General features: G+C 39.1%; 1 protein-coding gene and 1 pseudogene across 2 annotated transcripts; both read left to right on the plus strand.

The window, feature by feature from the left end:
- Positions 1-2,553: 2,553 nt before the first annotated feature.
- Positions 2,554-85,906, plus strand: LOC136864152 (agrin). 2 transcript variants are annotated; one of them, XM_067140800.2, is made up of 4 exons: positions 2,642-2,691; positions 35,562-35,698; positions 49,317-49,571; positions 85,492-85,906. In XM_067140800.2, exons 2-4 carry the CDS (start codon positions 35,677-35,679, stop codon positions 85,527-85,529), a joined length of 315 nt encoding a protein of 104 aa, XP_066996901.2. In that variant the 5' UTR covers positions 2,642-2,691; positions 35,562-35,676; the 3' UTR covers positions 85,530-85,906. The 2 variants fall into 2 exon arrangements, with proteins under 2 accessions (XP_066996900.2, XP_066996901.2); XM_067140799.2 differs by lacking the exon at positions 35,562-35,698 and having other exon boundaries at positions 2,554-2,691.
- On the plus strand, positions 35,750-40,268 carry LOC136864857 (uncharacterized; annotated as a pseudogene).
- Positions 85,907-128,333: the final 42,427 nt, after the last annotated feature.

Raw genomic sequence — 128,333 nt, forward strand, 5'->3', positions numbered from 1 at the left:
TCAGTCCGGTGGTATTTGAAGGTGCTCAAATACATCAGCCTCGTGTCGGTAGATTTACTGGCACGTAAAAGAGCTCCTGCGGGACTACATTTCGGCACCTTGGCGTCTCCGAAAACCGTACACGTAGTTAGTGGGACGTAAAGCAAATAACTGTATTATTAGTGTTTCTCTCGTGCTCTTTAATGAGTCACGATCATAACACAGGTTTTCCGTGGCGCTGAGAGAGGTCTGGGATAGTCCTTGAACCGGCACATTCACGCTGGAGTCTGCTCTACTCTCCAGCAACCACATCAAGAAAGCTTCATTAGCAATGTTGTGTGGCGCATTATGCCGTCAGCGTGCCCACATGCTCAGTTAGCCGAGCACACAATCACTAGCCACGAAAGTTATTTTGTGTGTTGAATGTACCTAAAAAGGTTTCGCGCAGTAATAACCATATTTTGAAATTATGTTTCTCATTAAGGTTTATCTCGCCGGATTGAGAGGCTCAGACTTATAGCGCTGACCCCTGGAGCCCAGGATTATGGGTTCGATCCTGATTCAGTCCAGTGGTGTTTGAAGGTGCTCTAATACGGCATCTTCGATTCTGTAGATTTACCCCGATGTAAAAGAATTCATTTGGGACAAAATATCGGCACCTTGGCGATTCCGAAAACAAAGAAAAGTAGTTAGAGGGACGTAAAACCAATGGCATTATTAATGGTTACCTCATGGCGCAATAGAATGAACGAATAACATTTTCATTACATCGCTTTGTAAAAGATTTTCTTTGCAATGCTTTTGTTAAATACTGCAGATTGTGCACGCCTTAAAAATTGTGATAAAACAAAACGAATCCTTGATTGCCACAGCTCTGATGGGCCTTGACTTACAAACGACGGCTGCTCAACTCGAAAGCCTGCTGATTACGGGGTGATGCGTGGTCAGGGCCACGAATTCACCTGGACGTTATTCTTGGCTTTGTAGGCCAGCGCCTCTATCTCACCGTCAGCTAGCTCCTCAATTGTTCTCACGTAGGCTTAGTGAACCTCGAACCAGTCCTCAAATCCATGTAAAAATCCTGGGAATCGAACCCGCGACCCCCGCATAAGAGGCAGGCTCGCTCGTTACCACGGAGTTGGCGTTAAAAAACTAATATTTCAAATTGTTGATAATTTTCTAGCATACATTTTTGTTCTTATTCTCAAATGAAGTTAAAATACACCTGAATTTTGCTGCAATATTCATAATACACAAACGTTCGAATCTGCGAGACCTCGATGCGTATAGTATGTGTAGCAAAAAATAAGTGTACATGTTAAAGTTGACCGGCTCCTTGTGGTGGCCTTCGGATTAGAAAAACCTAGGTTCGGTTACCGCCCGGGCACTTTAGCCTCGTGTGGTTAATTACCCTAGCTCAGGGGCTGGCTGTTTTTTCGGCTTAATACACATGCTAATTTACGTGCAACGCATGACACACCAACCACCGCAGAAACATGCAATAGTGGAAACATCCCGTGACGTACAGTTGGCATCACGAAAGGTATCCGGCCATTAAACTGGGTTTAATTCGACCCTACCACACCAGGTAAACGCTGGGGCAGTACTTTAATGAAAAACAATTTTCAGTATTACCGATGGTGAGGTTCGAACCCATCATCTCCCGAATGTAGTTTCATTGATCGTGGAAAACGAACCTTATGGATGTAACATACCTCTTCTTCTTCTTTAACTGTTTACCCTCCAGGGTCGGTTTTCCCACGGACTCAGCGAGGGATTCTACCTCTACCGCCTCAAGGGCAGTGTCCTGGAGCTTCACACTCTGGGCCGGGGGATACAACTGGGGAGGATGACCAGTACCTCGCCCAGACGGCCTCACCTGCTGTGCTGAACAGGGGCCTTGCGGGGGTATGGGAAGATTGAAAGGGATAGACAAGGAAGAGGGAAGGAAGCGGCCGTGGCATTAAGTTAGGTATCATCCCGACATTTGCCTGGAGGAGAAGTGGGAAACCACGGAAAACCACTTCCAGGATGGCTGAGGTGGGAATCGAACCCACCTCTACTCAGTTCACCTTCCGAGGCTGAGTGTACCCCGTTCCAGCCCTCGTACCACTTTTCAAATTTCGTGGCAGAGCCGGGAATCGAACCCGGGCCTCCAGGGGTGGCAGCTAATCACACTAACCACTACACCACAGAAGCGGACAACATACCTTTTCTAATATCCTATATGCAATGCTGGGTAGCTAGTGAAGATGACACTGAGCTATCAGGTTCTGCCAATTTGAATCAATATACGCAACAAAGGCAGCAATTTAGAATTATTTAAAACATGAAGACCCTCCTGCCTTGTTCAACACATTACCTGTCAACTTAATTAGGATAGGTAAATATCTTAAAATAACGATTTCTCGTAATTGAGGAAAAGAACAAAATTATAGGAATTTTACGTGACGTCTTCGAGAATAACTTCAAAGAGGTTACGATGGACAAATATAATCTCCCTGCTCAGGGCTACTCAGACCGGTAAGTCGTTGTCTTGACCTTATTGTGTGGTAGTTCTTGACCCTGAGCACACGCGCAACCTTGACGAAGTTCCAGTCTTGTCATATATACTCTAGGTATAAATGCTCCGCTGGTTCATTGGACTTCCTCACTTCGTCCTGGCATCGTCTAAGTAGCCGGTCATGCGTTCATCACTGGCGTTGTTCGCAGGTACGTACGTTTTATCCAATCAAGGCATTGCATCTTCGGTATTCACAATTTTGTGTAAGTAAATTAGTCACTCTTTTCGTAAAGAATTCCCTGTAAAGATATAATGAAGTTAAAGTTTACGTGGTAGAGTTAGGAATGTCAATAATACTAGATTTTTATTTTTAATTCTTTAACAACGTGTACCATACATTTTTTCCTTTTAATTTTTGGCTATATCTTATTTTATGTCTGAGTGCATTTAAGTATAGTTTAAATCCAACAACGTGGGCATTGCTGTTATTACATTTGGGTTATCACACTTGGTTTAACACATGGAAATAACAGCGGTAATGAAATGGCGTATGGCTTTTAGTGCCGGAAGTGTCCGAGGACATGTTCGGCTCGCCAGGTGCAGGTCTTTTTATTTGACACCCGTAGGCGATCTGCGCGTCATGATGAGGATGAAATGGTGATGAAGACGACACATACACCAAGCCCCCGTGCCGGCGAAATTAACCAATTAAGGTTAAAATTCCCGACCCTGCCGGGAATCGAACTCGGGACTCCTGTGACCAAAGGCCAGCACGCTAACCATTTAGCCATGGAGCCGGACAATAACAGCGGTGAAAATCTATTTTGAAAGGGAAAAAAAAAAGAGAATAGATTAAAGTGCAGAAGAAGAGTGCAAGAAATTTCTAAGTTAGTGCAGAAGTGGGCTAGGGGTTGTCTCTCTAACGGGTTAGCTCAGTGCTTTGCGGCACTCGTGAGGAGGGTGGGTTCGTATCCTCCCGTCGGTCATCCTTCAAATGGTTGCCATATCGCCTTACTTTGGGTTATAATTTACATATTTTGACGATGTATTTATAAATAACATTTCTAATATTAAAAGAGCGTAAATTTTAAAAGTATAAGAGTTAGAGTGATATAAATTTAAAAATTGTTTTCTGCTAAAGTATAGAAAATGACGTAGGCCTACTTGACGAAATAGGAAATCTTTAGTATCGGTAGTTTATGAGGAAATGTTCGTAAAATAACACTGTTGTATAGTTGGTACCGAGCAAGTGGCAGCTCGGTTTGGTCAACTTAGCTATCAGCTTGCATTCGGAAGATAGTGGGTTCGAACCCCACAGTCGGCAGCCCTGAAGATTGCTTTCCACACCAGGTACATGCCAGGGCTTATCCTAATTAAGACTACAGTCGTTTCCTTCCCACTCCTAGCCCTTTCCTATCCCATCGTCACCACAAGACAAATCTTTGTCAGTGCGACATAAAGCAAATTGTGAACAAATTGTTGTGTAGGTGGTGTCACCTAACATTGGTCCCTAAGGAAGAAATGTTACCATTATCAACGTTCATATTGTTGTGTAAGTGGTGTCACCTAACATTGGTCCCTAAGGAAGAAATGTTACCATTATCAACGTTCATATTGTTGTGTAGGTGGTGTCACCTAACATTTGTCCCTAAGGAAGAAATGTTACCATTATCAACGTTCATATTGTTGTGTAGGTGGTGTCACCTAACATTGGTCCCTAAGGAAGAAATGTTACCATTATCAACGTTCATATTGCTGTGTAGTTGGTGTCACCTAACTTTGGTCCCTAAGGAAGAAATGTTACCATTATCAACGTTCATATTGCTGTGTAGTTGGTGTCACCTAACATTGGTCCCTAAGGGAGAAATGTTACCATTATCAACGTTCATATTGCTGTGTGGTTGGTGTCACCTAACATTGGTCTCTAAGGAAGAAATGTTACCATTATCAACGTTCAAATTGTTGTGTGGGTAGTGTCACCTAACATTGGTCCCTAAGGAAGAAATGTTACCATTATCAACGTTCATATTGTTGTGTAGGTGGTGTCACCTAACATTGGTCCCTAAGGAAGAAATGTTACCATTATCAATGTTCATATTGCTGTGTAGGTGGTCACCTAACATTGGTCCCTAAGGAAGAAATGTTACCATTATCAATGTTCATGTTGTTGTGTAGGTGGTGTCACCTAACATTGGTCCCTAAGGAAGAAATGTTACCATTATCAATGTTCATATTGTTGTGTAGGTGGTGTCACCTAACATTGGTCCCTAAGGAAGAAATGTTACCATTATCAACGTTCATATTTTTGTGTAGGTGGTGTCACCTAACATTGGTCCTTAAGGAAGAAATGTTACCATTATCAATGTTCATGTTGTTGTGTAGGTGGTGTCACCTAACATTGGTCCCTAAGGAAGAAATGTTACCATTATCAATGTTCATATTGCTGTGTAGGTGGTCACCTAACATTGGTCCCTAAGGAAGAAATGTTACCATTATCAATGTTCATGTTGTTGTGTAGGTGGTGTCACCTAACATTGGTCCCTAAGGAAGAAATGTTACCATTATCAATGTTCATATTGTTGTGTAGGTGGTGTCACCTAACATTGGTCCCTAAGGAAGAAATGTTACCATTATCAACGTTCATATTTTTGTGTAGGTGGTGTCACCTAACATTGGTCCCTAAGGAAGAAATGTTACCATTATCAACGTTCATATTGCTGTGTAGTTGGTGTCACCTAACATTGGTCCCTAAGGAAGAAATGTTACCATTATAAACGTTCATATTGTTGTGTAGGTGGTGTCACCTAACATTTGTCCCTAAGGAAGAAATGTTACCATTATCAACGTTCATATTGTTGTGTAGGTGGTGTCACCTAACATTGGTCCCTAAGGAAGAAATGTTACCATTATCAACGTTCATATTGTTGTGTCATGAAAGTCACTACTGGTTCATTTCGGAGTGATCTGATGATGCTTGTTGTTTAGAGGGGCCTGACATCTAGGTCATCGGCCCCCATGTCGGAGTAATTGATTAATATGTTAAACTAGCTTAAGATTCTAAGGCTCTTAGAATAATGTGAAACTAATTGTGGTATGCAGGGATAAATATATTTAATAACAGATGGCTCTACTAGGCGTGAGAATATTATGGTTCTTAACCGGAAAGAAAATACTGATCTTGTAATAGACCCCACAATTCGAGTTGCGATCAGTGAACAAGAGGTGGACAGGGAGAAGAAAAGTATTTATGAACCATATTACCACTATTTAGGTTATAAATATAACATCAGTCATTGTGAGTAAGTTGGCATTACGTTTGGAGCTAAAGGAGCCATACCTGAAAAACTTTGGAATTCTTGATAGAATTTAAACTAACTTTTGTGATTACTTCCTCCGTTATTTAAAAAATATTAAACTGAATTAAAATGAAGACACAATATTAAAATATTCATGAAATAAAATGCTCAATCGTCGGACTATCTACTCACACTTAGTACTTGCCTGATTACTTACACATACAATTGTTGATGGGCGCCAGCTGCAAATAGATATAACGATAATAGAACGAGAGTCTTGAATATCTCTAGGGTGTGAGGTAATAAGCTTACTATGACAGAATAACATATAGGTTCTGGGAAAAACGAGATTGGCGTTCGGTTTCCCCATTAAAATGTGAGGTTATCTGATCTACTTATTGAAATGAAACAATTAATTTATTTGATACAAAACAAAATATATTCCTTAAAAAATGACTTTAACGAGTGAGATTTACTGCGACAATTCAAAAGATAATATAGAAACTCTGACATTATAACTGACCGAAACTCTAGGCATTAAATTTGAAATCGTCTTGACTGGACATTTAAAAGTTGTACAAGAAATTTATCCCTCACTGGTTCACTTAATTGTACCTTCAACACTTTGATTGCTATTACGAAGTATTCCTTTGAGTTGGTACCAGCTGTAGGTATCTCAAGCCTAATTTGGTGATGTATCCTTTTAGTTTCACAAACGAGATATAGTATGGCTTGAAATTATATTTACACTTTACAATCAAATTTACAAGTAATTCCCTGTTAACTGTTAGTCTGCATTACGACGACTCATTATTCAGCTGTCACCGAACTGACACAAGAACTCAACCAAACAGATACACAAAAACACACTCCGAACATATAATCCATTTGATCACTGACAATTACGTATCCATATCACTGTTCCCCATTCGTCTCCTTCCAATTGACTTGATGGCAAGTCTCTCCATTCATCTCCTCTTCCAACCGACTGCTTCTAACCAACTGACCTATCCAACTGACTTCTCCAACTGACGTCACTGACCATCTGTGGCCTCACTCTCCTTCCTGTTCATCTGACCGACTGAGGCCTCACCATCCAAATGACTGCCGCTATAGGATACAGCCCATATATATAGCCATTAGTTGACACATGGTATAAAACTTACGTCAGAGCTCAGAGTAGATATGATGTCACTCCCACCCAGCTACAAATGTGACATTTAAAAAAATGAGTTAAGTGCAGGATGTAACTCCGGGAGGATCTGTCCTTTCACCAGCAAAGAGATACAAGTGACAGCGGTAATATTCTGAACTCTAGTGATGGGTGGTATAACTACAAATTTCATGCTTTATATGAGTGTTAAGATGTTTAAATGCCTTTTTCTCTGAATGACCAAAATGCTACTTATACCGTTATGGTTTTCTTTCATTCATATTATGTTGAAATAGCCTAAGGCACATACGGGGACTCCATCAATATGATCTTATCGCTAAATGCGTACAAGGACAGAGCGATGACTCGACGGTTACGGTAGCAGTATTACACCATATAATGCAATGTCAAAAGGTTTCACAAAGCATATTCATATCTGATATTAGGCAGTTAGTCTCACTTTACATGATTTTAATGCTAACACACACACACACATATATACACACAATAAATTAAATACAATAAAGCAAGAGATAATAAATGAATACATAGCGAAATCAGATTATAGAATTGAATGAATAATAATAGTTACAATAATAGTAATAATAATAATGACACAATAATAATAATAATAATAATAATAATAATAATAATAATAATAATAATAATAATAATAATAATAATAATAATAATATTAAAATGAATGCTTGTAACGGGATCTGAACCGTTACACTTTGAAAAATATATCGTCTACTCTTTCAAAATCTTAAATGTCAATAATCAGACACCGTTTGTATTCCCTTCTTTGAACGGTAACTTTAACACAAAATCGATAGCCACAACGTACCTAAACTTTGTTTAAGTTACATGTAAATTACACATTAATATATAATATTTCATTATTTCTACTTAATTCTTTCTCAAAATAATTAAATATTATGTTCTTACGGACATATTAGTCTGACGATCCTTAGTGAACCCCTGGCTGGGATGACTGTCGTTTTCTGATTTTCTCTCTCTCTTTCTAGGATTATATCTTAAGTTCCCGGAATAATGTACTCAGTTAACTGAATTTTTCTTGTTGATTCTAACATCGACATGTTTTTTTGGTAATGCTTGCAGATTTTCACGACTTAACTATTCAGTTGGTAGCAATGTTGGATCTGCTAGACTATATTTGATGTTGGGGACTAATTTGATATGATTCGTACTACACATGTGGTGCGGGCCTGAGTGGCTCAGGCGTATAGCATTGGCTTTCTGAGCCCAAGTTCGCGGTCTCGCTCCCGGCTCAGTCCGGTAGTATTTATACGACAGTCTCGTGCAGATAGATTTACCAGCACATAAAATAACTCATGGGGAACAACATTTCAGCACCTTGGCGTCTCTAAAAGCCGTGAACGTTATTAGTGGAACGCAAAAAAGTGACATAATAATGTAGGCCTACATATGGTGCACACTGGGTCCCTATAAGGAAAAGAAAGGAAGGCTGTAGTTTACGTGACCGTTGATAACGTGAAAGCAGCCACGGAACCTCCAATTTTACGTGAAATCCGAATCACAGGCTGGTCCCCAAAATTATGTTTGGAATATACTGTATCTATTGCTTGTAAGGACCTGAGGTCATTGTGGTCTCCTGAACTGTCTACATTACGTGTGATAAGTAGACAGAGCTTTGAGAGACCTAAATAGGAACAAGGAACCTGGAATTGATGACATTACCTCTGAATTACTGACTGCCTTACGAGAAATTAGCATGACAAGGTTATTCCATTTATTGAGTAAGATGTATGATACACGAGAACTGTAATCCGATTTTCGGTAGAATATTGCTATACCCATTCTCAAGAAAGGCGATGCTGACAAGTGTGAAAACTGCCGCACCATTAGTTAAGTATCTCATGCCTGCAAAATGTTAACACGTATTATTTACAGAAGAATGGAAAGACAAGTTAAAACTAAGTTGGGAGAAGATAAATTTCGCTTCAGAGGAAATGTAGGAACACGTGAAGCAATCCTGACTTTACGTCTGATCTAAGAGGATCGAATTAAGGATAAGCCAACATTCATGACATTCGTCGATGCAGAAAAGGAATTCGATAATGTTGATTGGACCAAGCTATTTGAGATTCTGCAGGTGATCGGGATCAGATACCTACCGAGAACGAAGAATTACGTACAATCTGTATAAAAATCAGCCTGCAGTGATAAGAATCAAGGACTTTGAAAAAGAAGCAGCAATCCAGAAACGAGTGAGGCAAGGCTGCAGATTATTCCCCCTCCTCTTTAATGTTTATATAGAACAGGCGGGAAATCAAATCAAAGAGGTATGTGGAAAGGGAATCACAATCCAAGAAGAGGAAATCAAAACCCTGATATTTGCCGATGATATAGTTATTTTATCTGAGACTGCAGATGATCTGGAGAAATTGCTGAATGGTATGGAAAGAGTCTTGGAGAAGGAGTACGAGATAAAAATAAATAAGTACAAAACAAAATAATGGAGTGCAGTCGAACGAAGTCAGGTGATGTAGTAAATACTAGATTAGGAATTGAAATCCTAAGGGAAGTAGATGAATACTGTTACTTGGGTAGTAAAATAACGAACGATGGCAGAAGGAGGATATAAAATGCAGACTACCAAAAGCTAGGAAAGCCTTCTTTAAAAAAAAGAAGTATGTTTACTTCGAACATTGACATAGTAATTAGAAAGATTTTTTAAAGACTTTCTTCTGGAGCGTGGCATTGCATGGAAGTGAAACATGAACGATAACTCGTTCAGAAAGAAAGACAATAGAAGCTTTTGAAATGCGCTCTTACAGAAGTATGCTGAATGTGAGATGGATAGATCGAATCACGAATAAAGAGATACTGAATCGAACCGGCGAGAGAAGATCGATTTTGCTAAATTTGAAGAGAAGAAGAGACAGAACGATAGAATACATCTGAAGACACCCTCAGTTGTTTTTTAGAGAAGTATAGGTGGTAAGAACGGTAGGACTAGACCAAGGTATGAATATGACAAGCAGATTCGAGCAGATGTAGGCTGTAGTAGTTACATAGAAATGAGAAGGTTAGCACAGGATAGGGTAGCATGGAGAGCTGCATCAAACTGGTCTAGGGACTGATGACTCAGGGGCCCGCTCCTCCTCCCCCGGGAGGCCTTCCCAGGGGCCCGCTCCTCCTCCCGCGGGAAATTTGAATCGGTAAACAAAGCCACGTGCTTTTTTGACAGCTGTCATCCGCCATCTTTAATCCACTGAGCACCGTGCTGCCCTCTTTAGCTACATATCTTTGGAATGTGGTGGCGGATAATTTGAAAAATGCTTTTTGACAGCAGCCATTTTTAATCGACAGAGCACCGTGCTGCACTCTTTAGCTACATACCTTTGAAATGTGGTGGCAGGCAATTCCACGTGACAGCAGCCATCTTTAATCAAGAGAGCACCGTGCTGCCCTCTTTAGCTACATACCTTTGACATGTGGTGGCGGCAATTTGAAAAATTCCACGTGCTCTTATTTGGAAACAAACTCACGTGCTTTCATCCGCCATCTTGCATCACAAACCTCAGTGCAGCACTCTTTAGCTACATACCTTTGAAATGTGGTGGCGGAAATTTGAAAAATTCCACGTGCTCTTGTTTGGAAACAAACCAACGTGCTTTTTTGACAGCTGTCATCTTTAATCGACAGAGCACCGTGCTGCACTCTTTAGCTACATACCTTTGAAATGTGGTGGCAGGCAATTCCACGTGACAGAGGCTATAACAGCCACCGCTATCTTGTGTAGTAGCGTCTAAGTGCTAATTAGCGATGTAGTAGCCGTAAAGATAGCAGCACGGTACTCTGTTGAATAAAGATGGCTGCTGTCAAAAAAGCACGTAGAATTTTTTTAAAATTGTCCGCCACCACATTTCAAAGGCAAGTAGGTAAAGAGGGCAGCATGATGCTCTCTTGATTAAAGATGGCAGCTTGTCAAATATAATTTTTCAAATTGCCCTCCTCAAAGGTATGTTGCTAAAGAGGGCAGCACGGTGCCCTGTAGATTAAAGATGGCTGCTGTTTTCTCGCTACTACGATAAAGATAGCAGCACGGTGCTCTGTTGATTAAAGATGGCTGCTGGATACAATTTCAAATTGCCGCCACCACATGTTAAAGGTATGTAGTTAAAGAGGGCGGCACGGTGCTCTGTTGATTAAAGATGGCGGATGACAGCTGTCAAAAAAGCACGTGGGTTTGTTTCCAAACAAGAGCACGTGGAATTTTTCAAATTGCCGCCACCACATTTCAAAGGTATGTAGCTAAAGAGTGCTGCACTGAGGTTTGTGATGCAAGATGGCGGATGAAAGTACGTGAGTTTGTTTCCAAACAAGAGCACGTGGAATTTTTCAAATTGCCGCCACCACATGTCAAGGGTATGTAGCTAAAGAGGGCAGCACGGTGCTCTCTTGATTAAAGATGGCTGCTGTCACGTGGAATTGCCTGCCACCACATTTCAAAGGTATGTAGCTAAAAGAGTGCAGCACGGTGCTCTGTCGATTAAAGATGGCTGCTGTCAAAAAGCATTTTTCAAATTATCCGCCACCACATTTCAAAGATATGTAGCTAAAGAGGGCAGCACGGTGCTCAGTTGATTAAAGATGGCGGATGACAGCTGTCAAAAAAGCACGTTGCTTTGTTTACCGATTCAAATCTCGCGCTAGTAAGGTTAAGTTGGTAGCATTGAAGTTTAGGCCCGTCAAGATGGTAGCGCTGAGGTTAGCGATGCGTTGTTGTCGATGATAGCTGTCAAAAAGCACGTGGCTGTCAAAAAAGCACCTTGGATTTGTTTACCGATTCAAATCTCGCGCTAGTGAGGTTAAGTTGGTAACATTGAGGTTTAGGCCTGTTAAGATGGCAGCACTGAGGTTAGCGATGCGTTGTTGTCGATGATAGCTGTCAAAAAGCACGTGACTTTGTTTACCAATTCAGATTTCCCGCGAGAGGAGGAGCGGGCCCCTGGGAAGGCCTCCCGGGAGGAGGAGGAGGAGGAGGAGCGGGCCCCTGGGAAGGGCCCCCGGGAGGCGGAGGCGGAAGAGGCCCCTGGGAGCCGGAGGCGGAGGCGGCGGCCAAACCATCCACTTTATCTGCTAAAATAGAATTTTGCCAGAGCATTTCGGTTAAGCCGGGTTTCGGTTAAGCGAGGTTAGGTTAAGCGGGGTCCTACTGTATAGAGGCGTGTATTGAACCTGAATGGTTTTCAAAACTCTACACCTGCTTGAGCTTGAGAGTAGGACTCACCCAAGCAAATCGACTCCTATGAGCCATTAGTGAGCCTACGTGCTGAGCGAGGAATATGGGGACTGCTGCTCAACAGTATCGGGAAGCCATAGTATAAAGGTACGAACGTGCGAAGCGTGAGCGTCCGGTAAGTGTGAAGAGTAACTGGTAACAATCCGAATTGCAGGTATGTGATGGCAGCAGCAGTACTACTCGTAATAGGACCAGTGGCATCATTTGGTTGGGAAGACATGGAGAAGATCAAAGAAATATGCAGAGAGGCTTGTCAGATGGATAAACTATCAAAATAGAGACTTTATCCGGGAATAATATAACGAAATAAAAGAGATATACGAGTGTGTTGAAGAGGAGCTGAGAATAAGATTAATAGAGAAGTTTGTGCAGATTACTGCTGAATTAGAAATACTGAAAGCCAAAGTAAAGGGTTTGGGGGAAGAGTTATGGCATGTAAAGTGGCAAGAAGTCACCCAGGAGGCCAGGAGGAAAAATATTTTTATCTACGGTGTACCTAAGAGTGAAAATTTAAACGACTGAATAAAGTGTTGGACGTAATGAAAAACTGTATGAAGATATACTATGAAGCAGACATATGGATGGCGGGCACCGAGTGGGAAGAATGAAGAGATAGAGGCCAGTTAAAGTTAAGTTATTATCGGATTTGATGGCAAATAGTGTTTAATGGCTCAATTAGTGAAATGAGTTTCTTGAAGGCTCGTGAGTCTGTTTCGGCTTTCATTTGTGACACAAACTCAAACGCCTAACATCTAGGTCATCAACCACACTCAAATAAGTTAATTATATAAATACGTAAATAAGTAAATAAATAATTAAATGAAGGTTGTGAAGTTCAAATGATATCTAAATTTTTGTAAATGAACATGTCATCTATGCGTTCAATAAGAAATAGTAGACCTCCTACTTGTCGTTAAGCCGAGGTGAGTGTCTGAGACGGTAGAGTGCTCGCCTTCTGAGTCCAACATGGCGGGTTCGATCCTGGCATAGTTTGGTGACTCAAATACTTCAGCCTCGTGTCGATAGATTTACGGGCACGTTAAAGAACGCATGTGGGGCAAAATTTCGGCCCCTCGGGGTCTCCGAAAACCGTAAAACGTAGTTTGTGGGACGTAAAAGCGTTATTATTATTATTATTATTATTATTATTATTATTATTATTATTATTATTATTATTATTATTATTATTATTATTATTATTATTATTATTATTATTATTATTATTGTTTTGTTATGCCCATTCATAGAGCGCGTTAAAACTTCTTCAATGGCTTGATGACTTTCGCCTTCCTATTCTTCCAAAATCTCTTCAAGAACTCACTATGTTGCCACTTATGTTCTTCTGACCACTTTGTATCAGCCCTGCTGCTAGCTTTCACCATAAATGTGTGTTTATTTACTGAGGTCCTGAATAATTCGCGATTTCTCATGACGTCTTCCCCGATGTTCAATTCATTCAGGTTCCCTCTCGTTTCCTCTAACCAATTTATTCTCCTGTTTTGGGAATTTATTACATTGAATAATCTTCTTGTGAGTCCATTATTATTCATCCTAAAATGTGTCCAACATTTCAAACGTCTTCTCCGTACAGCTGTGTGACTATAGAGGTCTGAAGTTCGCCTTTTGATCCAAATTCCATTTTCTTGTGTGGGGCCGAACATTTTCCTAAGTATTTTACGTTTCTGTTTTTCAATATCTGCAAGTTTAGAATGACCTCCTAGAGTTAAGGTTTCTGATGCATATAGAGATTCCGGTAGAATAATTGTTTTGTAATTTTTTAATTCAACATTACGTGTCATTACTCGTTTATTGTAGTGATCCCATGTCAGTCTAAATGCCCTCTGAAGTTTTGAGGCCCTTTCTGTATTGGCCAAACTGTCTAATCCTGAAGCAAGAATTATTTATTCAAGGTATTTAAAATATATACCTGTGTAATTGTCCCATATGCTATTTCAATTTTATCTTTATTGAATTTTTGCTAAAAATTCTGCATTATTATTATTATTATTATTATTATTATTATTATTATTATTATTATTATTATTATTATTATTTAGTAATTGTTATTAGGGTTTAGTGCCAGCCCTGTGGTTTAGGTGTAGTGTGTCTGGAGGGCTCGGTTGATTTCGATTCCCGACCAGTTCAGCGATTTTAATTCTGGGCTGAGAACTGGAAGTGAGTTCACTCAGCCTTGTGAGACCAACTGAAGAGCTATGTAATACGAGAGGCAGCGGGCCTGGACAAGAAAGCCAAGAAATAGACTGAAGATATCGTTACGCTAACCATTTGCTCCACAGTATCTGGTGACAATCTGGCTGGGTAGCAGTCGTCTTGGATGGTATGCTAGTGAGTGGGAGGGGGTTCTGTTTTAGAGTTTCACTTACGGGTTTGAGAAAGTTGGTCAACAGGGCCATTACTTTACTGCATGCATGAATTTCTCCTAATAACCTGCCTTCTTGTGATGTCTGGGCTAATGTATGTAAACCGAATTTACTATGGCTAGGGTACGGAGGTACAACGCTGTAGCCTTGAGAAAAGTACCATCCTTGCATTTGCTAAAACTTCAATTTGAGAAACCGTGCAAAATAATTTCAAGGATCGGCGTTATTGAATTCATGTCAACCTGGACCTTGGTTTGTGAGGTAAGTTTTATTATTATTATTATTATTATTATTATTATTATTATTATTATTATTATTATTATTATTATTATTATTATTATTATTTTACTCATGACACTTCCTCTACTCATAGATCCTCTTTCTATTCTTGTAATGAACAGGAATCACCAGCCGGTTATAGTTGGGGAGAAAACATGACGGCTTCAGTTCCTAGAAGCGAGCTGGAAGCCAGTAGTCAATCACACCCTGCATCCTGCTGAGTTAACGAGTTCTAAGTGATCCTTGTTTGTTTTTTGAGAGGCTGCCAAACCACTTTCTTCCTCACTATCTGTAGTATTTACCCTTTCTTCGTGTAGAGTGCAGTAGCCGATTTGGCAACTCTGGCTGTAGTAGAGGTAGTAAATCCTATAAGTCGCTAATAGACACCGAGCTGCCGCTGGAAAGTAGTGGCGTGAGGCGAGGTCATCATGATTTGTCCCGAGAGGCGAACCAAGAACGTCGTTTGTCCAGCTCTTTTGTGAAGGTTGTCTTTGTTTACCATCGTCCTACTCTACCAGTAAGCAAACATGACGTAATAGGCAAACGATGCTGTTCTTTTTGGTATTGCGTAACACTTACACGGATTTACTTCTTTGCGATAACTGCAAGTGCTCAAGGGGTTTAGGGGAATTCGTCACAATTCTTTCGCCATCATTATAATTGGTCCCCCTTAATTCGTAACTCATTCCTTTTCGTTACAGATGTAAACTTGTCACGAGTGGTAACAATTTAAAATTTGAAATGGAATTCTTATTGAATTAATTAACACAATTATTTATTAATCATGTAGTAAATTTCTTGTTATTTTATTGTAAATTTCCTACCATATTGTGGCCTAATCCCCGAAGATAGTCCAGAGCATTTCCTTCCTCCTTATATTGTTCGTAATTTCCGACAATGCGAGAAATACATGTGTCGGTTCCAATGTATTTTCTGTTCTTTTAGTCGGCGAGTGCCCAGCGTCCAGCCGTTCGATATCTCCAGGGGCATGCGCAGAAATTATTTTCGGAGGTGGGGGGTTGATATTAAATATTAAAATTTGGGGACTTCTATAAAATAATGCGGGGTGAATTTTGTGAAATTAGAAACACTGAATTAAAAGTTTCAAAATAACTACTGGAAAAAATCACTGTCGCAAAATGTTAAGTGCGGAATGAAGTTCGTGATTCAGGATGATGTATTTTAGAAAAAAACTTCTTTTCCACATTTTAAGTTCACTAGAAAATACAATTTTATCCACGTTGATAGCATCTGGTCACTGAGTCATAATGGCATCAACAGCAATATTTATTTCATCACACGATGCCTTCACAATTGATTGAGGGAGAATTATTTCCATGTTCTTCAAAATATATTTATGTTGCAGAAATAGATGAAGGGGAGAAAATGAATATCCTATAAGAATACTCCAGGTCCTTAGTCTCATAGTTATCTCGATGTTTATGTCGACAACACTCCGAGGAATCTCCAGCTTATCAATACCAATTTGTTTTGCAATTTCTTCCGATTGCAAAAAAATCAAATTGAAATCGTATTTCATGTCTTATCAATTAGTTTTGTCATAAGTCTGTACAGAGTTCTCCTCCATATCATGTCTTATCAGTTCTTAAAGATATTCACACAGATTAACACAAGTATTCATATCTACCTGCTTTGACTGAACAACTGTGGAAAGTCCAAGGGACAAACTGAAAATTTGATCAACAGTAACCAATTATACTATAAAATCAGAACGAATCGACAGATGCGAATGAAAATGCCTTGCTTGATATTTCAGAATCTACAAAGTTTTGAATTTCAAGAAGTGAGTGGACAATGAAATCATGCAACTCTGATAAAAAGGGAAATAACACCCAAGTGTTCAACACAGCGTGTCTCGCTGAATTTGATGAACCTTTTCCGTTTAGGGCTTTCCGTACATTGCTCAATCTGTTTATTTAAAATAGTTACTTTTTTACAATTTGTTTTACGCCGCACTGACACAGATAGGTCTTATGGCGATGTTCTATAAATTTAATTATACTGTTCACAGTGGCCTAACAATTCCCCATAATAGGCATCCTGCATGCATGAGAAAGTGCTAAATTAAATTATTGGTATACACGGTGCACATACAGTGCCTGACTGTATTTCTCCCTCATCTTAGCAACACAGCCGTTAAACTGCTCACTCATATTGCTCCCATTAAAATTCATACCTCTTCAATTGTAAATTTAGACCAAGATTATGCAAATTTTCGACAAGAACATTGGCAAAAACTACGAGCATCATATACGGGAACAAATTTAGGAAAATTTCCCGAATAACGAAAGACTGTTTCTGAATATGTACATAACGAATACAGAGACAGTATTGTTCAATACCTGAAACATCTGCAGCTTCACCTTCTAGAACACTAAAATATGTAGGCCTACACTCGTTAATCATATTGACAATATTTTGGGTAATAATTTGTCCGCAAACCTCAATAATTTCATTTTGTATCCTTGGACTGACATAGGTGGGATTAGCATCACAATCTGTTAGATGTTCCTTTAGCTCACTGTCACCGGCGTCAATTCGAAAATGCAAAAATGTTCTAAAATTGCCGTCAAACGAACCTCAATTTCGTTCCAAAGAAATGCGACCGGATTCTGTAAGATTTTCTCTGCCAAAAAAATAGTACAGTTTTTGATAATTGGAGTTTTTCGGGCTTTCCTCTATTTGAGTTTTCCTGCCTCAGTCTACTTGGTGAAAAACAAACTAGATTTGTTTGCAAAAACAGAGAGAAAATGTTGAGCAACAATACAGGATTTTTTATGATATTCCTCCATTTCGTGGTTTCTGAACTCTTCATGGGCATTCTTCTATTTCTTAAATGGATTTTTAACCAGAGAACCAAGATGAACTTGACTGCCTTTCCCTGTTCCAAAATCAGATGAAAAAGGCTACTGGTTTTGCATCGGAATAGGCCAACAATCGAAACTCGCGTAGCCAGTTCCAATAGCATATTAAATTCCTCTCTCCTGCTGGGAACTTAAAATCGTCAGCAGGGGAACATATTTCTTTCAAGTACTTATAATTTTGTTCGTCAGAAGAACACACAAATAAATGGAGACTTATATCATAGTGAGAAGAACAATCAAGTTTTAGAGGATCCTCTTCAGAAATATAAGTACAAGGTCTGTCAGGTCGAGATAACACATCACTTTTGAACTCCTTGTTGGAATATTCGTTTCTTTCAAAGGTGCATTAGTCTCAGCAACGCTGATTTCAGGTACTGAATTCGAATCTTCTGGTTTTACTTAACCGGTCTGTAAAATAAAATATCATTAGTCCTGTGTGTACTAAACTATTTGTAAATGTATTCGTATCAATAAATGTTGATTTTAAAAGTAAAATTGATTTCGAAGTTATCAATTCGTAATTACAAATTTATTCTCATTTACAAAATGTACAATTGACTGTCTTTGTTAAATGGTCGCATTTAAAAAAATATTTAAGACAGTTAAATTATTGAAACGTTGAAAAAATGAGTTTAATATTAAAAAATACTAAATTACCTTGGTCCAGAATAATGTGGATTGTTATAGCGATTGCGGTTTTCACGGCCGGCGCAACAAATCCTATCACTGTTTTCTGGGCTTGTAGCCCATGAAATTGCAGCGATGACAAATCAACCAATCAATCAATCAATCAATCAATCAATCAATCAATCAATCAATCAATCAATCAATCAATCAATCAATCAATCAATCAATCAATCAATCAATCAATCAATCAATCAATCAATCAATCAATCAATCAATCAATCAATACTGATCTGCATTTAGGGCAGTCGCCCAGGTGGCAGATTCCCTATCTGTTGTTTTCCTAGCCTTTTCCGAAATGATTTCAAAGAAATTGGAAATTTATTGAACATCTCCCTTGGTAAGTTATTCCAATCCCTAACTCCCCTTCCTATAAATGAATATTTGCCCCAGTTTGCCGCTGACAGCTCGGAACATACCACTTAGTCGAGCAGCTCTTCTTCTTTCTCTCAATTCTTCCCAGTCCAAACTTTGCAACATTTTTGTAACGTCACTCTTTTGTCGGAAATCACCAAAAACAAATCGAGCTGCTTTTCTTCGGATTTTTTCCAGTTCTTGAATCAGGTAATCCTGGTGAAGTTCCCATACACTGCAACCATACTCTAGTTGGGGTCTTACCAGAGAATTATATGCCCTCTCCTTTACATCCTTACTACAACCCCTAAACACCCTCATAACCATGTGCAGAGATCTGCACCCTTTATTTACAATCCCATTTATGTGATTACCCCAATGAAGATCTTTTCTTATATTTATACCTAGATACTTACAGTGATCCCCAAAAGGAACTTTCACCCCATCAACGCAGTAATTAAAATTGAGAGGACTTTTCCTATTTATGAAACTCACAACCTGACTTTTAACCACGTTTATCAACATACCATTGCCTGCTGTCCATCTCACAACATTATCGAGGTCACGTTGCAGTTGCCCACAATCTTGTAACTTATTTATTACTCTATAGAGAATAACATCATCCGCAAAAAGCCTTACCTCTGATTTCACTTCTTTACTCATATCTTTTATATATATAAGAAAACATAAAGGTCCGATAATACTGCCTTGAGGAACTCCCCTCTTAATTAATACAGGGTCAGATAAAGCTTCACCTACTCTAATTCTCTGAGATCTATTTTCTAGAAATATAGCAACCCCTTCAGCCACTTTTTGTCTAGTCAAATTGCACTCATTTTTGCCAGAAGCCTCCCATGATCCACCCTATGGAATGATTTGGACAGGTCAATCGCGATACAGTCCATTTGACCTCCTGAATCCAAAATATCTGCTATATCTTGCTGGAATCCTACAAGCTGAGCTTCAGTGGAATAACCTTTCCTAAAACCGAACTACCTTCTATCGAACCAATTATTAATTTCACAAACATGTCTAATATAATCAGAAAGAATGCCTTCCCAAAGCTTACATACAATGCACGTCAAACTTACTGGCCTGTAATTTTCAGCTTTATGTCTATCACCCTTTCTTTTATACACAGGGGCTACTATAGCAACTCGCCATTCATCTGGTATAACTCCTCCGACCAAACAATAATCAAATAAGTACTTCAGATATGGTACTATATCCCATCCCATTGTCTTTAGTGTGTGTTTGAGTCATCAGTCCATAGACTGGTTTGATGCAGCCCTTCATGCCACCCTATCCTTTGCTAACCTTTTCATTTCTACGTAACTATTGCATCCTACATCCGCTCTAATCTGCTTGTCATATTCATACCTTGGTCTACCCCTACCGTTCTTACCACGTACACTTCCTTCAAAAACCAACTGAACAAGTCCTGGGTGTCTTAAGATGTGTCCTATCATTCTATCTCTTCTTCTCGTCAAATTTAGCCAAATCGATCTCCTTTCACCAATTCGATTCAGTATCTCTTCATTCGTGATGCGATCTATCCATCTCACCTTCAGCATTCTTCTGTAACACCACATTTCAAAAGCTTCCATTCTCTTTCTTTCTGAGCTAGTTATCGTCCATGTTTCACTTCAATACAATGCCACGCTTCACACGAAAGTCTTCAGAAAAATCTTTCTAATTCCGATATCAATGTTTGAAGTGAGCAAATTTCTTTTCTTAAGAAAGCTGTTCCTTGCTTGTGCTAGTCTGCATTTTATGTCCTCCTTACTTCTGCCATCGTTAGTTATTTTACTACTCAAGTAACTATATTAATCTACTTCCTTTAAGACTTCATTTCCTAATCTAATATTTCCTACATCACCATGGGCGCCCGCAAGGGGGGGGGGCAAGGGGAGCGCTTGCCCCCCCGTGGAATTCTAAAATTGTTGATGTTCAATTGTTTAACATCATACCAGATTATTTCATAAACTGACCTTACTGACAGTCATCTAGGAACTGTTATAAGCAGAAATTTCTGTAAACAATTTAATGTTGCTGACATATTGGTTTTTATATTCAAGAAAATTGTTAATGTGCCCCACCCCCCTGGAAAAGATCCTGCGGGCGCCCATGTAACCTCACCTGCCTTCGTTCGACTGCACTCCATTACTTTTGTTTTGGACTTATTTATTTTCATCTTGTACTCCTTACCCAAGACTTCATCCAGACCATTCAGCAAATTCTCGAGATCTTCTGCAGTCTCAGATAAAATAACAATATCATCGGCAAATCTCAAGGTTTTGATATCCTCTCCTTGGACTGTGATTCCCTTTCCAAATTCCTCTTTGATTTCCTTTACTGCCTGTTCTATGTAAACATTGAAAAGGCGAGGGGACAAACTGCAGCCTTGCCTCACTCCTTTGTGGATTGCTGCTTCTTTTTCAAAGCCCTCGATTCTTATCACTGCAGACTGATTTTTATACATATTGTAGATAATTCTTCGTTCTCGGCATCTCATTACTATCATCTTCAGAATCATAATTAGCTTGGCCAAATCAACATTATCGAATATCTTTTCTAGATCTACGAATGCCATTTTCGTGGGCTTGTCCTTCTTGATTCGATCCTCTAAGATCAGACGTAGAATCAGGATTGCTTCACGTGTTCCTACATTTCTTTTGAAGCCAAATTGATCTCCTCCCAACTCAGCTTCAACTTGTTTTTCCATTCTTCTGTAAAGAATACGTGTTAAAATTTTGCAAGCATGAGATACTAAACTATGGTGCGGTAGTTTTCACACCTGTCAGCACCGGCTTTCTTGGGAATAGGTATAACAACATTCTGCCGAATATCGGATGGGACTTCTCCTGTCTCATATATCTTGCACAATAAATGAAATAACCTTGCCATGCTGGTTTCTCCTAAGGCAGTCAGTAATTCAGAGGGAATGTCATCAATTCCAGGTGCCTTGTTCCTATTGAGGTCACTCACAGCTCTGTCAAACTCTGACCTCAAAATTGGGTCTCCCATTTCATCACCGTCAACAGCCTCTTCATGTTCCAGAACCAAATTATCTACATCTTTACCTTGATACAACTGTTGGATATGCTCCTGCAATCTTTCTGCTTTGTCTTCTTTCCCTAGAAGTGGCTTTCCATCTGAGCTCTTAATATTTATACACCTAGATTTCCTTTCTCCGAAGGTTTCCGTGATTTTCCTGTATGCAGCATCTACCTTTCCCAGGACCATACAGCCTTCGACATCCTTGCACTTCTCCTTCAGCCATTCTTCCTTAGCTACCATGCACTTTCTATCCACTTCATTCTTTAATCGCCTGTATTCTTTTCTTGCATTCTTGTATTTTCATCGTTCGTCAATCAGGTCTAGTATCTCCTGAGTTATCCACTGATTTTCTTCCTTCCTAACATTTCTTCAGCAGCCCTACTGATTTCATTTTTCGTTACTCTCCACTCTTCCTCTATCGTGTTTCCTTCAGCTTTTTCATTTAGTTCTTGTGCAACATGTTCCTTGAAACAATCCCTCACACTCTTTTCTTTCAACTTGTCTAGATCCCATCTTTTTGCATTCTTTCCTTTCTTCAACTTCAGATAGCATTTCATGACCAACAAGTTGTGGTCAGAGTCCACGTCTGCTCCTGGGAAAGTTTTGCAATCCAACACTTGGTTTCTGAATCTCTGCCTAATCATAATGAAGTCTATTTGATACCTTCCGGTGTCTCCAGGTCTCGTCCACGTATACAGCCGTCGTTTGTGGTGTTTGAACCAAGTATTGGCAAGGACTAAATTATGATCAGTGCAGAATTCATCCAGCCGACTTCCTCTTTCGTTCCTTTGTCCCAATCCAAATTCTCCTACTGTATTACCTTCTCCTCCATGGCCTACCACTGCATTCCAGTCTCCCATCACAATTAGATTTTCGTCACCTTTTACATATTGTATTACATCTTCTATCTCCTCATATATTCTTTCGATTTCTTCATCATCCGCTGAGCTAGTAGGCATATAGACCTGCACTATTGTGGTGGGCATTGGTTTGGTATCTATCTTGAAGACAATAATTCTTTCACTATGCTGGTCGTAGTAGCTTACCCGCTGCCCTATTTTCTTATTCATTATTAAACCAACTCCTGCATTTCCCCTGTTTGATTTTGTGTTGATAATTCGGTAGTCGCCTGACCAAAAATCTTGTTCTTCCTGCCAACGTACTTCACTTATACCAACTACATCTAACTTTAGCCTATTCATCTCCCTTTTCAGATTCTCTAACCTACCACAACGTTTCAAACTTCTAACATTCCACGCCCCGACTCGCAGAATGTCAGTATCCATCTTCCTGATGATCGCCCTCTCTCGTGTAGTCCCCACCCGTAGATCCGAATGGGAGACTAGTTTACCTCCGGAATATTTTACCCGGGAGGAAGCCATCATCATGACATCATTCATACAGAGAGAGCTGCATGTCCTCGGGAGGTAGTTACGGCTGTAGTTTCCCGTTGTTTTCAGCCGTGTAGCAGTATCAACACAGCTAAGCCATGTTGAGTATTATTACAAGGCCGTATCAGTCAATCATCTAGATTGCCGCCCTTGCAACTACCGAAAGGCTGCTACCCCCCTTTCGATGAACCATTCGTTAGTCTGGTCTCTCAACAGATACCCATCCGATATGGTTGCACCTGCGGCTCGGCTATCTGCATCATTGGGACACGCAAGCCTTCCCACCGCGGCAAGGTCACATGGTTCGCAGGGAAGTTGACTTTAGTATATCCCCAGAAATCTTATCAATTCCAGCCGCTTTCCTAGTTTCCAACTTTTGTATCTTATTGTAAATGTTATTGTTATCGTATGCAAATTTTAATACTTCTTTAGCCTTAGTCTCCCACTCTTTCTGGACATTATCCTTCTAACCAACAATCTTTACATACTGCTTACTGAATACTTCTGCCTTTTGAAGATCCTCACATACACACTCCCATTGTTCATTAATTATTCCTGGAATGTCCTTCTTGGAACCTGTTTCTGCCTTAAAATACCTATACATACCCTTCCATTTTTCACTAAAATTTGTATGTCTGCCAGTTATACTTGCCATCATGTTATCCTTAGCTGCCTTCTTTGCTAGATACAATTTTCTAGTAAGTTCCTTCAATTTCTCCTTACCTTCACTGCCATTTCTAACTCTATTTCTTTCCAGTCTGCACCTCCTTCTTAGTCTCTTTATTTCTCTATTATAATAAGGTGGGTCTTTACCATTCCTTACCACCCTTAATGGTACAAACCTGTTTTCGCATTCCTCAACAATTTCTTTAAACCCATCCCAGAGTCTGTTTACATTTATATTTACCGTTTTCCACCAATCATAGCTACTTTTTAGAAACTGCCTCATGCCTGCTTTATCAGCCACGTGGTACTGCCTAACAGTCCTACTTTTAAGACCTTCCTTTCTATCACATTTATTTTAACTACCACAAAAACAGCTTCATGATCACTAATACCATCTATTACTTCAGTTTCTCTATAGAGCTCATCTGGTTTTTTCAGCACCATATCCAGGATATTTTTCCCTCTGGTTGGTTCCATCACTTTATGAATCAGCTGTCCTTCCCATATTAACTTATTTGCCATTTGTTGGTCATGCTTCCTGTCGTTCGCATTTCCTTCCCAATTGACATCTGGTAAATTCAGATCTCCCGCTACAATAACATTTCTTTCCATGTCGTTTCCTACATAGCTGATAATCTTATCAAATAATTCTGAATCTGTGTCAATGCTACCCTTTTCCGGTCTGTACACTCGAAATAAATCAAGTTGCCTATTATCTTTAGAAATGAGCCTTACACCTAGAATTTCATGTGTCTCATCTTTAACTTTCTCGTAGCTTACAAATTCTTCTTTCACCAGAATGAATACTCCCCCTGCCACCATTCCTATCCTATCTCTACGATACACACTCCAGTTCCGTGAGAACGTTTCTGCCTCCATTGTATCATTTCTCGGCCTTGATTCAACTCCTATTACAATATCTGGTAAATATATATCTATTGAATTACTTAATTCTATTCCTTTCTTTACAATACTTCTACAGTTCAACACTAACAATTTTATGTCATCCCTACTTGATTTCCAGTTCCCTGTTTCCTTATCACCGCTCCCTAGGCCACCCTGTTTACCTGAATGTACCTCCCTATTACCCTTCCAAACAAATTTCCTAACTTCTACGTACCACTGCGGTTTAAGCGAAGGCCATCTGAGCGCAGATCCCTATCTCCTACCCACCCATTAGGATCTAGAAATTTCACTCCCAGTTTCCCACATACCCACTCCGTAATCTCATTTAAATCGCCAATCACCCTCCAGTCTGTATCCCTCCTTCACAGTATTCCATTAATAACCATCTCCGCTTTCTTAAACTTCACCCGTGCTGCATTTACCATATCCCACACATCTCCAACTATGTTGGTACTTATATCAGCTTGCCTTACGTTGTTGGTACCAACGTGAAACACTACCAACTTCTCCTTCCCCCCTCCCACTCTTCTACTTTCCTCAACATCTGCCTCAACCTAATTCCTGGATAGCACTCTACCCTGGTTCCCTTTCCTCCACTCACTTTCCCCACGTGTCTAACGATGGAATCCCCCATGACTAGAGCCTCAACCCTACCCATCTCATTTGATTCCCTCGTCCAGGAGCATGAGATGGTCCTGACGTTTCACCGAAGATTGTGTTCGGCATTGTCAAGGGTTCCTCTCTACACAGCTGGTGTCTACAAGATCCCGTGCAGCTGCAGACAGGTGTACATAGGCACTAGAAACGCAGCATCGCCACACGATTGAAGGAGCACAACAGACATAGCCGGCTGGGACAAGCAGACAGATCATCAGTCGCTGAACACCCGCTGCTGGCAGACCATGATATAAAGTACAGCGACACCGAAGTACTGTCAGCTACTGTGTCTTATCACGCCCGGCTACGGAGGGAAGCCGTTGAAATCCTGAAGCACACCAACAGCTTCAACCGTAAGGAAAAATCTGAACGGGGGAACGAAACCTGGTTTTCAGTCCTGAAAGTTTAAATCCTGAACGACACGATGGTCGAGGCAGAATAGAAAAAGCAACGTGTGATCAATTATCTGTCTCCGCCAAAGCAGGTCGATATCATCGGGTTCCTTAATGCTTCAACCCTTGGCCGAAGAATAGCCAATCAGCGACCACCCCCACCCCACCCCCAGCATGGCGGACCAATAGGCGAGCAGCGTACTGTGGCCTGCACTAGGTGTATATAATGAGGTGGAATTACGACATCGCTTGGGTAGATGCAGAGTGGGTCTCGGCCCATAAGTGGCCACGGCTAGTCTGAGGTCCAACAGTTCTGCACTGTGACCGGCCAACCAAGCAGAGCAGGGGTGGCCACGGTTCTACCATGGCTCTACGCCTCTGCATTCGGGAGGCGTTACTGGGCTGGAACTCGCGGCTGGCCCCAACCGTCGGCCGTCCTGAGAATGGTTTTCCGTGGTCTTCCATTCTTCTGCACTAAGGCGAATGCCGAGACAGTTCTTAGTGTAAGCCATGGCCACCCACCCCCTCACCTTCTCCGAGCATCTCCTTCACTGTAACAAATCTCCTAGCCTGAGAGATGGCGTCACCCTCTAACAGGCCCGCCTCCCCCTTCAGGGGAGGAATGAAAACATTTTAGTAGTAGTAGTAGTAGTAGTAGTAGTAGTAGTAGTAGCAACATCACTTCATTCCACTGAGAGCTTCGCTGTTATCGAAGTCATTCGGAACCCCTGACAATGCCGAACTTAGTCTTCGGTGAAAAGTCGGGACCATCTCATGCTCCTGGACCACGGCCGACAAGCCCGGGAAACACTGACATGAAATGTAGATTATTTTTTCTTGTATAAAAGACGTTCTTCGAAATCACTTTGAAGTTTTGCAGAATTCCAAAACGCAAGAACATTTTGGACACTTGCTGAATTTTGTCGGGATTTGCAGATATATATACTTCGAAAAATCCTTGATAAAGTTTATTGCTATCCATGATGACTTTCAAGCATAACTCCTAAGACAATGCAAAAGTATAGAAATAATTTAAAACTTCTCAATAGTGATGTAGTGTTTGGTTTTTTAATAAACACTGTTTATTACTGGAACTACATAATACAAAGATTGATACCAGATGTGGGCAAGTTTAGAACCAAAGGATAATAGAATATACAACTCGGAGAAAATATGGGACAAACCACACTAGTCAAGGAGTTTAATAGTTCATGAAACAATCACTGACCGCCACATACTACTCCCTCCCCAGTGACAACGTGGATAAATCTACTTGAGAAGCGCACTGTGCGACCAGAACGTGTAATCCGCTTGCTGGACTCATGGCTATCTCCAGGGTTGATCATAGAACTGGGTTGCACTGGCGTTGAGGACTTGGGTGGTGTAGGTTCCACGTTATGCAGTAGAAAGGCTGGTTTAAGTCTGTCGATTGAGACTGCCTGTTGACCATGGGGCGTTTCTAGAGTGAAGTTCTTTTCAGAACGTTTGAATACAAGATACCGTCCATTGTAAATCGGTTGGAGAGGTTTTCTAACTGCATCTTGTCTGATGAATACATGAGAAGTTGTCATAAGTTCTGGGTGGATGAAGATAGATTTTGCAGTGATGTCGAATGTTGACTGGCTTCAGTGAGGCCATGTGCTGCCTCAGGTTGAAGACAAAAGAAGGAATGTCGCAGGCCAATGGTGTTGAATCAAAGAAATAAGCTGGAAGTTTGATTGCAACACCGAGAGTCATTTCTGCTGGAGTGACATTGTATTCTGGAATCACATATGCACGGAGGCCCATTAAGATGGTAGGTAAGTTGTTGAGCCAGTCATCTGAGGGGCGAGCTCTTAAGGCAGCCTTGAGATTGCGATGCCAGCCTTGGGCTTTCCCGTTGGAGGTGGGATGGTAAGCAGTAGTTTTTATGTATTGTATTCCCAAAGCTCTTGTGAGGTGCGTGAACAGCTGGCAATCGAACTTTCGTCCTCTGTCGGTGGTGATGAATTTAGGGACACTGAAACGTGCAATTCATGATGACAAGGGAGTGTTAGCAACATATTCTGCGGTTATGTCCTTTAGTGGTACTGCTTCCGGCCAAGTAGATATGTGAAGCCTTGAGAACAAGGTAGTGGTCCTACTATGTCCAAATTATGTGAGAGAAGCGATTACTGACTTGACTGAAAGTTCTGATAGCACTATTTGTGTGTTTGAAAACTTTTGCTCTTTCCCCACAGTTTTACATCTTGTTCCATACAAGGCCGAACAAAACGTTGTCATATTAAATCCTCTGTTCCATTTATGCTTGGGTGAGTTAAGTCATGCAGTGCGTGAGAAACCTCCTCTCTGTAGGAAAGCGGGATGTACGGTCTGAGTTTCTCTGTAGAATTATCATAAACCAACTTAGATCCATCAGATAAAACCATGGTGGCGAATTTCAATAAACTGTTTTCTGTTTTTAAGGCATTCCAATTCCGTATCGTTGTGACTTAGCTATATCTTCTTATGAAATACTTGTTGGCAAGGTAATATCTGCAATCCTAGAGCATCTGCCAGCAGGGATATTCTCTCCACCTGGGAGATATCTAATATCCGTAGCGAACCGTGCAAGAATATCAAGGTGTCGCTTTTGTCTAGGTGTTGCTTTGTCCAAGCATTGCTTGAAAGCAAACGATAATTATTTGTGGTCTGAAAATATTGTGAACTGTCTGCCCTCTAGCAGATATCTGAAATGTGTCACAGCAGAATAGGCAACTAACAATTTTCGAACGTAGGTGCACATGTTATGTTATGTTATGTTATGTTTTTATAGTGATACTTATAAACTAGACATTTTTAATTGAAGAAAATCACAATACCATGTCCTTATTTTGACAACATAAAAAGTACAATTTTTATAGCTTGCGTGTCTGTGAGAGACTTGAAAAAGAATGCGAATGGTTCTGGCGTTTGCCACTTCAGCTGTTGTAGTGAGGCTCGTATGGCATAGTCCGAAGCATCAAACATTACGATTAAGGGAAGATCAGGCGATGGGCGAGCAAGCAGGGCTGCATTAGCTAGTTCTTCTTTCAACATGGTGAACGATGCATCTGCTAAGTAATTCCACGCAATTGGACGATTATCCTTCTTCGCGTTTTTTAAAGGTTTGTTGAGTTTCTGCAGTGCGTGGTAAAGAGCGTCGGTAGAAATTCACAAGTTCCAAAAATCGTCGAAGTTCTGCTACTGTAGGACGTGGGAAATCTGTACTCTGTCCGCTAGGGGTGAAACTGTTCGGTTTGACACAAGGTAACCCAGAAATGAAATTTCTTTTCAACCAAAAATGCACTTTCCTACATTAATATTAAGGTGATGCTTATCAATGCGTTAAAAAAGTTGTTGTAAGTGGACCATATGTTCATCCTCTGATGACGATGCTATCAGGATGTCATCAAGATAAGAATAAGCAAAAGGCAAGAACGACAAAACACCATGAATATAACGCTGGAATGTTTGTGCTGGTGCAAAAGGGATGTGATGATAAGCTCTAATGAGGTTGAATTTGGAGAATATGGTTTTGTTTGAGAGTTGACTGTTGAAATCCTGTAGATGAGGAATTGGGTACCGATCGGGTACTGTGATGGCAATGAGTGCTCGATAATCCCCACAAGGGCGCCAAGTTCCAACTCTTTTAGGGACTAAATGGAAAGGACTGGACCAGCAGCTTTAGGAGGTTGATCATCTCTTGGAATTCCAGTTTTGCTTGTGCCAATTTATCTGGTGGTGGGCACCTGACTCTTGCATGCAGTGGAGGTCCCGTGGTCAGTGGCGGCTGGTGCAGAAACTCAGTTGTGTGCTGTAACCCATCCCCCTCCAAAAAATAAAAATATTTACAAACATACCGGTATGTAGTTTTCAAGAGGCTCTCCACTGAGTTTTCCACACTGAACGAACACGCAAGCAACTCCAACACATATACACATTCTTTATTAAAAACTATAAAACTAAATGATTAAACACACAATAACACCTGCAATGGCAAAATATTCACGAACTCAAACACTTGGTGTGAGCGCGCAAAAACTGAACTTCCCAATGTTACCATCATCATTGAAATAAAACTAGCAACGTCCTAATGCAAAATTACATGTTATGTTTTTATAGTGATACTTATAAACTAGACATTTTTAATTGAAGAAAATCACAATACCATGTCCTTATTTTGACAACATAAAAAGTACAATTTTTATAGCTCATCGATTTACAAATGTGACTATGGAATAAGTAAGTTGGTTGTATTCTATCCTCTTTGGTATTAAAAGATCTGGCGGGGAACAGCTCTACGGTATTTTGTTTTTCCGTTTGCCTTGAGCGATCCCCTCTTAAATACTACCGCTGAGTCAAGAGGATACCACTTACTACCTTCTCATATCGGTCGTAATGCAAGCGTGACTAGTGCTGCCTCTCTGTGGTCGAACGAAGAATCGCTGTGAAGTGATGTCTTGGAGGTGTTGGCTGTTGTTTCCACAGCCTATCGGAAAAGTTGGGCACTCATGCGCAAAAGGCAGAGTTCCTGCTTTCTGGCAAAAGCTTAGAAATTCTCGCTGAGCTGTGATCGCACAGCCCAGCACAGCCACCCGGCGTGAAGTGCACGAGTATTTATCTGGTTGTGAGACGAGTTGAATAATTGCCTATTCTTTGGCTGACGTCTTTTTCAATGCACTGTATTTGATTGTATATATTATTTTTAAAATAATTTATTTTTCAAATAGGCAATGTGCTGCAGCACTTCAGCACATAAGGTACGGTCGCCCCTGCCCGTGGTGATGATTGTGTGATGAACAGTAACTTCAGGGGAGTTGAAATTAGGCTTGTGAATGAGAAGGTTAGGAAATTTCTTCAATAAATCCCGATACTTGTGTTGTGGCTCTATCAAGAACATTGATTTGTGACTTGTTGAATTTATAAATCCTGTGCTTGAGAATTGAGTTTGTCTGTCAATCACTTAACATGTAACAAGAGGCCAAAATAACCCAAAAAGTCAGCTCCAATAATAGGTTGGTGTACATCAGCTAGAAGAAATTGCCATGGAAATTCTCTCCGAAGGACTATTTCAAGGTTAAGTAGGCGTTCGCCACAGGTGTGTATTGAGGAACCATTTGCTGCATAGAGTTGCCGTTTCTGAATGTTTCTGAGTTGTAGTGCGGTTACGGGTAGAACTCAGACATCGGCTCCAGAATCCACTCAATATCTTAGCCCTGTGTTGCAATCTGTTATGAAAAGGCGGTGGGATACTTAAGCCGCATCACTTTGTGCCGCGCCAAGTGACGGCCCTAAATGTTTTCCGGCAATGTGTAGATGGTTGACGAACAAACGAGCATGACAGAGTGCACTTTTTAGCATTCTGCTTGAACTTGTGGTGGTACCAGCAGATGGAATACTTGAGGATGCGCTGAGGTGATCTGTGATGGTGATCGGGCTCGGGGCTCTTGGATATAACTAGTTACCTCAGAAAGTTTCTTCTCAAGACGTGAAGTCTTTCATCATGTGATGATTGAACAATTTCTTCGGTGCTATACATGAACTGGCTAGTACCGTTATTTCTACAATGTCGTTGGCCTAGCATCGAGACTTACAGCTTGGCTAGCAGCTAGAATAGATCGTGCATTGGTGAAAAGTCGTTGTAAGAAAAACTCGTTTTTAAACAATCGTCGGTTATTTGAGAACCTGCGAGAGCACGCATTTCTCTAAGTAAGGAGGTTGCTTTCTTGTCCCCTAAATCTAATTCCGTTAGTAACTTTTTGCCTTGCCGGCCTCTGACTCTTCGAATTCTGCGATAAGGTGTACTTTCAAATCCGTGTATGGTGTAGTCGGCCAAGGTTTGGTTGCATAGTCTGATATTAATTCTGCAATTTCACTGTGAGAGATCCTAAGATATAATGATATTTGGTAACCTCATTTGTTATATTTGCGGTAACAAACTGGGATTCAACTTGTAAAAACCAAACTTTGACGTGTTTACTCCAAAGCGAGTCTTCCGTGCCGGCGCTTGTTCCGTTGTTTACGTTTGGATTGTACATGTGTGAATACAATTGCGACCGTTTTACTTGATTATGTACTCACGTTACCGTCGTTCGATCACGTCGGGGTTACCGGATGTAGTTTTTGGTTTTTAAATAAACAAAATTTATTACTAGAACTATATAATACAAAGATTGATTGATACCAGATGTTGGCTAGGTTAGAACCAAGGAAGAATAGAATATAAAACTCGGAGAAAATATAGAACAAACAACACCAGTCAAGGAGTTTAGCAGTTCATGAATCAATCACTAGCCGCCACAGTTTTTCTTATTTGTACTTTGATAATACTTATATGAAATGAAATGGCGTATGGCTTTTAGTGCCGGGAGTGTCCGAGGACAAGTTCGGCTCGCCAGGTGCAGGCCTTTCGATTTGATGCCCGTAGGCGTCCCGCGCGTCGTGATGAGGATGAAATGATGATGAAGACAACACATACAGCTAGCCCCCGTGCCAGCGAAATTAACCAATGATGGTTAAAATTCCCGACCCTGCCGGGAATCGAACCTGGGACTCCTGTGACCAAAGGCCAGCACGCTAGCCATTTAGCCATGGAGCCGGACAATACTTATATGAGTTAGTATAACAAAATGTATTATACAGATATACTTTATTCCTGACCGTTTGTTAGTAATGTGTAATAACAATTCAATTAAAATTAATATGTGAACAAAAATATTGCGTTATGAATACTTCAATAGGTATGATTTACCTTATGCTTTTACAGATTTATATTAATCATGTAATACGTATTTAACGTTCACAAGTTAGAAATGGTTGAAAAAATGTATATTTGGTCTGAAAGCAACGTTGACTGAGGGGTAGTGCCAAGTTCACAACGGCAACTAATGAGATAATTCTAGGTACATAAACTTAATGTAGGTTTCGATACGCTTTCGGAAAACTTCTTTCCGAAGTGAGAAGTTATGATGTTAATTGTAACTGTGAGGTTTTATACAGGCATTATAGGCAATGAATAACGCAAACTGGTGTGAATTTCCTACTGATGAAAATTGTGAAGATAAATGTACATTCATTTTATTCTTCATAATTTATTACTATTAGAATCTGGAGTTGGCAGACTTGTCTCAAAGCTGGTCATAATGTTTTCCGAGGGAGAGGAACGCGAACATTAAATGACGTAAAAGAAGCCAGACTTGTTTACGTTTAGCAGGAATAAAAATATGTATGGAAAGTACCAAAAAATAAAATTAATTTGGATTTTGCAAATCGGGTACTAACGATAAAATGACAAACGTGCACATTTTCGTACAGACCCTCTCTCCCCCAAATTATCGTAAACTTTTGTCGCATTCCTGTAAGACTACCCTCCTCCGTTTGAATGCACGTATTTTATGGATGATCCTAATGTAAACAGTGCCCTGAGTATACTAAACGATTAGAGATAAACGAGATTACGGCCAAGTATAACTTACCTTTCAAGGGAGCTTTTATAAAAATAGAATAAAGAAACACATATGCTGAAGTGATTATCTCTCCGAGATGAACAAGCTTTTCGTTCCTCACCAGGACAACAATATCATAGACTCGCCATTCTTTTTTACTTCGGCGGTCTCCTCCGGAGTTCCTCAGACTATCCGCCCTCATCCACTGTTATTCTACCATCCCCATGAAGTCAGTGGGGGGCCAGTGGGCCCATGTCCAGTGTGTCGTGCATGTTTACTCGTTTTCGCTCTGAAGTTCAAACTACTACTAAAACCTTATTCGGTGTCTTGCATCTGTGAATGAGAGAGGGATGTGTGACATCTCCGCGCAAACAAGCAGCGGGACAGACGATACTGTGTGGCAACCTTCGTTGAACTCGCACTATTCGTTCATGGTGAGCAATCTTTTATTATTTTATTGTTTGCAAATGAATGTACGTCGAGATCTGTTCTTCGGGAAACGAAGTCATTTGAGAATTAAACATAAATTGAAAATCACAGCAAATTCAGCATTCGAAATGGAAATTCCAAAATTATAACAGAATGAGCATGAATCAGACGTTTAGAAAGTTACACTCTGAAGCAACGATAAAATTATAAGATTTCTCTCTATATATTAATTGTAGCCTTGGTGTGCACGGTTAGCTTCTCTGTCTCCTAGGCTGGACGTGCCGTATTCCATTCCTGGCCCCTTCAAAGATTTTTAAACTGGTCTCAGGGCCATACAAATTCACTCAGCCTCATGTGATCAACAGTGTAACTGGGAATCTGATCGAGAAGATAAGTAATACGGCTCGAGATGTCGGTAGGCAGACTACGTGACACGGTTGAGGCAGTGTACAGTATTTGGGCATCAGTAATCCAGGCAGTCGCGGAGGTCTGTGAAGGGTCACAGATTATTGTCATCTTTGGCACATTTGGCAAGTTACACTGGGAATGAATTTCAATACATTTCTGAATTTGACAAGACTGGGGATAGTGGGGGCCAAGATTACTTCCTCTAGAATCTCGTATGAGACATATCGAGTGTCGGTTGTTGGAGGATTTAAGGCCTGGCTAACGATATATATGTATTTTATTACGTCCTTTATTGGGATAGAACGGCGTATTGTAGAGCTACAATGACTTGGATGTGTGAGAAGCATTCCGTGTGTGGACGGATATTTTCATGTTGAAAATCTAGCTCTGAAGGTTGAACATTAGAGGGACTATCATTGAGTAGATTACACTATCACCCGACAGACGTAAATACCTTTTACCACATATTGGCTTGTGTTCGTCGTGGTAGTGAAGGCTCCCTTCTTTCCTCTACGTCATATGACACATAAGTCTATGGTAACCCTTTCAGAGATAAAATCAATATTTTACACACATAATTAAAAATATCACCTAACATGCGACCACGTCCCTTGAGATAATTTGCTTTTTTAATCAGTGACCGTGTCCTCGAGTTTTACTTCATTCGTTTGAAAACCTGGCTATGCTCAATGATATTGTCAACATTAAGGTAACATTGTACCAGTCAAGCTAAATTTGTACCAAATCTTCATTTCACTTCTACAAATTACCTTCAACCTACATAAAATTTCCTTGAACTCAAAACTGTTCTATCAGTTACAGTCTGTCTGGAATATTTTCCATCATTTACTCTGGTTTCACACCTTGGTCAAGGAGAATATACCTCCTTGAATGAGACCTCTGCAAAACACAAAACGGAAGTGCCTGTTATATTTTGAAATGTTGGTATAATTATTCAAAGTTATTCATTATTCTTTCTGTTAATGTTCATAAAAATAAAATATTGCCTTTTTGTAGTGAGATAATAGACAAAAACTTAGTGCCTGCTGATTTTCACTACTTTCCACTTTGGGTAACTTTATATCAAAATCTCATTTCGTACTTTAATTATAAAATTATAAAATTAATTATAAAATTCAATTATAAAATTATAAAATAAAACACTAACACAGCTTTGAAGTTTCATTGGACACTTTTCTCACCACATAATAGGTAGGCCTACTTCTTTAGTGGAATTCACTGACAGAATATGTCTTTTGAATTTATTTGGAAAATTTTGGTGTGCTTTTAAAATTAAAGGTAAGAACTTAAAATGAACACAATGCAGTTTAAAATTAAGTCTCCTCAGTACTAAATTGTGCTAATAATATCCATATAATTACCTTTCTCTCCCTTTACAGATGGTTAGAAACAAATTTGTGACACCTGGTAGGCCCTACTAGGACATATGGAACCAGCACACGATATTCTGAAGAGACTTTAGAAGAAGCTTTCAATGCAATCAAGAGTGGGAGCATGGGACAACATGAGGCTGCACGTCAGTATGGAATATCTAGGCAGACTATAATCAATAAGTTATCCAGCAGACATGCTGGAAAAATTTAAAGACCTCAGGTTTTTTCGGAAGGGGAGGAAACCGCGTTTGTTGAACACTGCCTTGCTGTGAGTGAGTTAGGTAATCCGATATCTCTCTTTGACTTGCGGTGTATCGTTAAAGCCTATTTAGACAGTATGAAGAGGAAGGTTCACTGTTTTCATGATATTATGCCAGGATGGGAATCGGGGAAATCATTGCTGCAGAGACATAAGCAAAAGTTGAAGGAAACACTTTCAAATAATATTTCTCGAAAGAGAGCTGCTGTTAATGAATGTAGTGTAAGGAACTTCTTCAAAAATTATACAAAAGAAAGCACAAACATACTTCCAAGCTACATTTTAAATTTTGATGAGAACCCTTTTCACGACAATCCACAAAATTCTAAACTTTCGTATCGCCGTACTTGCAGACATCCAGAAACAGTGATTCAAAAACATTTTACACAGTGATGCTCTGTGGAAGTGCTGATGGTAAATTTTTACCTTCCTATATCATATTTAAAGGACAACAGCAGGTCGGTGATTGGCTTTTGAACAAAAGGAGGTCTAAACTTGCCTGAAGTTGAATGGAATGGAGCTGCAAGTGAAGCCCATGAACAGAAACTGGCAAATAAGTTAATTTGGGAGGGATGATTTACACAAGTAGTACAAGAACTGACTCGTCTCAATAACGTACTAGATGTATTTTTGGTTAAACCATGGGAAATTGTTGATAAAACTGAGGTAATTGAAGGAATAGGTGACCATAAGGCTGTAATAATGGATGTAGGACTCGTACCAAAAAGGCTTAATAAGAGGGTCACACAAGACAAGAAAATGTACAGAAAAACTAAAGTTGATGAATTTGGGACTTACCTTAAATCACAATTCAGTTGTTGGATAAGTGAAGGGAGTAATGTGGATACACTTTGGGCTAAATTTAAAGGAATCATTTGGGAAGGAGAGAAGAGATTTGTACCTGTTAAGAAGGGTAAAATGACCTCAGACCCTGTTTATTATAGAAGGGAAATAAGAAAATTAAAAAGAAAATGTAGAATAGTAAACAGGAAAATCAAAGAGGGTAGGAAGAGTAGAGAAACTAGAAAACAGCTAATGAGGGAACTGAATAGAGTGAAAAAGGAAGCAAAAGCGAATTATATGAATGGCATACTTTAAGAGGGTAATGACCACAAAGGGAAATGGAAAAAGTTCTATTCATATATGAGGAATAAAAAAGGAAAAGGAATCCATATTCCTACAATGGTGGGAGAAGGGGGTGAACACTATTTAATAGGTACTGAGAAAGCAAACCTATTTAGTAGGGAATTCAGAGATTCAGTAGAAGATTGTCAGGAGTTGGAAAATGAAACAGAAGATAGAGAGGGAAAGACAAGTAGGCAAACAAGAAGCTTCTCATTCACAAAAGAAGATATTTTCAGAGAAATCCAGCTGCTTCAGCAAGGAAAAGCAGCAGGAAGTGATCAAATTACTGGGGAGGTATTAAAGTCAATGGGGTGGTACATAGTGCCTTATTTAAAATTTCTCTTTGACTATGTCATAAATAATAGTATAATACCAAAGGAATGGAAGGAATCTATAATCATAGCAATTTATAAAGGAAAGGGTAATAAAAGGAAACCAGAGAACTACAGACCAATCAGCCTGACCAGTATAGTTTGTAAAATACTGGAGAGTTTAATATCAAAGTACATCAGATGGATATGTGATGATAAAAATTGGTTCATGAGGAGCCAGTATGGATTTAGGAAGAAATTATCTTGTGAGGCACAACTGGTGGGATTTCAGCAGGACATATCAGATCAGTTGGACTCAGGAGACCAAAGCCTTTGATAGAGTGGAACATGGAATATTATTAAAGAAATTGGAGGGAATAGGATTGGATGTAAGGGTTACAGAAAGGGTTCAGAAAGTCAAAGTAGGAAATAATGTATCGCAGGAAGAAAAAGTTTGGAAGGGAATTGTACAGGGTAGTATAATCGGTCCGTTACTTTTCTTAATATACGCAAATGATTTAGGAAATAATGTAACATCAAAACTCAGATTGTATGCAGATGACATGATTGTGTATAGAGAAATAAATAACATTAGGATTGTTCAGAATTACAAAGGGACCTTGAAAGTATCCAACAATGGTTGAAGAAAATAATATGAAGGTTAATGGAGGCAAATCAACTGTTACAACATTTACAAACAGGAGTTTTAAAACTGAATTTGAATATAATTTGGATGGGGTGGTTATCCTAAAAGATGGCAAGTGCAAATATTTAGGTGTAAGATTTGAAAGTAATTTGCACTGGAAGAGTCATGTGGATGGCATTGTTGGGAAAGCATACGGATCTTTACATGTCATAATGAGGCTACTTAAAGGATGCAACAAAGAATTAAAAGAGAAAAGTTACGTAAGCATGGTTCGTCCATTAGTGGAATATAAAAACAGTGTTTGGGATCCTCACCAAGAATACCTAATAAAGGAAATAGATGGTGTGCAGAGGAAAGCAGCAAGATTTGTAACAGGGGATTTCAGGAGAAAGAGTAGTGTATCAGAAATGTTAGCGGAACTTGGGTGGGAAACATTAAGTAAGAGAAGGGAGAAAACTAGGCTTATAGGATTATATAGAGCCTATACAGGAGAAGAAGCATGGGGAGATATCCGTGAGAGGCTTCAATTGGAAAATAATTATATCGGCAGGACTGACCACAAGTATAAAATTAGAAGGAATTTTAGCAGAAGTGATTGGGATAAATTTTCATTTGTTGGGAAGGGCGTGAAGGAGTGGAACAGTTTACCAGGGGTAGTGTTTGATCCTTTTCCAAAATCTGTACAGATATTCAAGAAGAGAATAAACAGCAACAGAGAAAATAAATGAAATGTTAGAGGGCATTCGACCAGTGCAGGTTATTGTAAATAAAAAATGTGTGTGAATAAATTAATTCCATCCCCCTGGTCCAAGGAGTTTGGACAGCCAAAGTAGGGGACTGCCTGTAGGGTGAAGTACAGTGGGGACTTTGAGGGCCCTGGAACGACTACGGTAGCTGTGAAGGCCCTTCAGGAACTCTGAAAAGTGGTGGCAAAAGGGGCTCTGGTTAAGACGCAGCAGGTCGTTATGCTACTTAGGTTCCAAAATGGGTAAAAATATAAATGTAAATAAATGCTATGTAAATTTTAATCTTATACCAGTTGTATAGTATTATTTGAAGTGATTCCACATACTGTATATGAGTTGACTATATTTGTAAGTACAGGAGATATTATAAGTAGAATTTTGTAAACAATATAAATTTATTAGGGATGAGCTGTGTGTTTAATAGGAAAAAAAATTGTTAGCGTAAATTGTATAATATTGTATTCTAGGAAACTTTTCTTCTCTTCTTAATCTCAAATTTAGTGCTTGACAATAATGTATTTTAATGTACCATTTGCCACCGAGGTAGACACCTCATTTGCAAATAAAGAGATTTTGATTTTTGAAGTTATTACCCATCAAATAGTGGATGGATGGAGCAAGCAGTATTTGATGACTGGTTTGAGAGAGACGATTGCAGAGAAACTGACTGGGAGAAAACTTCTAATTGGTGACAATTTATAATCCCACATTTCAATTAATACATTGAAACCATGTGCAGAAAACAATATCAGTTTCATTTGCTTGCCTCCAAATGCAACACATCTTCTTCAGCCATTAGACGTAGAAAACTTTTCAGCATTTAAAATGAACTGAAGAAGTGTTCTTTTGGATTGGAGAAAGACACCTGATCGTAAAAAGAAGGCCTGTATTCTGAAATGTCAGTTTTGCCATTTATTGGCAAAAACTCTCCTCTTTGGTGAAAGGACAGCAGCAGAAAATCTAAAGAAGGGATTTGAAAAATGTGGCCTATATGCATTAAACTGTCAAAACGTACTGAACTCTTTACCAGTATATGCAAGAGGATCTCCATTAAAGCAAAAGTTTAGTTAAGAATTTAGAAAACATCTAGATGATGTCAGAGCAGCTGACCTTTCTCCGAAGTTAGTTAAAAGGTTAAGGATCCCTGTTGTACTGGTACCATGGAAGAAACATCTCAGTGGAGAATGTGCACGTCCTACCAGAAGAAAAATATTTCATTCAAAGGGACAAATGCAATGCAGTGTTCTGATTCAGCAGCCTCAACTGGCAGATTGAACCCCTTTTGTATCTTAATGCATGGTTTGATGCTCTTGTTGTGTTGGTGGAGGTTTCGTAACAAAATATGGAATGTATGCCCACTACTATTTCCAAAGTTTTGAGACATTTTAATGGTCCACTACACCCACACCATACATTTATGGAGATTTACCTCTTCTGTAAACATGATGAGTTTGCCACCCCTTACAACATAGCAACATTGGTGATGTTGTGAATCATTCTGTATACTGTATTTTAGAAAAGAAATTCAAGTTTTAGGTGTTTGGAAAACAAACCTCACATAATTACAGTCATTTGGGGGTAACTTTGTACCACATTTTTCATATTTCTTATTATAAATGAGTAGGATTCATTGGTACCATATATTTTGATGTTTATTTTGTTTCCATACAAGTTGCCTCATACATTCTAAAGTTTTTCAATACAATATTTAAGTTGATTTTAAATAAATCTCTGATTTTGTGGTGGTACAAAGTTACACCCCAGATCTTGGTAACGTTGTAACACTGTACGTCTCAACCAATCAATATGCATTTTAATATTTAATCCTTTAACTGAAGGAGGCAAGGATGAGTACAAAATATTACTATGGCTCCAATATTTTTGTATCAAATGTCTTTTTTCATTTCTCAGTGATTAGTATGTATGTTTTATTACATAAATGTCTCACGGTGTGTGTGAATATGTAACTATTCATGTACTTAATATGCATTGTGAAAATTAAAAGAAAATTGAGAGTAGAGAAAGGGCATTTTACATTTATATATAAAAGTTAGTGGTTTTGCTCCAATTTTTAAAAGCAAGGTTTGCAAATGTAGCTCAGCCATTGCTGGATCCAAAATAGGTTGGTGAATGGAAGTAAGGTTATCAGTTATTTTTGTATAAAAATGTCTGCACTAAAATGCTCAGTCTATAGTGTAAGATCTAACTTCACATGCTCAGTCTTCAATGCGTTAATCGTGATGAGTTGTTCTGTAAATTTTAATCAGTAGCTGAGAATGCCACACTGAAAGTATAATTTCATGGATGCATTAAGGGAAGAATGTCCTTTTCATAAGAAAGATCAAGACAAGTATTGTGTACTTTATGCAAAGATATATTTTCTATCAAGCATGGTGGTTGATAGGGCATATCCCAGTATGAGCGAAAGAAAAAGCATAAAGTGGCAGAGGCTGCTAGGAGTTCAAGCTATAAATTAACCTCCTTCATGATAACACAAGGGAAAGAGAATGAAGAAGGGAAATGGCTTGCTGATGAAGAAGGTTCCATATGGTTCAACATAACCACTTCTTCCGATCGATGGATTGCACATTAACTCTTGCATGTAGTTTGTTTGAAAGGAAGTTTACATATGGGAGAACTAAGTGTGAGGCCATTGTTGTTAACATCATGGCCCTTTTAATGTTACATGAAATCAGCAGTGACTTGCAAAATGCCAGATATGTATCAGTTATGGTTGATACTCTAACCACAACAACCTTATATTAGTTCCAGTACTTGTAAGGAATTTAATACTGAATAAAGGCATCAAAATCAAATTTCTTGAGTTTCAGATGCTTTCTGGGAAAACAGCAGAGATGCTAACAAACCACATTCTTTGTATCTTGGAAAAATACAAGTTAACTAACAAAGTTATTGCTTTCTGTGGTGATAATTGCAACACCAACTTCGGTGGGGTTGGAAGAAAAGGCAGAAACAATGTGTTTTTCAAGTTAAGACAGTGGATATATGAGAACATTTTTGGAATATGTTGTATTGCCCACATTGTACACCATGCTACGCAGACAGGTGCACACATTTTACGTATTGATTTTGACACAGTTGTTATAAGGTGTTCCTAATAGTGTTGGCTACTGAATGCATGATTCGAAGCAGTGTATCGATTCATTCAAGTGTCCGAGTAAATTGATTCACAGGAACGGTGAGCTCACGGCACACGATTCAGCTTACTCCCAGCGGACAGTGCTGAGTGGCGGACTCACAGGACGTTGACGGGGAGCCGAGCTTCCGCTGCAGCGAGACAGTGAATCATGGCACATCAAAAGAATCATGAATGAGTGAGGCTCAGTGAGACACAAGATACATATGGCTCCTTATCGGCTCACTGGACACTGGCGGAGAGCCGAGCTTCCGCTGCAGTGAGACATACAGTGAGCCATCGCACACTGAAAGAATCGTGAACGAACACGGTTCAGTGAGACACAAGATACACATGGCTCTTTATCGGCTCACTGGACACTTGCGGAGAGCTGAGCTTCCGCTGCAGCGAGACGTACAGTGAGCCATGGTACACTGAAAGAATCGTATGCTATAATGGACTCTCAAGCTCAGCTCATTTGAAAATAATACCCATTTGCATTCACTGTCCTCTTCTTACAGGGAGGTTTAAATAATAGATGGATTTATTTGAAATGTTAAAAAGGTAGTCAAAACATAATTCTGAAGTAGCTAGTAAGTAGGTAGGCTATTAGGTTATACTATTTATTAGTTTAATGAATCTTAGTATTATAACTTAGTTGATATTTGACAATTAAACTCGACTCTAGCCTGCCCTATGACTATGAGTCATGCTCATGACCACTCAAAAGTACCCGTTTTATATTGGGAAGAACGGCTCAGTATTCTCTCAGTTCATATGTCACATCATTGCACAAGACTTCAATCATATGTCGACAGACGCAATAACTTAACCAACAGTATGTTGAATCAGAAATCCAGCGGACTACTGAACATCTCGGGTAGTCTATACAAAATATGACGATTTAAAAAATCCTCAGCTAATAGAAAAATACATATTTTCAAAAATGACTGAGCGAGTTGTAGTTTGGTTAGTATTGCTCAGCTATGCGTTTGTATTTGGGGGATGGTGGGTTCAAATCCCACCATTGGCAGCCGTTAAGATGGTTTTCCGTAGTTTCCCAATTTTCACACCAGGAAATGCTGGGACTGCACCTTAATTCAGGCCATGGCTGCTACCTTCCTATCCTAACCTATCCCACCCTGCGTCGCCGGAAACCTTCGATATATTAGAGTGACAAGCATTTTTTTCTAAGAAAGGAGTTCATAGCATGAAGACCAGATGACAGCTGCGAGCACTGAATGCTGTTGCTGCTGTCTTACCAGGAGTGGTGATTAATGTGCCATGAATCAGATCACTGTATCGATTCAGTAACGTGAACGGAATCAAATTAATCAAATGTCCCATCACCAGTTCCTAATGCAATCTTAGATAATTTGTTTTCAATTATCAATTGTATATGGTCAGATGTAAAGAACAGGCTCAATATTGAAACTCTTCAGGTTATGATCATGACCAAGACATATTTCCATGATGTTTCTTACACAAGTTTCTATAGTTTTTTGTTTTTTTGTTTTTTGTTAGAACACTGAAACCTTTTGGAGAAAATTCATAACTCCTTAAAGTAGCAGAACTAGACTGACCAAGATAATGGATGTGGAAAGATTTTCTTAGGCAAGAATGCCATGTAGAAGTGATATTTTTTAAACCTTTTTTTGTTAAGTTGTATCATTTTTAGAATATGTTTGAGAGTGACTATAGTGATGTAATTTAAGAATTGCAATATACCAAATCATGTTTTAGTGATTAAAACATTACTTTTTAAATTAAATATCATAAATATTGCATGATTGCCTGACTATAGGACCTGCTTTTTTGATAGACAATCAACACCACATGCCTGAGTGTCTCCTTTTTTCATCATTTAAAAAATCTTGTCACCCTAATATACATACCAGCCCTCCTGTGAATTTTAAAATCCTTCCAGAATGGTATAGGAAGTGTACATAAGGTAGAAAGGACAGATGAATGTGCCTGAGAATAACATCCATATTACTCGACGATTGCTCAGGCTGAATGTTCTCACCTCTCACATTTAGTCTAGTCCTAAGAAATCCAGGAAGAGGAAATAAACTGCTGTTCTTGAGAACTGTGAATGCTCACGTTCTATCAGCATGTCATTTCTCATCTGTCTCTTCCACTGAGAGGTTGCCTTCCTAGGACACAGTCTGACCTCTCTAGAGCAATAGCTTCACTACATTTCTGCCTGTTCCAGTGAGAGTTTGTCTATCCCCGTCGATAGTCTGACATCTGTAGGTCAATAGCTTCACTTCATTCTCATCTCTTCTAGTGAGAGGTTGTCTATCCTAGTCCATAGTATGACCTGTCCAGGTCAATAGCTTCACTTCATTCTCCTGTCTTCAAGTGAGAGGTTGTCTATCCTAGTACATAGTCTGACCTCTCTAGATCAACAGCTTCACCTCAGTCTCATTCCTTCTAGTGAGAGATTGTCTTGTAGCAGCTATGCAGAGAATAGCCGACACTGGAAATGTCATGCTGAGACATGAGGCTAGTGGGCCTAGACATGATCTTCGTTCATAGGACCGCATATTAGAACTTATTGCAGAGGACCCTGGCAGGAGTACTCACCAAGTTACAGCAGTGATAGAAGTGTCCAATTGGACAGTGCTACGAAAATTATGGAAAGAGAAGCTACATCCATACCATCTTCAGCAAGCTCAACACCTATCAGAAAGAGATTATACACCACACATGATCTTCTTTGAATGGGTCCAACATCGACCTGAAGACTTCATGAATTCTATTTTGTTCACAGACGAGAACCCTTTTACAAGGAGTTGCATCTTGAATTTTCACATGTGTGTATTGCCAGAGATACTACTAGAGGGTATTCCACTCCATACCGACAGCATATGTGGTTCCAATATGATGGAGCACTTTTGCACATTACCAACGCAGTGTGCTGCCACCTGGACGCCACATGTATATGCAGCGATGGATTGGGTATTTAGGCCCTATCGGCTGGCTGGCAAGAAGAGCCATCTAAACCCCTTAGATTTCTTCATTTTGGGATACATGAAATCAAAGATGTTTCGCAGTGAAATGGAACGTGTCTCTGAAGCTGCTCAGGACATCAATCAAAAACACAAGGTATTATGACCAATCTGGCTAAGCGTGTCATTCTCTACAAGGTAAAAAAATGTTTTGCCATTGTGTTCTTTTCTTTTTTCTAATAAAAAGGTAAACTGTGCTTAGAGTTTCATGTGACCTATACTTCTATGATCATAAGCCACCAGTCCTCTATTTTGATATGGAATCTGATGCAAGAAAAAGAAAAGCAACATTTCCTTCAGTAAATTCCACATGCTTTGGCCAGGAATCAAATCTGGACTGCATTGGTGAGGATCGATCAGAGATGTCCCTGGGATTGTTTCTATTACACCCCATTTCATCCTGTTTTTCCTGTGGAGTCAGAGGTTGTACTAGATTTGGCAGAGTTGTACAGCCAAATGCCTTTCTTGACGCCAAAAATGCTGCATGTTAATGTAGTCACGGTGGTGAGTGTCGTGCTTTGTCGTGTGCTGTGTACAAGTTCTGAAGGCGACAAATACCCAGTCTCTGAGCCATAGGAATACACTTGTTAATATAATAATCCCTGGCTCAGACAGGAAACAAACCTGGTGTCTCAAGGACGGAAGGCTAGTACAGTAGCCATTCAGCTATGCAGCCGGACAGTTCCATTCTAATTATGGCATTATTTATTATAGGGCCGCTCAACCTGAGCAGAATGGCGTAGTTGTCAGCAGCACGCTATTCTGGTGAGTTTACTGCATTTCGATGGTAAGTGGTTTGTCCCACTAAGGGGTGTCTTGAAGATGGTGTTCGTTGGTTTCCTGGCTCAGTCTGGTGGTATTTGAAGGTGCTCAATTACATCAGCCTCATGTTGGTAGATTTACTGGCACGTACTAGAACTCCTGCAGGGCAAAATTCCGGCACCTTGGCGTCTCTGAAAACCAGAAAAAATAGTTAGTGGGACATAAAGCCAATAACATTATTATTATTATTATTATTATTATTATTATTATTATTATTATTATTATTATTATTATTATTATTATTATTATTATTATTATTATTATTGATACTGATGAAATGGGAGACCCAATTTTGAGGTCAGAGTTTGACAGAGCTGTGAGTGATCTCAATAGGAACAAGGCACCTGGAATTGATGACATTCCCTCTGAATTACTGACTGCCTTAGGAGAAACCAGCATGGCAAGATTATTTCATTTAGTGTGCAAGATGTATGTGATAGGAGAAGTCCCATCCAATTTTCGGAAGAATGTTGTTATACCTATTCCCAAGAAAGCTGGTGCTGACAGGTGTGAAAACTACCGCACCATTAGTTTAGTATCTCATGCCTGCAAAATTTTAACACGTATTATTTACAGAAGAATGGAAAAACAAGTTGAAGCTGAGTTGGGAGAAGATCAATTTGGCTTCAGAAGAAATGTAAGAACACGTGAAGCAATCCTGACTTTACGTCTGATCTTAGAGGATCGAATCAAGAAGGACAAGCCCACGTACATGGCATTCGTAGATCTAGAAAAGGCATTCGATAATGTTGATTGGACCAAGCTATTTATGATTCTGAAGATGATAGGGATCAGATACTGAGAACGAAGAATTATCTACAATCTGTATAAAAATCAGTCTGCAGTGATAAGAATGGAGGGCTTTGAAAAAGAAGCAGCAATCCAGAAAGGAGTGAGGCAAGGTTGCAGTTTGTCCCCTCTCCTTTTCAATGTTTACATAGAACAGGCAGTAAAGGAAATCAAAGAGAAATTTGGAAAGGGAATCACAGTCCAAGGAGAGGACATCAAAACTTTGAGATTTGCTGATGATATTGTTATTTTATCTGAGACTGCAGAAGATCTCGAGAAGTTGCTGAATGGTATGGATGAAGTCTTGGGTAAGGAGTACAAGATGAAAATAAATAAGTCCAAAACAAAAGTAATGGAGTGCAGTCGAACGAAGGCAGGTGATGTAGGAAATATTAGATTAGGAAATGAAATCTTAAAGGAAGTAGATAAATTTTGTTACTTTGGTAGTAAAATAACTAACGATGGCAGAAGTGAGGAGGACATAAAATGCAGACTAGCACAAGCAAGGAAGAGCTTTCTTAAGAAAAGAAATTTGCTCACTAAAACATTGATATCGGAATTAGAAAGATGTTTTTGAAGACTTTCGTGTGGAGCGTGGCATTGTATGGAAGTGAAACATGGACGATAACTAGCTCAGAAAGAAAGAGAATAGAAGCTTTTGAAATGTGGTGTTACAGAAGAATGCTGAAGGTGAGATGGATAGATCGAATCACGAATGAAGTGATACTGAATCGAATTGGTGAGAGGAGATTGATTTCGCTAAATTTGATGAGAAGAAGGGATAGAATGATAGGACACATCTTAAGACACCCAGGACTTGTTCAGTTGGTTTTTGAAGGAAGTGTAGGTGGTAAGAACGGTAGGGGTAGACCACGGTATGAATATGACCAGCAGATTAGAGCAGATGTAGGATGCAATAGTTACGTAGAAATGAAAAGGTTAGCACAGGATAGGGTGGCATGGAGGACTGCATCAAACCAGTCTATGGACTGATGACTCAAATACAATTATTATTATTATTATTATTATTATTATTATTATTATTATTATTATTATTATTATTATTATTATTATTATTATTACTACTACCTTTTTTTTTTGATAGGGGCTTTACGTCGCACCGACACAGATAGGTCTTATGGCGACGATAGGATAGGAAGGACCTAGGAGTTGGTAGGAAGCGGCCATGCCCTTAATTAAGGCACAGCCCCAGCATTTGCCTGGTGTGAAAATGGGAAACCACGGAAAACCATCTTCAGGGCTGCCGATAGTGGGATTCGAACCTACTATCTCCCGGATTACTACCTTTAGGGTACAAATAATGGTCAGGAAACTTCATCATTGGAATAGGTCAAGTTATGCTTAATGTCATATTGTTGAATAGTTACTAAACATTTGTTAAGTTTAAAGTGTGAAGTTACACCATCTACTGTCACAAAACTGTTTCAATGCACTAGTGCTACTCAATTCTCTGGAAAGGGAATGTGCATGCTGTTACTGGATCCTCGACCTTGAAAATACATCAGTATGCTGCAATCAGTTTAAGCACTTGCCGCATATGTTGGCAGCCTCAGTAGCTACTGCTGGCTGCTGCATTGCAATTGTTGCAGTTCTTGCAAATCCCGAAACATGGACTTTCCTCAAGAACAGTGCAGGTTACAGAACTGAAACTTGAGACCTTGTGAGCCTGTCCCCAGTTTGTATTACTTGTTTTAATTTGGTGCATCAGTTGATTTCTATCTTGTATATCTTACCTAGATACAGAGTTGCTGCATTCATACCATCATTACCGTTATAATGTAATTCATACTCGTGCTAGTGGTGGAACTGAGCAACTAAGAATACAAGACAGTTCATATATCTATTACTACTTGGCATCTTGATAATGCCACTGTTCAAGAGTTCGTGAACTCTGAACAAATATTTCTCATTGAACTTCATAAATGTTATTGCTCAAGAAAACAACTACATGGTGTAAATCCCTGGTGTTTCATATATCAGTATGCTAAAACTCTCAAATTATGTATTACAGTACCTTAAAGTTCTGATTCCTTTGTCGGGAAATAAAAATGACTGTCCTAGATAAGTTATATTACTACTATTACTACTACTACTACTACGTACTATTACTACTACTACTACTACTACTATTACTACTACTACTACTACTACTACTACTACTACTACTGAGAATGATGGGATGTACTTATGGTTGCTTTAGAATAAATACATATATTGTTTATATATTTAGTGAACTTATGTCATTTACTACAGCCTCTGTGCCTCAGGCAGTAGCGCACTGGCCCCTCACCGCTGGGTTCCCTGGTTCAAATTCTGGTCACTCCATATGAGATTTGTGCTGGAAAAGTGGAGGTGGGACAGGATTTTCTCTGGGTACTCCAGTTTTCCCTGCCATTATTAATTTCAGCAACACTCTCCAATATCATATTATTTCATCTGTCATTCATTAATTGAAACAGGCTGTGGATTTTCATGGCATTTACTGGTAAAATCTTAAATAGGCCTACACAAGGTGCCATGATTGTCTTCCACTCCAAATAGAAATACTACCATGTGCAAAATATATAAGTACAATACATTGATATCTCCCATATAAGACATCATTAGAAACTGATAAATGGAACTTTCCTTAAGAGTGGTAAGAATCCCAGTCTCTCTCACAGTGCAGAAACCAAATGTGACTAATTACATAATTGGAACACCAGGTACCTCAGTAAACCATCACATGAAGTCTCACTGTTTCCATTTTCTCCAGAATTAGCCAACTATTTAAACATGTACAAACTATCTGTTAATAAAGTGAAATAGAACTTTAATAGACTAGATCATTTTTCCCTTTAGTATAATCCAATATTCCAAATAATACATTTTCTTGTTCACCTATTGTTGTAGTTTTTCTGACCCTGCATCTTACGGGGGGCAGACCACAGTTCGATGGAAATATACTGTTTCCAGGAGAAACTGATTCTGTTCCATCAAGTTCAGGATCTCCAACACCTTCCAATACCGGTACCACACCAGTACCAGCGTATTCACCACCTGCCTGTAACTGCCAGAGTACAGGAGAGTACAATCCTGTGTGTGGAACCAATAATGTTACATATGACAACCCTGGGAAACTGAAATGTGCAGCCGCCTGTGGAACACGTAAGTGTTTTGGTACAGAAACATGCATAATCCAGTTAAGTGATAAAAAAGGAGCTATAACCATAAGTGAAAGAGAACGAATTTCTGATTTAAAATATTCTAGAGCTAAATTAACAGAAAAGGGAATGGAAAACTTTCCTTAACCCCTTATAGGTTAGTGGCTAAATAGTAGCCATCAGTTTTTCTCTGTATGCCCAACTTAATTTTTCTCCCTAGTCTGCAAGATATTGTGTATGGGTGTAATTTTGCTCAGACAAGTATTTTGACTGCTTATTATCACAGTTGTTCTGGTATTGGGTGGCTAAACATTTAACTACTTATCATCCAAGTTCAGAAAGCAAAATATGTCAAATATTTATGGACTAAGTGTTCGCATATGTAGCCACATATGTCTGCAAAAAGGGCATTAAGAAATGTGAGCGTTAAGGGCTTAAGGGAGTTAAGGCTCCCGAAACATGTATGTATAAATTATTCAGATATTAATAATATATTGACAAGGCGGACCAAGCAATCACCCGTTGTACATTATCGTTATTACGAGTCAATACGGACCAATTAAGGACCGATATGATCAAGTTTGTCGATTTGAAGGGCTTACAAGGCAACAAAGAGCAAATAAATTTTTTAAACCAGTAAAACTCTGTTAAGAAGGTTTTCAAGGGACCACTAAAAAAAAATGACAAAACATCCTAAGCTTAAGAAAACAAAAATGTCTTAAGCATGAAAATTCTTAAAAGGTGTAATGCCTGAAAATTTATACCCTGTTAGTATTCCTTCAGAAGACAGGAAGGAATGTAGGCCTCCCTCAAACAATGTACAGGATACAGTAGATGTAAAAGAGAGATGGAAAGGAAAGGGGGGAATTGTAGAAGACAGGTGGTCAAATGTTCTAAGGGGAAATAGATTGCAGGCTGAAGGCTCTATTCAGGATCAGAATTCAGGACATGTGTCTGTGAGAAATTGGTATGAGTCACTGCAGGTAGAACAACAGAGGGAAGATGAGGAACAGGGAACTATTGCTGAGATGTGTGGAAGTAGGAGGAAGGGAAAAGGTAGGAAAGAGAAATGTAGAGTAGAGGATAGGGAAAGACAGGTGGAACAGGGTCATGGGAAGGAGAAAAGGGAGGAGGAAGTAGCTTCTGCAGCAGTGAGAGAAGATAGGGCTGACCAGGAGGGGAGGGGTAGGGTTGAAGCTCTGGTCATGGGGGATTCCATTGTTAACATGTAGGGAAAGTGTGTGCAGGAAAGAGAACCAGGGTAGAGTGTTATCCAGGAATTAGATTGAGGCAGATGATGAAGAAAGTAGAAGAGAAGGAGGAGGGGAAGGAGAAGGTGGTAGTGTTTCACATTGGTACCAACAATGTAAGGCAATTTGGTATAAGTACCAACATAGTTGGAGATGTGTGGGATCTGGTAAATGCAGCACAGGTGGAGTTTAAGGAAGTGGAGATTGTTATAAGTGGAATACTGTGTAGGAAGGATACTGACTGGAGGGTGATTGGGGATTTAAATGAGACTATGGAGGGGGTATGTGGGAAACTTGGAGTGAGATTTCTAGATCCTAATGGATGGGTAGGAGATCGGAATCTGCGCTCAGATGGCCTACACTTAAACTGCGGTGGTACGTATAATATAGGAAATTTTGGAAGCGTAATAGGTAGGTACATTGAGGGAAACGGTGTTGTCTATGGAGCGTTGATAAGGTTACAGGGATCTGGAAGTCAGTAGAGATGACATAAAAATGTTAGTGTTGAACTGCAGAGTATTGTAAAGAAAGATAGAATTAAGTAATTTAATAGATATATACTTACCAGACATTGTAATAGGACTTAAATCATGGTTGAGAAATGAGATAATGGATGCAGAAATTTTCTCATTGAACTGGAGTGTGTATCGTAGGTATAGGATAGGAATGGTAGGAGGGGGAGTATTTATTCTGGTGAAAGAAGAATTTGTAAGCTACAAAAACGTTAAAGATTACAAACATGAAATTCTAGGTGTAAGGCTCATTTCTAAAGATAATACGCAACTTGATGTCTTTGGAGTGTACAGAGCGGGAAAGGGTAGCGCTGATGCTGCTTCAGAATTATTTGATGAGATAATCAGGTATGTGGGAAACGACATGGAAAGGAATGTGATTGTTGTGGGAGATTTGAATTTACCAAATGTCAACTGGGAAGGTAATGCAAATGACAGGAAGCATGACCAACAAATGGCAAATAAGCTAATATGGGAAGGACGGCTGATTCAGAAGGTGATGGAACCAACTAGAGGGAAAAATATCCTGGACATGGTGCTGATAAAACCAGATGAGCTCTATAGATTAACTGAAGTAATAGATGGTATTAGTGATCATGAAGCTGTTTTAGTCAGAGTTAAAAATAAATGTAAAAGAAAGGAAGGCCATTAAAGTAGGTCTATTAGGCAGTACCACATGGCTGATAAAGCAGGCATGAGGGAGTTTAAGAAAAGGAGCTATGATTGGTGGAAAACAGTAAATAAAAATGTAAACAGACTCTGGGATGGGTTTAAAGTAATTGTTGAGGAATGTGAAAATAGGGTTGTACTTTTAAAGGTGGTAAGGAATGGTAAAGACCCCACCTTATTATAATAGAGAAGTAAGGAGACTAAGAAGGAGGTGCAGATTGGAAAGAAATAGAGTTAGAAATGGCAGTGGAAGTAAGGAGAAATTGAAGGAACTTACTAGGAAATTGGATCTAGCAAAGAAGTCAGCTAAGAATAACATGATGGCAAGCATAATTGGTGGTCATACAAATTTTAGTGAAAAATGGAAGGGTATGTATAGGTACTTTAAGGCAGATACAAGTTCCAAGAAGGACATTGCAGGAATCATTAATGAACAAGGGGAGTGTGTATGTGAGGATCTTCAAAAGGCAGAAGTATTCAGTCAGCAGTATGTAAAGATTGTTGGTTACAAGTATAATGTTCAGATAGAGGAGGTGACTAATGATAAGGAAGTATTAAAATTTACATATGATAACAATAACATTTACACTAAGATAGAAAAGTTGAAAACTACAAAATTGGCAGGAATTGATAAGATTTCTGGAGATATAAAAAAGACAATGGGTTGGGATAGAGTACTATACCTGAAGTACTTACAAGATCGTTGTTCTCATGAACGTGCAATACCAAATGAATGGAGAGTTGCTATAGTAGCTCCTCTATATAAAGCAAGGGGTGGTAGACATAAAGCTGAAAATTACAAGCCAGTAAATTTGACAAGTGTTGCATGTAAGCTTTGCAAACGCATTCTTTCTGATTATATTAGACATGATTGCAATATTAATAACTGGTTCGATAGAAGGCAATTCGGGTTTAGGAAAGGTTATTCTACTGAAGCTCAACTCGTAGGATTCCAGCAAGGTATAGCAGATATTTTGGATTCAGGAGGTCAAATGGACTGTATCGTGACTGACCTGTCTAAAGCATTTGCTAGGGTGGATCATGGGAGACTACCGGCAAAAATGAGTGCAATTGTACTAGACAAAATAGTGACTGAATGGGTTACTATATTCTTAGAAAATAGATCTCAGATAATTAGAGTAGGCAAGAGAAGGGAATTCCTCAAGGCCTTAATGAACAAGGGGATATTTATGTTTTCTTATATATATATAAATGATATGAGTAAAGAAGTGGAATCAGAGATAAGGCTTTTTGCAGATGATGCTATTCTGTTTAGAGTAATAAATAAGTTACAAGATTGTGATTAACTGCAAAACGCCCTTGATAATGTTTTGAGATGGACAGCAGGCAATGGTATGATGATAAAAGGGGTAAAAAATCAGGTTGTGAGTTTCAAAAATAGGAAGAGTCCTCTCTGTTTTAATTACTGCGTTGAATGGGTGAAAGTACCTTTTGGGTATCACTGTACATACCTTTGTGTTAATATAAGGGAAGATCTTCATTGGGGTAATCACATAAATGTGATTGTAAATAATGGGTACAGATTTCTGCACATGGTTATGAGGGTGTTTAGGGGTTGTAGTAAGGATGTAAAGGATAGGGCATATGAGTCTCTGGTAAGACTCAAACTAGAGTATGATTCCAGTGTATGGGACCCTCACCAGGATTACTTGATTCATGAACTGAAAAAAATCCAAAGAAAAGCAGCTCGATTTGTTTTGGGTGATTTCCGACAAAAGAGTAGCGTTACAAAAATGTTGCAAAGTTCGGGCTGGGAAGACTTGGGAAAAAGGAGATGAGCTGCTCAACTAAGTGGTATGTTTAACATTTTTACAAATGATTTATTGATATTCACCTTTTCAATATTTTACAATCCTTGTGACTAGGATGTAATTATACTACGAGTGGTGTCTTTAAAAGTAGGAAAGATCACAATATGAAGATAGTGTTGGAATTCAATAGGGCAAATTAGGGAATAACTTACTAAGTGAGATGTTCAATAAATTTTCAATTTCTGACAAAATGTCAGGATCTATACAGTCAAATGCTTTACTCAAATCACATAAAACCAGAGAAACCATTTTCCTCTTTTCAAAGGCTGTTAAAGTTTGATTGACAATTTCCAGAACCACAGAGGTAGTACTTTTACCCTGTCAGAATCCATATTGATTACTAGACAACAGACAGTAGTTACTAAGTTGACTATAAATAACCGATTCAATTATTTTAGATAATATGAGAACGATTGAGACTGCACGGTAATTTTGGGGAAGATGTTTGTCACCACTTTTGAAGACCAGAATAACTTTTGAAATTTTAAGCATATTCAGAAAAAACCCAATCATTAAACATTTATTGATACTAAATGCTAGTGGTTCACAAATCAGATGTATTGTTTGTTTAATACTGTAATTGGACAGCCATTAACAGTCCATACCTACTTTTAGAATTAGATCATTTTGAGACTGTCTTTATGATTTCATTTGATGTAATGTCAACCCACTGGAAAGTATGTCTGCCTAATTGATGTGGACCAGGCCCAATGATAGCAGATGTACCTGTTGGAGTAACTTTATCACCTATTTCTTTCACTGTGTTCAAAAGATAATCATTCATAGTATCTGGATTCAGTAATATATCATGTGTATGATTAGGAGCATTCTCTTGTGCTATAATATCCCAAGCTGCCTTGCATTTCTTGGTTGCACTTTCAATATATGTTTCACACGCCAATTTTTTTCATTCTTATTCTTATTCTTTATAACATAATGGCAAGATACCCGTGCTTCGCTATGGTTTTAAATTGGAAGTTTGTGCCTGAAATGGTTTCGGAAGAACGGATATTGTGTTTCTGAGAGTCAACCACCATATAAATCCCTTAGGGGAGAAATATTTTGAAGTACACCTAGGACATAAATTAGGGAAATTTTTATAAAATTACAGCTTCGTACGTCAATTGGTTTTGGAGGGATGAATAATTTTGTTTACGGAGCTAAACCCATTCAACACTTTAGGGGTGGAAGGTTTAAAAATATTTCCTATTTCACACCTAGGATTTAAAATATATACTGCTATTTGGAATTTCGTCTTTGTATGTTAAACTGCTTCAGAGGAATGAATGAATATATTTGTTTTCGGTTCTAATCCCCATTTAACGCTCTGAGGGGTTAAATTTGTTTCAAACATTCTGTTACTTAACACCTAGGATATAATTTGAAATTTTAACTTTGTAATTCAAATGGTTTCATATAAATGCATATTTTAGTAATCATTTCTCCCCTCTTCCACACCGAAAATCCCTTAGGGGTGTAGTGTTTTAAGTCCACTTCTTATTTGTATCCTCACAAATAAAAGGAATTCATTTCCTTTTATACCCCCTAAAGTTGATTCCCCCTGCAAATTATTTAAAATTATTTTTAATTATTTTTAAAGGAGACTCGAAATACCAATTTTCTCATCCGTAACATCCTTAGTTTTGGATTTTCTAAAACAAAAGAATACGTGTTTCTATATTTTTAAAGAAGATCCCAAATACCAATTTTCATGTATGTAACTTCTTCAGTATTTGATGTATAAGAATCCTCATATAAGGAATTCAACAGTTTCTTCACTTTTTTCACCCACCCCACCCCCTTAAGTGGATTTTCTAAAAAGAAAAAATACCATTTTTTTTTTTAAACCCATTGACATACCGGTACTCATTTTAATGTACTGAATATGCGCATGTATACCATTCTTTTATGCATAAGATGCAGTTTTACACTACTAAGATTTATACATGTAATCCGCAACATACTGAAGAACAATTTGTGTAAGTTTTAATGGTGTGAAAGACCCTAAAACACTCCAGGAAATGCAAAGCCACCAAATATTTTCAGAAAAAAGTAGGATTTTTATGTTTTGTCCAGCCCTTTTCCTGAGAGCAGCACTTGAAGAATTTTAAAACTCTAATTGAACAATGACTCTTAATCTCAAGGTTAACATCAGAAGACAAAAGTATTGTGGTAAGTTCTGCTATGTATCTAAATGCCATGATAATAAAAGCGATTACTATTATTCCTCACAGTTAAGGAACGTCAGTTGGACTACTCCTTCTCTCCGGAGTTTCATTTCAAGACGTTTTTTGTCATATATCAATGAAAGTAGCCTTTAGGATTAATCATTTTAACAGTATTAGTCAATGTAACATACTCCCTTATTCCCTAAATTAAGATAAATCGGCAATCAGAGTCAATATCAGAACGTCAGCTGGACTATTCCATCTCTCTGCAATTTCATTTCACGACATTATTTTGGCAAATATCAATGAAAGTAACCTGTAAGATTAATCATTTTAACAGTATTAACCTATGTAACATTCTCCATAACTCTAAATTACGTTAAATCGGCAATCAAAGTCAATATCTTTTCCATAAAGAAGAATGCATTTCTACCGCAAATAGATAGGCCACCAGCGCCACATGTCCAACTGAGTAACTACTACGATGACAGTGCGTGGACCCGATTGTCAAGGCCAGTAAGGAGCTAGCTAGAGCAACGCATCAAGTCGGCCCTGACTTTTCCGTAGCTAGTTCAAGCCTTCTGTCCATAGATGGCATGACATGCAGTATACCATCTGTAAGTTGAGAATCTGCTCTCTCTCTCTCTCTCTTCAAGTTGGAATGAACATCATAGATTGCATCATGCAGCAGACAATTGCTCTACAAGTAACTTTGGGTGATTACCCGCTTGATAATCAGCAGAAATGGCCGGCCCTAATAAACATTGTATTACACTGAATAAAATCAAACGTATATTATGGGATAGTCAGAGTGAATTGGACAATGATGTAGTTTTAGAAAATTAAAAATTTTATTTACTAGCAGTGAAAATTATAGTAGCATAACAAAAAATTTCACATGACAAGTTTGAAAGTGGCGATGATAATGCAGTCCACCCTGCCTACAAAAAGACAAAGGAAGAGGGCTGGGAATGGAATGAAATAGGTGATAAACTATCCAAATGTGATTTTATATGATATTCTGGAATAAAACCCATCATAAACAGGACCCTCCTTCCAAATCCCTCCTCTCTACACATTTCTCAACAACAACTCTTTATGGGATGAGATAGCTACTGAAAGAAACAGTTTTGCCGATCAGTTATTCACAGAAAAAATCCCAACTCACCCTGTATGAGTTCACTGGGAACATTTCACAAGGCTTATAACCCTATGGAAAACATAATTATTTTGACTCAAACATGTTTAAATTTTAATTTCAATATGTATAGTTTCAGATTATATTTCATTCATATCTTTCACTAGAATTTTAAATACCAGGTGAGTTGGCCATGCGGTTAGGGGTGCGCAGCTGTGAGTTTGCATTCGGGAGATATTGGGTTCGAACCCCACTGTCGGCACCCCCGAAGATGGTTTTCCGTGGTTTCCCATTTTCACATCAGGCTGTACCTTAATTAAGGCCATGGCCAATTCCTTCCCACTCCTAGCCATTTTCTATCCCACCATCGCCATAAGACCTATCTGTGTCGGTGCGACGTAAAACAAATAGCAAGAAGAAGAAGAATTTTAAATAAAAATTCAGTGAGAGAAAAGTATTTTGAGTACATACACTGTAAACTGTTCATTGCACAGGTAACAACACTGCATACGTTGGCTTTACCATCATAACAGTAATGGTTCTTACTTGTCAGTGTTTAAATGTTAAAAGTTCAGATTATCTTGGATAAAAATGTGTTGTGTTGCTGTCATATGGCAAATACGACTCCGCCTGGAGGATTATTCAATGAAAGAAAATTTAGGAGTAAAAAATATCTGATTAGTGTGATTAGCTGCCACTCCCGGAGGACCGGGTTTGATTCCTGGCCCTGCCACGAAATTTCAAAAGTGGTACGAGGGCTGGAACGGGGTCCACTTAGCCTTCGGAGGTCAACTGAGTAGAGTGGGGGATTGATTCCCACCTCAGCCATCCTGGAAGTAGTTTTCCGTAGTTTCCCACTTCTCCAGGCAAATGCGGCGATGGTATCTAATCTAAGGTTAGGGCCGCTTCCTTCCCTCTTCCTTGTCTATCCCTTCCAATCTTTCCATCCCCATCACAAGGTGCCTGTTCAGTATAGCTGTTGCGGTTGCCTGGGTGAGGTACTGGTCATCCTTCCCAGTTGTATCCCCAACCCAAAGTCTCATGCTCCAGGACACTACCTTTGAGGTGGTAGAGGTGGGATCCCTCACTGAGTCTGAGGGGAAAGCCAACCCTGGGGGGATAAACAGATTAACAAATAAAGAAGATAAATACCCAAAATAGAAATGGAGAACTAAGATGAAAGTGCTAACTGCTTTGAGCCACTCTGTAGTTTTGTCCTGGTCTACAGAGAATTCATGAAATGATAGTGTCCCCTTGCTCCTTTTTCCTGTTCGAAAGACAAAAAGGCACACAGCAATACATATTTGAATATTTCCAAACACAGTTAAAGAAAGGCAGATCACTACACCATTAAAAAAAACAATTAGCGCATAAATTGAAATTTTTGTTTAGGATGAATTTACAGCAAGAAAACACTCTGAGCAACTCATTACATTTGTTCCTGTTTGCAGAAAACTTCTGCTTGAAGTACAAAAAGGTGCACAATAATGTCACAAATTCCAAGAGTTGTAAACACAATTTAAAAAATAAAATCACCACACTACACAATAAAATATTAAACTCACTAGTGCATAACTATCAGCTCAAATTATCAAGCCAACAAGCACCTTATTGCGAACATATTGCCAACATTTACGACAGCAAATCAATACAAATAAAACTGGAAATGTGGCAATTTGCGGTATACAGCTTCCTGTCAGTGAGTAGGAGGCCAGCGCTCCAGCGGCATTATGGTGAAACTTTCCAATTATAGCTTTATGCTGGGCTTCACAAGTGATTGTCAAGGTCGGTATAAGGAGCGCAGTGAGGGATCCAGTTGGCCGTGAGAAAGCTTACCTGTCAGTAGACCACCTGTCAGATGTCTGTGTATAAATGGTCACTGGCAGGTGGCAAGTATGCCAATGAGTTAAAGAAGATTCAAAATACAAATGGTCTTGCCTGTAACATCTTCAGTTTTTGAGACATACGGTATGTATCTTCATTAAAAAGAATTCAACCCCACCAAGTGAAATTTCCAAAAACAAAAATATACTTCTTTACTTTTAAAGGAGATCCCAAATACCAATTATCACATCTTTAACATCTTCATTTTGAGATATCAGTATTGTAATAAGTGTTTTTAAGTGTTTTCCTGAAAACAAAAATATATGTGTTACTTTACTTTTAAAAGATATTAGAAATACCAGTTTTTACATCTGTAACATGTTAAGTTTTTGAGATATGCTGTAACATGCTCATTTTAAAAATTCACCCCCTTTAACTTTCCCCTTAAGTGGATTTTCAGAAAACAAATTATGCATCTTCCTTTACTTTTACAGAAGATTCCAAATACCAATTTTCACATCTGTAACATGTTATATTTTTGAGATATACTGTACTCATTTTAAAACTTCATCCCCCTTGTCACTTCAGTTCATTCCCGCCCCCCCCCAAGTAGATTTTCCAAAAATAAAAAATACATATTCCTTTATTTTTAAAGGAGATTTCAAATATAAATTTTCATGACTGTACTATCTTCAGTTTTTGAGATATCAGTATCCTAATAAAACTAATTTAACCCTTTTTCTAGTCCTTTGTACCCCCAGCCTTAAGTGCTTTTTTCTGAAAACAAAAATATATGTGTTCCTTTATTTTTAAAAGAGATTGGAAATACCAATTTTCACATCTGTAACATGTTAACTTTCTGAGATATGCTGAAGATATGCTCATTTTCAAAAATCACCACCCTTTAACATTTCCCCTTAAGTGGATTTTCAGAAATCCAATTATGCGTGTTCCTTTACTTTTACAGCCGGCCCCCTGGTGTAGGGATAGCGTGCCTGCCTCTTACCCGGAGGCCCCGGGTTCGATTCCCGGCCAGGTCAGGGATTTTTACCTAGACCTGAGGGCTGGTTCGAGGTCCACTCAGCCTACGTGATTAGAATTGAGGAGCTATCTGATGGTGAGATGGCGGCCCCGGTCTAGAAAGCCAAGAATAACGGCTGAGAGGATTCGTCGTGCTGACCACACGACACCTCGTAATCTGCAGGCCTTCGGGCTGAGCAGCGGTCGATTGGTAGGCCAATTCCCTTCATGGGCTGTAGTGCCATGGGGTTTGGTTTGGTTTGGCTTTATTTTTGCAGGAGATTCCAAATACCAATTTTCACATCTGTAACATGTTATTTTTCTGAGATATACTGTAGATACAGATTTCTTTAAATCACCTCGTTTGTCACTCCTGTTCACCCCCAATTAATTGGATTTTCCAAAAATAAAAAAAATTATGTGTTTCTTTATTTTTAAAGGATATTTCAAATACCGGTATCAATTTTCATGACTGTAACATCTTCAGTTTTTGAGATATATCCTCATAAAAGGTAGTCAGCCATTTTTTACCATTTTTCACCCCCCTTAAGAGGATTTTCTGAAAACAAAAAATATGTGTTTCCTTACTTTAAAGGAGATTCCAAATACCAATTTTCATGTCTTTAAACTGTTAAGTTTTTGAGATATATATACACACATTTTAAAATTAACCCCTCCCTCCCTTTTTCATCTACTTAGCTATGAAATATCCAAAAATCCTCCCTTAGTGAGAACCTATATTTTAATACAAATGTATCCGCAAAATTTCATTTTTTATGTCCAGCAGTTTTGGCTTGGCCATGATGAATCAGTCAGTCAGGACATGTTATTTTATTTATATAGATTTGAGGTGAAATTGACTATCAGTGAAAGTGCTAATTTTGTTGTGCATGAGTGTGTAATATTTTGGTTCCCATAAGAGCTTTATCTCATTGTACAAAAAATATTATAGATCTGCATTCAGAGTGGTGCAGTCAGCAAAAAAGTGCCTACAGAAGGACAAGTACTCATAAGAATGGGAGCATAATTTTGTTGCAAATCTAGATAATCTCTTTGATGTTGCTTATGCTAATGCTTTGAACGTGATAAAAGTAGAAGAGTATAAACTTTTTCTTATTACATCAAAGAGAGCCTGGACATAGAGGTTTTCTCAGAGGGGTGACTGGAAGTTGGCAGTGAAAGCAAAAAGGACAAGGATTAGAGTTATGAAAAAGGAGGAAAAGAAGATGAAGGTGAAATGAAGGGTGATAGCAATCCACAGTTTCTGGAGATTACTAATGATTCGTTCTCCGAATCAACTGAAGTGAGTGAAACTGAAGTGAGTGACTCTGAGGGTAATCCCATTTTTACAGAACCCTCCACAATCTCTGCTTCATTTCCTGGTTGTGATGTAACTGTCAGAAGGAAGGAAACTTCTTAAAAGGAAAAGAAATGTGGATGAAAGTGTTCTATGACATCAAAACTCGTAGCCATTTTAGAAAGATGTTAGTTAAGTCACAGAGATGCTGTGTTCATCCTTGAAACTATAACTGAAGGTTTAGGACAAATAGCACTTAATCAAAGTTCAATTCAAGAATATCGAGAACAATTCAGAAAGAAACAGGCAGAAAAATCAACTTTTGTGACTGTTGACTGGGCTGGTAAGCTGGTACCTGTGTTGAATGTCAGGGATTCAAGAACTAAAAGACTACTAATCATCATAACTTACAAAAATCAGGAACAATTAATTGGTGTGCCTGCTTTACCAAATTCTAGTGGAAAAAACAATCACAGGCAGTTTGGAAGGTCATAAAAATTTGAGGACTGGATGAGAAAGTTCAAATTCTTTGTTGCAACACCACTGCATCCAACACAGGTCATTTCAGTGGACCTGTCACTTTGCTGGAAGAGTTAGCAGTAAAAGACATGTCATTGCCTTGCCATCATCACATGTACAAACTAGTGTTACAGAAGTGTTTGAAAATGGGTTACCCCAAGTGGCAGTTCACCCTGTGTACCGGTAACAATTTTCAAAAAACTTATAGAAAAGTGGAATACTTTGGAAAAAGCAAATTATGTTGGATTTGAATCATGCAAGACAGATGGCCAAAGGAATTTATTCATTAAACATGTTCCTCTTTCATTCTCAGCTGTCCCTCAGAGTCAGTGAATTGGAAGGCCATGAATTGGATGCTTGCTTGTGGTAAAAGTATATGCAAAGTGGTGATTTTTTAGTTTGTCAGCAATTGGAGCACCTTACAATGACTTGTGCTTTTAAACCAGTATGTAAAAGTAAATGCAATGGTGTATTAATTTGCTCTAAAGAAGTTCTGTCAGCATTTACCATATTTAAATTAAGAGATTTATATTATGCCACTGTTTGATGACAAGATTAGCAATGACACAAAAAAGATGTATGGTTAGAAACCTGAAGTGGAATACCTTGGGATCCAAAAGGATGTACACTGCTCTTTTGGCTAAGTATTTCACATACTGTAATTCTGTATGTTTAAATTTAGCTGTTTTGCATGAGCTATTCAGGATATATCAAAATCTATTTCAACAGATTACATTTTGAATCTCTTACACAGGTAAGGGAATTAATGAGTTCATTTCAGTCAAGAGTTTTGACATATTGAAGAAGTTAAGCATAAATTTAGATTTATTAAATATGGATCCTACTTCTTGGCAAGAAAACACTTCCTACTGTACCTTAACGCTAAAGAGACTATGAAAAAATTATACGGGAGAGAGAGGAGTGAAATTAATGCAAGATTTCAATGGACTCTTAACAGCCAATGAAGAACAATGAAAATTCATTTTGCAATGTGTGCAAGACCACAGGAGACAATAGCCTGATTGTAGGAAGTCATGAAAGTAGTGGGAATGATTTGTGGTTCAAACAAGTGGAAACAATGGCAGGAGGATACATAGATTGAAGATATAACCACTAAGTTAGGAATAAACTTGATTGATGAAGCTGTAAGTATGAACTGGTTTTGGTGGTGGGGTCATATGAGGTGAATGGAGTAGGATTGTTTACCTTGAAGAATAATGTACTCTGTCATGAAGAGTAAGAGAGAAAAAGAAAGGCGGCGACGGTTAGATGAAATTTTAATGATTTAATAATAAGAGGTGTTGAACTAAACAATGCATAATGCTATCTAGTCTAGGGAAGGCCCTTGGCCATGCAGAGAGAGAGAGGAGACTACAGCGTCTGTCCTACACATACCCTGACTGCGATGTTGCAGGCCCTCCATCTCTCGTGCACATACTGACCGGAAATGTTCTTCCATTTGTATTTGGTTATCTGCTGAAATGCTTAAATTGATATGATTGTGCTAATGATGCCAGAATGATCACATGACAAGTTTGTTTGGAGGCAAGATTGAGTGTTTGAACTCAGACCATGGTGAGTTTCAGTGCCTACACTGTGTCAGAATCTTCCCAACCAACTTCAGGCAAATGCTGAATTGGTGTCATTAAGGATAACTTCAATAATAATAATAATAATAATAATAATAATAATAATAATAATAATAATAATAATAATAATAATAAAAATAATCTTCTTCTACTTCTTCAGCATTTGCCTCACCTGGTGTCAGGATCCGCTGTGTAGATCTGTTGTCTCCATTTAATTCAGTCTCAGTCCATGTCTGGATGGATAACAGTCCAGTACACTAGGTCTTAGATTTCAGATGGTCCTTCATCTGACAGTCGAAGGTGACACCTATTGTCATTCGCCACTTCAGCCAGGCTCCATGAATCCTTATGTGACCTCATCAGTAAGTCGGCCTTCATCACAGAATGGTGCAAGATACTTAAATTTTGGTACTAGTGAACTAAACAATGCATAATGCTATCTAGTCTAGGGAAGGCCCTTGGCCATGCAGAGAGAGAGAGGAGACTACAGCGTCTGTCCTACACATCTTCACCGTCAACACTGATGGTTCCAACTTCTTTGGTATCTTATGTCATGTATTCTGTTTTCCTTTCATTGGTGTGCAAGCTCTTTTCTGCTAGTCAGTTATTCCACTCTTGTGTTTAGTGCTAGAGATGAAGCTTATTCTCTGCAGCCAATATTACATCCTCAACATAGAGAAGTGTCCATGGTATTGGCTTGTGCAAAATTGATGCAAATGTGTCCATGAACAGCAATGGTGATAATGCAAAGCAGTGATGCAGAAGTCATTGGATGCTCCTGCAGCATCAAGAACATAACTCATAGGTTCTAAGTAGAGCAGCTGTACCCACATAACAAGGTGCTCTGGAATGCATATTGTTGTAGTGCTAACAAGATTAGGTCATGCGAAACCCGATCAAAGGCCTTCTTAAGGTTCAGAAAAGAGGGATGCAGCAGCTTATTCTTTTAACTGTGTTTCTCAACTAACAGCCATACAGTGTGGATTGCATCTGTTGTGCTACAATTTTTTGCAAATCCAACTTGGTTCATTGTAAGTTTGGTTATGTTGTGAAGAAATCTGATTGGGCAGTAATTAGAACAATCAACATGGCTTCCCTTCTTCTTGAAGATTGGTACAGTGATGCTCTGTTGACAATCTGTTGGTATTTAACCTTCTTTGATGATCATTTTGTCTATTTAAATTGTTTAACATAGTTTATAACAGTTTAAGATGTCTTTCCAATGTGTTTAGTTGGCTGAGGATGACCCAAATAGGGTTAAACATGTACCATATCTTTTCTATAACTAAGTTTACCACTTTTTTTACAAATAGTATTTTAGTCCTTCATATATTGAAAAGTTGGACCCTCAAAATATAAATTCTTTTAGAATTAATATACAAGAACTGGTTTAGTTGTTCCAAGAATAGAGTTTGCAGATTATTGAGCAGCATGTTTCAGTTTAGTCCTGCACTCTTCAACTGTGGTGGTTGGTGGCACTGTAATTTTTGCAATGATGTTAGCCTCCTCCTCCTTGAGGTGCCATCATTTCATCATTTTTGGTCCATTTCGGGCTAAGTATTCAGCTCTTGGTGATGTTATCTGCAGCTTACAGATGACTTTGGTTTCAGTGTTCAGGCCAGTTTGTGGAGCACAGACACTGTAAAAATGGATTTTCCTTCTATCCCCAGCATAGACGATTTTCATCAAGTGATCCTGGTACCATTGCACCTCAGAGACAAAACCATCAAATTTTGCTTCTATAATAATATATAATAATCAGTTGTTCTTTGGTGCCATTGTATATTATTTTTATGTCACACGACTTTTCTGCACTCCATCTTGTTTCCCGCATTATACAGATGTCTACATGCCTTCTCTTAAGTGCTGAGGATACTTCGACCAGGCATAGTCCCGACGTTCAGTGATGCAATACAGAATGTGGGGGTTCACTTGTTTAACCATCGCCGCCCATGTGACGGTAAACCTTGTATTATTTTCATGATGACTGGGCCTTACCAATGCACATCGCTTCTGGGGGATGCCCCAACCTTAGTTTCAAATCCATCAGACATTTCCCCAATGATGAAAAGGTATGATTTTACGGCAGAGTCTGTCATCAAGCATTGTAGTGCGGCTGCCAGCCGGCATTGAGGTCGCTCCTTAAACGGAGAATATACACTTTTGTAACCGCTCCTCTGGAGAAAAAATGCCACGTTCCTTTCTGCATTAACTCCCAGGAGGATACATTGTCTCATCTGCCAACTGCTCTATACCAAATGGTCTCCATCTCCGCTGAAATTGCCATTAAGGATTTAGTGTGTGTTTGGTCTGCACTCAAGTCCGCTGGAAAGCCGGTTAGGATCCCACCCTCCCATATGGGCCACCTGGGATGCGGCACAAGGGAGTATCTCCTCTCCCCCCCTTATGACAGCATAACAGGTTTGTGGAATAAGAAGTTTAGCTCATTAATAATATTCAATAATAATATTAATAAACTATTGGCAATATTAGACAATGGTTGTGAATTTTGGGGAAAGACAAAACAACAAGTGCAAATGATTTCTCAGTAGAGCGTCAAGTTACAGTCCCATTACTTTCTTTACCCACTGATGTGTACCTCTGAGAACGTAAACCTTTTACATCGCTTAGGACAAGCTTTACGGAAATAGCCCACGCTATGACAGGGTTTAAATAGCAGGTACAGACAAATTTGGAAGAAAACAACATTTTGTGCTGGGTTAATGCCAGACTGCTGGATAACATGCTAAAATAAAAAAGATCCCAAAAACTAACAGCTAATTCAAAAATGATTACTAGAAACTTAAACAAAAAAAAGCAAGGAAAAACCATCTGTCTACAGCTCAGAAGCAAAGATTTTGCTTGATTAACAATCCTTATGACAATTCTCATTCCCCTACTTCACATGCACCTGGGCAATGTTGTCCACTGGCCCACCAGCTTCCTTCTCGAGCAGGAAGTAGCTTGTTTTTTCTAGTGGCTTTACGTCGCACCAACACAGATATGTCTTATGGTGACGATAAGGTACAGCCCCAGCATTTGCCTGGTGTGAAAATGGGAAACCATGGAAAACCATCTTCAGGGCTGCCGACAGTGGGATTCGAATCCACTATCTCGCGGATGCAAGCTCACAGCCGCACAACCCTAACCCCATAGCCAACTCACCTGGTGGAGGTAGTTTTACACTTTATAAAACATCTCCTGTGCTCTTCTATGTACACTGACTGACAGAGCAAATGCAACACCAAGAAGGAGTGGTTCGAAAGGGATGAAAGTTGGGGAAAAAACAGAGACGGCACGGGCGAATAATTGATGTTTATTTCAAACCGATATGCAGGTTACACAATGCGCACGGCATCGACTCAGTAGGATGTAGGACCACCGCGAGCGGCGATGCACGCAGAAACACGTCGAGGTACAGAGTCAATAAGAGTGCGGATGGTGTCCTGAGGGATGGTTCTCCATTCTCTGTCAACCATTTGCCACAGTTGGTCGTCCGTACGAGGCTGGGGCAGAGTTTGCAAACGGCGTCCAATGAGATCCCACACGTGTTCGATTGCTGAGAGATCCGGAGAGTACGCTGGCCACGGAAGCATCTGTACACCTCGTAGAGCCTGTTGGGAGATGCGAGCAGTGTGTGGGCGGGCATTATCCTGCTGAAACAGAGCATTGGGCAGCCCCTGAAGGTACGGGAGTGCCACCGGCCGCAGCACATGCTGCACGTAGCGGTGGGCATTTAATGTGCCTCGAATACGCACTAGAGGTGACGTGGAATCATACGCAATAGCGCCCCAAACCATGATGCCGCGTTGTCTAGCGGTAGGGCGCTCCACAGTTACTGCCGGATTTGACCTTTCTCCACGCCGACGCCACACTCGTCTGCGGTGACTATCACTGACAGAACAGAAGCGTGACTCATCGGAGAACACGACGTTCCGCCACTCCCTCATCCAAGTCGCTCTAGCCCGGCACCATGCCAGGCGTGCACGTCTATGCTGTGGAGTCAATGGTAGTCTTCTGAGCGGACGCCGGGAGTGCAGGCCTCCTTCAACCAATCGACGGGAAATTGTTCTGGTCGATATTGGAACAGCCAGGGTGTCTTGCACATGCTGAAGAATGGCGGTTGACGTGGCATGCGGGGCTGCCACCGCTTGGCGGCGGATGCGCCGATCCTCGCGTGCTGACGTCACTCGGGCTGCGCCTGGACCCCTCGCACGTGCCACATGTCCCTGCGCCAACCATCTTCGCCACAGGCGCTGCACCGCGGACACATCCTAATGGGTATCGGCTGCGATTTCACGAAGCGACCAACCTGCCCTTTCAGCCCGATCACCATACCCCTCGTAAAGTCGTCTGTCTGCTGGAAATGCCTCCGTTGACGGCGGCCTGGCATTCTTAGCTATACACGTGTCCTGTGGCACACGACAACACGTTCTACAATGACTGTCGGCTGAGAAATCACGGTACGAAGTGGGCCATTCGCCAACGCCGTGTCCCATTTATCGTTCGCTACGTGCGCAGCACAGCGGCGCATTTCACATCATGAGCATACCTCAGTGACGTCAGTCTACCCTGCAATTGGCATAAAGTTCTGACCACTCCTTCTTGGTGTTGCATTTGCTCTGTCAGTCAGTGTAATACTGCATGCTTTTTACATTTTTCTTCCATCTCACACTTGTTCAACACCACAACCACAACACTCCATGCAATAAAATATTCACTTAAAACTGATGAAGTGGAGAAATATCACTGAAACTTGAACTACAAAGTGGTCACTAGGACAGCATGGCATGCTACTGGATGAGGGTCACGTAATTTGCTAAGGCACACAAAACACACCAGGCCAAGATCCTTCCAAATTGCTGACTGCTCTAGTTGCAAATAGACAGTTTTCGAGGTGCTTAGTTAATTAAGAGATGTTTGGGGACTAAGTGCTGAAAGGAATAACAATCTGTAATAATGTATGTATGTATGTATGTATGTATGTATGTATGTATGTATGTATGTATGTATGTATGTATGTATGTATGTATGTATGTATGTATGTATGTATGTATGTATGTATGTATGTATGTATGTATGTATTGTACCAAGAATGGCCGCACTTACAGTAGCTAGCTTGGAGAGCATGGGTTTACGATCCATGCTTGGAATGCGTACAGAGAGGTTTTCAAAATAAATTTTAGAATTGAACTGTTTGTTTATTCAAGAAAGAAGACAAGTTCCACATCAACTTTAATACAGCCAGAGTTGGAAAAGAGGAATGAATGTCCTTGTGTTGTGGCAGGCGATGTCCCTCGCTGCTGGTACTTCTTCCCCACACCATAGATTAGCTCTCTGTACCACAGAACCATGTGATTCCCATGATGACTAGAAGTTCTGGAAGTTCTGGCAGATCGCAGACAGTCTGGGTGTCTAGGTTCCAGAGTTCACTCACTCAGTATGATTGCGTACCCTCGACTGATTATTGGTGCAGTTTGAAATTAAACTGAATTGAATTGAATTGTTTGAATGGTTCCCGTGAAGGGAGAAAAGAAATGTAGTCATACCATGTAGAATGTCAATAGAATCTATCACGAACATTTCTTTACTATAACTGCACAATGAAAATAAAGAGATTATTCTGCAGTTTGAATGTTACTAGGATAAAACGTGCATTCAAAAGCAAAATTCACTTGACATGGTTTTTAAAGAATTCTGAAAGAAACATTTCACTCCGCACAGTTTTGAAGTAAATCATTCACTTAGCACAGTTTTGAAAATTTCACTGGCCACAGTTTTAAATAAATTCAAAGTAATAATTCACTTGTGCATTTTACAGTACATGAAGTAAGAGGACAGAAATGCGTAAGAAGTTTCGTTACATCCTACTATTGTCAGAATTATTTACAAGTCTGTGAGACTACAACAGGTTACTTACACATGTATGAATTTAGTTCCGTTCACATGCTATGATAACACAATGATAATATGGGGTATTATGAAAGTAAATAGGGTTTTGTTCACTGAGAACTACTAACTTATGCACTGTCTTAAAGACTGAGTCAACATTTCCACTCAAAGAAAGAAAGAATTTGAATTACACTTGGAAATACAACTCCTAGGATTAGCACTCGACATTCACAGTTCTGAAATCTAAGTTTAATTCCGCAGTTCTAATATAACTTGAAAAATGAAAGTCTGGCGTAAACTACTGGGAATATGAACTAATCAAAAAAGATCAAAAAATATTCAGTCACCTTTATCTGATGGATTTCTGTCAAAGTTCACAGTAGCACACTTGTAGATTTTCATTCTAGACAGTCCTACAGTCAGCCAGCATGGCTATCGTGTTGCTTGGTACTCAATTTACATGAAATCAATTGGTCACATTACAAAATTTTCCTATAACTTCATCAATTTTCCATGGATTTCCTTGAGACTTAGTAATTATACATAGTTTAGCATTGGCTATAGCGTGATGTAGTCCAAATCATGATGTACATTTTATTTATTGAGTTATCAGGCATGGAAAGTATAGAACATTCTATATGATGTAGCCAGTCTTTGACCGGCCAGCACCGAGTTCACTCCTCGTTCGCCAGGTGTGGTCGGCTAATCTAGCGCACAGCGGGTATTTTGAACTTTAAAATACTTTTGAGACGGGGTGCTGTATCAGCATTCCTGGTTCAGTATGTATGTATGTATGTATGTATGTATGTATGTATGTATGTATGTATGTATGTATGTATGTATTTTTCTTTAAAATCATTTATAAATTAACAGCATACTGTAACCGTACAACAGGGTTACAGACTCCATTCTGTATTTATTATTATTATTATTATTATTAACCAGATTCATTAGATTTTATATATTCTGTTTCTCATCATTTAGACTGTAATAATTAGGTATCGCGTATATTATTGTATTTAATCATAGGTAAGTGAAATTAATTTGTAATTATTCTGTATTGTAGTAAGTGAGATTTGTTGGTTTCATATTGTCATGCTGTGGCTTGTAACTTTGGCTAGATGAGCTGGCATAGTATTTTGCAATCGAGGCTATGTTTAACTGTGCAAGGAGATTTCCCGGTGACGCATTCGGCATAGTCATTCTCGGACCGCTTGGGTACGCTTAGACGACACATGACTGATGACATCAGTGCGTGGACACGTGATTGCGACCAAGTGTCAGTATTCGCCAGCTACTGTATGTTGAAGTGGAAGGGATGAACAGTGAGTGGGGAGATGAGTCGTCATCGCGAGGTGATATAAGTCGAGGCAACGGTAGTGAGAGATTCAGATGATATCAATCAGTTGATAGTACTCAGTTCATAAGCCGTTGATATCGTGCAGATCATATGTAACAGTCAGATGTATCAAATGGAAGAAGTGGTCTTAGTGTGATGGTCAGAGCTAAGAGTTGTGTTTGAAGAAGTAATAATCGAGGAGGTCTACAAGTGGTGGTTGTATCCGAGCAGAGACGGGTACTATGCTGATAAAGAAACATCATCTTCTTGTGAGGATGGACTTCACAAGGTGCTTCAAGAATATTTTACAATTTCTTATAATATATTGAGTGGACGTAATTACATTGGAGCTCCCTACACGCGTACATGGTATGTAGGCCAACTCCTTGTTATATAAGAAGATTACAACAGACGGCTCCCGACTTCAGCTCACAGGTTTTCCCAAGAATTTCAAGTTCAACAGCGGTGTATGCAGACAACAGGTAATTAAAGCATCAGACATGTTATGCATTCATAACAGGAAGAAGAGTGTAATCAGCGGCGATATCACATCTCACTTCAAGTTCATGCCAATAGCTTTTTTTTGTTTAGATTAAATTTTCCTTTTCTTTGTACCGCAAATCTCACGATATATTTCTTTTGTTAAATTAAAAGACGTAAATGATTGTTCATTGTGACGTAAATTTAGTCATAAACTCAGTTTTATTTTTAATTATAATAAGTGATTCCAGTTCCATGCACAATCCTCAATTGTGGAAATGCAACAGTAATTTAATATTGTCCTGATCCATATCCCTGTATATTGCCAGATATGTGAGTTTATCACCTCACGCCTTGAGATAATTGATATAAGAGGTATGCTCTACCGAATTTTGTTGTTTTTCTTAAAAAAGCAACTGGCGCTCAAACAAATGTTATTTATATTATGTGGAAGATATGAAGGTATAAAAAAAGTGGTCGGAGTAGCCACAACGTGGCGCCCAACGTGGGGCTCGAAAGGTTCAGAAAAAGTGTTTCTGAATGGCAATATACATGGATTAGTTCTGTTAATGAGTACGCACATGTTAAATTCACCGAGTAATGTTAGGAAGGTTATTTTGTTGAAGTTTGTATTTAAGAGGTAATGTCAGAGGAAGTGCAAGGGGAAATAGCTTTGAGATCGCGAAAAATTAGTAGGAAACCGAAGATGGACAAGGATAGCAATATGCAGTCAGGTGATGAGTCTGAGGTTATTGTGTCCAAGGAAATCCAAGGTGGTAACATAAATAGGAAGTTGGTGACTAAGGTGGGAACTGCTGAAAGTCAGAAAATAGTAGAAAGTGAGGAAAACGCTGTCACGCAAGATCAAAGTAAAGGGGTGATTGACCTGGGTTTATTTAATTTGCTGATGTCCAAAATGACTGAGCAGAATAATGCCATTAGTGAGAAAATTGAATCTCAGAATATTATTATTAGTGAGAAAATTGAATCTCAGAATAATATTATGAGTGAGAAAATTGAATCTCAGAATAATATTATTAGTGAGAAAATTGAAGCTCAGGGTATTAGTATTAATAAGAAGATCGATGATGTTAGTAATAAGATAGATCATAAGGTGTTAGAAATAAGTAAGCAAATTAATAATTTAGAAAGTAAGGTAAATAGGGAGTGTAGTGACATCAGAGCTGAGATGGAATTGGGTCGGAGCAATCTCCATGCGGAAATAGAGCAAATTAGTGAAACATGCATCAAAGAGATTGATGAATTAGGCGCCAAGATCGAGTCTAATAAAGGAGAAATCAATGAGTTAGTAGAAGAAAGGTTTGAAAAGATAACCAATACAGTGGGGCAAGAAACTAGGAAATGTATTAGTAGGGTAGAACTTGTGGAAAGAAAACTTGGAGAAGTAGGTGATCTAGGGAGTGAGCAGAAATCATTATCACAGAAGGTGAGAGAATCGGAAAAAAAGTTGGAGGAATTAAGAAAAATTCAAGAAAAGACTGAGGAAACAGTGGAAGAAAAATTTCTGAGTTGCCAGAGAGTACTCCAGCAAGAAGTGCGTGCTAGTAAGAATGTACGTGAGATAATTGTAAATAATGGTTTAATCACTAGAGATCATGATTTACCTAAGTTTTCTGGGAAAGAATTTAACCCGATGGAATTTATGAGAGTAGTAGAGAAGAAATTTGCTGTTCAATTAAGAGACAATATTATTAGCTGGGAAACTGTATTGGAGATCTTATCTAATGCTTTCGTAGGAGAGACTAAGTCTTGGTTTCAAGTATATAAAAGCTCGATGTCTAGTCTAACTGAATTTAAGGAGAAATTCATGGCTAAATTTTGGAGTGAAGGTGTTCAGAGTAGAGAGAGAGAGAGAGTAATGTTTGGCAGGTATAATTCTCACGAGGGTGTTAGAATGACTGAATACTTTTTGGCTCATGTTTTGGTGTGGAGAAATTTAGAATGTGTTGGACCTGAGGCTGATATAGTTAGACTTATGGCTAAGCACTATCCCGATAGAATAAGAGAAGCTGTTTGTATGCAAAGAGTGGAGACTATTAAGGAAATGGAGATTTTGTTGGAAAGTTTTGATGCTTTAGGTAGTAGCTTGAATAATAGTAGAACACTAAATAGGAATGTAGAAGGAAGGAGTAACCAATCTAATAATCAGGACAGGACTATGAATAGTCGTAACTACAGAAGAGAATATCAGGAGAGACCTAATAATAATTTCCACAGGGAGAGAAATTATCAAAATAGTTCGGAAAATTTCAGGACTGGGAGGCGTGATTATGGTAATCAACCAGAAGCTGGGAGGCGGGAGAATACAGGCCATAATAATAATAATAATAATAATGACGCTAGAGGAAATAGGCAACAGGGGAGGCCGACTGAGGTGTGTAACCAACAAGTCGTAACCGAACCAAGTACTTTAAACGAGCAACGGACTGTATAAACAGGTCACTGAGACAGTCCGTAAATGGTGAGTTCACGTATAAGGTAGATAAGCATGTTAATGTCGACCAGCCTATAGTTGTAAGTGAACATGATTGTGACCTAAGTAGCAATAATTCAAATGTTTTAAGTGACGACTTAATCGTAGACAATAAATTTTATAAGTGTAATTTAAATTTAGATATAAGGCAAGATTTGTTAAGTGATCTTATATTATGTAATGAGGATAATTTAAGTAGTGTTACTGTTACACCGACGATTGAACTGCTGATATGGGGCAGAAAAGTTAAGATTTTGTTGGACTCTGGTAGTGAGAAGTCATGTGTAAATTCCAAGCTGTATGAGGAAGTTTTGAGAGAGAAGTATGAGGTAGCGGAAATTCCAGTGAGGAATACGTTCATCGTAACAGCTGTTGGAAACAAGTCTCAAAGAGTGAATAAACAAATAGCTGTCCCCATTAGCATAAGTGGAGAATGTATTTTCCAACCATGCTTAGTAGTGCCTAATTTAGTTTATGCCGTTATTTTAGGTACCGACTGGTTAACGTGTCACAAGGCTAAATTAAATTTTGATCTGTGTAATGTCAATCTTATTTGGGGAAAGAGTAGCAGGGAAGTCAGTTTACCATATGATGTTTTGTCAGAAATTAGTGCGAATAAAGTGTGTTCTAGTACGGAAGGATCTTGTGAAATTCCTAATATGAGGAAAAATATTGATGTCTGCCATGTGTCTATACAGAGAGATTCTAGAGATGAATTGTATGAGACAGTGGAGAAATGTAATTTAGCGGAAAGTCAGAAGGACGAATTGTGTGAATTATTGATATCACATAGTGATGTTTTTAGCGATCGGCCTGGTAGAACACATCTTTACGAACACAAATTTAATGTTATTGATAACTCAAATTTTGTAGGACCGAAATATCCCATTCCGTTAAAATACGCTAGCGCTGTTGAAGAGCAGATTGACATTATGCTAGATTATAATATAATTGAACCATCATGTAGTCCTAATTTGAATCCACTTGTTACTATACCTAAGAAGGATAACACGGTAAGATTGTGCATGATAATTTTTGTAAGACTACATTGGATGAATTTGAACTTGGTGACAAGGTTTTACTCAGAGTGCCACTTCCGTCATCAGCAGAAGCTGGTCAATTTTCTAAGTTTTTCTTGTTATATCAGGGATACTTCACCGTAGTGAAACGGATTGGGAAATGTGCTTATTCATTAGAAGACAAGGAAGGAAATATTGTAGGCACATACAATATAAGAAATCTTAAGAAATATATCATGTGAGTTTGTTGATTAATTTTCATTATTATGTTAATTCACCATGTTTTATGAAGCTGGCATTGCGAACAGGACTTCAGTGAAATTAGCGTGTGTTGTGATAATAAGTGAAGCACGGCAGTACAATAAACTCCAGTGCTTGGAGACAGTGTATATAACGAAATGTCTTCGAGAATTACTTTTGAACACTCAATGAACGTTTGAAACGACAGAAGTGAGAAAGAAATGTAATCTGTATGTAAATAATACTGTATAATCAAAGTGAACATGATAATTGATCAATGTTTTATATGTGTAACAACGAACATCCAGATGGATGATACTATGTACCAAATTTGTAAAGGGCATTTTTATACATGTATCTATGGTGTACTCGATTTCAGGTGATTGTGTAGATATTTCATGAATCAATCGATTCATTTAATCGATTATTTCATGAGGGAGGCGTTCTGTAACCGTACAACAGGGTTACAGACTCCATTCTGTATTTATTATTATTATTATTATTATTAACCAGATTCATTAGATTTTATATATTCTGTTTCTCATCATTTAGACTGTAACAATTAGGTATCGCGTATATTATTGTATTTAATCATAGGTAAGTGAAATTAATTTGTAATTATTCTGTATTGTAGTAAGTGAGATTTGTTGGTTTCATATTGTCATGCTGTGGCTTGTAACTTTGGCTAGATGAGCTGGCATAGTATTTTGCAATCGAGGCTATGTTTAACTGTGCAAGGAGATTTCCCGGTGACGCATTCGGCATAGTCATTCTCGGACCGCTTGGGTACGCTTAGACGACACATGACTGATGACATCAGTGCGTGGACACGTGATTGCGACCAAGTGTCAGTATTCGCCAGCTACTGTATGTTGAAGTGGAAGGGATGAACAGTGAGTGGGGAGATGAGTCGTCATCGCGAGGTGATATAAGTCGAGGCAACGGTAGTGAGAGATTCAGATGATATCAATCAGTTGATAGTACTCAGTTCATAAGCCGTTGATATCGTGCAGATCATATGTAACAGTCAGATGTATCAAATGGAAGAAGTGGTCTTAGTGTGATGGTCAGAGCTAAGAGTTGTGTTTGAAGAAGTAATAATCGAGGAGGTCTACAAGTGGTGGTTGTATCCGAGCAGAGACGGGTACTATGCTGATAAAGAAACATCATCTTCTTGTGAGGATGGACTTCACAAGGTGCTTCAAGAATATTTTACAATTTCTTATAATATATTGAGTGGACGTAATTACATTGGAGCTCCCTACACGCGTACATGGTATGTAGGCCAACTCCTTGTTATATAAGAAGATTACAACAGACGGCTCCCGACTTCAGCTCACAGGTTTTCCCAAGAATTTCAAGTTCAACAGCGGTGTATGCAGACAACAGGTAATTAAAGCATCAGACATGTTATGCATTCATAACAGGAAGAAGAGTGTAATCAGCGGCGATATCACATCTCACTTCAAGTTCATGCCAATAGCTTTTTTTTGTTTAGATTAAATTTTCCTTTTCTTTGTACCGCAAATCTCACGATATATTTCTTTTGTTAAATTAAAAGACGTAAATGATTGTTCATTGTGACGTAAATTTAGTCATAAACTCAGTTTTATTTTTAATTATAATAAGTGATTCCAGTTCCATGCACAATCCTCAATTGTGGAAATGCAACAGTAATTTAATATTGTCCTGATCCATATCCCTGTATATTGCCAGATATGTGAGTTTATCACCTCACGCCTTGAGATAATTGATATAAGAGGTATGCTCTACCGAATTTTGTTGTTTTTCTTAAAAAAGCAACTGGCGCTCAAACAAAATAATGTTATTTATATTATGTGGAAGATATGAAGGTATAAAAGAAGTGGTCGGAGTAGCCACAATACTACATGCTTGTATATACATAATGGCAGTACTAATTAATACCCTATACACAGTTATTTACATATGACTTTTGTCAATATTGAATGTGCTGCCATCTCATTGTAAGATGTCAAAACTTATTTTGTTTACAAATTTAGAGAAATCCTTTAGATGTTTGTCCATGAGTTAATATTTCTCCACTGGCCAGCGGCCCGCTGTATTTATAACATGTCTACAAAGTTAACCTCTCTCAGAGTTGAGTAACTTACACTTCCAAAGGATGTGGTCAACGGTCTGATGATTTATTTAAAAAAAAAAACAACAACATATGTATATACCAGTATGTATATTCTCATTTTGAACCAGGGGCGGCTTTTCAGGTGAAGTAGGTGAAGTGCCACTTCACCACTTATTTTTACCATAATGAATTACTTAAATTTATTTTTCTTATGACATTTGTTGGTTTTGTGGAAAAAAATGTTTTATTGTACGGCGTTTGGAGCACCTCATCACCTGATGAGAACCAGGGGAACTCACGAAAGCGCCGGCTGTCGGCCACAGTACGGCGCGTGACACTGAGTGAAGACGAGAGATTCCGCAGCTACCTCTACCTCCCAAGTGCTCCCTCCTAGCGCTTGGCCTTGGCGGTTGCCATGACAACCATGACGTCACCCGCGAACTTTCCACATAGCGGAATGTGCTAGTGAAGTTGTCGGAAGAGTGGAATGTTTCATCTTCCCTGCGTCATCCTGTGTGAAGTACGAGTACTTACGCATTGTGGTTCATTTGTAGTGTTGTGCTGTTTTATTTAAATATGTATCATATTTATGACATAGTGTGCATTTTATTATAAACACGATTTTCGCGTTGGAGAAACGGAGATCAGAATGAAGTTCTACGTTTTGATCGCCCTACTGAATCACTGCAAATTTGTGCTACAAAAGAAGTGAAACATTCCAGTAAATCTTACAATCTTAGTTTCAAACGATCATGGTTTAAGGAATTTCCATGGTTGTGCTCCTCTCCAGCTCTACAGAAGTTGTTTTGTTGGGCCTGCTTGCCTTTTATCAATAAAAATAACGTTTGGAATAAAGAAGGATTTTCAGCCCTTTTGAACATAACACGTTCTTTACATAAGCACTCAGACTCTGCAGAACATATAATATGGCAGCTAGATTTAAAGACATTGGAAACAAACCAAAATACGATCTCTGATGTCCTGAAGGAAAGTGCCAGACTGTATATTGTAACTGTACAGTTCAATAAAAATGTACATTTAAATAGGCTTTTCCTTCAGTTGGTAATTGATGCAGTGCTCTATTTAAGTAAGCAAGAACTAGCTTTTCGTGGTCATGACGAAACATTAAATTCAATAAATCGTGGTCACGTGCTGGACCCTCCGCCAGTCACAGGTACGAGGTACGAGTACAAAACAACCAAAAACAACACGTAGTTCCTAAATCTTGTCCTCCTCTGTGGTGTAGTGGTTAGTGTGATTAGCTGCCACCCCAGAGGCCTGGGTTTGACTTCTGGCTCTGCCATGAAATTTGAAAAGTGGTACGAGGGCTGGAACGGGGTCCACTCAGCCTCGGGGGATCAACTGAGTAGAGGTGGGCTCGATTCCCACCTCAGCCATCCTGGAAGTGGTTTTCCGTGGTTTCCCATTTCTCCTCCAGGCAAATGCCGGGATGGTACCTAACTTAAGGCCACGGCCGCTTCCTTCCCTCTTCCTTGTCTATCCCTTCCAATCTTCCCATCCCCCACCAAGACCCCTGTTCAGCATAGCAGGTGAGGCCGCCTGGGCGAGGTACTAGTCATCCTCCCCAGATGTATCCCCCGAACCAAAGTCTGAAGCTCCAGGACACTGTCCTTGAGGCGATAGAGGTGGAATCCCTTGCTGAGTCCGAGGGAAAAGCCAACCCTGGAGGGTAAGCAGATTAAGAAAGAAAGAAAGAAAGAAAGAAAGAAAGAAAGAAAGAAAGAAGTTCCTAAATCTGTCGCTTGAAACCGAATGGGTAATAGCTCTTCACCATACTTTACAGCCACAAGCCACCACTGTTTTGAACCTAAAGAAATATACACTAAATTTCCCATGGCCTGTTGTCATAGCTGTCATATTGAACCCTTGAACTTACCATTCCATCGTTGGTCGGCCACGGCTGCTACAGTAGAACAATCTAGAACTCTTAAATCATGGGTCGTTGCGGGAATAAATTCGGTCACGATCTTAATCAAACGATGGGGTTCAGAAGAGAGCCTAACTACTTGAAATGAGGAGCAAAATGTGCTTACTAACTTTTATTAAATTGAAAATAGCACGATAACATTATTAATTTAATATGCATTCTTGAATTAAAAAAATGATAAATTATTGATTTTTGAATGTTTCAAACACAGTCACATTACATAACGTTGATTTGTTTCTTACAATATCGAAGAGTTGCTTCGGAGAAGTTAATATATTAGTGGACAGCGAAACTGAAAAATTGAAAAAGGGAAGACCTGAAAACCGGGCACCTATTATTCCAAACGAGAACTGAGAGTTAATCCACACGATCCGTGGAAAATCTGACTTTCAACAAGTAGAACGCCTGATTTTCTCTCAATTAAGGTTATCCACCAGTCGAATACCCTTCACGGATACGGAACACCCGCCGAATGGACCCTTAATCGAACCAAACTGACTATCAGTTGCTTTGAATAGGTTGCGAAAATTATGTGAAAGCATGGTGTTCACTACGAATTAACAGCATCATTTACAATTGAAATAAAATTCCACCATGTATTTGTCCTTCATGACACCCTTAAGTGATAAGGTAATCCCGATGCTAAATGTGCATCACCCCAAAACAGCTGTTCAGAAGGAACCAACAACAACAGGAACCGTGAGGACCTTACGTTATGTCGTTCTAAAGGAACAAAACTGCGAAATGCAGGAAACACTTACTCATCATGCATTTAGAAGAAATGCCAAACACTGAAGTTAATTAAAAAGTGGAAAGTCACTTGAAAAGTATTATTATTGAACCGATTTTCAGGTTAGAAAGGGGTTTGTTATGCTTAATAAAATTACCAGTCCACGCTAAAATTTACTACAACTTTAAGGAATTCTTTCCCTTGAAAAACAATGCTACCCGTACAGATCTATCTATTTACTGTCTGTCCCAACACACTACTTATAAAATGATTACTTACTTACTTCAACTATGAATAAATGAAAGTACGACAAGATTGAAAATAAAATATTGTCACTGGCTGACGAATCGAAACCGCATTCGCAACTCAAGTCTCACATTAATACACTAAGTGTCAATATGCACACTATCGAACGAAACGGACGTCAAAACGAGAAAACAATAAAGTCCGTAAAATAAATTAACATCTCGAAGTCATTAAAGCTTGACACGCACGGAGAATCACAGTAAAAATATTTAATCTATATCGGGCCGATATCCAACATTTGGACAACCCTCACTCGTCGATAGCGGTCCCGTTATCTCAATGGAGAGCTACGCATTGACCCTCTTCATAATCATATCATACTGTAGATGCTACCTTCGTCCAGGCCACTTCAACAAAAAACAAAAGAAACATCTAATCTGAGACTTGAGTGTGTACAGCTGCCATCCCAGACCTATCGTCGGGCTCACTCGAAATCTGTACATCCTAACACTAATCACATGTACATGATACCTTCCAAATTCTATCGTCGGGCGTGAACTAGGACGTCTCATCATCAGTGACACCAAGGATAACATGTGACGTCCTAAATCTATCGTCGGGCGTCAAAGTGGGTCGTACCACGCATCCCTTAACATATCAGGCGAACTAGCAATTTCAAACAACTCCGACATTTAATACTAAATCTGGTCAGACAAATAACGCACGACGGAACCAACGTCTCTTACTATCAAATGAATGCAAGTCGAAAAATACAGTAAGTCTCTACCTCATTACAATACGTGAACTCAAAAATAAATATACGTGACGAGCGATTCTCCACCTCGAACACAATCTCAGCCTGTGCATTGAAGTTTTAGGGAAGCAAATGAAAATTCCCAACACACGTTTACCATTTAGTGGATGCCTACAAAATAATAATCATCACTACCGCATTCGAAACTCACAAATCGCCTATCGTCACTTCCACCTATTTATATCAATGCCATATCCAGTGAACAAATTCAATACAACACCAACCGTGTGTCCAAAGTGCTCTTTTATCCTTGAGGTCGCATCATTTTAATATTCATACAGGCTTTACGTAACAAAATCACTGGACGTTTACTACCAAGATTTTAACCTTTTACTAGAGTCGTTTTCACTTGGGATCTTTCTATAAATTTACGGTGCTTCACACAGTAGTCGTCTCAAATTCGGATTGATTGCGGAAAACAATACAGCCTGCCTCAACACAGCCTGTTTCCTAAATACTTCCTCTGCAAAAATATAGCTTGTCTCAAACTCCTTCTCCTCGCTTTATTCCAGTGGTATCACTTAAAATCCAAGCTTCATTTCATCCATCCCTCTCATCTCCACATACATATAAATTCGTCGCTCTCAATCCCTTTCTCTTATATTTCCAAGACCCTTTTTCATAATTCAATCCGCTGGTGAAAACAACCATTATTAAACACATCTCTTACTTTACTATTATTACGACTTTCAGACCTCGAGAATCCAAGAGCACACGGCGACTTTTCGTATCATTGATATACACGATGTCTCAAAATTTCCTTCCCATTAATAACGGTAACTCTATCAAATTTCACCGAAATTATCTAAATATACCTGCGATCCTTGTAAAAAAAAATATACTGGTAAAATGCACTTTAACATAGAAAAATGTCCTTATCCCGCGGTAGACATTATTATTATTATTATTATTATTATTATTATTATTATTATTATCGACAAACATTTCTGAATTCAACTGATATTTGAAATTTAGATATTCGCCACGACTAATTTACACTTATAACTTTCCAAAAATCCACGCTTTGGACACTATCTCATCGAACATTTAACACCAAAATTTAAACGTCGCATTTAACCGTTCTTGACATGAAATTTACACACTGAAAATTTCACACGCCGACCCGAAATTACAACACCTTTCGCCTGATAATTACGAATATCAACCCGACAATCATCTTGAAAATTTTGTTAGGACAGAACAATTTAAACTAACTACAACATAATATAAATCTAGACAGACCTGCACATGGTACCATTCCCAGCATTCTGGTCACATCGTCACCAGCAGACCTCGTGCTTAGCCGTACATTTTCACAGATAACATTTTCATTTCCAAAATCTCACTCATACAAACACTACCCTTCTCACACACGATATTAAAATTACCACATAAATCAGGCACTTTCTCTGTAATTTGCACCACGACTTCCCTCGTTCTGCAGTCGGCTATGACTGTCTGACTCGTTCCCAGAGTTGTCTCTCTCCGTTACTCCAATAAAACAGGTGTTCAACAGATAAAGGGAGCAGAACTACTCTGAAAATCTTCCCCAAACCCTCTTCACTTTCAAGCGTACATGAGACGATATAAATAAAACCTGCTGTGTATATTTCAACCAGCCTACACTTTCCTAGTTCGTCGGCTAACGTTCAGAACTTTTCCAATCACTTTCTCTTCTTACCCGAGTATGTGGACCTTAGCCACGGACATGTATTTAATTATTTGTCGATCAATCTGGCGCGAATTTCCAATGACGACGGGCACAAGCTCCCGCGGCTTCAAGTTCCAGATCGACACTGAAAAATCTACGGTGGGGGGTTTCTTTTATAATCTCAGAAGGGACGCTATCCCCACTATGAGGCTTGATTGTGTAATCTGCCAATTTTGCGTCTAATAGACCGATTTTGATGAGACTTGTCCCAGAACTCCGGACAGGCTTGGGATTAATTTAGATGTTAGTCTTATAATTTTACTACACTCACAACAGGGGAAATAAATTATTTCTGCCCGTGCGTTTCGCGCGTTTTCTTCATCCCCTGACCTTGGCACGTGTAACTGGTTCGCTGATCTGACGCTAACATGTACTTTGGCTTAACTGCATTTATGTTTTTCCCTGGGGGCTCTGTCTTCACGTAGGGTGTACGAATAATTTAACTTATTTATTTCTTTATTTGCTGTATTGCCAAAATCCCTCGTTATGTAGAATTCCATGAATTTAAAGAATTGTCGGGCACTCGAGTTCCACCGAGGTGTCCCGGTATTTCACGAGCTTGCCGTGAGATCCTTCCCACGCGACATCGGGGCTCTTAGGAGCGCAACATGGCTGCCCTCAAACATAAAAGTAGTTTCTTGATACAAATAAATATTGAGAAAAAAAAAATAATTTTCTCTCCGTAGAATTATGGGTTCAATATTATGACTTAGTTTAATTTTCAGTCTACCAGGCAAGTTGGCCATGCGGTTAGGGGCGCGCAGCTGTGAGCTTGCACCCGGGAGGTAGTGGGCTCGAGCCCCACTGTCGGCAGCCCTGAAGATGGTTTTCCATGGTTTCCTATTTTCACACCATGCTGTGCCTTAATTAAGGCCATGGCTTCTTCCTTCCCACTCCAAGGCCTTTTTATCCGATTGTCGCCATAAAACCTGTGTCAGTGCGACGTAAAACAAATTGTAAAAAAAATTCAGTCTACTCCGCACATTAGGAAAGGATGATTTTGTTATGCTTCCATTTATAGTATTTTCCCACTCGCTCTTCCACAGTTGAATGGTTTCCTCCCTCAGGAGTTGTGTGTGTGTGTGTGTGTGTGTGTGTGTGTGTAATATAGAGAAACAGAATGTGTTCAGGATCACAAGTATTGTAAAATCAGTTCGACGTACCAGGCTTCATATGAAAACTTTACATGCAATGATGATTGTAAGAATTCTTCTGAAATACTTCAAACAAACTTGTCATCCCTATTAACTTCTGCAGAAGTGTGAAAAGAAATAGATGTGCAATACATTCATTAACTATCAGCATCAAACTATACAGCAGCTCCTGGTAAGCCTGCAGTAATAAATTGGGAAGAAGGCAAGGGTAGTGAGTTAAATTCTGATGATGTTTGAGTAACTCCTAGCCTACTAAATTTCTTATTTTCTCTTTGCATTCTGCCTTTGCTTCATGTCATTTTAGTGTAACTAGTCAGTTTTCAGCTTTAATTTAGCAACAAGTCTTAGCCAGGATTTGACAAAAACAATTAAGTCTTAAAAGGTATGGTATGGAAGTTTGCAAACCTGTTCAAGAAAGCCAACAATATAACTGAGAAAGCTGTTGTACTGACACTCCATTATCTGAAAGCTATCTGGCTGGAGAGCCGTCTTCTTGACAGATTGAAGGTTCTTAATTGGCATAAACATAGACATAGACCTCTAACTCTACTGTCAGATTTTTTTACTATGGACACTTGAGTTTAGGAAATACTTACAGATGTTTTGATAGGCCTATTGAAAAATGAATTATACCAATATTTTCTTTGTTTAATTGTGCATTAGGTAATATAAGACAAAATATTCTGGATTTTCTTTATTTTTATTTGTGGTTGTAGTAAATATTGTAAATATTTCTTATACAGCCAGTCCCTGTTGTGAATGGTGTGAAAATGTTACATATAGAGTCCGTTGTCAGTTGGTACATACATTCCAGTGGACTTGACAGAATAATATGTAATAGCTACTTCTGGTGCAGCAAGGAAAGCAATGGGAAACTACCTCACTCCTCCTTTCCCTTGTATGCCTCTTCAGTGACGCCTGGACCATCTATAACAGCTGATGGCAGAACTGATGAGGATCAAACTAGCCTTTGGGCTGAATACTCAAGACAAAAAACACACACACACACACACACACACACACACACACACACACACACACACACACACACACACACACACACACACACACACACACACACACACACACACACACACACACACACACACACACACACACACACACACACACACACACACACACACACACACACACACACACACACACACACACACACACATGGAAAAATAATGCAACACTTCCATCATTTGTAAGGCAAGTGTATCCTAAAATCTCCTGTGGTATAAGCATTTTCTTACCACTTCTAATTCTCGGCATCTTTGCTTGATTTCTTGACTGATGTTGTGAGTTTGCCTTTGCAGGTAACACAAGGCAGCAGCCTAATTGACTATGATGCATATTCAACTGATGTTTTTCCCTTGTTTGTTGGATAATGGAAGGGGGAGGGTGAGAGGCACTCTAAGAGGAAGGAACTGTGGTATATCTTAATCTCAGCTTGTGAGAGTGACTCTTCTAGGAACTCCACAAATACCTCTGGCCTTCTATTCCTTCGCAAACTTGTAGAACTGGCAGAAGTTGGCTTGCTTAATGTTTGTCAGAAATAAAAAAATGCAAGTAAAACAGAATATACACGTAAGTCCTAAAAATTTGGTACCTCTCAAATATGCTCAAATATGCACCATAAAACGTTTGCCCTGTACCTTTACTTCCATGAGATTCACCGAACCGGAACAATTGGTTGAAATATACCGGCTCAGTAAAGACACATTTGCATACAATTCTCAGGTCTAGTGATCAGTTTTCAAGTCTCCAAGTATTACTCCACTTATGCTCTGAATTTATTAAATTTTAGTCATTTAGACTGCAGTATTAAAAGACTTGAAGCAAGATAGTTAGATGGAAGACATCCCCATGTTAACATGAAGTTTTTCTTTTTCTTAATTCATGTTGTATATCAACTTTCTTTCTGTGTTCTAGGTGTTGAGCTGAGCTTCACTGGACAATGCCCTCAGTAAAAATGAAATGAAATGGCGTATGGCTTTTAGTGCCGGGAGTGTCCGAGGACAAGTTTGGTTCGCCAGTTGCAGGTCTTTCGAGTTGACGGCCGTAGGCGACCTGCGCATCATGATGAAGATGACACATACACCCAGCCCCTGTGCCAGCGGAATTAATTCCCAACCCTGCCGGGAATCGAACCCGGGACCCCTGTGACCAAAGGCCAGCACGCTAACCATTTAGCCATGGAGCAGGACAATGCCCTCAGTGATCCAGTCTGAAAAAAAAGAGAATTCTTAAGTCTTCATTTTCATTTTGTTTTAAAACACTTATTGTGGAGATATTATACTTCTGGTTTGTAACTGCAGTTAAAGTAGAATATATATTTATAATTAAACTTGCATTGTTGATTCTTTGCATCTGCCTTCATACCCTAAAAGTAAGTCACTGACCAAAGGAGAATAAATCAGAAAACCATTATTCACTCACAGGCCAGGTGACAACACTATGTTTATCCTACACTTTCTCCAGGTATGTCTCTCTCACACACCTATAGTATGAAGAGTCAATAATGGCAATGATGATGATGATGATGATGATGATGATATCAATATGAAAAGACAATATAAATCACTGAAAATGGTACAGTCGGTTAGTCATTTTCCTTCTGTTCCCAAGATAGTAGGTTCGATCCCATCTGATGTAGGTGAAATTTGAGGCTGTTCAAATGCGACAACACTGTATTATTGGCTCCTGACATACTGATGAAATCCTATGGAATAGAATTCCAACAACCCTGCATCTCTTGAAATCCATAGCATTTGAAGGGATGGTAAACAAATACAATTATTAGTACGTACATTACATCTTCATTATAGACTGTTATGTATTTCAGCATTCAGTCTGTAGACTGCAATTAATTAATAAAGTGCTTCCATAATCCTCCACTTGCAACCAGCTCCATGGCATCATTTAGTTCCACACCTTTTATTCTCAAAAATGTTAAAAACTGAGTCTAACCATTATTGCTGTGGTCTCCTTCTACTTCTTTTACCCTCCATGACAAAGTCCATCATTTTTGTAAGTCCATCATTTTTGTAGGTAACCTATCCTCCTCCAGTCACTTTACGTGTCCTTACCACTGAAGTTGGTTTATATGCACAGCTGCATCCATCAAGTTCATTTCTAATGTAGCCTTTATCCTTCATTCCAAGTCCCTCAACAACATAAACCAAAGACTGGCAAATTCTGACTTGGAAAATACAGTGACCTTAAAGCACTCTACACTTCTTCCCTTATTTCTTTCCTTCTCTATGTTCTGCAAATGTAAGCAAAATAAATGTGTATGAATGTATAAGTTGCCAGCAAACTGTCTTACAAGCAATGCCTGCTTTACACCATTTCTCTCTATAGTTCCTTGTATTCTGAATTGTGCATTGCATATTAGGAGTGTAATCAGCAACAGTAGAATTGTACCTTCTGCTAATATAAACTACTAAGAATTGATCACACAGTATGAAGGGCATTTGGCCTTAAATCTATGGCTGAAACCTGAGCTTGCATGGCTCCAGCAATCCCAGGAATAACTGGGATAAGCTGGAGAAAGTGTACTGAATGGAAAAAATAGTCAGAATCTCATTATTCTTCAAACACTGCTGTCCCATGCTTTGTAGTAGTGTCGCTCGAGACGCTTGAGACTTTCGAGACTGATGTAACGCAGATCTTGAGACTCTTTTGAGAATCTTGGGACCGATTCTCCTGTGCTGTGATCTGTGTGACATCGCAGTAACTATGATAGTATATCTTCGGTTGTTATTGCGTGAAATAACGTTCTCATATGGAAATTCATATGTTGATTAAACTTTGTCAAAAGCCTGGAAGAGTATTTCATGTTCAACTTTGAGCCCCTTAATACCAATAATGGAAGTGAAAACAGAATGTCAGTATCTTAAACAGTTCAAGAGTTATTTGAGGTGGCTATCGTAGTAGAATAACCTCATATAATTTGTTAATAACTGTACCTTGCAGTTGGTGTTGACAGGGTAGCTTCTTGTGAATCAGACCAGGCTGGTGTTCTCTGTGAAGATTCCCCTACAATAATATTATGTGTTTTTAAGTGCCAGATCATCCCAGATCACTCCAAAAGTACTTCCGCTCATGTATTTTACTTTTTTTTTTTAACAAGCAACACAGTGGACTGTGCGATGTGGCATCTCTTCAGAATAATTCCATGTCCACAAATTATATTGCACTTTGAACGTCTCAAAAATTTCACAAACAATTAGACAAAATTACACATTGCACTGTTATATACCAAAGTACCTAATTATGATGCAAATACTCTATAACAAATGGAATTATTTCCTTCGTCACCATAATGTAGGTAAACACAAGTACTGGTCAAATGGATATTGAATGTGGGATTTGGTAAACTACAAGTGTAATGATGTACACCTACAGTAGCCATCAGTTCCTGTACTTAGCTTACTTATTCGTTTACTTACTGCTGTATACAACACCATAATGCGTATCCTTTATAATTATGTTATACTGAGTCATTAATGAACCTCAGTAGAAATGAATGGCCTACTCGCTTGTTGACATGTATTTACGGAATGGAGAAGGCCCGTGATTGTCTGTTCGCATACTGAGCATAAACAACATTCAATCCCGTCTACCTGTAGGCTCATCGCACAATGCTGGGATGACGTTCTCAAGATCTCTCAACATTTCTTGCGAGAAACAGGTGCTTGTGCTTTTCTTGAGAAATCTTGAGAAATCTCAAGGTCCGATCTCAGAATGCCCATCTCTACTTTGTAGTGCCAACAGTAGAAGTTCATAATATTCTTGACAGTCAGTTGACTGATGGTTAGAATAACTGCTTCTGTAGTCATGTATGTTAAACACATACTATTGGCATATTGCTAGGAAACCAAATAGTAAGGTACTTAACCCAGATCATACCGATTAATACAATCTTGAATGAGGCTTTCCTTAGATATTTTCAGGTAGGTACTGTAATTCAGGAATACTAGGTTGTTTTGTATTCAGCATAATCTTTGTGGATAGCATAGCTGTGAACTGAAGGTATTAGAAAGGAACTGATGTTGTTTGGAGATGATGGTAACTACACATCCAAAGAACATGCTGGTGTTATTCAACCCATCAGTGAACACAATATGCACCATACACTGGAATTCATGAAGTATGGTAATTATCGACCAACAAACTTTGTTGACATCAAGGCAGCAAGTACGGACCAGAGAACATAAAGAATGAATGTGCCATTACACCGTTATGTTATGCTGTCAATTGGTATATTAAAAATTGTATGGTGGTCTGTTAAAACCTTTAAGAATATGGGCTTTAGTGCAGGATCTGAGACTTTGCATTCGGCATCTATAAGTCTGGGTTTCATCATTTTATTTTCTGCAGATAGTGTATGTCTAGCTCATAGTCTCACTTCCTGATATGGGATTGTGGATGAGGTGAGATGAAGTTAAATAGCGAATAGTATTTGTCTATTAAATTTCTGATTCATGATATCGGGGAGAGCGAGGTATTACCAAACTCAGAGGTAGGGTATATTTCGTAAATAACAGTTTTTATGACAATGACATGATTGGTGCTGGTGAACAGCATGGGGGTACTTCAATACTACCTGAAACTCAAGTTAGTGTCTAGATGCCATTGTGAGAAGGAGAAAAGTGTTTTCTACTATATAACTTATAACATTGTGCTACAGTTACGTGCAAAGGTAAATATAGATATGTTAAGGTTTTCATTACATGAAGAGTTCGTTTAAAACTTACATTCACTTTCATGCCATTTCAATCCTGTAGAATGCTCTTTAACTGATTATTTCCATAGGTTAGAAAGAAGAAAACATCATGACCTATATTTAGGCAATCTCAAATAAGAGCGAGTAGCTGTGTATTTTGGGTCACATAGCTGCAAGCTTGCATTTGGGAGTTGGTGGGTTCGAGCACCACTGTTGACAGCCCTGATTATGGTTCTCCATGGTTTCCCATTTTAACACCCGGCAAATGCTGGGGCTGTACCTTAATCAAATCCATAATCAATTCTCTGTCTCATCATTGCCGTAAGACCCATCTGTGTCAGTGTGATGTAAAGCAAATTGTTAAAACAAAAGAAGAAAACACTATCAACTTGTTTGTCATTACCCCCAAATCTTTATGCAAGCTTAAGATTGATATAAATAATCTTGCTACTGTGATTAAAAGCATTTAAATACAGGTGACAGGCCTCATTTTTATACTTTTATGTACATGGACTGGACTCGCAAAAACTGCAGTTCTTGGGGAAAGTAATATGAAGCACACTCATGTGAATTTTTGTGAAATATAACTGTTTAAGATGTCAAAAATACATTTTAAAATCTGTCTATAATAGCTCTTAATTAAAACATTCTGTTCACAAAATTGTAATATGTTTTGATACATATGAGGTTAATAATACCAATATAAATGGTCCGTTATTGGACATTATAAATTTTCCAGCTAACTCATTCCTATTTGCCAGCGTTTCGCCCCCGTGTGCCAGGCTGGGCTCATCAGTTGGTACCTAGCACACCTACCAAGACGCTGGCTAGTGCATACCGTGGAGGTCACTGCGTAGGCTAATTGTAGCCACCGGCAGTGCCAATGAACTATGAGAGACTTGGTCTCGTTACCAAAAATTGATGCCTGCTTGGCCATCAGATGATATAGATGTTGATTTCCATAGGGAATATGAAATATATGTTCCGAATGAGTAAATTTATAATACCAATATAAATGGTCCGTTATTGGACATTATAAATTTTCCAGCTAACTCATTCCTGGTTGCCAGCGTTTTGCCCCCGTGTGCCAGGCTGGGCTCATCAGTTGGTACCTAGCACACCTACCAAGACGCTGGCTAGTGCATACCGTGGAGGTCACTGCGTAGGCTAATTATAGCCACCGGCAGTGCCAATGAACTAGAGAGACTTTGTCTCGTTACCAAAAATTGATGCCTGCTTGGCCATCAGATGATATAGATGTTGATTTCCATAGGGAATATGAAATATATGTTCCGAATGAGTAAATTTATAATACCAATATAAATGGTCCCTTATTGGACATTATAAATTTTCCAGCTAACTCATTCCTGGTTGCCAGCGTTTCGCCCCCGTGTGCCAGACTGGGCTCATCAGTTGGTACCTAGCACACCTACCAAGACGCTGGCTAGTGCATACCGTGGAGGTCACTGCGTAGGCTAATTGTAGCCACCGGCAATGCCAATGAACTATGAGAGACTTTGTCTCGTTACCAAAAATTGATGCCTGCTTGGCCATCAGATGATATAGATGTTGATTTCCATAGGGAATATGAAATATATGTTCCGAATGAGTAAATTTATAATACCAATATAAATGGTCCGTTATTGGACATTATAAATTTTCCAGCTAACTCATTCCTGGTTGCCAGCGTTTCGCCCCCGTGTGCCAGGCTGGGCTCATCAGTTGGTACCAAGCACACCTACCAAGACGCTGGCTAGTGCATACCGTGGAGGTCACTGCGTAGGCTAATTGTAGCCACCGGCAGTGCCAATGAACTATGAGAGACTTTGTCTCGTTACCAAAAATTGATGCCTGCTTGGCCATCAGATGATATAGACGTTGATTTCCATAGGGAATATGAAATATATGTGTTCCGAATGAGTAAATTTATAATACCAATATAAATGGTCCGTTATTGGACATTATAAATTTTCCAGCTAACTCATTCCTGGTTGCCAGCGTTTCGCCCCCGTGTGCCAGGCTGGGCTCATCAGTTGGTACCTAGCAGACCTACCAAGACGCTGGCTAGTGCATAGCGTGGAGGTCACTGCGTAGGCTAATTGTAGCCACCGGCAGTGCCAATGAACTATGAGAGACTTTGTCTCGTTACCAAAAATTGATGCCTGCTTGGCCATCAGATGATATAGATGTTGATTTCCATAGGGAATATGAAAAATATGTTCCGAATGAGTAAATTTATAATACCAATATAAATGGTCCGTTATTGGACATTATAAATTTTCCAGCTAACTCATTCCTGGTTGCCAGCGTTTCGCCCCCGTGTGCCAGGCTGGGCTCATCAGTTGGTACCTAGCACACCTACCAAGACGCTGGCTAGTGCATACCGTGGAGGTCACTGCGTAGGCTAATTGTAGCCACCGGTAGTGCCAATGAACTATGAGAGAATTTGTTTCGTTACCAAAAATTGATGCCTGCTTGGCCATCAGATGATATAGATGTTGATTTCCATAGGGAATATGAAATATATGTTCCGAATGAGTAAATTTATAATACCAATATAAATGGTCCGTTATTGGACATTATAAATTTTCCAGCTAACTCATTCCTGGTTGCCAGCGTTTCGCCCCTGTGTGCCAGGCTGGGCTCATCAGTTGGTACCAAGCACACCTACCAAGACGCTGGCTAGTGCATACCGTGGAGGTCACTGCGTAGGCTAATTGTAGACACCGGCAGTGCCAATGAACTATGAGGGACTTTGTCTCGTTACCAAAAATTGATGCCTGCTTGGCCATCAGATGATATAGATGTTGATTTCCATAGGGAATATGAAATATATGTGTTCCGAATGAGTAAATTTATAATACCAATATAAATGGTCCGTTATTGGACATTATAAATTTTCCAGCTAACTCATTCCTGGTTGCCAGCGTTTCGCCCCCGTGTGCCAGGCTGGGCTCATCAGTTGGTACCTAGCACACCTACCAAGACGCTGGCTAGTGCATACCGTGGAGGTCACTGCGTAGGCTAATTGTATGCCACCGGCAGTGCCAATGAACTATGAGAGACTTTGTCTCGTTACCAAAAATTGATGCCTGCTTGGCCATCAGATGATATAGATGTTGATTTCCATAGGGAATATGAAATATATGTTCCGAATGAGTAAATTTATAATACCAATATAAATGGTCCGTTATTGGACATTATAAATTTTCCAGCTAACTCATTCCTGGTTGCCAGCGTTTCGCTCCCGTGTGCCAGGTTGGGCTCATCAGTTGGTACCTAGCACACCTACCAAGACGCTGGCTAGCGCATACCATGGAGGTCACTGCGTAGGCTAATTGTAGCCACCGGCAGTGCCAATGAACTATGAGAGACTTTGTCTCATTACAAAAAATTGATGTCTGCTTGGCCATCAGATGATATAGATGTTGATTTCCATAGGGAATATGAAATATATGTTCCGAATGTGTAAATTTATAATACCAATATACCAGTATATTTCATATTCCCTATGGAAATCAACATCTATATCATATGATGGCCAAGCAGGCATCAATTTTTGGTAACGAGACAAAGTCTCTCATAGTTCATTGGCACTGCCGGTGGCTACAATTAGCCTATGCAGTGACCTCCACGGTATGCACTAGCCAGCGTCTTGTTAGGTGTGCTAGGTACCAACTGATGAGCCCAGCCTGGCACACGGGGGCGAAACGCTGGCAACCAGGAATGAGTTAGCTGGAAAATTTATAATGTCCAATAATGGACCATTTATATTGGTATTATAAATTTACTCATTCGGAACATATGTTTCATATTCCCTATGGAAATCAACATCTATATCATCTGATGGCCAAGCAGGCATCAATTTTTGGTAACGAGACAAAGTCTCTCATAGTTCATTGGCACTGCCGGTGGCTACAATTAGCCTACGCAGTGACCTCCACGGTATGCACTAGCCAGCGTCTTGGTAGTTGTGCTAGGTACCAACTGATCAGCCCAGCCTGGCACACGGGGGCGAAACGCTGGCAACCAGGAATGAGTTAGCTGGAAAATTTATAATGTCCAATAACGGACCATTTATATTGGTATTATAAATTTACTCATTCGGAACATATATTTCATATTCCCTATGGAAATCAACATCTATATCATCTGATGGCCAAGCAGGCATCAATTTTTGGTAACGAGACAAAGTCTTTCATAGTTCATTGGCACTGCCGGTGGCTACAATTAGCCTACGCAGTGACCTCCACAGTATGCACTAGCCAGCGTCTTGGTAGGTGTGCTAGGTACCAACTGATGAGCCCAGCCTGGCACACGGGGGCGATACGCTGGCAACCAGGAATGAGTTAGCTGGAAAATTTATAATGTCCAATAACGGACCATTTATATTGGTATTATAAATTTACTCTTTCGGAACATATATTTCATATTCCCTATGGAAATCAACATCTATATCAACATATGAGGTTGGTTCAAAAAGAAATGAGCCAGATGCTATAAAATCAAAACCACTGAAAGGATCATGATGACATTGCCAGAAGAAGAATGTGTGGTCCCTATAAGAGCATTGAGGTCCCAAACTTGCTGCTAGACGGACATGGGTGCACACGCACGTGATGACAGTGCATGTGTGCTCACGCGTCGACCGTCTACTGCTCTCACTCGTGCTGAGAAGAAATTGAGGCTTCAAAAGAAGAACAAAGGGGTGTAGTGTACCTACTGACAATGGAAGGAGTTCGAGGAATGGAAATTCATAGAAGAATGGCACAAGTATACGAAGATCACTGCATGCCTGTTGCAACAGTCAAGGCATGGCAAAAGCAATTAAGGGAATGATGGATGTTGTTGGCCGAAGATGCACGGTCTGGAACGCCACACCGCATTACCAATGCCATTGTCCAGCAGATAGATGCCCTCATTATACAAGACCGGTGAGTTATGGTAGCAGCCATTGCCGCAGAGGTCTGATTGAGCATTGGAAGTGTTCACACCGTCATTAAGGACAGATTGAAATTTCTCTCAAAGTGTACCCAATGGGTGCCTCAGTCTTCAACTAGCACAGAAAACATGTCATATGCGAATCTCTCTTGAACATCTGCTGTGATATGAAAAGGAAGGGAATGAGTTCCTGTTATGACTGGTTGCTGGAAATGGGATATGGTGTCATCATTTTAAACCGAGTCAAAATGACAAAGTCTCCAGTGATTTAATAATCTGTGAGAGAACAGGGCTAATAAGGGTCTTCCAGACAATTGATTTACACAATCAGTATATGATGATTATTAATTTGATTCATTTCTTCATCATACATGATATGAGAAAATGTTCATTTCTCTTCCTTAGCAATAATAGGGAAAAAAAAGTCAAATTCTCCAAGGAGATGTTTAAAATTACAATACATAAGACCGTACCTTAAAATATTCAATATAAAAAACACATATTAAAATCTTCAAAAAATATATTTTATATCACTGTCTAAAACCTATCTTGTATTCCCTCTTGAGGAAAGATATTAAAATCTTATCACATTGTGAAAACAGAGTGCAGTTTATTGAGTATAACATCCCAATTCTTGAGTTGTACTGAATGTGTTATTCTAAATGTATTGATTGATACATTTAAATTTAACCAAAAGAATATAATATGCATCTATATTTTGCTTGGTACATGGAGTTCTTCTTCTTATTTAAGGAAACCGATATGATGAATTACAATACTATGTTATACCAGCCCCAAATACTCTTCTTATACTACAATGAAATGCCTAATATTAAATATCCCATAAGATGCAATGATAAAACAAAGAAAAGATAACTCTAAAAGGGGAAAACACAATAAACTTACAATGACAAAAGCATTACCATGTTTTCCTACAGGTTGTTAAATCATCAGTCAATATGGATCTAACAGAAACTGAAAATGGTCAAGTTCATTAATAAAGTCTCCAGTGGAAGAATGCAGGGTCGCCACCACCCCTAAAAATCCAAGGCCGGCCGCAAAAATGCGGGAAAGTTTAGGCTCAGCTTCTTCTTTAAACAAAAGGGCTCCCTTCTTATGGACTTCCTGCAGCAAGGGACAATGGTGAATGCACAGCGATACTCACAAACTTTGACCTCCCTTCACAAAGCAATCAAATTGAAATAATCAAGACAGCTCACCCATAGGATCATTCAGCTCCATGACAAGGCAAGGCCCCATACAGCAAACACAGTCAAGGAGCTGTTGCAGACATTCAAATGGGAGGTCCTCAGTCACCCTCCATACAAGCTGGACTTGTCTCCCTGTGATTATGATGCCATTTCTGGTGTGTTAAATAAGGCTCCGAAAGGCAAACAGTTGACCTTGGACACCGACGTCAAGCAGTACGTTCGGATCTGGTTCACAACGCAGCCTCAGGAATTTTACGAGATGGCCAATCACTGCCTTGTGTCGCAGTGGGACAAGTGCCTCAACAGTGCTTGGCAACACTTTTGAAATAACAGTACAGGTTTTTATTTTATAGCCTCCAGCTATTTTCCCTTTGAAAGGCCCTCATAAGTTTTTCACATCAGTCTGAACATGATTTTTACATAAGAGATAATGGCGAAAATAATGTTCGCTACTGCCCATGGTTATTGGGTAATGCTGAACACTGTAGATTTTTTAAAGTGGATCTTTAAGATCTGGAAATCTTACCTCTTTTTGAACATTGTTACTCCGGATGCATAAAGGGTAAATATGATTGATTTTTCAGATCCTATTCTTTTTCATCAGACTTTGACAGTTTGTGTGATCTGGATTCAAAGTTTAGATATTTGGCAATACCCACCTCCCCCCTAACGAAAATTAATGGACAGATGTATTTTGTGGATCACGTGAACTGAGCATGTGGAGGTTAACCAAAGATATCAATGGACCTGCTCTTTGAGAAAAGCAACTCCTGCTGAACAGGGAACTGTATTTTTCTAAATACTGTTGACATGGCAAGACTATGGACATTCCCGACAAGGGGGCAATTCATCATGCTAAATCACCATCAATTGGTACTTTGTAATAGTAAAATTTCCAACTAAGAACAGATCCATAAACCTTTCTTTACTATTCTCTTTACTTTGCACTGTCACAGATAGATCTTATGGCGATGATGGGATAGGAAAGGGATAGGAGTGGGAAGGAAGCAGCCATGGCCTTAAGTAAGGTACAGCCCCAGCATTTGCATGGTGTGAAAATGGGAAACCATGGAAAACCATCTTCAGGGCTGCTGACAGTTAGGGTTCGAACCCACTATCTCCCAAATGCAAGCTCCAGCAGTGCTCCCTTAACAGCATGGCCAACTCATTCAGTAAACATTATTTAGAAAAGTAGCAAAATACCCATGCTTCGCTATGGTATTATTCTGAAATTCATAATTGAATGCTTAACGTTTCCTATATAATCCGCCGAAATTCACGATCTACCTCGTTTTCTGAGAGAATCCGCCAAAATTCGCGATCTGACTCGTTTTCTGAGAGATTGCAGCAAAGTTACTCTTATTTTTTAAACTTTCTTTCCAGCAATCGATTTCGTACTTCCCGGGCTAGGTCCACGTATTAAATAATAATAATGTTATTGGCTTTATGTCCCGCTAACCACTTTTCCGGTTTCCAAGATGCCGAGGTGCCGGAATTTTGTCCCGTATGAGTTCTTTTACGTGCCACTAAATCTACTGACACAGGACTGACGTATTTGAGCACCTCCAAATACCACCGGACTGAGCCAGGATTGAACCTGCCAAGGTGGGGTCAGAAGGCCAGCGCCTCAACCGTCTGAACCACTCAGCCTGGCAGGATCCTTGTATTCACCTGGTTGGTTGGGTCTCTAAATCTTTGCCATCTTTTCCTATAAGCATTTTTAATATGGATCAAATCCTTGAGGAGATCCTGCGTGGTGTTGTTTTGGGTGTGTTGGCGGTACTGAAACCGCGGCTGGAGTGCATTCATAGTCAATACCCAGCCAGGACCCATTTCCAGGGTGGTCCACACAGTTTGACGATGGTCCAGAACATAATAATAATAATATTAAAAATAATAATAATAATAATAATAATAATAATAATAATAATAATAATAATATTGATGGTCTGGAACCCACAGCAAAATGCAAGACCGCTACTCGGCGTTAAATTACATCTGCTACCATTGTCTCTGCTGACAATGTGACCAGCACCATCGTCGCGTGTAGGCAAGTGCGCGAGATTTCTGGTGACATCAATGATATACTTCCGTGCATTATTGACCTTATTATAGAGGTGAACAATTGCACGGTCAATATAATTCCTATCTTTTATTTCAAATAGGTTAAATTTTTTATTTATATGCCAGGAGAATCTACTGTAATCTAACTTTATGTTCTCCAAAGGAAAAGATGGTTATTGAAAACGAACCCAGCAAAGATTAAAAATGATCAATTTATGATAAGAATAAGTATGGTACATTATGAACAGTAAAATCAATTGGTCTCAACTCCTTTTTCACTCCACTGCCGTTAATTTGATTTACCCCTCCCCCCTAAAAAAAGAAGGCGTGTTTCCTTATGTTTAAAGGAGATTCCAAATACCAATGCTCACGGCTCTTAACTTCAGTTTTGGGATATAAGTATCCCCATAAAAAGAATTCACTTTTTCACTTCCTTTCACACTGCTCCCCCCTTAAGTGAATTTCCATTAAAAATACTTGTTTCATTAATAGTAAAGGATCTTCTAAATACCAATTATCATGACTCTAACATCTTCAGTTTTTGAGATACGTGTCATCATAAAAGGAATTCAACTCCTTTTCACCCCCCCCCCCCTCCCAATATTTTCTCCCAAAAACGCTTTTTTCTTTCTTTTTAAAGGAGATCCAAATATCAATTTTCATGTCTGTGACAACTTTAGATTTTATTAGATGTAAGTATTCCCATACAATTAAGTCAATTACTTGGTCAATTCATTCACCTCCCCCTTTCATTGGATTTTCCGAGAATACGCGTTTCTTTATTTTTAAAGCAGATTCCATATACCAATTTTCACGTCTGCAAGATCTTTCGTTTCTGAGATAATAGTATCTTCATGCAAATAATTCAACTCATTTTCATCCCCCCCCCTTTAAGTGGTTTTCCGAAAACAAAAAATTGTATTTCTTTATTTCTAAAGGAGATTCCGAATACCAAATTTCACGTCTGGAGCATCTACAGTTTATGAGATATCAGTATCCTAATTAAAAGAATTCACCCACATTTTCAGTCACTTTTACCCCCACCCCAAGTGGTTTTTCCAAAAAAATACACCTTTCTTTATTTTTAATAGAGATAAAAATATGATTTTTCACTTCTGTAACATGTTAATTTTTGAGATGTAAAGTAGAAATGCTCATTTTTAAATTCACCCCTTTTTAGTTCCCCTTAAGTGGAGTTTCCAAATACAAATCACCTGTGTTTCTTTACTTTTACAGGAGATTCCAAATACCAATTTTTACGTCTGTAAAATTTTACATTTCTGAGATTATACTGTAGATATAATTTTTCTAAAAATTCACCCCAGTTTGTCACTCCTGTTTAACCCCCATTAATTGGATTTTCAAAAGAAAAAATGTATGTGTATTTATTTTTAAAGGAGATCCCAGATACTAATTTTTAGGTCTGTAATATCTTCAGTATCGGAGATATAAGTATCCTTATTAAAGGCATTCAACCGCTTCTTCATCATTTTCCACCCCTTCTATTGGGATTTTCTGAAAACAAATAGTACTCGTTTCTTTATTTTTAAAGGAGATTCTAAATACCAAATTTTACATCTGTAAACTTTTAAAGTTATGAGATATAGATACACTCATTTTAAAAAATCACCACCCTTTTCACCTCCCATTAATTGGATTTTCCAAAAACAAAAAGTATGTGTTTGTTTATTTTTATAGGAGATCTCAAATGCAAAATTTTCTGGTCTGTAATATCTTCAGTTTCTGAGATGCAAGTATCCTCATTACAGGCATTCAACCCCTCTTTCACCCCTCCTATTGGTTTTTTCAAAAACAAAAAAATATGTTTCTTTATTTTTAAAGGAGAATATAAATACCAATTTTTACATCTGTAAATATTTAAAGTTTTGAGATATAGATACACTCATTTTAAAAATTCACCCCTCTTTTCACCCTCCCATTAAGTGGATTTTCCAAAAACAAGAAAATACATGTTCCTTTATTTTTAAAAGAGATCAAAAGTACCAATTTTCAGGTATGTAATATGTTCAGTTTCTGAGATATAAGTACCGGTATCCTGATTAAAGGCATTCAACCACTTTTTCACCTTTTTCACCCCTCCTATTGGGATTTTTCAGAAACAAAAAATATGTGTTTCCTTATTCTTAAAGAAGATTCTAAATACCAATTTTTACATCTGTAAACTTTTATAGCTTTGAGATATAGATACACTTATTTTAAAATTTCACCCCCCCCTTTTCACCCCCTTAGCGGTGGAATATTAAAAATTCCTCTCTTAGCGAGCACCTACATCTTAATATGAATGTACCCCAAAATTTCATTTCTTTATGTCCAGTAGTTTTGGCTCGGCGATGATGAATCAGTCAGTCAGTCAGTCAGTCAGTCAGTCAGTCAGTCAGTCAGTCAGTCAGTCAGTCAGTCAGTCAGTCAGTCAGTCAGTCAGTCAGTCAGTCAGTCAGTCAGTCAGTCAGTCAGGACGAGCTATTTTATATATATAGATATAGAACTATCACATCTCACCAATATATATACAAATCAGTTTTTTGAAAAAATATGCAGTTTTGAATAGTCTTAGGAGCTTTATCAATAAAAAAAATATGCAGTGGTGAATAGTCCTTGGAGCTTTATAAATCTGTCAAATTAAAATGCCTCAAAAATGAAGAAAATTCAAATAATTGAGGAAATTTGGAAATCTGTGTGACTTTTGTGGGAGATGACAATTTTCAGGCATTAGGTGCTCTAACAAACATGCTTAATCATACCTTGAATAATCATAAATTTAATCTTTCAGCCACTTTTATTTGCCTACCAGTCCTGGTTTTCAAAGAAGTATCAAGTGAACCAGCAATCTTATCTGGTGCCTTTACCTCTTCTATCCATTGAGAAAGGACTTGTAGAGGATAAACCTTCTGAATCGGCCTAGGTTGAACACTGCTGTCTACAATGAGGTTGGGCGGCATCTGCTGTCTATGGGAAACTGCATGTTATTGTGATGGTAGTGGATAGAGTTGTGTGTGGCCTGTGAGCGTCAGGAATGTCAGGGACAGCACAAACACCAATCTCCGAGCCAAGGGAATTACCCATTTATGATAAAAATGGCTGTCTCAATCGTGAATGGAACTCTGGACCCTCTGAACCAAAGGCCACTATGCTGACAATTAAGCCAAGAAAGCGGACATCTCTGGAATGAAAGACCTACATACTCTGATCTGAATCTATTGTGAAGATCTTCCCTGAGTTTCTGCCGACAATGCAACATTTTATTGAGGGAATCTTCCCCAATTAAGTCACAATCTAACAGTTAAGGTTTAGAGATATGATGCAAAAACAATGCTGGTGATACAGGAAGTAGTTTACCATCAGGGTCAGAAATGTAAGTTAACAGTCTGGAATTTACAAGTGATTCTGTATCACAGAAGACAGTAGTAATTTCTTCATAAGAAAGCAGAAATTTACCCAGGATCTATCATAGGATCTAGTTCATGATCCCAATAAACTTTTCCCAAAATTGACTCCACCACAGCGCTGCAGAGTGGAATCAACTTCCACTCATTATTGCTAATGCTACCTACTGTATTTTACAACTTGATCCCATTCAACTACTTTGAGCTCATTTGAAGCTTCAGTAAAATTTCAATCATCATCAGAATAAATAAGTGCTTGTCTCCCAGGGTGAGCAATAAATCATCCAAGACCCTGGAGAAATTTCTTTAAAGATGGAGAGGACAAAGATTTGAGATGAACTGCTCAAGTGAATAAAGAAATCCTGACTTTGGTACCACCTTAAACATAAAGTGGTCCATCCTAGTGAACACCAACCACTTCAAACACAAAATTTTATTGGCAGAGGTGCTATTAAGGCATTTGTAGATTATGCCCTTTCAGTCTCAAACAAATTATGCATTTTGACTGTACTTATCTGGTTTTCTTGGCTTTCAAAATCAGTACTGTACTCAAAATATTAAGCAGAATTTGAAGTTCTACACATGGATCCTTTTTGTGCTCATTTATAATTAATACACTGCAGGATGAGAGGAAGTCAGAATGACACAAGTGCAAAATTACTCATTATCTTGCCTATTGAATAGCTTCATCTTCAACCTAAGTATACCTTCTTCATCCTTAAATACCTAAACAATTGTGATCCTCTGAATAAAACAAGCAGGGTAACTATTCTTTCATCCAAGCAGATTTTTCCATATGATAATTTTGCACTTCTTCTCATTGATTTTGTGTTGTGCAACTTATGGATGAATCTCTTCATCCACAGAATCATTCAAGCCATTTTGTCATGGCCTGAGGAATACTTGCAGTACCAACTAAGACCATGGTACTTACACTGTTCATTGTCCTTCCTAGAACTACTAGTCATAGGTAAACAATTCCTTCCCCAGACAATTCACTAATTCTTGGAACAATTGTTCTTCCATTACCACCTCTCCCAAAGGCCATCCTTGCCAGGGTTTTCTCAAACCATCTCATCCTGCCCAATATTTCAATGTCAATATGGTAACTTATCTGCCTGGCATCTTGAAACAAAATCCATGGGATTTTGGTGGCCAGTACATACTTCAACAATTTGTGCTGAGTCAGATTGCAGATTTCTTTTACACAGTTGTTTGTTCACTCATTCTAATTTTCTTCCTTCAGGATCCAAGTCAGAATAGTGATAGAATCTCTCCAGAAATGCAAGTTTGTTGAAGGAGGTTTGCTTGATTGATTGTTTGATTGATTGATTGATTGATTGATTGATTGATTGATTGATTGATTGATTGATTGATTGATTGATTGATTAGTGATTTATTTATCCTGGCAAGAATAATAAATAAATAAATAAATAAATAAATAAATAAATAAATAAATAAATAAATAAATAAATAAATAAATAAATAAATAAATAAATCCTCCTTCAACAAATTTGCATTTCTGGCGAGATTCTATTGCCATTAGAAGAATTACTGAGAGGTAAGTTCAGGGAAACAGGGTGGACTAAGAAGCAGCGATAAGAGGACTGGGAGCTAAAAGTCAAGTAAGGACGACATAAAGTTGTTAGTGTTAAACTGTGTACATATTGTAAAGAAAGGAATAGAATTATGTAATTTAAAATATAGCTGGAAAGGACAGCCAAATCAGAAAGTGATGGAACCAACTAGAGGGAAGAATATCCTGGATGTGGCACTTGTAAAACGAGATGAGATCTACAGAAAAACTGAAGTGATATGTGGTATAAATGATTACTAAGCTGTAATAATAATAATAATAACAACAACAACAATAATAATAATAATAATAATAATAATAATAATAATAATAACAATAATAATAATAATAGTAATAATAATTGTTACGGGGATACCGTGGTGGACAGAGGTGAAAGAAGGTGTGGGCATGAATGGGTCGATATACGGTAATCAGAAGATTGAAATTACCATAAAATTATAGCTATATTTCTTTCTCAGCTATCTTTTTGTTTCTTTTCAAAGTTAGACTTTACAATTTTAGGTATTAAAATTTTTCTTACAAGTTAGGTGACAGCGTTTAGAAAATCAGAACAATTAAATAATGATAAATTAGCTAACATGAGCTTGCAGCTCCCTAATTACCAATGGTACATGAACACAACTGCTCCCATTAACAAACAGTGAAGGAGATGGGTCTCCACAGTTCTTTTACATCAACATGAAGAGCATTATTGCTCTATCAATTTACACTTAGAAATATATTTCCGAAATTTCACACTTTTCAGGCCTTTCAAAGGCACAACCTACATTTTACAAACTCACACAGTGTTCACTGTCTTTTATGTTCAACAATCTACACCTTTACATAAAAGAAATGACATAGAATTTCACAGGGATATTCAACACCAATTCAACCGGGCCTTTGTGAAAAACAACAGGTGCAGTTACTGGCCCAAAAATCAAAATGGTGAGGAGGCGGACATTTGCACCCCTTGAAAATCAAAATGAAAGTTTAAAACCATATTTGGGCTTATGGCCCGAAGTTACAGAGGCTAAGCCTATACTACTGAGGTGACTAGATGGAGAGAATACTTAAATTACAAGGATTACAAACTGAAAAAGATTACAAATCATAGTCACCTCAAAATCAAGTTGATAGGGAACAGGAGAGGGTATCACACTCTCTATTCCCTGATTTCAGCTAAGTTCCTTTGACTTGTTTGAAATTTACATTTGAACTTGGAATTTACATTTCAGAAAATTAAAGTTACATAGTTAAAGATCGGAAACCTTCCCCTCGAGCTAGCTTTCAAAGACTATCACTTAGTAAAACCTGGACTGCCATTACCTTGAGCTGATGGACTAATCGATGATGGGTGAGACACCTCCACCTCCTTTGTTAACACACACTCTGTCAACTGGAACGATCAATAAGACAATCTGGCTTGAAAAATGGGCCAGCTTATATACCCAAGAGGAAGGTTCCAGAAAACTCTGGGCTAAGGCCCGACACACCCCCAATTTTCATTGGGTGATTTAAATAGATACAAGATAGAGCTTATTGGCTGAAAAACTAAATATAGGCTACAAAATTTTCTATTGGTCAACATTTGAAGTTGGTTGGCAGATATAGAAGTGTTGTAAACTTTAACACACCAAAAACAAAGAATCACAAATTCAGTTTAGGAAACCTTAAATTAAAAAATTACTTTAGAATTTTAATAGTTCCTCTTTGCACCAGAGGGCATAACATAAGGTTTTACTAGTGACATCTGTAGAGAGAAGTCCAAACTTCTTTTATTAGTTGTTGTACATTTTTGTTTAAGATGGCATTCTTCAAGGGGCTTCATTTGAATGAACGGGATGGGTGTACCACCCGGTACAATAATAATAATAATAATAATAATAATAATAATAATAATAATAATAATAATAATAATAATAATAATAATAACATGTGGCCCCCAGAGAGGCCTGGTGCAGGTGATATGAGTTAACACCTTATGGGAGACCTGCAGGTCTGAGAAGATGAGGCCTTATCTATAAAGAATACTAATGCTGAAGATAACACACACAACACACACACAGCATCCGAGCCATCAGTATTAATCAATAAAGGTTAAAAATTCCCAACCCAGCTACGAATTAAATCCGTAGCCCTTTGAATAAAAGGTCAGGCACTAATCCTGTATTCTTTATTATTCTTTATTATTATTTTTCTCTAGATCACAGTAAACAAATACCAAATTGATCCATTGAATTGAGAAAAATAACAGCTTCAACTTTAGCCCCCCCCCCACACACACACACACACACACACACACACACACACACACACACACACACACACACACACACACACACACACACACACACACACACACACACACACACACACACACACACACACACACACACACACACACACACACACACACACACACACACACACACACACACACACACACACACACACACACACACACACACACACACACACACACACACACTTCTACTAACTTAAAACAAACAGACATAGTTAATAGACCTACAAGAAAGAAGAGAACACCACAGATTATAGGCAAAGACAAAAAGAAAAGAACCCCACATAATAACCTACTGTCCGGCCGAGTCATCACCTCTGGTGAGAAGAAGGCCACCCTCCTGATGATGACCTGACCAGACAGGCACTAATCACTTAGTCATGGAGCTAGACACTAAGCTATTATTGTTGTAGTTAAAATTAAATGCAATAGAAAGGAAGGTTGTAAATGTAAGGATATCAGCCAGTACTTCATGGTCAAAGAGACAAGCATGATGGTGTTTTGAAAAGTATTATGAAAAATAAAACCAACCAAAACCTTGGCACAATAGCCTCGAAGGGCCATGTCCTGCAAAGTGACCTCAGCTCAGCCTAGAGGCCTGAAAATTATTACGTTTCGGGTGGCCATCATGATGAATCCTCTCGCTCGTTATTCTTGGCTTTCTAGATCAGGGCCACCATCTTACCGTCACATAGCTCCTTAATTGTAATCACGTAGACTGACTGAACCTCAAAAGAGCCCTCAGATCCAGGTAAAAATCCCTGACCTGGCTGGGAATCGAACCTGAGGCCTCTGTGTAAGAGGCAGGCATGCTACCCATACACTGCGGGATGAGCAAAAAATGTCATTATGATCAGTGGAGAATGGTGAATAAAAATGCAAACAGTTTATGGGGTGGGTTTCAAGCAATTGTTGAGAACAAATATGCACATTTAAAAGTTGTAAAGAATGGAAAAGACCAGCTGTATATTATAAACACATGGTTGTTAATGTAAGGAGAAATTAATATGGAAATCCACAGCCTGTTTCCAGTAATTCGACAGGGCCAGGAATGGAATGAATGAAGCCCCCATCTAGCGGTGAGGATAGCAATTGTGCCAGCTGCTGAAGCCTGTCGCTTTCCTCTGGGGCAATGATTAATGAATGAAAGGTGAAAAATGAAACAATATTGGAGAGTGTTGCTGGAATGAAATATGACAGCGAAAACTAGAGTATCCAGTGAAAAACCTGTCCCGCCTCCACTTTGTTCAGCACAAATCTCAAATGGAGAGACCGGGATTTGAACCACGGAACCAAGCAGTGAGCGGCTGCCGCCTGAGCCACGGAGGTCAGGAATGTAAGGAGAAATTGAAGGAGATAACTAGGCAATTGAATCTAGCAAAGAAGTCAGCACCGAGCGAGTTGGCCGTGCAGTTAGGGGTGTGCAGCTGTGAGCTTGCATTCAAGAGATGGTGGGCTTGAATCCCACTGACAGCAGTCCTGAAGATGGTTTTCCGTGGTTTCCCAACTTCACACCAGGCAAATGCTGGGGCTGTATCTTAATTAAGGCCATGGCCGCTTCCTTCCCACTCCTAGCCCATTCCTATCCCATCACCGCCTTAAGATCTATCTGTCTTGGTGTGACGTGAAGCCAATTATAAAAGAAAAAAAGAAGAAGAAAAGAAGTCAACTAAGCATAATTGGCAGTCGTGATTTCTAGTGCAAAGTGGAAAGGATTGTACAGGTACATTAAATCAAAAACAGGTACCAACAATGTGATTCCAGGAATCATTAATGAACTAGGGGAGTGTATGTGTGATGATTTGCAAAAGGCAGAAGTATTCAGTCAGCACTATGTAAAGATGGTTGGATATAAGAAAAATGTCCAGGTGGAACAGTTGACTAATACTAATGCAGTACTGAAGTTTACCAAAAATAATAAAGATATTTAAAATAAGATACAAAATTTCAAAGCTAGAGAAGCAACGGGAATTGATAAGATTTCTGGGAATATACTAAAGGAAATTGAGACTTGCTATAGGTAGTAGCCCCTGTGTACAAAGAAAAGGGCGATAAACATAAAGCCAAAATTTATAGGATAATCAGCTTGGTGTATTGCATGTAAGCTGTGGGAAAGTAATCTTTCTGACGATGTTAGACACATTTACAGAATTACTAACTCCTTGGAAAAAAGGCAGTTTGGGTTTCAGAAAGGTTATTCCTCTGAGGCTCATCTTGTAGGATTCCAGCAAGGTATAGCAAATATTTTAGATTCAGGAGTTCAAATTGACTATATCCCTATAGACCTATCCAAGGCCCTTGATAGGGTAAATCATGGGAGACTACTGATGAAAAAGAGGGCAACTGGACCAGGCAAAAGAATGACTGAATGTGTGACTAAATTTCTAGGAATGGAACTCAGATAACTAGAGCAAGTGAAGCATAATTTGATGCTGTGATGATTAAGAGGAGTGTTCCTCAAGGTGCATTATTGGACCTTCATGTTTTCTTACGTATACAGAACCCATGATTTAGATGTCCCAGTAAAAGAGATCTTGAATATTTATTTAGTTGAATGAATGAATGAATGAATGAATACACTTCTCCCCCAGTCACGGATGACCACCAACTGGGGAGAGCGTATTTGTTTATTGTAATCTAATGCAAGCAAGCAAGCAAAGCAAAGCAAAATAAAGCAAGCCCAAAGATATTCCAATTCGTTAAATGTTAGATGATGTTAGTATATGTTGAATACCTCATACATATTGTGCATCCTTATCATGAGCAAACAGACCGTCTACCTCACCTCCCACCCCAATCAAAGAAAACCACCAACCGGGGAGGGGGAGAACATCCGAACGCCGCAACCATTGCACTCACATGCAACCAGAGTTATTACTTACGGGAAATCAAACGTATTTAACTACACATGACCGATGAAAACAAAGAACAGACATCCCCCTCCCCCAGTCATGGATAACCACCAACTTGGGGGAGAGACCGTCCGATCATCGCACCCATCGCTTTCATATGAAGCTTATTTTAACTCATACACTGACTGAGCAAATATCATGGAATAAGGGAGCACTGATGCACCACACGCCGCCTGTGACAGCGGCAGTTATATAGGAGACCTTGTGATCAGTGGCTGTGCCTGTGACAGGTGTAACATGGAACGTCGTCGTGAGCTGACACTGTTCGAACGCGGTATGGTGGTCGGTGCCCGACGGATGGGAAGTGCGATTTCAGAAGTGGTGCGGGAATTCGGCTTCACACGATCAACCGTGTCCAGGGTGTATTCTGAATTGTTGAATGCGGGTGTCACCGTCCACAACAGACGAACGACCGGCCGTCCAGCCACCCTCGATGACCGTGACCGGTGACATCTGAGACGGATTGTCAGTAGTGACAGACGGGCAACTTTGCAACAAATCACGGCTCAATTCAACACAGGCCATGCTAGACACGTCTCACAGTGGACAATCCATAGGAAAATGTGTTCTATGGGGTATGGGAGCTGGTGCCGCACACGGGTGTCACTGTTAACCCGTCATTGGGCAAAATGACGTGCATTTGTCGGCAGTCACCAGGGAAGGACACTGGAACAATGGCGTAATGTGATATGGTCGGACAAATCACGATTTCAACTGCACCATGCCGATGGGGGGCACCGTGTATAGCGCAGACCACATGAAACGATGGATCCCGGCTGCCTCGAAGGTGTGGTCCAGGGCGCTGGTGTGTCTGTTATGGTCTGGGATGCATTTTCCTGGTATGGAATGGGCCCCTTAGTTATTCTGGAAGAGACTTTGAATGGTATGTGGTATGTTGAGCTGCTCGGAGACCATCTCCACCCATTTTTGGCCTTCCAGCGCCCAGGCGGTTCTGCGGTGTTTCAAGATGATAACGTGCTGCCACATTGCTCCCACATCGCTCCCACGTCGCCCGGGAATGGTTCTGGGAACATGCAGCGGAGGTCCAACGACTGCCATGGCCACCCAGGAGCCCCGATATGAACCCTATCGAGCATATCTGGGATGTCCTAGAACGCAGGCTCCATGCCATGGATCCTGCACCCACGAACAAACCAGCATTGGCAGCCGCTCTGCAAACGATTTGGTATCAGCTGCGTCCAGAGAACTACCAGGAACTGTCAACTTCCACGGCATCTCACTGCAGTTCGCAGGGCCAGAGGAGGCCCCACACACTATTAGGTGACTATCCCATGACATTTGCTAAGTCATTGTATATTCAGTTATAATTTATTACCACAGACATATTCTTTAATAGTTACTTAGATATATCTGTATGAAGTATTTCCTGGATTTAAACTAAGTTATACAGTCCAGGATATCTCTTCTTTTACTACATGTAATTTTCTCTGATTTCTTTACATTTTTTCCCCAAATTCCTCTAATAATATTAAGTAATTTTGCTGTTTTTCAATGTTACTTCCATGCTCTGTTTAATAGCTTCACAAGTGTGTAAAATTCCTGTTCACTTAGAACTTTATCTAACTCTTTTCCCATCGCTTAAGTGCGGCCAGTATCCAGTAATCGGGAGATTGTGGGTTCGAGCCCCACTGTCGCCAGCCCTGAAGATGGTTTTCTGTGGTTTCCCATTTTCACACCAGGCAAATGCCGGGGCTGTACCTTAATTAAGGCCACGGCCGCTTCCTTCCACTTCCTAGGCCTTTCCCGTCCCATCGTCGCCATAAGACATATCTGTTGGTGCGACGTAAAGCAAATAGAAAAAAGTAACTCTTTCCCATTTATATTTATTTCTCTCTAATATTTCTTGTTTCTTTACAGTTCTTAATCAGATGTTTGAATACATTTATTTTCATCATTTTTTTTCTCTTAAAGCTTTATTTTTATAAACTCCCATCAACCACCAAATTATTCCTCTCATTGCCCTTTTTGTTAACACTTGCAGCCGTAATGTCATATTTCCACTTTTTTTTTTTTTTTTTTCAAAATTCTATTAGTGTTCTCTTGATGTTGAATTCTGTCCTTTTTATTTGTCTTTCTGTATCTCTCACTCTTTGGACGACCTTCTTATATGATCTCCTCTCATCCCTTGATGCACTGCTTTCCCAGTAATATCTCATTCCTATGTATTCTAGAGCCTTTTCCACACCATGCACCCAGTAGCCTTCATTTAGATGCTTCATTTGGTGCTGATAAGCTATGCCTAAAATTTCACCACTTTCCCCCGTTTTTAATCTCAACCAATACTTGACTGTTCATTTCGCAATATCAGCCCGTATACTCAACCCTTCCCACATCATTCTCACTCCACTATTTGCAGTAGAGTTTGGGAATCCGATAATTATTTTGGAAAATTTACTAACAATTACCTCTAAGGTTACAATTCCATGATCTCTTCCCCAAATTTTTGCTCCATAAAATAACTTAGCTTTGACTACTGAATTAAATACGTTTTTCTGAACTTTGAATTCTATGTTAGGCATCTTTTTATCCTATATTTTTATACTAGGCAAAGCACTTATTCCCTTCATTTTTGTTTTTTGAATTTAATCTGACCATCTACCATTGCTAGATGGGGGCTTCATTCATTCCATTCCTGGCCCTGTCGAATGACTGGAAACAGGCTGTGGATTTCCATATTCATTTCTCCTTACATTAACAACCATGTGTTTATAATATACAGCTGGTCTTTTACATTCTTTACAACTTTTAAATGTGCATATTTGTTCTCAACAATTGCTTGAAACCCACCCCATAAACTGTTTGCATTTTTATTCACCATTCTCCACTGATCATAATGACATTTTATGCTCGTCCCGCAGTGTATGGGTAGCATGCCTGCCTCTTACACAGAGGCCTCAGGTTCGATTCCCAGCCAGGTCAGGGATTTTTACCTGGATCTGAGGGCTCTTTTGAGGTTCAGTCAGTCTACGTGATTACAATTAAGGAGCTATGTGATGGTAAGATGGTGGCCCTGATCTAGAAAGCCAAGAATAACGAGCGAGAGGATTCATCATGCTGGCCACCCGAAACGTAATAACTTTCAGGCCTCTAGGCTGAGCTGAGGTCACTTTGCAGGATATGGCCCTTCGCGGCTATTGTGCCAAGGTTTTGGTTGGTTTTATTTTTCATAATACTTTTCAAAACACCATCATGCTTGTCTCTTTGACCATGAAGTACTGGCTGATATCCTTACATTTACAACCTTCCTTTCTGCATTTAATTTTAACTACAACAATAATAGCTTAGTGTCTAGCTCCATGACTAAGTGATTAGTGCCTGTCCGGTCGGGTCATCATCGGGAGGGTGGCCTTCTTCTCACCAGGGGTGATGACTCGGCCGGACAGTAGGTTATTATGTGGGGTTCTTTTCTAACTTTGTCTTACCCATCCACCACTGTTCACTCTTACAAAGCTTGAAACCCCTTTTACAAACCATTAATATGGTTTTCTGTGGATTAACCTTTAAATTCTGTTTTTTTACCGTAGTTTTCTATCTGATTAATACTATTTTGCATCTTGATGGTTGTTAATGCGAGTAGAATGATATTGTCCGCAAAGATTAGGCCTGGAATATCTTGATACTCAAGACATGGAGAAGCTCCTTTCTCAAATACTTTTGACTGGAAAATATCATTAATAAATAATAAGAATAATATAGGAGACAGTTTACTCCCTTATTTAAGACCCAATTTTGAAATTATCTCCCCTACTACTACGACATATTTTACTTTGACAGTACATTTAAATACTGAATATACGTTATCAATTGCTCTTATAATTTTCGCTGATACTACGATCTGCCCCAGCTTGTGGATGACAGCCCTTCTACTCACTGAATCGAACACTTTCTCTAAATTGATTACAGTATTGTACAACTTGCCTCTTTTCTTCTTAGTATATTTACCTCTTATTGTTTTTACTACCATTATATTGTCACTTGTCCTCATTCCCTTTCTAAATCTGGCTTGAAATCTCAACATATTTATTTACTTTAATGTATCAGTCTTGGGAGAGCACCATTTTCAAAGCAAGGTGTCTCTATTGTGTGTCTGACCTTGACACGTGGAGACAATTTCAGGAAGATGGTGGGAAAACTTTTCGATACACATGTATGGTGGCGATGCACAACGTGAATTTTACCTTTATTAATTACCCATCCAAAAAGCGGACTATTAGGGGAACTGGTAATTTGTAATAAAAGAAGCAATTTTTTCTGTACATTCTGATTGCTTTTCACACCCTAGTGTCCCTCAACGAAGAAGTGGTAAAGTTACAAAATATTGCACAATAGGAGTCCATGTTCCAACAGCAAGCCTTCTAGTTGACATCACTCACTGGGGAGATTTTGATGGAAGAATATTATGTTAACCGAGGACGCTCCAAAAATCATTCATTTACCTAAGGTAATAGTGAAAATTTAGCCTATGGGGCTAGGTTGTCTCAAAACCTCAAGTATCAGTTGTATTTAAAATGAGTTGTTTGTATTTTGATGCAAAGTGATTTTTAAATAGTGGAGTAGACACTGTTGTAAATTATCTGCTATTTATTTTTACTCAGAAGGAAGGTGGGATAGAAATAAATGTGCTAGACATTGTCATTTGCTGCATTGTAATGGTCTGTCTGTCATTAGTAAACCATATTTTTTGGCTGAGCCGAGAAGGTTGATGTCAGTAAACTTATTGTCTGTCGTGTGCGTTTGAATGATCAGACTTTTGGCTATCGTGTGCGATATAGCCTATATAGCGCATGTTTGAAGGTATTTTTTGTTTATATTCTCTTACAGGTCTTTAGGTATAAGCCATAAGTAAGAAAATCACATATGAAATGAGATTTTGAAGCCTCTGGTTTTCCGAGATGCTACGCCAGAAAGTACAATTATGTTTGAAATGGCTTGTTAAATAATTCAGAAGCAGCTGGTATACAAAATGGAAGCTGGTGTCAGTTTATTTTCCATCAGGTATGTTTCTTATGTCTGCTCTTTAAAGTAGTCCTGTGATAAACCTTGTCTTCATTCCGTCCGTGTGGGGGCAAATGTATGTCCGATACATATTTACGTATGTAGGACTTTTACCATGGTGTGTTGTTAATTTTGTATGTCGTGGACAACTTATGGGCAGATTTTTGTTTAAGATGTGTGCTGAGATGTCATTGGGAGATGTAATAATGTTCTGTGTGTTATGTACGAAATTTTTGTCGGAGATAGCAAAGTCCGTTCATTTTTCAATGTCATGCTTGTGTTATTCAGTTCGACGCTGCAGAGCATATATTCACGGTCATATGGTGGAAGTTAGGGTGTTCTGTGTATCTCATGTATGAGAGGGGTGTGAATGTTTCAGAGCAAGGTATTTCATGTTTGGATGAAGATTCAGGCAACTGCGTGAGTCAGTTAAAATTTGGGATTAAATTACCACAATAATAATATTAATAATTGCTGTAGTATTGTTTATTTACTGGGAAATGAGGCAGGTCATGATTTAGGCCTATGTATAAATTTATTTCATCAGGAAGAAGTCATCTAGAAAATTTCAGTGGGGAGCTGAAGTACCAGGCTTCAATCTGGTGAGACTTGGGAATTTTAGTTGGAAGGATAATGCCATATTTATGTCTGAAATGCCGTGTTATCAAGCGGAGAAGTGGGGAGATGTTCGTAAGTGTTCAAAGTTGATTCATGGAGAAGGAAATGTTGTCCATGTGTGTGAGACCATGAGACATAGTGTTGTTCTTTTGTAAAGTGATTCTGTTGGTGAAAGCAGAAGTGTTGTATCCCTGGTGAAGTTACCAGAGGAGATATATTGTTACCGGGATTTTGTGGAAAGCCCGAGGAGAAACCTCTAAGACAGTGCTCCTTGAAGTGTGGTAATGACCCTAATTCTGATACTGTGTGAGTCAAGAGGGAAGAAAAAAAGGGAAAAGGGTGAAATTTTGTAATTCGAAATGACATGTAATGCATTCCTTTAGTTTTATTAGGTTGTTACAGGTTAGACGACATGGATATTAGACCCCAGTATTTGATGTTAAATTTTATATTTGTTTGAAATGCATAAAAATGTAAATTGAGTTCAGAATTGTGAGACAATAGGGTCTTCAGGTAGACAGCTTGTCGGCGAACAGGTGTTCACACGCTGTGTTGAGCGATGGGGTCACCCGAGTTGAAATTAAAAGCAAGACATTGGAGGCAGTCTTGTCTGAATTATATTACAAATATAATTTGAATCAGTTTTCATTCCCCAGGTAATTCAATCAGATACGATGGTAGCCACGGTTATCAGGCCAAGATAGTTCACGTTTTGAGTACAACGATCTAGATGGCGGAGTGTGCATTTGAGTTTAACGAGTTTGACTGGAATAGTTTGCTTTAGTTTACCTATTTATTTAATAGTAGTTTATGTTTTCTTTATAGATATAGCTTTTGTATAATGCGAATAGACATGTGTAAATAATACAGTAGGAGAACATTATATTTAGTCTTTGTAGTCATATTTACAGTAGTTTGATAGTGTAGAAATATTGGAGCATTGCTTGACGGGTAATGACTAATGGCCTACATGAGGATGAATCCATGGGATAGTTGGGCCGTAGATAGGATTGGGAAAGTGATGAAGCTGGCCAAGTCACCCTATGTGAATGGTGAATTTGCTAGTAAAGCACATGGGACCAGAGCCATATGGGATTTCATGGATGAGGTAGCCCTAGTCATGGTCCAAGGGATATCACTGCATTCTGACCTGTTGTAAATAGTTAATCAAATTATTATTATTTTTCTATTTTATGTCTCATTATTTTCTTCATAGTTATTTTAGCGTTGTCCAGAAAACATTCGGGGAAACAAATAACATGAGGACATCTCTCGGCTGCATAAATGAAAGTGCAACTGAGAGTCAGAATAGCACACCATCTGCCGATGATGAGGAAAACCACCAAGGAAGAATACAACATGCAGCAAATCCTACATTTCCAATAACACAAGGCAAGAAACGTAATAACGCTATAGTCAAGCAGATGACAATAAATGTCGAGACAGTAAATGAGAAATTAGAAAGCATAATGGAATTCCTGGAAAACAAGCTAGATCAAATAATTGAGCAAAAAGTTAACCAAAGTCTAAAAAGCAAAATTACAACAGGAATAAACCACACGGTCAAGACAGCACAAAATGCATTTGATGAAACAAGCACCAGTACACGCGAAGAGAAGAATCAAATTTGCCAGAGAGAGACAATAAGCGAAACAAGAAACAAATGGAATAACATATCGCCCTTAACCAAACAAAGACAAAATGATGACGGTGAACTAGAAGCGGCAGAAAAAATGACATGGCTGCACGTAGGTCGGCTTAAACAGAGCACCACGGCAACAAATATTAAAAAATTCTTGGAAAGGAATGGCATCATAGGACACATAGAATGTGAAGAACTTCATACACTGGGAGACAGGAAAGCTTTTAACGTCAGTTTCCCATATATCTACCTGGAAGATGCACAGAGCGCGGATTTCTGGCCACAGGGAATAAAAGTCAGAAGATTTTGCTTTCGGAGATATGATTGGAGACCAGAGGAAGAACGAGGGGTGGAACTTCAGTAAACATCTCACCCAATTGCCAAAGAAGAAGAGACCTTGGTCGAGCACGGAAATAAGTGTATTATTATGGAATATAGAGGGAATAAGAAACGCAATACCCCACATATCACAGAAGACAATAGACGACACAGATGTTATGATACTGACAGAGACATTCCTCACGGAACCAATGGACTTGCAAGGTTACTATGGTATACACACGCTAGCGACCCCGACGGAAGGAAGACCAGCAAGGGGAGTCACAATCTTCGTAAAAGGGAAACTGGGAGATATCAAGCAAATCATCAAGGAGGAAAACATGGTCACAATAATCAGATCAGAAATTACGATAATAGGAATTTATATTCAGCCAAATACACCTATAGAAAACATAATGGATAAAATATCTATAGCCATAGAACAAACGAAAGCAGAAAGGAACGTTATAATTGCCGGAGATTTTAACTGCAGGATAGACAAAGAAAATACCAAAACTCGCATCCTTCTTGAGACACTAGAAGAAGAAGGCTTCAAAATAGCGAAAAAAAAAGAAACACCAACCTACTTTGCACAGAACGGTCATAGCGCCATCGACCTACTATTTTTTAGAGGAGTACAACTACAATTGTGTAAACAAGAAGGCTTATGGAACTCATCGGCAGCACCAATAAGGAAACACATACCTATAATGACACGCCTACGCATGGAAATCCAACAAAAGAGGAAGGAAGCAAAAAGACCAAGTATATATACTAGAAAAATCCAGCGGGAAACAGTAGAAGAAAGCGAGGAAAACATCGGGAAAGCTAGAAACCTAATAGAAGAAGAAGAACTAGAAGAAGCCCTAACAACAGCCATCAAAGTAATAATGAAAGCCATAATAGTAAAGGAAAGAAGACATGCACAAGCTTGGTTTGACCAAGAGTGTTACAAGGAAAGAAAAGCAACTCTAAAGGCCCTGAATGCAGCAAAATTATACAGACGCCCAGAAGACTTAACAGCATATGCAGAGAAAAGGAAAAAATATAAAGAACTAATAAAAAAGAAAAAAGAAGAATATACAGAGAAACAAGGAAGGAAACAAGCCGAGGAAGCAAAATCAGACCCATACATAGCGCTGAAAAAGAAGACATCAATCCCAACAGGAGAAATTCATATGGAGAACTGGGAACATCATTTCTCGAACATACTGAATAAGGAAGGGCTGAAGCAAGCATATGACATAGAAACAGCAGAACCCGCACATGCTGTGGAGCCAATAACAACGTTTGAAATTAGGAAAGCAATACAAGGAGGGAGAAACAAGAAATCCGCAGGACCAGACAAAATTTACATGGAACACTTAAAAGATTCACTTGGCGAGATGGAAGAACTGTGGAAAGACCTAATGAACAAATGTATACAGACTGGGAAAATACCAGAGGGATGGAACACAGCGACTCTAAAGATATTGTTCAAAGGAAAAGGGAGCAGAACATCACTAGACTCATTTAGAGGAGTAGCACTAGAAAATGCATCCTTTAAAGTTTTCACGAAGATACTAAATGAAAGATTACTGGAAGCCTTCAGTGGGTACATTCCAGAAAATCAATTTGGTTTTATGAAAGGCAGGAGCATGGTCCAGGCAGTGAAATACCTAATAAATCAGGTAGAAGGAGCCTTAAGACACAAAGGAGGGAAATATCACGCAGTCTTTGTTGATTTCAAGAAGGCATTCGACTCAATCGATAGGCGAAAGCTAATCGAGAAAATGAAATTGACAATCGGCGAGAGAGTCCCACTAGTGAGAATAGTTGAAGCATGTCTACAGAGGAACATAATCCGAATAAACAACAATGTAGAAATTTCTGAAGACATAATACAGACGAACGGAGTTATGCAAGGGGATCCTATGAGTCCCACACTTTTCAACATTTATACAGCAGATGTGAACCGCATAGTAGAGGAAGGATCAAAAGCAGAGCTGATCCTATACGCAGATGACATGCTGATCGGAGCAAAAGAAAAGGAGGATGTGCAAAGGGCAGTCCGCAGACTAGAGACCTGGGCGGAGGAAAACAGCCTACAGATAAATGCAGAAAAGACAGTACAAATGACCTTCAGAAAAGGTGGGAAATCAACGCCCAAAGACAACATAACATTACACCAAAAGCCATTACAAAAGGTACGAAATTACAAATATTTGGGAATAACACTACAGACAACGGCAGCGTCCTTTGGTATACATATTCAAGAAAGAACGGCAGCAGCAATCAGAGCCTCATACAGCATCCAAAACATTTCAAACCTATCAATCAGCACGGCGATGAGACTTTTCAAGACGACAGTAGCGCCAGTGATAACATATGGAATTGAGATCGTGTGGGAAAAGCTGAAGATCGGAGACCTGATGAGAATAGAAAGAATAAAAGCAATGTTCATGAAGAGGATTACCCGAGTCGGAAAGAGCGCCATCCCGGATGGTATACGAACTGATGCGGGAGACGTATTTCATAGAAGACATACGATCACAATTCTACCTACAATCAACGGAAGCAAGCAGGGCACTAGTAAACATCAGGGAAAGGAAGAAAAGTGAAATCGACCTCGACTTCTACGCCTCACCAGCGATGACGGACGATAGGTGGACTAGAGAGTGCAACACACAACGCCACGTGATAACACGACTCTCCATACATGGGTTTCACCACAAGATATGCGTAAACCAGAAGTTCCATGAGCCAGACGAAGATTGTAAGTGCATTTTGTGTGGACAGAAGTGTAGTAGATATCCCATCATAACATGCACAAAAAGAACCAGGACAATTACAGACTATAGAAAAGACTGAAATGTGAAATTTATTTAATGCTCAAACTTGAGTGTACATTTCTCTATTAATTAATTGTGTTTGTGTTATAACTAGGGTGTCCATGAGTTGGATCATGAATTATATTTCTAATGTAAGGTTATCGCAAACATGGATGAGGATGATGACGACAAGGTTTATTCGTATTTTCCATGTAGTGGCACAGGATTTCTTTTCCAGATCTTCAATTTGGATCAAGTTCCAAAAGTATTTGCTTTGAGATAATAAACAAATAATGTTTATGTAATGACTGTAAATTCAGTTGTCAAAATCACTAGGTAATCCGGGCAGTTATTTGTTTTCCACCCATCTGGTGTTTGTTTGAATATTTGTTCAGAACAGTGTACGTATGCTAACATAGGTTCAAGTGCTCATTTGAAACTGGCAGCCCTGAAGTTGGTATTCCATGGTTTCCCATTTTCACACCAGACAAATGCTGGGGCTGTACTTAAATTAAGGCCATGGCCGCTTCCTTCCCACTCCTAGGCCTTTCCTATACCATCATTGCTATTAAGATCTATCTGTGTCAGTGCAACGTAAAGCAAATTGTAAATAAAAAAAATAAAAATAATAATAATAAAAAGAAATCACTTGAAACTTAACCTGGAAGGTATAGTAGTAGTAGTAGTAGTAGTAGTAGTTGTTGTTGTTCATTAATTTTTAACTTATATATTAATTTTGCATTTTGTGAGGTGATTTTATGGTATTTTAAATTTAATTAACGTAACTTCAGTAAGATTATCATACTATGCTCTTGTTTTGGAGGCACGTGTTGACCATCAGTCATGTCTATTTGATTTTATTTCAGTTCGTATTTGGTCACTGGTCATTGACCACATTAACTAAACTGAATATAACCTCACTGAAAGATCATTTGGGTCATCAACCACTTTTTAATTCAACTTCAGTGAAGGGACATCATGGTCATCAACCGTGGATGCTTACTTCAATTTCAAATTAAGGGTGTTGATGATCGGTTCCCGGTGGTAATTGAAGGTTACTCTGTTCAATTAATGGTCCATATTGCTCATCCTACATGATCATCAGCTAGTGAGAACAAGGCTCAGGCCTCAGGTAGACCCCAAGGCACCGGACTCCCCAGTCATCAGCTAGTGGACAGCCTTAATTTAACCCTGACAGTAACACCATGCGTTTTTCTGACGTGTTGTGTGAATGAATGCCATCTATTCCTCTTAGGGAGGGGAGAGTTATCCCCTCCACCACCTCTATTCCTTGTTCATTCCATCCGGTAACTTTAATGTAACTTTAAATAATAGGCTTTGAGTGACACGTCTTCGAAACGTGTGGTGTAACTAAAGCGATATTTATAGACGTGTTACTGGCAGGGTTAAGAGAATGTCTGGAGATCAGCTCGTGATGTTTGGGCATTCCATAAATTGCAGCTTAACCCGCAGTTGTTAACCGAACTGAATATTAGTGCTTCTATGTTGTTGTTGTTGTTGTTGTTGTTGTTGTTAATGTACTGTTAGTGTTGGAAGTGGTTTCTCTAAGTGGCAGCCCTTCAGGCAGATTGTAAAAGTGTAGCACATCCAGAAATCGTCCAGCTGCTCATCATTAAGGTCATTGACTACATATTTTCAGTCATGGCCTATTTGTTTCTTCGAAATAATTCTTGCTTATTGCCATCGATGCTTTCACGGCCCGTACTTACAGACATGATACTGTATAGGCTTTTGGGCTTATGCCGTGTCAAGAAAATAATGTGAAATTCTTTAAGTTGACATGGCATAAGGCCAAAAGCCTATACAGTATCATGTCAATTCTTGCTTATATTCTTCAATAAATACATTTAGTTTGCATATGCTTTTGATTTACCGTAGATAGTTTATCTTGACACCCTATGGTCATGTCATCAAATGATGAAGAGCCGTCTACTAACATGCTTGAAACCTAGAACAGGTGATTTTCCAACATTTGGGGTGACAAAAGGGTTCAATATAAATTATTTGAATAAAGAACTGAATAGGTAGGTAATGTTTTTCTTGAATAATATTATTCTGTATTGAGTTGGATATAAGTTATATGATTCTGCTCAAAGCAGCAATGCACCAACGATTTATTTGTTGTCTGGACAGAAGGTCCTGAGAAACTTCATCTATTTCTAAACCACCTAAATCAGCAACATCCTTCAATAAAATTCACTATGGAGATGGAGTCGGACGGACGTCTTCCTTACCATGTGCTGTAATCCATCGATACATCCATCCAGCTTCCCGCAGGCCCACTATGTGACCCCGTTCAAATGGCTGCAGTCGTTCAACAGGAGCATGTACTCGTCGGTGAGGCATGTTTTTATACTGGAATCCTTTAACCTCAGCAAAGTTACTGCCTGTAGAGTCAAAAAAACAGAGTGCGCATGGACACGCCTCCTGTCTGCCATCAGATCGCTGATATCCATGGCAAATGAAACAATAACACAACAACCCCTCAGTACGCACATATTATACCCTGGTACCACTGAACGCAGTCCTTGACGATGTTACATGTTTATTTTTTTTCCATCAGTATATAAAGCAATAAAAGTTTGAATTGTTGAAGGGATATGTAGTGAATTAGTACGCATCTATCACGTCGCTTTACTATAAATTATAAATAGGTTGTTTTTGCTTTGTTGTATGGTATATTTAAAAAAGTTAGCTACCTCACCCCTCCCCCTTTAGGGAATCCTGGATCTGGCTATGAAATGATGATGAAATGGGAGACCCAATTTTGAGGTAAGAATTCAACAGAGCTTTGAGAGACCTAAATAGGAACAAAGCACCTGGAATTTATGACAATCTTCAGAATTACTATCTGCCTTAGGAGAAACCAGCATGGCGAGGTTACTTCATTCAGTGTGTCAGATATATGATACAGGAGAAGTGCTATCTGATTTATTTTTTTTTTGCTAGGGGTTTTACGTCGCACCGACACAGATAGGTCTTTTGGCGACAATGGGATAGGAATGGCATAGGAATTGGAAGGAAGCGGCCGTGGCCTTAGTTAAGGTACATCCCTAGCATTTGCCTGGTGTGAAAATGGGAAACCACAGAAAACCATCTTCAGGGCTGCCGACAGTGGGATTCGAATCCCCTATCTCCCGGATGCAAGCTCACAGCCGCGCCCCTCTACGCACACGGCCAACTCGCCCGGTCTATCTGATTTTAGGCAGAATGTTGTTATATCTATTCCCAAGGAAGCAGGTACTGACAAGTGTGAAAACTAACACACCATTAGTTTAGTAGGTATCTCACATCTGCAAAATTTTAACACGTATTATTTACAGAAAAATTTTAATACTTCTTTAGTATTCTGGACATTATCCTTGTAACTAACAATCTTTACATACTGCTGACTGAATACTTATGTCTTTTGAGGATCCTCACATACACACTCCCCTTGTTCATGAACAATTCCTGGAATGTCCTTCTAGGAACCTGTTTCTGCATTAAAGTACCTAAACATACCCTTCCATTTTCCACGAAAATTTGAATGACCGCCAATTATGCTTGCCATCATATTATCCTTAGCTGACTTCTTTGCTAGATTCTATTTCCTAGTAAGTTCCTTCAATTTCTCCTTACTTTTTTTTTCTATTTGTTTTACGTCACACTGACGCAGATATGTCTTATGGCGACGAATTTCTCCTTATTTCAACAGCCATTTCTATCTCTATTTCTCTCCAACCTGCAGCTCCTTCTCAGTCTCAATACTTCTCTGTTATAATACAGTGGATCTTTATCATTCCTTTCCACCTTTAAAGGGACAAACCTGTTTTTACATTCCTCAACAATTGCTTCCAAGACAAATGTTTTATCAGCCATATGGTACTGCCTAATAGTCCTAATTTTATGACCTTCCTTTCTATCACATTGAGTTTTAAATACAACCAAAACAGCTTTATGATCACTAATACCATGTATTACTTCGGTTTCTCTATAGAGCTCATCTGCTTTTACCAGCACCACATCCAGAATATTCTTCCCTCTAGTTGGTTCCATCACTTTCTGAATCAGCTGCCCCTTCCTGCAGTAACCTATTTCCATGTTTTGGTTATGCTTCCTGTCGTTCGCATTACCTTTCCATTTGGCATTTAGTAAATTGAGATCACCCGTTACAATCACGCTCCTTTCCGTATTGTTTCCCACATAGCTGATTATCTTATCAAATAATTCTGAAACAGTGTCAGCGCTACCCTTTCTTGGTCTGTACACTCCAAAGACATCAAGTTGCCTATTATCTTTAGAAATGAGCCTTACACCTAGAATTTCATGCTTGTCATCTTTAACTTTTTTGTAGCTTACAAATTCATCTTTTGCCAGAATAAATGTCCGACTTCATAGCGTAATGGGTAGTGTTATTAGCTGCCATCCTTGGAGGCCCAGATTTGATTCCCGGTACTGCCAGAAATGTAAGAATCTGGAAGGCTGATGCCGGCCCCATGGTGTAGGGGTAACATGCTTACCTCTTATCCGGAGGCCTCGGGTTCAATTCCCGGACAGGTCAGGGATTTTTACCTGGACCTGAGGGCTGGTTCAGCCTACGTGATTAGAATTGAGTAGCTATCTGACGGTGAGATGGCAACCCCGGTCTAGAAAACCAACGGCCAAGGAGATTCGTCATGCTTACCACACGACACCTCGTAATCTGCAGGCTTTCGGGCTGAGCAGCAGTCACTTGGTAGGCCAAGGCCCTTCAACGGTTGTAGTGCCATGGGGTTTTGTTTTGGTTTAGGAGGGCTGGTAGTGGTTGAAATGGTACATGCAGCTCACCTCCATTGGGGGTGTGCCTAAAAAGAGCTGCACCACCTCAGGATGAGGACATGAGTTTACTTTACTTTACAAGAATAAATACTCCCCCTCCAATCATTCCTATCCTATCTCTATGTTACTTGGGTAGTAAAATGACTAACGATGGCAGAAGTAAGGAAGACTTACAATTCAGACTGGCAAAAGCAAGATGAAAGCCTTTCTTAATTTAAGAAAAGAAATTTGCTCACTTCAAGCATTGATATAGGAATTAGAAAGTTATTTTTGAAAACTTTCCTCTGGAACATAGCATTGTATAAGTTTATATAGAACAGGTGGTAAAGGAAATCAAGGAGGAATTTGTAAAGGGAATCACAATCCAAGGAGAGAAATTCACAATCTTGAGATTTGACTGTGATATTGCTATTTTATCAGACTGTGCAGAAGATGTGGAAAAATTGCTGAATGGCATGGACAGAGTCTTGGGGAAAGAATACAAGATGAAAATAAATAAGTGCAAAACAAAAGTAATGGAGTGCAGGGGAACAATGTCAGGTGAAGCAGGAAATATTAGATTAGGAAATTAAGTCTTAAAGGAAGTAGATGTTATTATGCTAAGCTTTTAACATTCAAAGACTGAACATTACTGCCTACTATCTATGGGTACATATTGCAAGGCACAAGTACAGTAGAAGTCCGTTATAGCGAGAATTCATAACAGCGAAAAATTTGCTCGCAATAACGGATTGTCGTTATATCCGATTTTTAATAAAAATCGGAAAACCCCCCATGCACATTAAAATCGGTATGAAACGGCAATCAGTTTGTTCAAAACTTGCGTTTCCGCAGATGAGATCCACACTACGGCTTACTTGTTTGTTATTTTTCGTAATCCGATACTATGTGAAAGTATGTTTAATTTCATTCTGAATAAAATATAGTACCGTATTTCTTCGAATCCAAGATGAACCCCACTCTTTCCTTCACAAAATTTAAATCAGGCTCAAAAAGAACTTTGTAAAATCATATGAATGCCTTGTTGTACAGTAGGCCTACGCCGCCGAGCATTGACTTTCGTCTTTTTTTTTTGCGGGTGCACAATTATTCTTCATTTCCGCGGGTTTAATAACCATTAACTTAAAATTGGCATCATAATATCGACTAGAACCCGTTGAAAATTTGCCGGCAATAACTTTTTCACGTATCTTTACAATACGACTATCTATCACGAAAATATTCCTGCTGTCTATAAACATTAGTTTTACTATTCGTCGAGTACAATAGACGCGTTATAACTCTGCCACTGAGTAGCCATGGCTTTTCTAAGAATTCGAAGGGTCGCATGTTTTGATGCCATTCTGCAGATTTGAGAAAAACTCAGGCACTGTACAACCGGTTGTCGCGGCTAGCGATGTGTAGTGAAGAGGCGGTCGTTTATTGTCAACGAGTTCTGTGCGCGTGTGAAAAGAACCAGCATGGATACCGCGGTAGTTGTCAGTGGTATCCATTAACTTACTGTTAGGCCGCGAATGCAACTACCCTTGTGTTTTCGCATGAGATTCTGAGGAAAAAGGTCTTGGATTCGGAGAAATACGGTATCACTCCAGAGATTTCCGTGGCAAACACCTCAGCTTTCTTCTTCAAACAGCGTCACCTTAGCTAACCGTATATGTATCATGAAAGCATATTTGAAACGCATGTAGAGAAATAACCTTCTCGCGAAAAATTTACATGTAAATTGCCGTAACTAGACGCGAGAAGACATGAAATATCCTCTGAAATCAGTGATGTACTCTGCCATATCTTGAGACGTATCACATTCTTACTTAATTTCCGTAATAACATTAAAATTGAGATATCGTTTACTTCAGTCTTTACTTTTAACGAGTTAACAGCTGCTATTGGCCACGTTATTTACGCATTTATTACGAAAACGTGTTATCCTGTTTCATTTCGAATTTTCTCTAGAGAACAGCAGTCGATGGGTATTATTAATCAACTCCAACATCACCTTTGAATGTCAACGAGAGAGCTCGCAAATGCACAAAGTGAGAAAACTATACCGTACCGAAGATGATCGATCGCATTTTGTTGCAAACGTTTCAGTTTTCTTATTCAAACAGCGTCACGTATCCTAATTAAACCGTACTATACGTATGATAAAAACACACTTCAGGCGCCGGTAGAGAAATTATACCTTTCTCGCTATAAATTTTCATAATAGCCTTTCCGTAATTTAACCAGACGCCACAAAATATAAACTAACCTCTGAAATCATTTAAGCACTCTGCCATATCTCGAGGTGTATCCCATTCTTACTTAATTGCAGTATTTGGCCTCAAAAGTAAGCGGTCGTTTAATCAGCCCTAATTTTTAACGAGTTAACAACCGTTATCGGACACGTTATTTACGCATTTATTACGAAAATATGTTCTCTTTCATTTCGAATTTTCTTTACGGAACAGCTTTCGATGTGTATTGCAAATCGACTCTGACATCGCCTTCGAATGTCGACGAGAGAAATCGCTAGTGCATATAGTAAGGAAACGATGCCGAAGGTAATCGATCGCATGCAATATCATCGCTGGGGTGCATAAATATCGGTAACGGAGAAAATCACGCGCGCTTTATCGCTCGTAATAACGGATGCGTCAGTGATAGGGTTCTCGCTGTAACCGAAGGACGATACACAGTTTAATATAGGATTTTCGAAGGGACAGAAAAAAGGCGTCGCTATAACGGAGTTCTCGTTATATGCCGTACTCGCTATAGCGGACGTCTACTGTATACTTGCACGATCGTAGGTTGGTAATGTCTTTGTGGTTGAGTCAGAGGTACTCCTGAAGCCTGTGGTAATGTGATGGGGAGGGCCCACGGAAAATAAACGGTGGTTGGTAAGCCTACGCCTGGATGTTGACAGGGTGGAAAGAGTACCTTTAGTTGTAGGACTGTTTTGTCATCAGTTATGTAAAAAAGAAAACACAAGGGATCCCTTGCATATTTGTTTGATTGACTCTACAGTTGGAGATGTGCCATAAAACTACATCTGTCCCCAATCTGTATTCATTTACAGTATACAGGTGAAAAGTTATATGTTGCCTGATGGCAACACTGCTGTAAGGGTTAAGAAAAGAAATTTGCTCACTTCAAGCTCTGATATAGGAATTAGAAATATATTTTTGAAAACTTTCCTCTGGAGCGTGGCATTGTATGGAAGTGAAATATGGACGATAGCTAGCTCAGAAGGAAAGATAATAGAAGCTGTTGAAATGTGGTGTTACAGAAGAATTCTGAAGGTGAGATGGGCAGATTGAATCACGAATGAAGAGATACTGAATCGAATTGGTGAGAGGGAGCAATCTAGGTAAATTTGATGAGAAGAATAGGTAGAATGTTAGGACAAATCTTAAAACCCCCAGGGCTTGTTCAGTTGGTTTTTGAGGGAAGAGTAGGTGGTAAGAACGGTGTGGGTAGACCAAAGTATGAATATGACAAGAAGATTAGAATAGATGTAGGATGTAGTAGTTATGTATAAATGAGAATGTTAGCACAAGATAGGGTGGCATGGAAAGCTGCATCAAACCAGTCTATGGACTGATGACTCAAATGACAACAATTCCCCTTCATCGGAGACCTCGTCGTATGGAGTGATTACGTTGTGGTACTAAGAGACATTGCCTGATCTAGCAAGCACCTACGTGCAATGGACGGACGTGGCTATGCTAATTCGTCAGTAAGAGCTCTTGTAAACATTATAATGCTGCATTTTGAATGTGATCGACAACCTGGCTGCACTACATCATTCTCCACCTATCTGTGGATAGGTCACAAACGATACTGTGACCCGATCCTTGAGAACTGTAATGCAGCAGTATAATAGTTCATCACTTGACTGTGCTTCTCTCTTTCCTTTTAGGGATAATTATGGAGGACGAAGAATATGAAAGTGGTTCTTGGAGGTGCGTGAAAGTACAGACTGTCTTAGCAAACTGGTCTTGTCGTTGTGTTAAATGAGTAGCCAAAACTGTACTCTATTTTTACTAGTGTTCCCTATTGACGTGTATAGGCCTACTAGGGTGCCCCGTATTTTGTAAAAATAAAAGATAAAGCAATTTTTGGGTGCTCATCCCCTAAATATTTTCCATCGGGTTAGATTTATTCAAAAGCAAAATTTAATCTCAATACATCTTGAGTGCGAAATCTGAATGTTAGGAATTATAGGTTTTGTAGTTTTAAGTCAGTGCAAAAGCTAGTGATACATGTCTAATATCTAATTTTGTATTACAATTTAATACATTTTCATTCTTAGACTGTATTGTGGTATTTAGTATTTTCGTGTATACTTTCTGTTCAGTGTTTCTTTCTTGCAATCTGGGTACTTTCTGCCATGTTCTTGAACACAACACAGTACAACAAAATTACTTTCGCTTCTTGTCTACAGTCAGTAGTCCATGAAAATCTTGCGTTAATTTAACACCCCTTTCAGCACAGTCATTCACAGCTTTCATCTCTATAACTATCCTTTGAGCTTCTAAATATGAAGTGTTGCTCGTCCGTGTCGAAGGACATTTTTGAGTGAAACTAGTGTCCATCTTCAGGCAAGAGAAACGATCTCTGTTTTTGGTTGACACAAAGTTGTCTATTGTTTTCACCGAAATGAAGATAACATTGTATTAGGAGATGTAATTTTGAAATTTTCTTTGCCTCACCCTTTCCTCTTTATCCATGAGTTTTTGGTCTATTCCTGCAAGGTAGCCTTTACATCCTGGCTATTTCTACCGGAGTAAAAAAGTCCTGTCTTCTTCCAACTTCATCATTTGTAGAGCATTCATATGTGCTGTATCAAATAGGTTGTCCAAATTATATCTAAACTCCTCCTCACGATGCTTAAAATATCTTCACAATTGTTTATAAGTTTTAGTGAACATAGCTGATTAGCTCTTGTCGGAATTCTTACATTCTCCCAAAATATCATGCACTCACGAATCACAAAATTAGCACTTACAAGGACAGTTAATTTTTCCTCCTGTATGTTGTAAAATAAAACTTCAAGCACTTGTCTGTTTGATGGTAATTTGTGTCCAGTTATTTGGTGTTTTATATCTCCTATTAAAACACACATTCCCTGGCACTGCGTAATCGATGTGACATTATGTTAGATTAGCGAGCCGAAAACCCGTGTGACACGATGGATAACAATGCGCGAACTGATAGGCTCAAGACTGACTCAACGCTGAGTGGCAAGTCCGGGCTTGTTCTTCATGCAAATTTGCGCTCAAGTCGGCACAGGTTACATTGCTCCAATCTCAACAACATTTTGTATAGGCATGTTTAAGAGCAGGGTCAGCCAACTGCGTGAACGGGTGATGTTAGGTAACACGTCACACATTCTGCTCGAGCAGCGAAACGAAGTACTTAGT

Source organism: Anabrus simplex, chromosome 2 (assembly GCF_040414725.1).
Source record: "Anabrus simplex isolate iqAnaSimp1 chromosome 2, ASM4041472v1, whole genome shotgun sequence".
NCBI lineage: Eukaryota > Metazoa > Arthropoda > Insecta > Orthoptera > Tettigoniidae > Anabrus > Anabrus simplex.

Coding starts and splice junctions, on each gene's coding strand:
- LOC136864152 (XM_067140799.2), top strand. CDS start 2,664: ATGCGTTCATCACTGGCGTTGTTCGCAG. Junction 2,692..49,316: donor ATCACTGGCGTTGTTCGCAG/GTACGTACGTTT, acceptor CTATTGTTGTAG/TTTTTCTGACCCTGCATCTT. Junction 49,572..85,491: donor TGCAGCCGCCTGTGGAACAC/GTAAGTGTTTTG, acceptor TCTGTGTTCTAG/GTGTTGAGCTGAGCTTCACT.